The sequence below is a fragment of the Molossus molossus genome, unplaced genomic scaffold (assembly GCF_014108415.1).
Source record: "Molossus molossus isolate mMolMol1 unplaced genomic scaffold, mMolMol1.p scaffold_m16_p_4, whole genome shotgun sequence".
NCBI classification, from domain to species: Eukaryota; Metazoa; Chordata; class Mammalia; order Chiroptera; family Molossidae; genus Molossus; species Molossus molossus.
The window spans coordinates 30,906,232-31,050,410 of record NW_023425377.1 but is presented as its reverse complement, the minus strand read 5'-3'; the positions used below and the strand labels follow the sequence as shown (position 1 = coordinate 31,050,410).

Genomic DNA, 144,179 nt, shown 5'->3' with positions numbered 1-144,179 from the left:
TTTAGAGTCAGCTGGTCAATTTCCAGGAAAAATAAAAAACAACCATGCTGACGTTTTGTTTGCATTTGCACTGCATCTGTAGATCAGTGTGGAGAGACTTGACATCTTTGAACATTGAACTTTCCTATCTGCAAACATACTGTATCTCTTCATTTATTTAGATGTTATTTTTCTCAGCAATGTTTTGTAGTTTTCTGGGTAGAGGTCTTATACATCTTTAATTTATTCCCAGGTGCCCTGGCTGGTTTGGCTCAGCGGTTGGACTGTCGGCCTGCGAACCAGAGAGACCCAGTTCAGTTCCTGCTAAGGGCACGTGCCTTGATTGCAGTTTGTCCCTGGCCCCAGTTGGGGTTGTGTAGGTGACAGCCATTCGATGTGTCTCTTTCACATCAATGTTTCTCTCTCTCTCTTCCTCCCACTCTATCTGAAGATAAATGCAAAAAAAGGTCCTTGAGTGAGGATAAATAATAATAATAATAATAATTTATTCCCAGGTATTTCTTGCTTTTTGAGCCTATTGTAAATGGCATCATTTTAATTTTCCTATGTGTTTGTTGTTTGCATATAGGAAATATTTTAATATCAGTCTTAAACCAGTAGCCTTGCTAAATTTACTTATTAAACCTAATAAGTTCTTCAATATTATCCACATCTACAATCATGTCATCTCCAAATATTGACAGTGTTATTTTTTTTCCTTTCCAATCCTTAGCCCTTTTATTTATATTTTCTGCCTTGTTGTTCTGCGTAGGACCTCCAGTACAATGTCAAAAGCAGGTATCTTATTCATTTTCCACCTCTCAGGCAGAAAACTTGCAGTATTTTACTAGTATTTCGGTTAGCCTTTGCTGGGAGAAGCCACTCCAAAACACAGTGGCTTAAAATAATAATGGTTTATTATTTCTCAGCATTCCATGAACTGGCTGGGCAGTTCCTCTGCTGATTTCATGTAAGTTCATTCATGTGGCTGCTTAGCTGCTTGCTTCTAGGCTGGAAGATCCAAGAGGGCCTTACCACATGTCTCAGCTGGTGAGGGTTCTTGGCTTGGACATCTTCTTTGTCCTCCAGGAGGCATCTCCTTATCCAATAGATAAGATTGGCTTCCTTAATAGTGGCCTTAGGACAGCTTTCTAAGATGCAGCTTGTCTTATTGATAAACTATGGCTGACAACTGCAATTAGACATGGCAATCAGGAAGAGGGAGAGAGCAAAACTAAAGTCCTGGAAGTTCTATAGATAATTATTTTATGAAAATCTAGTGCAAGCCCTGGCCAGTTTGGCTCAGCGGTTAGAGCGTCGGCCTGCGGTCCGGAGAGACCCGGGTTCGGTTCCCGCTAAGGGCGTGTACTTCGGTTGCAGTTTGTCCCCGGCCCTGGTTGGTCGTGCGGGTGGCAGCCACTCGATGTGTCCCTTCACATCGATGTTTCTCTCTCTCTCTCTCTCCCTTCATCTCTCTCCCTCCCGCTCTATCTGTACAAAAAATGGAAAAATATCCTCGGGTGAGGATAAAAAAAAAAAAAAAAAAAAAGAAGAATTCTCTTAAAAACTTGTCTGGGAGCTTTGCAAATAATCATAGGTGCAGGGAGTGAGTGAAGGTCTAAAAAATATGGAAACATACCTTACTTTTGTATTGTGGAATTATCATCTGAAATTAGGGAAGAATAGGATCTTCCCAGCAACTCACCTTTTGAAAATGATATTTCTCCTAGTGCGGACTAAAAACAACCCTGGCCCAGGCAAGCCCCTGGCACGGTGACCAGTGGGACACTCTGGCACCCCATCCCTCATTCCTCAAAGTTAAATATAAAAGCAAAAACAACAAACCCTTTTAGACAACTGTATTATTTTTTTTAATGCGTAATTCATTAGATTTCTGTTTACAACTCAAATAGTTTTAAAGATAGCTTTTGCAATGGTATAATCTTCATTGATTTTCAAGAAGCTGTGCTTCAGCCCTACCTGTGTCTGGATATTATGCTACATAATGTCAAATATCTAAGCAAAACATTTTATTCAAAACTTTTAAGGGGAAAAATGGTATTTAATAAGTTGCTATCATATAGTGAAGAGTCAAGGGAGAATATTGTATAGATTACAAAGAAACCATTTTTTTTTTTTTTTTTTTTTTTAATCCTCACCCGAGGACACCTTTCCATTTTTTGTTCAGGTAGAGTGGGAGGGAGAGAGAGGAACAGAGAGAGAGAGAGAGAAACATCGACATGAAAGGAACACATTGAGTGGTTGCCACCCGCACAACCGACCAGGGTCGGGGACAAACTGCAACCGAGGTACGCGCCCCTAGCGGGAACCGAACCTGGGTCTCTCAGGACCGCAGGCCGACGCTCTAACCGCTGAACCAAACCGGCCAGGGCCGAAGAAACCATTTTGATTACGTCTGGAAAATCCCATCTTTAAAAATGAAAACTTAGTTTAACTTAGAGACTTTGTCGTATATTTTTAAGGTTGATGTACTGAAAGTCCTGTGTCTAGGTTTTAAGTAAAAAATTGTTTTGAAATCAAAGTGAATTCTATATGGAGCATAAAATGTTAAATATACTTTCCTTCAGGAATCAAAGAAAGTCCATTAGCAAAGTTTAATTTTATACTGTAATCAAGAAAATCTCAAATCTTTTGACTCAAACAGGAGATCTACTATAAAGATATTATCTCTTCCATATGAAATTTCAGTACCTGGAAATATTCAGGCAAAATTACATGGGAAATTGAGAGTTTAATGTCACTGACGTAGATCAAGAGATACAAATATTTTTAATTATTTTCATCTTGAAATGTGTATAAAAAGAAAGATAGAATAATAAGATTGATTTTCTCTTCTCTGTTCTTTTTTTAGTCTAATAAAATCTATAGAGTTCCTGTTACTATTGTTATAACATGCATTATGCTTTCTCTTGGTGCTATAACAAATTACCACAAACTTAGAGACTTAAAACAATACAAATTTATTACCTCTAGTTTTGTAGGTCAGAAATCTGGGTGGGCTTAGTCTTCTGTTCTTGGTCTCACAGACTGAAATCAAGGTGTGGCCAGGTCTGAGTTCCTTTCTGGATCCTCAGGCAAAGAATTTGCTTTCAAACTTTCAGGTTGTCAGAATTCAGTTCCTTGTGGTTGCTGGACTGAGGTCCCCATTTCCTTGCTGGCTGTCATCTGGGCACTTCCCTGAGCTCCTAGGGACCTCTCATGAGGAAGCCTTATCAACAATAAAAAGACTTTTAGAACTTGAAGGGGGAGCCCTAACCCTTGTAAGCCTTGAAGTCTGAGCTCTCAGGGACTGTCAAGGGACATTAAGCCCATGACTTTAAGACATAATGTCTCTTCTATTTAGTTATTGAATATTCAAGGGTTCTCAGGGTTTGGCTTGATTACTTTATGCTGTTCACACTGTCACCACCTTTCCCAAGACTACTTTGCCACCACTCCAGGGAACCCTTGGTGCTATGAGTGAGTTTTTACCCTGATAAATTATCATTCTTTTAGCAAATTCCACCAAATGTTGTGGCCTTTTAAAGAATAGGGCCTCCATAGACGGGAGGGGGACTAAAAGGGGTGGGTGAAAAAGGTGAAGGGATTAAGAAGTACAAATTGGTTGTTAGACTGACAACCTCAAAGGAAAGAGGGGGGCAGGGGCAGGAAGAGATAAACCAAAGAACTTATATGCATGTATGCTTAGGGGACTGGGAGCTGGAAGGAGGAGGTCAAAGAGGAAAAAGGTGGGGGGACATCTGTAATACATTCAATAATAAAGATAAGTTTAAAAAAATAAAGAGTAAAATAAGTATGTTTTGACAAAATCACTATTAAATATTATTTTACAGACTTGCATGTTGTTTTTCTTGGAAATAGAATTATGTTATGAGACCATAGTATTCTTATTCATGTAATTTGATGAGAGAAAAGACAAAATAAACTATAAATTAAAAAGAAGAAGAAGAATAAGGCCTCCATGAGACAAGTTTGCTATTGCAGATTTAAAAACATTTTTTTCTTTATTGACTTTAGAAAGAGAGAAGGGAGAGGGAGAGATAAAAACATCAATGAGAGAGAACATCGATTGGCTGCCTCCTGCATGCCCACCACTGGCGATTTGGCCCACAACCTGGGCATGTGCCCTGACCGGGAATCAAACCGGCAACCTCTTGGTACATGGGTCAGTGCTCAACCACTCAGCCACACCGGCTGGGCACTATTGCAGATATTTAAAAAATCAAATTTGTTGAGCTATAGTTTAAATATAATAAAAAGCACCTATGTTAAGTGTACAGTTTGATAAGTTTTGAGAAAGTTATACATCCATGTAACCACCGTCACAATTAAGATATACATTTCCATCATCCCAAAGTTTCCTTGGGCCTCATGCCAGTCAGTCCTTACACTTCATCTTCCCCAGGCAACCACGGATACATGTTTAGTTATACACACACACACTCTTTTGTCTGGTTTCATTAACTTTGTGTAATGTTTTCAAGTTTTATCTATGTTGTCATGTATATCAGTAGGTCTGTCCGTTTTATTGCTGAGTAGTTTTCTATTGTATGGATATACCAGGATTATCCTTTTCTCTGTATCACTAAATTTGCTAATATTTTCTTAAGCATTTTTATACTTATATTAATGAGCGATGTTGGTCTGTATTTTTCTTAAAGTTCTTTGGTTCTGTTCTCAGAGTAATAACTGGTCTCATAAATTGAGTTGGGAAGTATTTGGGACATTTATTGCTATTTCCAGGTGGCTTTTCTTGGCCATTTGCTGGGCATTACTTCTCCAGGAGGCCCAGAGATGTCCTTCAATGAGCTCTTGTACAGAGGTGGACTCTCGGGGTTTGTGGCTTAGCAACAACTCCTCATTCCTATTCAGTAGGGCACAGATGTTCAAATTCTGTGTGCCAAATCTCCCAAACCCTGACCTTCCAAAGAATTTCAGCCACCCTCTTGAGTTTGCTGCTCCGCTTCTCTGGTGTGAGGCAGAGGCCGCCATCCTCCCTCTGGGATGATCCAGTATAATCCTCCTAAATTAAAAAAGCAGTTTAGTTTTAAGAAGAGGAGTAAAGGAGAGGGAAGTGGGGTAGAGAGGGATGATGAGAGGGTAGGATGCTCACACCTATAAAAAACAAAGTCAGCCCTGGCTGGTGTGGCTCAGTGGTTAGAGCCTTGGCCCGTGGGCCAATGAGTCCCAGGTTCGGTACTGGTCAAGGGCTTGTATCTCAGTTGCGATTCGTCCCTAGTCTTTGTTGGGGTCATGCGGGAGGCAGTCACTCAATGTGTCCCTTTCACATTGATGTTTTTCTCTCTCTCTCTCTCTTCCTCTCCTTCCTCCCACTCTATCTGAAAAAAAAAAAAAAAAAAACTTTCTTAAAAAAAAAAAGAAGAAACAAAGTCAGGCCCTGGCCAGCTGGCTCAGTTGGTTGGAGCCTCCTCTGGAACACCAAAGGCTGTGGATTTGATTCCTGGTCAGGGCACATATCTAGGTTGCGGGTTTGATTCCCGGTCAGGATGCATATGGGAGGCAATCAATTGATGTTTCTATCTCACATCAATGTTTCCCCCTTACTCTCTCCTTTCCTCTCTCTCTAAAAACCAATAAAAACATATCCTTGGTTAAGGATTCAAAACAAAGTAAAAAACAAAAACAAAAAACAAATTCAGGCCTTGCCTGAGGGTATCATGGGGAAGGAAACACTTAATGTTCCATTGTAAGTACCCAGAAGCAAAAATTCAAGAAAAAAAGTAGTCTTCCCCTTAAACACTCTCTATCAAACCAAAGGAAATTTAGAGCCAAATATAAACTTCCAGAAAAGGAATTATACATATCACATAATGTCCGTCCTTAGCCATTTATCCTTTACAAATGTGGGGGCTGTCCCTCCTCTCCATCCCTTACACATAGCCAAAGATATTCGAAAGCTACTATTTCATGAGGTTTGGGGGGCTCCAGGCAGATAAAATTCCTGCTGACTTCGGCTGATTCCCCAGATACCCTGAGTTGGCATGCAGACCAGGGTCTGAGAATTTTGGCTAGTATGATCAAGACAAGAAACATATTACAATGACTTCCAGCCCAACATGGAGTTTACTGCATCATGCTGTATAAAATCCCATCATCTTCAAGTGTCTTTGTGGATATTTTTGGCCAAATATTACAGCAAGAATCCTCCTCCTCAATATATAGGTTGTAATTCTTTCTCTTTTAAATGATTTTTTATTGATTTTTTTTGATAGTGAGAGAGAAAGAGAGGAGGAAAGAGAGAGAGACAAGCATCAGCGTGAGAGTGAGACGTCAGTTGGCTGCCTCCTGCACACCCCATACCAAGGACTAAGCCTGCAACCCAGGCATGTGCCCTGACCAGGAATCAAATTGGCAACCTTTTGGTGCATGGAGCAATGCCCAAGCAACTGAGCTACACCGGCCAGGGCAGTTCCAATTCTTATTGTGTGAGTTTGTGCATATATAAACACATGTACATGTGCAATTATAATAGTTGTCATATGATTAAGGCATTAGCATCTTGAGAATGTTGAGTCTGTTTCCTTGTGTTGTAGACTCCCACAAAGGCTGGGACAAGTTACCTAAACCATGGCCATTCAAGACTCAAGGGTGTCAGTCCCCATTACCAGGTAACTCCACTGTATACCACATGTTGCTTAGATAGGAAACCAGCACTGAGTGGAACAAATTACTTGATATTTTAGAGGAGGTGGAGTTTGACTGTGACTATAACAAGATACTTGGGTAAACCAGTTCTCCAGAGCCAAGGAACCAAGATGGTGCTGGGAAGCCATGTAGCAGAGAGCCTGGGAGGAATGAACTTTAGGATGGAGGGAAAGAATCAAGGCCTTATTTTTTAAGAGTAGTAGTTTGAAAAGTACATGAGATGGGGACTTAAGACATCAAGTTCAGGTTCTGCCTTTGCCATACTACAGTTCTGTGGCCTTGGGCCTTCTTCACTTACTCTCTGGGCCTTAGTTCCCTCATGTATAAGAGGAAAATTAAAGAGGTTAGTGATTAGATCATGTCTAGATTTCAAATCCTAAATCTGTATGTGAGGACTTGTGTGCTTTATTATTGTCTGCTTGTTTGTTTTATAATGTTCTTTATAAAGTTGTTAGTTGGTTTGAGATGTCATAAGTGGAAACAAAGAAAGGCGATTTTTGTCTATGCTTCACTTTGAGGTGGGGGTCACGCACAGCAGAAGACCCTCAAAGAGGGGGCAAGAGTCAGAGACTGTTCAACATTCATTCCTTCTGGAAGATTTTTCTCACTTTTTTTTTTTCCTTATTGATTTTAGAGAGAGAGGAAGGGAGAAGAAGAGAGAGTTAGAAACATCGATGAAAGAGTACACTGATTGGTCGCCTCCTGCATGCCTCCCACTGGGGATCAGGCCCACAACTTGAGCATGTGCCCTGACAGGAAATCGAACTGTTGACCTCTTGGTGCATGGGTCGACGCTCAACCTCTGAGCCACACCGGCTAGGCTTTTCTCACTTTCTTTAGAAGATTTTGGTGACTTTACTGGAGGAAGTTAGATATCCCAAGACTTAAGTAAATTACACATAAATTTTGTAATTTTTCTTTCTTTTTTTTATTTTTAATTTTATTTTTGTTACAGATGTTTCTCCTTTTTTACCCCATTGACACCCTCCTCCCCATTCCCTCCCCCCCCCCCCCCCCGCACCATCCCCGGCATTGTTGTCCATGTCCATTGGTTATGCGTACATGCATATAAGTTCTGTGGTTTATCTTTTCACTCCCCCCACAACCCCCTCTTCTGAGGGTTGTCAGTCTATACCCTACTTCCATGTTTCTGGGTCTACCCTAATCCTCAGACTGTTATGTTCATTATATTCCACAAATAAGTGAGATCATGTGGTATTAGTCTTTTTCTGCTTGGCTTGTTTCACTTAGGATAATACTTTCCAGGTCCCTCCATGTCATCTCAAAGGATAAGAGATCTTTCTTACAGCTGCATAATACCCCATTGTGTATATGTACCACAGCTTTATTATCCATTCATCTACTGATGGACACTTGGGCTGTTTCCAGATCTTAGCTATTATAAATAGTGCTGCTATGAACATGGGGGTACATATATTCTTTCTGATTGGTGTTTCAGGCTTCTTAGGATATATCCCTAGAAGTGGGATCACTGGGTCAAATGGCAGTTCAATTTTTAATTTTTTGAGGTAACACCATATTGTTTTCCATAGTGGCTGCACCAGTCTGCGTACTCACCAGCATTGTACTAGAGTCCCCTTTTCTCCACACTTGTTGTTTGATGATTTGTTGATGGCAGCCATTCTGACAGGTATGAGGTGATACCTCATTGTTCTTTTAATTTGCATCTCTCTGATAATTAGTGATGTTGAGCATTTCTTCATATGTTTCTTGGTCATCTGTATGTCCTGTTTGGAGAGGTGTCCATTCAGCTCCTCTGCCCATTTTTTAATTGGGTTCTTTGTTTTTCTTTTGTTGAGTTGTATGAGTACTCTATATATTTTGGAAATTAACCTCTTATCTGATGTATCATTGGCAATGATGTTCTACCATACAGTGGGTTGCCTTTCCATTTTGATGGTTGTTTCTTTTGCTGTGCAGAAGCTTTTTAGTTTGATGTAGACCCATGTGTTCATTTTTTCCTTTATTTCTGTTGTCTTAGGTGATGTATCAGCGAAAACTCTGCTGCGTATAATGTCCAAAATTTTGTTGCCTACATTTTCTTCTAGAATTTTTATGGATTCATGAGTCACATTTAAGTCTTTTATCCATTTTGAGTTTATTTTTTGCGTATGGTGTAAGTTGATGGTCTAGTTTCATTTTTTTTTGCATGTAGCTGTCCAATTTTCCCAACACCATTTATTAAAGAGGCTGTTTTTACTCCATTGTATGCTCTTGCCTCCTTTGTCAAATATTAATAGAGCATAATGTCTTGGATCCATTTCTGGGTTCTCTGTTCTGTTCCACTGGTCTATATGCCTGTTCTTGTGCCAGTTCCAGGCTGTTTTGATTACAGTGGCTTTGTAGTATAACCTGATATCTGGTATTGTGATCCCACCTACTTTGTCCTTCTTTTTCAAGATTGCTATGACTATTTGGGGTCTTTTTTGGTTCCATATGAACTTTTGAAGTATTTGTTCTAGTTCTATGAAATACGTCATTGGTATTTTGATGGGGATTGCATTGAATCTATAGATTGCTTTGGATAATATGGACATTTTAATGATGTTAATTCTTCCAATCCATGAACAAGGTATGTGCTTCCACTTTTTTATATCTTCCTCTATTTATTTTTTCAGTGTCCTGTAGTTTTCTGCAAATAGGTTCTTTACTTCTTTGGTTAAGTTTATTCCTAGGTATATTATTATTATTATTATTATTATTATTATTTGCTGTGACAGTAAATGGGATTGTTTTTTCAGTTTCTCTTTCTGTGAGTTCATCATTGGTGTATAAGAATGCCGTTGATTTCTTGACGTTAATTTTGTACAATATCATGTCATCTGCAAATAATGACAGTTTCACTTCCTCCTTTCCAATTTGAATCCCTTTTATTTTTTCTTCATGTCTGATTGCTGTGGCTAAGACTTCCAGTATTATGTTAAATAAGAGTGGCGAAAGTGGGCATCCCTGTCTTGGTTTTGTTCTTAAGGGAAATGCTTTTCGTTTCTGCCCATTGAGTATGATGTTGGCTGTAGGTCTTTCATATATGGCCTTTATTATGTCTAGATATGTTCCCTCTATTCCCACATTGCTGAGCGTTTTTATCAGAAATGGATGCTGGATTTTGTCAAATGCTTTTTCAGCATCTATTGATATGATCATGTGGTTTTTATTCTTCATTTTGTTTATGTGGTGTATCACATTTATTGATTTGCAAATATTGTACCAGTCTTGCATCCCTGGGATGAATCCCACTTGGTAATGGTGAATACTTTTTTTGATGTATTGCTGGATCCGATTTGCTAGTATTTTGTTCAGAATTTTGGCATCTATGTTCATCAGGGATATTGGCCTGTAGTTTTCTTTCTTTTTCTTTTTTTTTATCCTCATCTGAGGAGTTTTTCCCATTTTTTGTTCACATAGAGAGGGAGGGAATGAGAGGGAGAGAGAGAGAGAGAGAGAGAGAGAGAGAGAGAGAGATCAACATGAAAGGGACACATCGAGTGGCTGCCATCCACACCACCAACCAGGGCCGGGGACAAACTGCAACCGAGGTATATGCCCTTAGCGGGAACCGAACCCGCGTCTCTTCGGACTGCAGGCCAATGCTTTAACCACTGAGGCAAACCGGCCAGGGCCTTTGTAATGTCTTTTTCTGGTTTTGGAATTAGAATTATGCTGGCTTCATAAAATGAGGTTGGAAGGCTTCCTTCTTCTTCAATTTTTTGAAATAGTTTGAGGAGAATGGGTGTTAGTTCTTTTTTGAATGTTCGGTAAAACTCCCCCGTGAAGCCATCTGGACCTGGGCTTTTGTTTGCTGGGAGAGTCTTGATTACCTCTTCAATTTTCTTAGTTGTTATTGGTCTGTTCAAATTTTCTATCTCTTCTCGGTCCAGTTTTGGGAGACTATGTGTTTCTAGAAATTGGTCCATTTCACTTAGATTGTTGAATTTGTTGCCATAATTGTTCATAGTAGTTGTTAACGATCTTTTGTATTTCTGTGGTGTCAGTTGTTACTTCTCCTCTTTCATTTCTGACTTTGTGTATTTGGGTTCTATTTGTTTCTTGGTAAGTCTAGTTAAGGGTCCATCAATCTTGTTTATCTTTTCAAAAAGCAGCTCTTTGTTTCATTGATCTTTTGAATTTTTTTTTGGTCTCTATGTCATTTATTTTTGCTCTGATCTTTACTATTTCCTTCCTTCTACTTGCTCTGGGGTTTTCATTCTGTTTGCTTTCTAATTCTTTAAGTTGTGAGGTTAGACAGTCAATTAGAAATTTTTCTTGTTTCTTGAGGTAGGCCTGTAGTGCTATGAACTTCCCTCTTCAGAACTGCTTTTGCTGCATCCCATAGATTTTGTGTTGTTGTGTGTTCATTTTCATTGGTTTCCAGGAAGTTTTTAATTTCTTCCTTGATCTCCTTGGTAACCCATTCATTGTTTAATAACATGCTATTTAGCCTCCATGTGTTCAAATGTCTTTGCATGTTCTTATTGCAATTGATTTCTAGTTTCATGCCATTGTGATCTGAGAAGATGCTTGATATGATTTCAATCTTCTTGAACTTGTAGAGATTTAGTTTGTGTCCTATCATGTGGTCTATCTTTGAGAATGTCCCATGTGCACTTGAGAAGAATGTGAATTCTGTAGTTTTGGGGTGTAATTCTCTGTAGATATCTATTAAATCCATTTGGTCTAGTGCTTCATTTAGAGTCTCTGTTTTCTTGCTAATTTTTTGTCTAGAGGATCTATCCAGTGGTGTCAGCGGGGTGTTGAAGTCTCCTGCTATGATTGTATTGCTGTCAATTTCTCCTTTGAAGTCCTCCAGAAGATTTTTAATATATTTTGGTGCTCCTATATTGGGTGCATATATGTTTATCAAGGTTATATCTTCCTGTTGGATAGATCTTTTCAATAGTATGTAGTGGCCTTCTTTGTCTCTAGTTATGGCCTTCATTTTGAAATCTATTTGATCAGATTTGAGTATTGCTACTGCAGCTTTTTTTTCCTTTCCGTTTGCTTGGAAGACTTTTTTTCATCCCTTCACTTTCAGCCTTGTGAGTCTTTTGTTGTGAGGTGGGTCTCTTGAAACAACATATAGATGAGTCATGCTTTCTTATCCAATCAGCTACTCTGTGTCTTTTTATCGAAGCATTCCTTCCATTTACATTCAAGGTGATTATTGATATGCACTTATTTATTGCCATTTTTGTTTAGTTTGGTTATATTTTTCTTCCTATTTCTTCTACTAATTACAGCAGTCCTTTTAGCATTTCTTGCAGTGCTGGTTTGGTGCTAATGTATTCCCTTAGCCTTTTTTTGTCTGGGAAGCTTTTTATTTGACCTTCTATTTTCAATGACAGCCTTGCTGGGTAGAATAGTCTTGGATTCAGATCATTGTTTTTCTTTTCTTTTCTCTTTTCTTTGCTTTGCTTTGCTTTTTCAGATCCTTGTTTTTCATGACCTTGATTACCTCATGCCATTCCCCTCTGGCCTGTAGTGTTTCTTTTAAGAAGTCAGCTGAGAGCCTTATGGGGTTTCTTTTGTAGGTAACCTGTTGCTTATCTCTTGCTGCTCTTAGGATTCTCTCTTTGTCTTTAATTTTTGGCATTTTAATTACTTTGTGTTTTGGTGTGGGCCTCTTTGGGTTCTTCTTGGGGCTCTCTGTGCTTCTTGAACGTGAATGCTTTCTTTCTTCACCAAATTAGGGAAGTTTTCTGTCACTGTTTCTTTGAATATACTCTCTATCCCTTGTTCATTTTCTTCTTCTTCGGGGACTCCTATAATGCGAATATTATTACGTTTCCAGTTGTCCCACACTTCTCTTAAGTTCCTGTTTTTTAAGTGTTTTTTCTTTTTGGTTTTCTGATTGGTTGATTTTTTTCTACCCTGTCTTCTAATTCACTGATCTGGTCCTCCGCTTCCTCTACTCTGTTGTTTAGACCTTACAATGTGTTCTTTATTTCTGATATGTCATTCTTCATTTCTTCTTGGTGGTTTTTAATTTCCAATTGGTTTATTTTCAATATCTCTATGTCCTTACTCATGCTGTTGCACTTCTTCAAGATCATGGCTCTGAATTCTAGCTCTGTTAACTTGCTTAACTGTTCCTCATTTATCTCATCTACGGTAGAGGTCTCTTGTTCTTTCATTTGGCTTTTGTTTCTGTGTTTAACCATTTTGGCTATCACAGTGGGCTTTGGAGCATGCCAAATTTTCCCTGTGGGTGTTGGTGTTCTGCTGTTTGTGGCTCCCTCTTCTGGGTTTGAATAAGCGAAGGAGGACCCACGTGAAACACCACTGTCAGGTCTTACTTTCCTGGTTAGAGTTGCTCACCCAGGAATGGTACTGTTATCCTCTAGCTCTTTGCCTGGAGGCTATCAGTATCAGTTATTTGAAGAGCCTTGGGTTCTCAGTTAAATGAAAAACTCCCTCAGGTGCTCAGTGCAAGGAGATTTCTCAAGGGTGGGGCAGATGCTGGTTGTTAGTGAGCCTCAATTTGCATTTTAATGGCCCACCTGGGTGGGCTTGAATCTCCAACGGAGGGGCTGCTGCCTCTCCCCAGAGCCCTGGGATGGAGTAAGATGGCCACCGTCCTGTGTGGCTGCAACTCAGCAAAAGGTCTGAGCCCCCTCCAAATCCTGAGTGTCCCCACACAGTTCCAGTCCAGTCCACCCTCGCTCTGCCGGAGCCCAAGGTGAGTGACTGTGGCTACTTTAGTACCTGTCCCAGCTCTGTGCTGTGGAGCTGCCTGGGAGTTTAACCCAAGGGCACAGCTCACAGCTAAGGCCACTGCTGTCTGTGGGCTCCCAGCCCCCCTCTCGCACCTTTGCAATCCTACCGGGATCGAGTCGGTGTCCCTGGTTATATGATCCTCGCAAGCTGCTTTTCTGTTCCTTTTTCTCATCGATTTGTCTTTATTTTAGTTGTAATTCCAGTTTGGTCCTGGGAGACAGTCTGTATAGCTTCCATTCACTCCACTGCCATTTTGGAATTCCTCTCACACACACTCTGTAATTTTTCTTATAACCAGTAAGGTGGGTCCTTAATCAATTATACCGATCATAAACATTGACAGCTTTTAGAGTTCTCAGTATATTGTTTCACCAACCTCTCCAACTTTCTAAGAATCACATCTGTCTCCTGGGAACTGCTTCCTAACCCCTCTTCCTCCTTATCTCCCCACACACCTCCACCTAGCCTCAGGGAGAGCAGGCGTGTCTATACAATGCAATGGGTCACCCTCTGACCACCTTCTCCTGGCTGGAAATCTGTTTGTTTTGGGACTGAGAAAGCATTACAGGAATCATTTCTGGAGTAATTTTTGCTTCAGAGCCAGAATTTTCATGAGTGAATTTAGGAAAAGGAATAGATTTGGGACTGAGGAAGGGACAGCTGATGACTTTCAGGGTGTTTGCTGACATCCACCTGGCAATATCCAGTGGGCACTTGAACTTAGTGTCCCACAGCCCCCAACAGAAGTACAGACACAGCTTGGGAGTCATCAGGGAGCAGGCTCTCTTTTAAAGCATGGGAACAGCTGTAGTAATCCAAGGAACATGGAAGAAGCCAAGAGCAGACCCTTATGCAAGAGAAGAGGAGAAAAAGCCAGCCAAAAGAGATTGCAAAAGATGGTCAGGGCTGTGGGCCAGGCCGGTGTCACTGTCCTTTACTCTCTGAGTATTCATGTGCTCTCTGTCTCTTCTGCATTTACCAGTTTTTTATAATTTTGTGTCTAGGATGTCAGTGTTTCCAGGATATGTTAATGTTCCGGTTTGTCTAGCGATCTGTCCATATGCCCCATTAATTGCTAACTAGGTGAGATAAATATCTGGCCTTGCTGTGTTGGGCACATTTAGCATCTCTTCCGTTCTGTGCAGATTGACAAAAACCCATTAGACCTTTTGGAAGGGATCCCAGTGACTGGACAGCAATGCCCCAGCTCTGGTAACTTGCTCTAGGCCAAAGAAAATAGGTAAACATTAGAATCTATCTTTTGGACTCTTAATTTCTTATTTTGATTGGGAAAAATGGGCTCTGTAACTTTCTTCTTGTAGGGAACCAACAAAGGAAGGGATTCGCGTTTTTGTGAGAAAGTGAGAACGTCAGAGGCTCAGCTGAGACCTAGAGTTTGGGATCCTGCCCTTGGCCTCTGTGAGACCACTTGGGGCCATGCCCCTAAGTGTCAGCAAATCCTACCAGAAATGAGATGGAGTTAATGCCTTGCTCTGATAGAGTCAAGTATCTTCCTCCCATTTTCAAGATACTGGCAAACTAAAAAACACATAGAAATATTGTTTTGGTTGGGTGAATATCTTTATATTTCAGTTCACTGGTCACAAAAAAAATGAATGGACATGGTTTTAGTTTGAACGGTATCCCTGCGGTTTATTTTTCATTTAAAACAAGTTTAGTTTGCCACTGAGTAAAAAATTAAAGGAATACTTGGACTCGGTTCAAAATTCACAAAATGTGCATTTTTTGGTACATACTATGGTTCAAATCCCCAGCTGTCTCTTTCAGAGAGAAATTGGGTAACATCTTCCCGTTTATTAGAGAGGCCTATGAAAAGTAGGTTACTTACTATTCCTCGTGTATTTCCCTCTGGGTAAAGGTGAATATTCCTAAATTTCTTGTCTAAGTAGATTTTCCTCTCCTTGTCATGTTCTTCCTGTTTTGTTCGTGATCTGGCACAACTCTTGCAGTCAGATGGGGGCTTATTTTTCAGGCCAACAGTTGCTATCTCTTTCTGCTTGAGGGTTCAGGACAGAACCTATGTAGTAATTCCCGAGACTCCTGCCCTCAGCAGAAGAATAGTGACGAGGTTAATGAGGTGTCAGAAGATGGCAAAACCAGCTCCAGTGCGACGAGTTCCAACTTTTAATTAGGAGTCCTGATGAATGGCTTGCTTAGAAAATACTCTTTCACTGGATGACGCCCCACCCAGCGAGGAGAGGTGAGGAAGTTCGTGATGAGATAAAGCAGGGCCGTCCATCTATGTCTGCTTTCTCCCAAGTTTGTCCAGCTCACATCCAGGGCCCTGTAGCTGCCATAAATAATGCCCTGGGGCTTCCAGAGGTTTTCAAAGACTACAGCTTTCAGTGTGACATGAATTACCATGGAAACATGAGATAGCCGGAAGCTTACCATCTCTCTCCTGCAGACCATTGGTTTGGATCTAGAGTGTCCCACTGTGTTTTTGTGTATTTATTAAGCCTTAGATTTGGACTTTTGTGGGACTGGCTATTTCCAGGCACTCTAGTTATGAAACCAGAGGGTTTTCTGGGGCCATTATTATTAAACAACCTAGGCGATTTTCACTGGGAGGTCACAGATTTTGCCAAGTTTATTCCTCAGAGGAAGTACTCTGAGTGTTCCCCTCATTGTATCGTGATGGGTGTGTGTTCTCATAACCTCCAGGACCCCGTGGACGTTATCACTGGGACATAGCCACATTTCTTTTTCCCAAGTGAAGCAAGTTTTGTCCAGGAAAGCCATCAAGACTGGAAAGACAAACAGTGTGATTATACGTGGATGGATGAAGGGCAGGGAAAATAATCCTTCCAAGGAATAGAAATATAGACCTTTATTTATCATTTAACAAAACATGTTTTCCAGACTGTGATCTTTGGACATTTTAAGAGACAGAGAAATCTACGGGGAACACAGTGGGGCTTGAGTGAGGAAGCAGTGACCGGTGGTCACAGAGCAGCAATAGTCCTTAGTGCCATTTGTCCACCACCCCACTTTTGACTTTCAAAAATTTTGGTTAGTTCTGAATTTTGACATATGTAGAGATTAATGAAACCACCACCACAATCAGGATACAGAAGAGTTCCAGAACCCCCTAAATTCCCTGTGCTGTCTCTGTACAAGCACACTATTCTCTGCACCCCCAACCCCTAGCAACTACTGATCTGTTCTCCATCCCTATAGCTTTGTCTTCTTGAGAAAGTCATATAAATACAATCATACAGTATGTCACCTTTGGAGTCTGGCATCTTTCACTCAGCAAAATGCCCTTGGGATGAGTCCAAGTTGTTACATGTATCAATAGTTTGTTCCATTTTATTACAACATACGGATGTACCATAATTTGTTGAAGGACATTTGGGTTGTTTCCAGTGATTTCCCTACCTCATTTTGAAGAATTGCTGTAAAATATGCATAACATAAAATCTGCCACATTAACCACTTTAAGTGAATAGTTCTATGGTATGAATGACATTCATCATGTTGTGCAACCATCACTACTATCTGTTTCCAAATTTTTTGTCACTACACAGAGAAACTGTAGCCACGAAGCAATGCCTCTCCATTCCCTCCAGCCCCTGGGAACTTTCTGTCTCTGTGAATTTGACTATTCCGGATATCTCATAAGAATGGAATTATTCAATACTTGTGTTTTTGTGTCTGGATTATTTCACTCAGTACCGTGTTTTCAAGGTTCATCTATTTCACAGCATGTGTCCGCACGTTGTTCCTTTTTATGGCTGAAGAGCAAGTGTCCATGGTAGACCTGTTCCACACTGTGTCTATCCACTCACTTGGCTTGCTTCCACCTTTTGGCTAATGCAAATAGTACTGCTATGAACATGGGTGTACAAGTACCTGAGCCCCTGCTTTCAATTTTTGGCCACCTCTACTTTTTAATTTAAATTGATGGGGTGGGGGGTGCCTATGTGTCTGGAAATTCTATTTTCTATGAATCTGGTATTTTGTCTGAATCTTGTCATTGTTCTTTGTATTTGATGTTGCTAAAGATTTGAGGAATTCCATCAAGTTTTTGTATATTAGCCTCCTCAGTGTCCTGGGAGAAGAATGGCAGTCACGGTTCAAAAATGGGGAAAGTGGACTCCTCATGGGCTGGAGCCCAGCGGTGGAGCCAGGCTCTGTGCTCAGGTTGTGGCGAGATGGCTTGCTTGGGCTGAAGTGGTCTTTGGTATTTCACGTGGTCTACTTCATCTGGCCTTTGCTACATGTCACCACAGAGTTTGCTGTGCCATCAGGAGAGGGCTTAAGGATACGGGCCAAAAGTACCAAGTGAGAAGTAACTTTCTCACTCTGCAGGGTCTGCTTTTATTTCCAGAGTACGCCTGAACCAGACTCAGACAACCCCGCTTATTCCTCACCCTGTTAGAATATAAAAAATTTGAGGAATAGGTCATGATTACCTGCAAAGCTATACTTTTGGAACCAAGAGCTTAATAGACTTTTCTTAATTAAGAGATATCTCTGATTTTTTTTTTAAGTAGCTACATTCGTATACAGGGCTAAAGTCATTTAAAAATTGCTGTGTTTTTAAGCAGTGAAAATTTTCTCCTTGGGTGTTGCTAGTTTGTTTATTAAATGTCTCTTGATAGTTCAGCCCAGCCTTTCTTACCATGAATTGCCATCCCATGAAAACTAAACTTATAAAGTTTTATTCTGTACAGACTGGTTTGCCCTCTTTGTAGACTGAGTATATAGTGGAATTTTAAAAAATGTTAGCCCAGCCAGTGTGGCTCCGTGGTTGAGCATCAACCCATGCGTCAAGAGGTCGCTGGTTCAATTTTCCTGGTCAGGGCACATGCCCAGGTTGTGGGCCAGGTTCCAGTGGGGGGCATGCAGGAGGTGGCCAATCAGTGTTCTCTCTCATTGATGTTTCTATCTCTCTCTTCTTCTCTCTCTCTCTCTCTCTCTCTCTCTAATATCAATAAAGAAAAAAAATTTTAATGTTATAAGCATCTTTTTGCTCCTAAAGATGATGAACACTACTCTTCACCAACCTCCTTCCACAGCCTGCTGTTCAGTCTAATTCTCACCTCTGGAGTAACTAACCCCTTTGGCTTAAAACCCTTCACATTTCCAGGAAGTTGTTAAATCTAACAACCCTGTGACTCAGTCTGGCCACACTCTTTTAGTTCCCAGGTCTGCATGGGAGTTTACGCTCACTCTGGGACCAAGGGAAGGCCACTGGCGTCCCACTGCAGAGTAGAAGGACTCTGCAACATGGTGTGAAAATTGAGTCAACAGGGGGCTCACACTGACAGAGGCATTCCACACTCAGAGCCTGGTGGGATTGGTACCTTTTGCATCACACGTGAAGAGGCAGTGGAGAGTTAGCTTGGTGGGTCCCAAGTTTATTAGGATTGTTTTCCTTAAATGGAATTTTTATGATATTATATTTGGGGGTACCTCACCAAATTGATTAGCCTTTCAAAATAATAGAATAGATGTTAAAATGGGTTTATTTATCAAAAGGGACAAATTACAACAACAACAATAATAATAACATATGAAGCCCCTTTTCTGTGCTGGAGCACCGGGCTAAGTGTTTTCCTTGCATTGCTGCACTTAGTTCTTCCAGCATCCTATGAGGACATCCTCGCTATCTTCATCTTACAGAGGAGGAATGGAGACTTAAAGAGGTTAAGTCACTTGTCCAAATCACACAGTGGGATTTCAACCCAGGAGGTCTGAATCCATCTCTCTGAGCCTCCCTCTGTGAGAAAGAAGACACACAACTACATCGTTCTGCTATTAAACACGACTTCAGTTATTTAATCTCAGAAAAATAGCATCATCTGTCACATTTATATCAATATTCTGTATTTTATTGGCAATGTAATTTTGTTTAAAAATTTTTATAAGTAAATTATATATATCGACATATATATGAATTTGTTTGGGTTTCATAGTTGTATAAGAACTATAAGCATAAGCAATTATACCTAGTTTTATATATTTGTGCATATTTATGTAATATTATAATAAAAATGGCTTAGGTCAACACTGGCAGTCCACAGTATTAAGTCATTAACACCCTCAACACATTAACACTGTTTACTTTAAATAAAATCCCTTAATAGTTTAAGAGACTGGACATATTTTGATAGACTGGGAATGACGAGGTAATGCGAAGTCTCAAAACAGAAAGTGCCGTTCAGTAATGGCTCTGCAGCTGGTTATGAGATACCAATAGGGAGGGGTTGACATTTATTTTACATCAACACTTTGAAGACCAGATTCTACTCTCTCTTGGCCACTACTGTTGGATTGAAAAGTCTGCTGCCAGTATAAATGCCACTTGAGCCCAGCTGGTGTGGCTCAGTGGTTGAGCGTCGACCCACGCACCAAGAGGTGGCTGGTTCAATTCCTAGTCAGGGCACATGCCCAGATTGTGGGCCCGATCCCCAGTGGGGAGCATGCAAGAGGTGACCAATCGAAGTTTTCTCTCATTGATGTTTCTATCTTTTTCTCCCTCTTTCTTCCTCTCTCTCTAAAATCAATAAAGAAAAAAAAATTTTTTAATAAAAAAATAAATAAATGCCACTTGATAGGTAATTGCTCTTTCATTTTTTATTTTATTTTTTTCCTTTTAATCCTCACCCGAGGACATTTTTCCATTTTTTGTTCAGACAGAGTGGGAGAGAGAGAGAGGAAGAGGAAGAGAGAGAAACATCGATGTGAAAGGGGCACATTGAGTGGCTGCCACCCGCAGACCCAACCAGGGCCGGGGACAAACTGCAACAGAGGTACGTACCTTTAGTGGGAACCAAACCCGGGTCTCTCTGGACCACAGATCAACGCTCTAACTGCTGAGCCAAACCGGCCAGGGCTTTTTCATTTAAAAAAAAAATTGCCCATCCCTCACTCTCCTCCCCTTTGGCAACCATCTTGTTTTCTATATCTATGGGTCTGTTTCTGTTTTGTTTTTTAGATTCTATATGTAAGTGAAATCATATAGTATTTGTCTTTCTCTGTCTGACTTGACTTAGCATGATGCTCTCTAGGTCCATCCATGTTGTTGCAAGTGGCAAGATTTTATTTTATTTTATTTTATTTTATTGCTGAATAATATTGTATATACCACATCTTCTTTATCCACTCATCTATTGTTGGACAACCAGGCTGCTTCCATATCTTGGCTATTACTTTTTTGGTACATGCCCCTAGCAGGAACCAAACCCGGGACTCTCTGGCCCACAGGCCGATGCTTCAACTGCTGAGCCAAACCAGCCAGGGTGCCTTCAGCTGTTTTTAAGATATTCTCAGATATTCTCTATGGCATTCTCCCCTCACAGCCATGTGTCTAGATGTGGATACAGTGTAATTTATACTACATAGGACTCTACATGCTTCCTGAACTTTAGGCTTCATATCTTTCCTCACCTGAAAAATTCTCAGTGAAAATTTCTCCCAACACCATTGGTCCACATTTCCACTCTTCTCTTATGTGACAACTCCTCCTCTCATTCTATTTTTTGTGTTTCTTCTTCTTTTTAAAAAAATCTTTATTGTTGAATGTATTACAGATGTTCCTAATTTTTCCCCCGTTGACCCTCTCCTCCCCACTCTCGCCCCCCTCCCGCCTTTTCCCACACTATTGTGTGTGTCCATTGGTTATGCATATAAGTTCTTTGGTTTATTTCTTCCCATCCCCCAACCCCTTTCCCTTTGAGGTTTGTCAGTCTAGCAATGACTTTGTACTTCTTAATTCCTTCACCTTTTTCACCCATTCCCCTAACCCCCCTCTCATCTGGCAACCAACAAAATGTTCTCTGTATCTATGAGAATGTTTCTGTTCTGCCTGTTCATTTTGTTTGTAGATTCCATTGTTGATAGATGTGTACTCATTGCCATTTTGTTTGTTCATATATTTTATCTTTTTCTTCAAAAAGACCCTTCAACATTTCATATAATAATGGTTTGGTGGTGATGAACTCCTTTAACTTTTTCTTGTCTGGGAAAGTCTTTATATGGCCATCGATTCTAAATGACAGCTTTGCAGGATAGAGTAATCTTGGTTGTAGGTTCTTGCTTTTCATCACTCTGAATATTTCTTGCCACTCCCTCTGGCCTGCAAAGTTTCTTTTGAGAAAAGAGCTGACAGCCTTATGGGAACTCCCTTGTAGGTAACTAACTGCCTTTCTCTTGCTGCTTTTAAGATTCTCTCTTTGTCTTGAACCTTTCGCATTTTGATGATGATGTGTCTTGGTGTAGAACTCTTGGGGTTCATCTTATTTGGGACTCTCTGTGCTTCCTGGACTTGTATGTCTGTTTCCTTTACCAAGTGAGGAAAGTTTTCTGCTATTATTGTTTCAAATAGGTTTTCAATTTCTTGTTCTCTCTCTTCTCCTTCTGGCACCCCCAAGATGCGAATGTTGGCATGCTTGAAGTTGTCCCAGAGGCTCCTTACACTATCCTCATTTTTTTGGATTCTTTTTTCTTTTTGCAGTTCTGATTGGGCATTTTTTTCTTCCTTATATTCCAAATCGATGGTGTGCTTCTTGGATTTACGTACTCTACTACTGAATCTGTGTAAATTATTCTTTATTTCAGTTAATGCCTCTTTCATTTCTGACTGTGCATCCATCATTTCTGACTAGTCCTTTTTTATGCTCTTGAGGCCCTCACTAAGTTCATTGAGCATCCTTATAAGCAGTATTTTGAACTCAGAATCTGTTAGGTTGCTTATCTCCATTTTGCTTAGTTCTTTTCTTGGGGTTTTGTTCTGTTCTTTCATTTGGGACCTGTTTCTTTGTCTCCTCATTTTGGCTGCCTCCCTGTGTTTGTTTCTATGTATTACTTAACGAGAGGTATGGGGCTAGCTGAGACCAGATACTGCTTGTTTGAAAGAATTTAGGAAAACGTGAAGCAGGATCTAAGACAGGCCAATCCTATGGTTAAGCAACTGGCAACAGCTTGGGTGGGCCTGAAAGTTGGGTGGGGCAGGGCCTCAGGGAATCACCAGGGTGGGGCTACCAGTGTGAGCCAGGTTGAAGGGGTCCCAGATATGGCGACTGTCTGCCGCCCCTGGGAAGGGCTCACCAAAGGAACAAAGGCCTCAGACAGCACGTTTGTCCCTGAGAAAGCCCCCTCTCCAGTGCCAAACAGCTCAGTTCTTCCCTGTATGTCTCTGGTGCCCCTCGAGCTGCCTCCCCTCCAAGCTTAGAGGGAGTGAGTCCGACAAGTTTGTGCGCAGGCCCTTTAAGGAGCTGCCTGGGGCTCCAGCCACCTCAGCTTCCCTGAGCCTCAGTTCCCGCTGTTTTTTCCAGCCAGAAGTTATGGGGACTTCTCTTTCTGGCACAGGAACCCTGAGCGGGGCATCTGGTGTGGGACGGGGACCCCTCAGTCCTCAGGAAGGACTTTCCCAGCCGAGGTGTCCTCCTGATTTTTATGTGCCACACATGGGTGTGGGACCAGCCCATCGCCCCTCCGCCCCTCCTACCAGTCTGGATGTGGCTGCTGCTTTAATTTCGTAGTTGTAAGACTTCCATTCAGCTCGATTTTAGGCGGTTTTGAATGATGGTTGTTCTGTAGTTTAGTTGTAACTTTGATGTGGGTGTGGGAGGACGCGATATCACGTTTACCTATATCTTGACCGGAAGTCTTTTTTGTGTTTCTTGACCTCTCATTGATCACAGCATGTTACATTCTGGTTAACTTCTTTTAATTTTTCTGTTTACCCATATTCTCTCTTCAGATATATCCAATACTTAATTCATTCATTAGGATTTTTTTAGCAGAAGGAAGGAGTGTATCCCATCATTTCCATTTTAATCAACTTTATTGAGCTGTAATTAAAGTATGATAAAGCATACCCATTTAAATTATACAATTAGAAGAGTTTTGATGAATGTATACATGTTTGAACCACAGTTAAAATACAGAAAATTTCCATTACCCCTAAGAGTTTTTCTGTGCTCCTTTGAGAAGTTTGTTTGTTTTGTTTTTTTTTTTTATCCTCACCCGAGGACATTTTTCCATTTTTTGTTCAGATAGAGCGGGAGGGAGAGAGAGGAAGAGAGAGAGAGAGAAACATCGACGTGAAAGGGACACATCGAGTGGCTGCCACCTGCACAACCAACCAGGGCCGGGGACAAACTGCAACCGAAGTACGTGCCCTTAGCGGGAACCAAATCCGGGCCTCTCCGGACCGCAGGCCGACGCTCTAACCGCTGAGCCAAACCGGCCAGGGCTCCTTTGAGAAGTTTTAAGTAACTATTTCTTCAACTATTTTTTTTATTTTTTTCCTCTTTCTCTTCTGCCTCTGGAATTCCAATTATGGATGTATTGAACATTTGGATATTGTTCCCTCAGGTTTCAAGGTTTTCCTCATTTTTCCCTCAATCTTTAATCTGTCTGTTGTTTGGGTCAGGCATTTCTATTGCTTTATCTTCAAGTTCACTGATTCCTTCTTCTGCCATTTCCAATAGGTAGTTGAGCCCATCCAGTGAACTTTTTAAATTTCAGTTTTTGTACTTTTCAGCTCTAGAATTTCCATTTTTATTTTATTTAGTTTTCATTATCTACTGAAAGTCCCTAGCTATTCATTCAATATGATGTCATATTTTTCTTTAATTCTCTGAACATATTTATAATAAATGCTTTAATGCTTTGATAAATCCAACATCTAGAACCACTCAGAGTCAGTTTCTGTTGGCTGCCTTTGTCACCTGAGTGTAGGACACACTTCAGTGTTTCTTTACAAGTTTACTAATTTCTGATTGAAAATTGGGCCATGTGGATAATACGTATGGCAACTCTAGATTCTGCTATATTCTTCTGAGTTTATTATTATTTTTTGTTCTAGTAAGTAATGAATGTGTCCAGACTTTAGTTCTAAACTTTGCTACTGTTGATAGGCAGTAGCTAATATCTCTGTCTTTATGGTTTTCTATTGCTACTTTTTTTTTTTGCCTGACCTCATGGGAGTTTTCCCTGTTTCTGTGTAATTTGGTGGTTATTCAAGGATTTCAACAAAGATGAAGATCACTCTTTTTATTTCCTTGTTTCTAGAGATTCCCCTCTCTTTAATTTTTAGCTATTGGGTTGATTTGGGGCTCTGTCTTTGACATTTTGAGCCTGTAAGATTCAACTTTCTGGCACCTGACTTGTGCATGGTTGGGAAGTTCACTCAGTTTAAAAAAAAAAAAAAGATGCCCTGGCCAGTGGCATCATTCCAGACACCAAAGGTTGTCAGTTTGATTCCGGGTCAGGGCACATACCTAGGCTGCAGGTTCAAGCCCTGGTCAGGGTGCATACAGGAGCCAACCAATCTCTCTCTCTCTCCCTCCATCCCTTTCTATCCCTAATAATCAATAAAAAACATATCCTTGGGTGAGGATTTAAAAAAAAAGGCAGTGAATTCACAAATAGGGCCACACATTAAATCAGCTCTGTTATTCAATAGCAGATTTCTATCTGATTTCTGCCCACTTTTTCACCAAGCCCCTTAGGGCCTCCTCCCACACATGCATAGTTTAGCTCTTGGCCAAGGATTTGGGTAGAGTTTATACTCAGAGTTTAACACTCTTTCTGTGGGTTTTCTGCTGCCAGTACTTTTCCTGTCGATTTCTAGATATGTTTTCAGCCTTGAACTCTGATATCTGGTACCTTGGCTGGTAAGGCTGTGGTTTTCCACTGCTATTATTTTTATAGTAATAGCTGTAAGGATTGGGCATCACTGTCAGGCCAAGAAGACATGAACTCGCTTCTTACCGCTCCTGTGGCAGATTTTTGAGATTAAAATTTCCTTCTGCTTCTGTATGATTTTGGATCTTCTCCAGAGTCTTTAAATAGTTATTCTTAAAAATAAAGAACTTTTAAAATCATGTATTTGTCATTGTTCTCTCTGGGAGGGTTTCATGACTGCTTCACTCCTTTGATATTATTGGAAGTAGTCCACCCATTAAAATTTACTTTTTTAATTTTTTTTCTTTATTGATTTGAGAGAGAGAGGAAGGGAGAGGGAGAGAGAGATAGAAACATCGATGAGAGGAAACATCGATGAGAGGAAACATCGATTGGCTGCCTCCTGCATGCCCCCCACTGGGGATCCGGCCTACAACCTGGGCATGTGCCCTGACCAGGAATCGAACTGGTGACCTCTTTTTTTTTTATTAATTAATTTTTGTTACAGATGTTTCTCCTTTCCCCTCCACTGATTCCCCTCTCCCCATCCCTCCCTGCCCTTTCCCTAGTTTGTTGTCCATGTCCACTGTTCATGCATACGTGCATATAAGTTCTGTGATTTATCTCTCCTCCACCATCCCCCTCTTCCGGGGATTGTCAGTCTGTACCCCACTTCCACGTCTCTGGGACTACCCCATTCCTCAGACTGTTATGTTCATTATATTCCACAAATAAGTGAGATCATATGAAACTTGTCTTTCTCTGTTTGGCTTGTTTCACTTAGGATGATACTTTCTAGGTCCTTCCATGTAGTCTCAAAGGATAAGAGATCTTTCTTTCTTACAGCTGCACAGTACTCCATTGTGTATATGTACCACTGCTTTTTTATCCATTCGTCTACTAATGGACACTTGGGCTGTTTCCAGATCTTAGCTATTGTAAATAGTGCTGCTACAAACAAGGGGGTACATATATTCTTTCTGATTGGTGTTTCAGGCTTCTTAGGGTATATTTCTAGAAGTGGAATCACTGGGTCAAATGGAAGTTCAATTTTTAATTTTTTGAGGTAACATCATATTGTTTTCCATAGTGGCTGCACCAGTCTGCATTCCCATCAGCATTGCACTAGAGTCCCCTTTTCTCCACACCCTCGCCAACACTTGTTGTTTGATGATTTGTTGATGGCGGCCATTCTGACAGGTGTGAGGTGATACCTCATTGTTGTTTTGAACTGGTGACCTCTTGATGCATAGGTCGATGCTCAACCACTGAGCTACACCGACTGGGCCACCCATTAAAATTTTAATTTAAATATCTCTGTTTTTCATTTGAAGTTCTATTTGATTCCTTTCTGAATTAAACGTGCTTTGTGTTCATGATAGTCTTTTTATTTTTCACATTATAAGTCGTTTTTGAAAAATATATTTGATTATTTTAAATATACTTATGTTATGATCTATATCCAATTACTATCCAATAATTCCACTATGTGAAAGTCTTAGGTGTTCAGTGGTGCCATTTGTTGTATCTGCTAACCCTTTCAACTTTTTATAAGTCACTTTTGGATTATGAACCAGTTATTGGGAGTTCATTAAATATGGAAAAAACATACTTCCTAATTTGGGGGTTTGAATCTGCAGAAAGATTTTTGTTTGCTTTTACCTGGTGTCCAAAGAATATCATGGATTATTGTCTTTTATTAATTTCTAAGGCAAGGGGTTCCTAGGCCAGGAAGGTTAATTTAAATTTATAGCCGAATTCTACTTGAGGACAGACTACTCATGATTATAAATTCTTAGCTGGAAACCTTTCCTTTTCATGATAAAGATCTGAGGACAGCCATATCTCTGGGCCAACAGTAGTCTTTTCTCCACTGATCTATCCCTTCACTGACAGTATAATGAATATCCTGGTTAGAAATAGTCTCAATTATAGTTCTTACCTCCAGCTGAAGACAGTTTCCTGTGCCCCCACTCCCTCTGGGAGCTTTTTTTTTTTTTTGGTACATGCCTCTAGCAGGAATCAAGCCTGGGACTCTGTGGTCCACAGGCCGACGCTTCAACCGCTGAGCCAAACCGGCCAGGGCTCTGGGAGCTTTTAAAACCCCATTTACAGGATTACCATGAGAAATGAAATGAACCCCAAATCTGCCAGTTCCCACTTACTGTTCTGATTATTTTGTTTTCTCTTTTAATTTAACTATTTATTCTTGGAAATTTTGAATATAAGAGTAAAAAATAAAAAAGTGCAATACACACCCATAGTCTACATTTATGAGTCGTTAACATTTTGCCGTATTTGCTTTATCTGTAGGTGTATGTGTGTTTGCTGAACCATTGTAAAGTAAATTATATACATCATGACATTTACCCCTAAATACTTTAACATGCAGCATCAAAAAAAAATAAAGCTTTTCTTTATAAAACTATTACTATTTTCATACATAACAAATTGTATGAGGGTTCTCCAGAGAAATAGAACAGAGAGAGAGAGAGAGAGAGAGACTAGGGAATAAGAGAGAAAATGAACTAAGTAAATGGAAAGGAGAGAATTATCCAAGAAATTTTACCAGAAAATTCTCTAGAACCAAAGGCCATGCACTTCTAGATTGAAAGAGCCCACCAGAAACCCAAAATAGTAAATAAAAAGATTCACACTATGTCACATTATTATAGTATTTCAAACACTGGAGCCAAAGAAGATATTGAAAACTGCCAAAGAGGAAAAGAGGTAATATTCAATTGATCAGGAATGAGAATGGTGTCATACTTCCTCATATCAGTACTGTAAGCTTAGGGCACAAAAGAGCAATGTTTCTAAGGAAGAATAATTTCCTGAGACTTCCATACCCAGCTGGACTGTCAACCAAGTGTAAGGTTAGAATGAAGATATTTTCAGGCATTTAGGCCATCTAAAAAAGTAAATTTCCATTTAGCATTAGTCAAAAAGCTCCTGGAAGAAATATTAAAAAGTGGAGGCGGGGGCTAAATAAAAAAAAATTTTTTTTAAAGAGGATTGCATAGGATCATGGAATAGCCCATCTAAAACAGGAGAGAGTGACAAGGAATCCCAAGGAACTAGTGGAGGAAGGCCACAGAATGATAGCTCTATACTAGGCCCTGACAACAGCCTCTCAGATTGGAGGGCTCCAGGAGGGACATCTCAATGAAAAATTGAACTGATAAACAATGTGGTTGATTGTATTTAGAGGCTTTTTAGAGTTTCTCAGAAAGTTTGGAGCTGAATTAGTGATGAATAAGTTGAAAATGGAGGAAATGAGAACCAGATACTTGTGTAAGAAAAGACGTGCAATCATCCACGTAGCTTATATGTAACTAATATTTATATAATTTTATTAATGTAAACACTGAGCTAACCAGTGATGTACTTTATAGGGAGGGTGGAAATGGGATGGAGGTCATATATATATATATATATATATATATATATATATATATATATATATCTTACTGGTGAATAGGGTAAAAAGCTAAACCCTTATCTTCCATAGAATGAAGCCAATAAATATTGTTTAATATTGAAGAAAATTTAAGAAAGAAAATATCAACATGTTGTTTAGAATACAAAGTTAAACCTCACAGTGTGGCTCAGTGGACTGAGCATCATTAAATGGACTGAGAGGTCCTGGTTCGATTCCTGGTTAGGGCACATGCCCGGCACGATCCCTGGTGGGGGTTGTGCAGGAGGCAGCCGATCAATGTTTCTCTCTCACATCGATGTTTCTCTCTCTCTCCCTTCCTCTCCTTAAAAAAATCAATAAAAACTTATTTAAAAAAACAACAAAATACACAGTTAATTATCAGGATAAGTGAAAGTGGTTGCCTCTGGTGAACAGGACAGGAGTGTGGTTGGAAGGGAGACTGCTGTTTTTTGTTATTAAACTTGTAGTGCTGTACGACTTTTAAAACTATCTACCTGCATTAGTTTGATAAAAACGTTTTATTATTATTATTTTTTAATCCTCATCCGAGGACATTTTTCCATTGTTTGTACAGACAGAGTGGGAAGGAGAGAGAGGAAGAAAGAGAGAGGGAAACATCGATGTGAAAGGGACACATCGAGTGGCTGCCACCCGCACAACCAACCAGGGCCGGGGACAAACTGCAACCGAGGTACATGCCCTTAGCGGGAACCAAACCCAGGCCTCTCCGGACCGCAGGCGGACGCTCTAACCGCTGAGCCAAACCGGCCAGGGCGATAAAAACGTTTTAAATATAAAAATTAAAAATTCATTAACTTCACAATTTTAAATACTCTTTGTGATTAGTTGACTGTGACAGGCATCGTAACATCACCATGTTGATAACGTTCTAAGTTATCCTCACCTTCTTCAAGGGCAGAGCATTCCACCTCCTAAATTGGCACTGTTCGATGCAGTAGCCACTAGCCACATATGGTTATTTAAATTAATTAAAATTAGATAAAACTCAAACTTCAATTCTTCAGTTTCACTAATTACATTTCCAAGTGTTCAACAGCCACATGTGGCTAGTGGCTACCATGTTGGACAACACAAGTATCATTTCTATCATTGCAGAAAATTCTATTGGACTGCACTGTCCTAAATCATTCTCAGATTCATTTCTTCTTCCCAGCTCACTGCCATTCTCTCAGAGGCAATATAGAGTAGTGACTGAAGGGGTGGGCTCTGGAGTCAGACTACAGGCGCTCACGTGGGGGCTTCATCCCTTATGAGCTGTGTTACTTTGGATACACACATCACATAACCTCTGGTTGCTTTAGTTTCTCCATCTATAAAATGGGGATACTACTATCACCACCACCTCCTTGTGGTTTAAGGAAAGACTATGATAATGTGTTTAAATGAAATGCTCAGCACCATACCTAGTGGATGGTAAGCACTCAGTAAAAGGTATCTCCTGCACCTCGCATTGTCATCATTGTTAACATCGTCGTCATCATGCTTTGCCATATATCCCTCCAGCCACTTCTGAGCTCGCATGCAGCCCTCAAGGACAGTACCCATACAAACCAATTGCTTCTACCTCAAGGGCCTGCCTCTCCCTTTCTCTGCCTAAGGACTTCCTTGGGTGTTAGAGGGGTTTGCTCAGCCTGGAGGCAGAGGAGCCCAAAAGTGCCTCCCATGGAACTGATCAACCAGAGAAGGAGGTGCCAATGGATATGAACCTACTTTCCTTGTTGGGACAATTCTGAGACATCTGCTCCACAATCCCTCCGAGGCTCACTTTTCCACGGCAGTGACCTGCTCAGGGATGTACCCTTTGTTGGCCCTTCTCCAGTCCTGTTTTCCTTTCTCATTTGTGGTTCTTAGGATCTCTTCCCAATTTGCATTCACATCATGGTCTCAGGGTTCGTTTGGGGGGAACCCACACTAAGAGAATCATCGTCACTATCACCACCACCACCACCACCATCTTCACAATCATCACCATCATCGTCATTATCATCACCAATTCCGGTTCTTATTATCTCAAAACCAAGCTCTTACAGTAACCTCCTGACTGGTTTTCCCATCTTCTTTTCCACTACAGCCAGAGCTATCTCAGTTTAATCTAGATGTGGAGTTATGATTTACCTGGCTAAACTCTCCAGTGGTTTCTTCTTGCCCAAAGGCAGCGTTTAAACTTAGTTCTGCAACAAATAATCTTCACAGATTCTCCAGAGCTTACCTTACCGTCCTCACCCTTGCTTAGATACGCTGCTCACTATCCTTTAAACACACCATCTTTCTTGAACCTCTGCGTCCTAATATATGCTGTTTCCTCTGATTGGAGTAATAATAAACATTTCTCCCACCTGTGCTCCTGTATGCGTTTTGTTTGTTTTGGTTTGTTTTTTTAGTGCTCTCCTGTGTTGCATTCTAATGATTTGTTTATATACCACATTCCCCAGCTATGCCGTGAACTCCTCAATAGAACCCTTTTCTTTCTTCATTCCTGGGATTCGGATTAACATCCCTCCTCCATAGTGGGGATCCAGGAACTATCTTCTTTGTTTGGTTGTCAGGAAGGCAGGTAGGTCCCTGTGTCTTCTAGAAAAGGGAATAAGATCAATTCAGAGTGGTTGTCAGATGGAATCAGTCACATCCCTTACCGAATTCAGAATACTGAAAACAATCCGTTCATCTCTATTCATTTTCTGTCTCTTTGGTTCCTTTGTTCTTTTCAAGAGGTCACTTTTTGACCATAGGACTTTTAGAAGCCAGTGTCTGTCAGGTAATGTGGCTACTGAGTTTTTCTTATTAGATCTGTGTAAACATGTTAATGGTATCTATTTGACAGCCAGATTAAGACATCGCCAGCCAGCCACATCCCTCCCAAAGCCCTGAGACTGGCACCAGCTCTGAGGAGTTTTCAAATTGCCTTTTTGTTTTCCTATCTTGTAAAGGATGTGGTTTTTGGTCGTGTGATTCTTTTTAAGCCGCTGCATTTGTTTATGGATTGATTAATAGTATAGCTACCCAAACTTGGACAGAAATGTCAAAATTCAGAATTTCTGGAAGCACAGAAATAAGAAGCTACTGAGTTCATGGTTTCCATATGAATGAGACTCAAATACACAATCACTGCTTCCTTGTTTCATCTCTCACCCTTGACTGTGCTGGCAAACCTTGCTTTTTTTTTTTTGGATGTAAGGGATTTGTTGGGAACAAAAAGCATTTCCCTGTACTCCACCTGCTGGATGGAATGAATGAAGCCTCAAGGAAACATAAATATTTAGCAAATATAATCTTAGCCCCCAAAGTTTCAAGTCTGGAATATATTTCACAGTCTCAGATTTGAACCCAAGCCAGAAACATGCATGTTGATACTGATTATTTGTGTCCTTTGGCAGAGAGTTTAGGAAAGTGTTATAGTTCAGTTGCATGGGGAGAGAGAGTGATTATGTATATATAGCTTCCACCTGGTTATCTACAGATGTCGGAGAATGGGGTCCACTTAACGTCGCTCGTCCATCACTGGCCTCTACCTTGCTGTCTGGCCTTAGTTCACATCCTGTCCCCCACCCCTTGCTCTCCACACTCGAGTCTCATTGGCATTGTGTTTCCTCCCGCTACAGGGCCTTAGCACATGCTGCTGCCTCTATCCAGAATATTCTTCACAACCCTCACTCCACGTCTTTGCCTAGCCAACTCTGACTCTTCCTTCAAATAGCAGCTCATTTCCTCCAGGAAGCCCGTGCGTGAGTTCAATCCCCCTATTATGTGTTCCGAGGACACTGGATACTACTCTTTTGTACGAACGTGTCGCACCTGCAGTTTTATATTTCTCTGTGGGCTCCTTTGTGTAAATTGCTTCCTAAAGTGTAGCATATGTATATGACACAAAAAAATATGCAGGTGTTCATTTTTTTAACGTTATATGTTTATTTTAGTGTGTATTAGAAATAATGTCTATATAGTTAGCAGCCTATCCTTTTGTGAACATTTTTGTTTACAATGGGCCTAAGGTAGATAAAATTGTGAATCCACCTTCCATAAGCCATGTGAGTTAGAAGTACCATGGTCAGGCAATGAGTATATAGGCAAGAATTTTATTTATTTATTTATTTTTATTTTTTTATCCTCACCCAAGGACATTTTTCCATTTTTTGTTCAGATAGAGTGGGAGGGGGGGGGGGAGAGAGAGAGAGAGAGAGAGAGAGAGAGAAACATTGATGTGAAAGGGACACATGGAGTGGTTGCCACCCGTATGACCCAACCAGATCCGGGGACAAACTGCAACCGAGGTACGTGCCCTTAGCGGGAGCCGAACCCGGGTCTCTGGACTGCAGGCCGACGCTCTAACCGCTGAGCCAAACTGGCCAGGGTTATAGGCAAGAATTTTAGAAGCAGTATGCAAACGACTGGAATTTGGGAAATAATATGTTCTTATATTCTCCCTCACCAGATTGTAAGCTCTAGGAAAGAGCTTTTTTTTTTAATTCCTTACCCGAGGACATTTTTTCATTTTTGTTCAGATAGAGTGGGAGGGAGAGAGAGGAAGAGAGAAACATCGACATGAAAGGGACACATTGAGTGGCCACCTCCTGCACAAACCCAGGGCCGGAGACAAACTGCAACCGAGGTACGTGCCCTTGACCGGAATCAAACCTGCTACTCACTGATCCGTGGGCCAATGCTCTAACCACTGAGCCAAACCGCAGGGCCAAGAGTTTTTCTTATTAGATCTGTGTAAACATGTTAATGTTATCTATTTGACCATTCTACCCACCAGGCCTGGTACACATTTGGGCCTTAATACATTTTTGTTGACAGACTGGGCAAGTGATTGAATAAACAGTCTAATGACTCAACAAGGTCCGCTCCCAAGTGACATCAGGCCAGCCATAAACCATATAATTAGAAAGAAGAGTGAGATTTCTTTTGAGGACCAGTCACACGGATTGCACATAACAGAGACAGGTTGGAACTTTGTAGACTTAGAACATTCAGTTCCAGATGCCCGAAGACTTTGCAGGGTCACATGGCTGTAGGGGACCTTCGCAATTATCCTGTTCAGAGAAGTGCCTCTAGCATCCTGGACCGGTTGTTACAGGATAGGTTCCCTGGGAAGCAGACTCTGAGATGAAGAGTAGCATGCAGGAAGTTTATTAGAAATCTTGAGATCACACTTGTGGAAGGGAAGAAATAAGATGGGGCAGGTCCTGGCCGGTTTGGCTCAGCGGTTAGAGCGTCGACCTGCGGTCCAGAGACCCGGGTTCGGTTCCCGCTAAGGGCATGTACCTCGGTTGCAGTTTGTCCCCGGCCCTGGTTGGTCATGCGGGTGGCAGCCACTCAATGTGTCCCTTTCACGTGGATGTTTTTTTTTTTCTCTCTCTCTCTCCCCCCCTTCCCACTCTATCTGAACAAAAAATGGAAAAATGTCCTCGGGTAAGGAAAAAAAAAAAAAAAGATGGAGCAGAAGGAGAAGTTGAGGCAGTTTCAATAGAGGCCTCAGCAGACTTTATGAGAAATTCTGAAGCTGGAAGGATCCTTAGAGCTGTCCAAAGTTGAGGCAAAGGGGCCAGGCTGTAATCACCTATGCAGACTACCCCAGAGGGGCGTGCCCTTGGGCCAGGCAGCTGTCCTCACCAGCCATCGCTGAAGCTGCTGGCTAAGGCCTGAGGCATGCAGTGCTCTCAGCAGCTGGGGGTCATTTCTGAAGGAGGAGCTGGGGCACTTATGGCAGAGTCTACCACAGGTGTCCGTCCAGCCTGTAGGAAGAACTCCAGGAGTGGTAGAGCGGTCACACTGCCTATGGACGTGCTTCAACCGCAGTTGGAATGCTGTAGTTGCTAGGAAAAACGCTGTCTTCATACTGAACCAAAGAATACTGCCTGTCAAGTTCCAAATACCTATAGTTGTTTTGACTACCAGAGCAAGAAAAACAAGATGACCCTTGAGCTATCTGAAGAGAGCTCCAATAACTCATGTTAAATCTTCTCTTAACTAAACACTCGGAGCTTCTTCAGCTGCTTTTTTTTTTTTTTTTTTTTTTTTGCATATGTGTTTATGGCCCCTTACTATTTATCTGTTACCCTCCACATAACTTTTTTTTTTTTTTTTTACTTCGTTTACTATGCAACATCTAGACTGAGATCTAATAGCCCATATGTGGCCTGACCAGCTCAAAGTACGACAGGGCAGTTACACCCCATAATCTGTTCCTTATTGAAGGAAGCTTGGAGTCAGCCAAGATTCTTATATCTCTTTCAAAGGAACTGCTGTGGAGCAAGATCTCTCCAACTATGGATTCATAAAACTGATCACTGGAAACCTAAATGGAAAATCTGAAAGATCATTTTTAGCCATATCTTATTATTATATAATATGCATACTTATTTTTATTATTAAAAATAACAAATGTTTCATTAATCTTTATCATATGCCAGATATTATGTTGAAAATACTTGCATGCCTCCATCTCATCTGATGCTCCCACCAACCCTGTGAGACTGGGACTCTGTATCCTTGTTTTATAGAGGAGGAAATGGAGGGCAGACAGATTAAGTCACTTGCCCCAAGTTACAAGGTCAGTAAATAGAGGAGCCAGGATTGCGATTCCGCCAAGCTATCTTCTTCAGTACATGTATATCACATCGATTTGGGTGGATTTCAATCAGGGAATGCTTTAACATGTACTTGAACATACATGATGGTTTTCAGAGAAGCTCAGAGGGCTTAGATAATTGCTTTTTAAAAAGGAAAGAAAGCCAAAAACAAAAAAAATTGGTCCTGAATTTCATGTAGAGACTTTCTTCACTGCGATGATAAACTTTTTAAGGGAAAGGCCCACAATGATTCATCTTTTAATACTGTTGAGAAGAGTATCAAAATCATGGATATGCCAGTTATCAGTGTGTTGCCTGTGCTCCAAACCCACTCTTCTTTGCCACATTTTGTGAGGCCGAAGCTGGACCCTGTAAACATTTCCCCTTTGCCAGCTGCTGCAACTTCAGGTTTGTCAGTAGAGGGCACTGGAGGGCCACTGCGAGAGGAAGGGGCTTTTCTCTGGGGTTCTTGTGCCTTTCCTCTTGCTCCTGCGACACAGTGGCCAGTGGACAGCTTCCTGTGGGAGACCTAGCGGTCCACAACCCCAGCCAGTTGCTTAGAGAGTCTCGCTGGTACTGCAGGAGAAGCTCCCGGAGGCAGTGAGATGCTCCTTTGGCCTGTGGGCCACAGCCGTACCTGCCCCCCCGAGTCTGTATCTCATCCTTGAGGAGACCGGCTCTCAGTTTGTTCCTTCCTTGAGTGCTTCCCTCAGCCTTGGGGACAGACAATACCTGACTTCCCTACAGCAGCTGTTCCAATATTCTTTAGAGATCTCTTCACCCCTCTTAGTAATTACTCATTCAGTCCATTAAAACCTCTCCATTCAAATTGTTGGTGAGGTTTCATTTTTTTTGTTTTTGTTTTTATCCTCACCTGAGGACTCTTTTTTTTTTTTTTTTTGCATTTATCTTTAGATAAAGCAGGAGGGAGAGAGGGAGGAAGAGAGAGAGAAACACTGATGTGAGAGAGACACATTGAGTGGTTGCCACCCACATGACCCCAACTGGGGCCGGGGACAAACTGCAACTGAGGTACATGCCCTTACTCGTTGGCAGTTTGTCCCCGGCCCTGGATGGGTCGCGCAGGTGGCAACCACTCGATGTGTCCCTTTCATGTCGATGTTTCTCTCTGTCTCTCTCTCTTCCTCCTTCTCTCCTTCCCACTCTACCTGAAGAAAAAAAAATGGAAAAGTGTCCTTGGGTGAGGATAAAAAAAAAAAAATCTCCATTCTCCAGTTCAATTAAACAGTATTTGACAAGACTGGTAGCACCAAGAATAGAGTAACACGTTTTTCCTCTCATTTGTTCTGTCTGCACAACTGCCCTGGGTTTGCCATTTTGTCCTGTATTATCAGAAATCATCTGGCCATTTCCCAGATCAAAATCTAGCTTTCTAATGCAGGTGTTCTATTTTGAGACTGCTATAGATTTGACTGTTCATTTCTACAGGAAATTGCCGAATTCTTAACAGAGTTGATATTCCCAAGCGATAAACGGTCCTGCTTTTACAATCCACACAAAATAAGTTAGCATATCACAACATTCCTATAACTTACTTTGGAGAAAAAGTTTGGGGCTAAGGTTTATGAGTAAAATAAGCCTTGCTCTTATGTATCTCTGTGTCAAATAAAAAATTTTTTTTCCTAAGGTAGGTAAACGTGAAATATGAAAATCACAATGAAGTACGTTTCTGGGATGATGTGCACAAATTGCCTGCCTACATCCACATCCCCAAACGCAGCTGCCACGTGAACCAATCCTGAGATTGGACACAGTTCCAAACAGGGACTGCCCAACCCTTCATTAAGGTTGATAGAAAAGCACATGAAAGACATGGTGAGGTTTTGCTGGTTTCTGTAATAAAATAGATGCCAATGTTTAGCTGCTGAATGTGCTGGCCTGTGGGACTGGGGAAGCTAAGGGAGAAGCAAGCACTTCGGGAAATACCTCCTCCCCACATCACAAACATTCTCAGACCCCTCAGAAGACCCCAAAACGAGGTCCTACAATATATGCATTTTATAAAACAAACCCAGCCCCTCGCTTCAGGCCATGTGTGACCTGGTTTCTCTTTTTAATTGTATAACTAGGGCAGGAAGCTAACAGAGTAGTATGGCAGGGTCAACATGTCAACCACAAAGTGGTTACAATATTACAGAAAGTTCCCAGCAGCCGTTTAGTAAATTTCTCCTGTAACTTGGGAGAATGTTAGATGAATCCCTGGGATCCAGAGTGCCTGGTGTCCCCACGTCTCAGGCTCTGAGTCCTCTAGATTTCAGAGTCAGTCTTACGTGCAGTAGCCAAAGGGGTTTCTTTCTGGGGGTGGAGGACAGGCTGAGAAAGCAGAGTAGGAAGGGGAAGTGCCACTTTTCATGAGCCACCGTTTCAATCTTAGTGGTTGTCCAATCCCTAGCCATTTTGAAACAAAGAACATACAGGTCCCACTGCTTGGTTTAAGTATTCCTGCATGGCACTACTGCTCCTGAAAATAACTTGCGTTAATTTGTGAAAGTGCAGTTGAAGGCACGTCTTTGTTTGACATGTCATTATTATCATACGCATTAACATAACATCCCCCAAGTGCTAAGGGTCCAGGATTCCCCTCCCCTGCTCGCCCCATGGCAGACAGGACATCTCTCAGATAGATATGAAAAGTGATGACTTCATTTATATTTTTCTCTTTGTGGTTCAATTCATCCATAAGAAGCTAATTCTCAGCTACCCTAAGCCCCTCAAACATTTAAGGCATGGAGTTACTTTTTTTTTTTTAAGTTGATTTAGCGTAGATAGGACTTTTTAAAACCCTGTGTAAGATGCATTCCAGTAGCAATAGCGTTTGTCTTATGACTGAGTCATGGATGGTAAAAACTCTTTTTTTTTTTTAATCCTCACCTGAGGATATTTTTCTGTTTATCTCCAGATAGGGGCGGGGGGGGGGGGGTAGAAAGAGAAGAAAAGAGAGAGAAACATCGATGTGAGGAGAGACATCCACTGGTTGCCTCCTGCACGACCCCGACCAGGGCTGGGGATGAACTGCAACTGAGGTACATGCCCTGGACTGGAATCGAACCTGCGATTCTTTGGTCTGCAGGCCAATGCTCTAACCACTGAGAAAAGCCTGCCAGGGCTCTTTTTTTTTTTTTTTTAATGCTCACTTGAGGATATTTTTTTCTATTTATCTTCAGATAGAGTGGGAGGGAGGGAGAGAGAGAGAAACATCAACATGAGAGGGGTGAGAGGGACACATCAGCTGGTTGCCTCCCGCACAACCCTGACCAGGACCAGGGCCGGGGACGAACTGCAACCAATGTACATGCCCTTGACCGGAATCAAACCCCCGAGTCACTGGTTGGCGGGCTGACACTCTAACCACTGAGCCAAACCAGCCAGGGCTAAAAACTCTTTTTGGGGTAGATAAGATGGTAATTTCCAGAAAGTGATGGGGACTGAGTATCTAACTCTTTCCTGGCTCAGTCTACTTTGCATGTCTTGTTTAGAAGTGGTTATGAATTTAGGGGGCAAATGAGAGGTATGAAGATTGTGAGAGTTAGGGAAGGAATGGCCCAACGTGATGAGAATTCCAAAGAAGGAGAATGCAAGTCCCCGGGGCTCTGGGCGTGGAAAGACGCCAGGGCCAGCTGTGGAGGCAGCCCTGGCTGCCTTTGTCAGCAACATTGCGTGCATTTTGCGTGGGTAGTAGCAATCCAGCTAAAAGAATTCACAAGCCCTTAGAACAGATGGTTTCTGGGTGACAGGACATCCCCTTGTCTTCTTTCTTCAAGAACCAACGTGTGTCTATGAAAACACACACGTCGTAATATAGGGTTCTAAGTCTTCTGAGTCTTGTTGTCTTTGGGAAGGAGAATGTTTACTTTGAGCCATTTTTCAAACTTTGGTTGTGGTCCATTAATGTTGTGTCACAATTTAATTAATCTTGACCACCAAATTTTAGTGGAATGTAATAGAAAAATCTGAATGCATTTCATATGTATACTTTTGTGACATTTTTTGTTTCAGTTGTATGTATGTACAAGAGTATGTATGTGCTGTGTTGTAATGGAAACTGTCATTCTTAGCACGGATCAAGCTCCCAAACATAGAAAAATACTGCTTTAGGCAACTTTGAAAGGAAACAGAGATTGATTCTGCTATGTAATTAGCAGAATAAGCAAATACTACTCAACTTTTTTTTTATTGATGCACATGCATGCGTGAGTATGGGTGTGTGTGACACGTGTGGGTGTGCATGTGTGTGATCTGATTCTGCCACGATGTCTCCTCAGAAAAGAAGTTATGAGATTCAGAAGTTTGAGGAGATGTTGTTTAGTATGATCATTTCAGAAAGTCGCTGGGGGAATGTGTCCCACATCAAGACTCTTGAAATGCAAGAGGTGTACCTCTGATCATTTACTTGAAATTGTAAATTAGTCCTTGAATTTTTTTCAGGTCACACAGTACCTTTGCCTAAGCACAAGTTACTATTATACAATAGCCGCATAATTTTGCATGGTTTATATTATGAAGATAAAGTGTCAAGTGAGTGAGTTGTGGTGCTTGGCTCTTCAGCGGGCAGATTTCCTGAATATATTTCCCCAGTGGATCGCTAGGAAAGCACTAATCTTGCCCTAGATTTCCAAACAAAATACAAAATTTTGCCACCTTACCTTTTCCTATCAGCCTTGAAGTTTCCTATCTGGTGACAAGGCAGGTGTAGCAAACACAGCAGCCACCCCTCAAGGCTTCCAATGGAAGACGAGACACCATGATACAGACCAATTCAGAGACATTAGTACCTATTGGAACATTTATTAATATTTGTAAGGTGAAAACAGAGACAGTGATGGAATATGACAGGCGTCATCTTCATCAGAGGTCCGCTTTGCAGCCCAGGAGCTCGGCTGGTTTAGGCATCGTGGTCTACGAGGCTGAGGACTTGGGCTCCATCGCCTCCAACGCAAAGCAAGGACCTGATCTTCAGTGACACACAATGTTCCCGTCAGTTTTTACAAATACCCACTGTTGGCCATAGGAGGCTTTATTATCATCCCTTACAAGAAAACAAGTCACCACCACCTCCACCAGCACATTGAAAACAATCAAAAGTATCCCCACTCCTGATGCTTTGTACAGAATATCAGACAACTCATGACAGTTGGCCTGAAAATGAACCCACATGAGAGGCACGTGACAGGCAGGTGGCTACCCGACTGACTCAAGGCAGAGAGAGAGCAACAGGGATGCTCCATGTTGAAGGAGCTGGAGCGTGTTCACGCTGAGTGGGGAGCTGCTGACCACTCCCTTCCTACCAGGTCTGACAGGCTCCTTTCCTGGTTGGAAAGTGAGCTGACGTGATTCCACGGTTGACAACGTTAAGTTTTCCTTGCCATGACCTGTGACACTTAGATAGGGGTTTAGCTTACACTGGGGGTTTCTAATTCTTTTCAAACCTGGGTTCCTGGGACTTGCTGAACCTACAAAAGTCTGTTTTTACTTGACCGAAAGCAATGAATCCACAGCATCTTACATCTAATGCCCTGGCAGAAAATACAGCAGCAAACCAGACAGACAAGGTTCTCAGGGGCCCTGTGCCCAGTACAGTGCCGGACACACAGTCGGCACTTAATAAATATTCACTGAACGAATACACAAGTGACGACTGCCCTGAGGGTTTGAGGTCACAGTAGTGTTTCTTCTACATTGCTTCAGGTCTCTGAAACCACAGACTTACGTCTCATTTGTTAGCAAGAGTATTTACATTTTCTTGGCCAATGTTATACTTAAATTTGATTCATACACTAAAAATTATGGACCGTTATAAATACCTTAGATTTCCTCTCTGGGTACATTTTTCTGGCCAAATCTTCATAGCTAAAGAGATGTTAAGCCACACTGTACTATCCCCAACTTGCCTGCAAAGATTTACTAATATAAAATAGAATCATCTTATCCAAGTTACAAAAACAAAAAAGTTATGAAACAAATGCAGGATGGTATTATTCACAATTTTGTTAACTTGGTTCAGTCCTCAATTCCACTTTTGCCTCGAACTTTCACAAATTGTCATTTTTCTTCCATTCTCAATACGACAGTTCAACCAGGAATTGTTTTTCCATTAGTAATCACCCCAATTCCTTATCAAACATGACCTAACACTCTCATCAGTTTTTATCCACAATTATCACATCATTGCTTAAGAATCCCTACTTCCAAGGAAAAATTTCTAACAGCACAGTGGAAAACAAAGGAAAATCTCATTTTATAGGTAAATGTAGTATAAGTAGTAGATAATCATATCCTATTATTATCATTCTCAGTGGCTGGATGCTAATCAGTTTAACTGCTTCTGAGCTATATATATTTTTAAATGTGATTAAAACATACAGTCTCACAGTAAATTTAAATGGCTTATTAAAGGTCTTTACAGGGCAACAGTATCATATGTCAAAGATGAATGGTGTTTCTAATTTGCTAGCCACTTGGGTCAGGTTTACTTTAAGCAGGAAGCATATTTATACAAGTAATCGTAACACAAATGGTCTCTTGGGAAAAGCTGTTTGTGAGGGTTTAACAGTTTTGAAGTATGCTTTTGTTTATCTTCTAAATGGGCATTTTATAGGCAATGGGCCAAAGCGCCTTCAATACATGCTCCTTAACACAGGCATGACTGCCGCCGATGCCGCCGCGCTGCTTGAATGCTACAGTGTTTTTAAGGATGAGGAGGGGGCCTGGGGTGGGAGGGTTGAATCACCTTCATGACTTACATCCTTTCAGAACTGCCACTTAGAGTATGGTGGGGACAACAGCAGCATCCACAGCACCTGGGAGCTTGTTTGAATGTCAAAAGTGCATCCCAGGCCCACTGAACCGGAATCTACATTTAAACAAGCTCCCCGTGTGGTTCGTGAGCACTGCCCTGGGGACCCACAGCCTCTGCTTTCTGGCCAAGCACACCTCATGATGCCCTTTCTCTTTCCTTCTCACTTCTAGAAGCATCCTCGTTAGAGGATAACGACCCCTCAGCCCATGTTTTCCTTTCTTTCTCATCACTCCCACACTCACTTCCTGGACCCAAATGAATTTACCAACATCTGATGCCCTTTTATCAAGAACCCACTTCTCATGCTGTCCACCTGACATCAGCCAGAGGCTTCCTGTTGCCAAACAACCTTCGGAAAGTCAAGGCACCGTAAGGGCCTCCAAGGCTCTGCGTTTATTCTGCTAACGTGCCTGAGCCTCCACCCTTCGCTGCTTCCGCACTGAGATCCTGTCCTTCTACGCTGTCCACCAGAAGGCAATCTCCCGGGGCCATTTCAATCCCTTTCGCTCTGGAAAAAGGATTTCTTTATCCCTGTTTCTACTCACAGGACGCTGTCTTCCTCTAACCTCGCCATAAGCTTCTCTGCTAATATTTGTGGGGTACGGAAAGGATGAAGGGAAGTCATGACAGATGTTTGGGGGAATTGCAGGCAGGGCTTACCCAGCAGAGGGAATCATGTGCAGCTACTAGTGACCCACTCGGCAGCCCCCTGAACACACTTCTTTGGCCCCACCTTTACACTGAGAGACTCAGCCCGCAGCAGGTGCCCAGAGGCAACTGGACCTCCAAACCAGACCCAGACTGGCCAGCCAATTGGCCCCTAGAAGCTGTTTGGTCCCCTCTGTTCCAAACTGTGCTGGGGTAAAGGGCTCTGCAAGAAAACGAACTGGGCATTTTAGAAGCTCATTGTTTACAAATTCAGACTCTGTGGGGCCAGGGGTTAGTGCAGCCAATGGTCAAGGGAACAATCTGGAGTCAACCAGTGAGGACCCCTCAGGCTCCTCTGGAGTGGTCAGCACCCAGAACAGATTTCTCTAATCAGAGGAGACTGGCAGAGGGAGAAACAAGATTGCTTTCTGGCCATAGTGAGTCTGAGGACCACGCTTGCAGCTTCCATTCTTCTTGAGCCCGACAAACCAATTCTTTTCTGCGTGCTTCTTGGACGTGTAGGTGTTGTAATGGTTTTCCTCCAGCCTCTCCAGGAATAAACATTCCTCATTTGGTGTTTGCTAAAAAGATGAAACCAAAGGAGAGTAGAACTGTTAGTGATGGTTTTAGGCAGGGTTCATCTGCTTAAAGTTGTGTGACCTTGGGCAAATTACTGAGCCTCTCGTGCTTCAGTTTCTTCTTCAGTAACATTGGGGTAATAATGGAGCCTCTCTCTGAGGATGGTAATGAGGACATAGAACAGGACCCAGCACATAATGAGCCTTCAATATACATTAGCTATTATTGTAAGCGACCCTTCCATTTGTTGTCCTCAGGACCCTGGGGTCTGCCACTGGGGAGATCCTGAGTGACTACAAGCACTTCGATGGGGGCTGGGCCTTCTGTTTCTGTAGCGGCCTAGCACATAGGCATGACCCTGACAAATGTCCCAAACAGGTAACAGCAGACTGTGATGCAGTGGGGGCTTTTAAGGTTGGACTTGAAGAATAAATAAAAACCTACTTTTCATCTTGGTGATTTTCACTAATAATGGCAGGATTGTACCTCATCGTCGTGAAGAACATTAATGCTGACACAAAAAGTGCCATAAGCCTACAACATATCCTGGAACTTAAAGTTTTTTAAAAAATGAAAATAGCTTTATTTTTAATATTTAAGAAAAGAATGGCACTTTTAAAAAATTACAATTTTACTTAGAAAGAAAGAGAGAAAGAAAGAAAGAAAGAGAGAAAGAAAGAAAGAAAGAAAGAAAGAAAGAAAGAAAGAAAGAAAGAAAGAAGAAAGAAGAAAGAAAGAAACCCAAAACCCACCCACCCAGACACAGGCAACAGGTTGACAGGTGATAAACATCCTTCCTTGAAGGGGGGGTGGGGGGGATAAACCATAGAAGTTATATGCATGTACGCATAACCAATGGACATGGACAACAAAGCTGGGGACTGGGAGGGGAGGGGAGGAGGGTGTCAATGGGGGGAAAAGGAGAAACATCTGTAACAAAAAACAAACAAACAAAAACATCCTTCCTTGCATATTTATGTATGTACACACAGAAGTAGATAAGACCAGATGGATATAGACTTAGGATGCTATCAAAATGGCATGCTGTCTGCTGTTTTAAAAATTGGTAATAGCCTATGAAAACATTCAATCTCACTAGTAAGAAAATGCAAATTAAAAATACAATTTAACATATGTTGGCAATAATATCTGCAAAGAGAAAAATGATTTACAAGTCTTAGTATTGGTGAGAGTGAAGGAAACAGGCTCTCTCGTGTGAGATAAATTGGTGGAAACTCTCTGAAAGTAGTTTGGCAATATGTATCAAAGTTTTAAATATGTACTACCTTTGACCCAGCAATTTCACTTCTAGAAATGGACCCTTAAGAGATAGTTGAGCAAGTATAAAACTGTATTTTCAAGGATGGTCTTTGGATATAATGTTATAACAAATTGGAAGCAACCTAAATATGCATGGCACCATGATTAGTTAAGTAGATAGTGGTGCATGCACACAGTGGAATCCAATTCAGTTGTAAATTTGTTAAGCTGGAAAGACAGCTACAACATATTACATAGGACAGTTACTGTTTTAAAAGTCTACCAACAATTATTATTTTACTTGGAATGCATCTGTTAAAAAGTGAGAGGGACCCCCGTTATTAGAACTTCCTATTTGTCAGGATTTTAGAATACATTTATTATATTTGGATATATACCAGTTAGGTATATTAAAATACTTATGCTATACATTGACTTCGCTCCAATTCCAAGTAATGATCTCTATTTTATCTCTTCACCCACAGTGGCTGATGAGTCCCTTTCTGGTGGTTTCCAATCCTGTCGTTCAGCGTTCTCTATATGTGGGCACGTTTGTCTGTTAGACTGTAAGCCCTCCTGAGGGAGGAGATGGGATTTTGTCAGCCTTCTCTGGCTACCCCCAGACATAGAACTTTGCAGATAACAGGTGCTCGCCAATGAGGTGGTGAATTTAAAGGGACTCTTGAGATGGTGTGAAGCCCTGGGTAAAGCTGTCTTTGATTAGTAAGGAACTCTGTAACAGGAAGCGTGCGGCTGCTTGCTCATCTGCAGTCTAGTGCAGTGACAACGGGGTGAGACACTGGGTCATTTTAGAACAAGGTGGGACATGGATGCAATATTTAACTGGGTGACTCTGATGCCTCTAAAGGAACTTATCCAGACATCAGTGTTTGATGCACATTGTCAGGGGTGGGAGGAGGTTGACAGTTTTGGACCTGAGTGGGCTGCCCACTCCCCTGTAGGGAGGGCTCACCCCATGACACCCCTCAGTGGGCACAGGCTCGTTTTCTGGGAGGAGGCATAGGACAGCCACACCCCCACCTGATGTCCCCATTCCACTACAGCAGTAGACACACAGAGAATGGCTGAGTCAGAGGCTGAGTCAGCAGGCCAGATCGCTGCGACTGACCCCCAACCAGGATTTGTCAGCGCTCCTTACACATTATGAGCAATGCCAAGGGCCTGGGGAGTAACAGTTGATTCATGACAATTGTTTTCTTTATTTTCTTTTTTATATTTAGCATGCTTTCCCCCCAATTACATAGGTGACATATACCCACCATAGAAAATTTGGGAAATAAGAAAGGTATTCACATATTATAAAATCAGCTGAAATAAATAAATTAATGTTTTGGTATATAGCCTTTCAGACTTTAAAAATATATATACATGTTCTTTCCACACACACACAAATTTGTATCAGGATGGATTGATACATAAAATTGGTTAAGAGTACGAGACAGAGCTCTGAGATAGGTTACAAGTGGAGAAATAGAAATACTATGAGGCATAGAATATTAAGATCACCCTCTGAGTATTTCAGGTGAATTACAGTGATGGCCAGGACAATAGTGGGAGAAGAGGGTGTTTGGAGCCTAGAGAGAATCAGATATATGTATATTTCCATTGATTTTTAGATAGTGTGAAAAGGAGGGAGAGAGAGAGAAACTTTGATGTGAGAGAGACAGACTGAATGGATGTCTCTCACACAACCCCAACAAGGGCTGGGGATCAAACCTACAACCCAGGTACGTGTCCTTGATCGGGAATCTAACCCACGACCCTTTGGTCTGTGGACTGATGCTCTAACCTCTGAGCCAAACTGGCCAAAACTCCCCAATATTTTTATACAAGTAAAAGAAAGTTATAAACATCAAAACTGATTTAAAGGAGAAAAAGCCATAAAACTGTAACATACAACCTAAGAAATAACAAGAGCAAGGGATGTACAAACTATTTGTTCCACAACTACTATTGATGGAGCACCTCCCACCTGCCAGCCACGCTGGGGGAGGGTTCTGTTCATGGTCTCCCTGTTGCCTCAGCCCTGTCTGCCGGTGGTTACTATCCACTCCTGTCCTCCTTTTAGACCAGGCTCAATAAGGGGACTAACTTGCCAAAGTGGCAGAGGCATGAGATTCCATTTTGAGCCTGAGATTGGGTGATTGATTGGTCAATTGATTGTATTACCAATTGGAAGAACCACTTTAAAAACAAAATGTCCCTGTGTAGCAGTCACTGCCTGGCTCCAAACCCTTGAAAGTTGTCCTACTTGATCATATCTCAGCAAACAGCCTGCTGGAGGTTACCTATACCTGATAGTCCCATCTCCTGACCCCTAGTGGGAGCATGAAAAAAAACTGAACTGTGTTCACATCCTAAATTTGGGCTGAGATTACAGCCTCAAGAGAGGATTTTCTGTGCCCACTGCCTCTTGACAATTTGCTGTAAGTTAAGGGGAGCCCCAAACTACACCCCCACTCCTGGCTGCCTTTCTGTAGACATCTTAATAAAAGGGAAGAAAGGGAGCTTGGGCTGTGAGTTACAGCTAAGCCTTAATGATCAATTGTTAGGATACAGAGAAAGGATCATTGAAATCCAGAAATAATTTCAAAACCTGAGGTCATTGGCTTCAGCTCTCTTTCTAGTCAAATCATTTATCAGAGGTACCAGTAAGGGAAAAATCAGATTGCCTCTATTTCTGTTCTTTTCTCACAAAGACCGCCATAAATGGGGTCAACCCTTATAAAGCATTAACTAGAAGAGGGAAGGAGAAGGCGATGGAGAAGATGTTAGCTACTAAATCAATTCTTTGTGCTTTTCAGGGGCAGGGATGAGGCTCATTCATCTTTACATCCCTGTCAGTACCTAGCTGTACTTAGACACAGGAGGCATTTGATAAATGTTTGTAGAATTGAGTTATTAAACTTTGTATTTAAGAGACCTTTCAAAGTTTTGTGTGTGACATGTAACTACTAGAATCTGGGCTCTGCAGTTTTTATAAAAAGCATAGGGAACACACCTATAACATGGGGTGGGTACTCAAGAAACATTTTTGGAATGAATGAGTGAAGTGGAACTAGGTATTCTGAAATGAGAGATGGATGAGTTACCAAAATTTCAATCAATGTCTCCTCTATGTGATACTGCGCTGGAGTATTTTGAGAGAATACCACAAGAAACGCTTTTATGTGTGTGCCTAAAATAAGGCAGGGTAGAGGGCGGGAATCCTACTGGAAAAAATAACAAACAGAGACTAATTGTTGCTTTATAGTGTGTATCACTCAACGTGACAAGATTTCTGGAAACCTCAAACCTTGGCCGAGTCTGGAAGCTTGTCAGCCTCATACTTACTGAGCCGTGCAAAAGCCCTTCGGAGTCCATGGCCAAGTACCGGCCGCTCTGGGTGCTCTTTATATACACCTCCCCCACGCTTTCCGCACTGAGCTGCAGCTGAACTGAAATGAAAATGACACGAGCAAAAGTAAATAAACACTAGGCCTTTGCCAACAGGGCCCGGCGGCCAGGACAGTTAGCCACGGAAAATTCTGCTCATTCACTGCAGAGCCCTCCACGATGAGCCTCAGGTTAATCAAAACATGGACATACAGTTCCTTTTTCTTTGCCCTCCAAAGAAAGCTGTCCGCCGGGAATTACGTTCTTGAGAGGAGAGATGAAGCAGGCGTGCCCACCCGTCCCATTTGTGACAAAATGACCCCAGGTGCACTTTCACGAAACCTCACTCCTGTCTCTTTCTTTGTCACCTGGAGGACAAAACTACAGAAGGGGCCGCATTCACTTCCTGGGCTCCTGTTCCCCGCGGTCCTGGGGTGCTGGCCACTGAGCGTGTTCTGCCTCAGTTATCAACCTGCCTTGGGGGGTGTCTTTTTACAGCCTGGGACTTCTAGGAATGAGAGCTTCTCATGGACAAGTTGAGTCAACGCCCCATCCTCTGTGGCAACCCAGCTGGGTAGAGGCAGAGGGAATCCCCAGCTTCTCGTTGGAAGTAGGGCACACTTACCTGGAACTGCAAGGGTACGAACCAGTGATTCTCACCAGGGGGCAGTTTTGTTATTCAGGGACATTTGGCCATGTCTAGAGACCTTTTTGGTTGCCCCCCCTCCCCCCAGAGTAGGATGGAGCAGGTAGAGGTCAGGGATGCTGCTAAGCATCCTACAGTGCACAGGACAGCCCTTCACACGAAGGAATTATTCAACCCAAAAAGTCACTGGTGCTGAGCTGAGGAACCTCGAGGATGCGAGTTACCCTGAGTTGCTCTCTGCCCATTGTTGCTGACTGATACAGCCCACTGCTGGATGCCTAATGGAGTCCAGTACCCATCTGGTACTTACTCATTTGTTTACTCTCCCCAGCATGGCTCTGGAGGGAGGTGCTTCGATGTTTCACGTTTGGGAATCAAAATTAATTTTTGGACTTTTCTGGTCAATTTCTTCAGTCACTAGACTGTCCAAACATCATTATGACTAGGAGTGACATCGAGACCAGGGACCTGTGAGCACTCAGTGGCCCCACTGGAAGGGAGCTCACCTCTCTGAGGGTCGGCTTTGTCAGAGGCCCAGGTACAGGGGCAGCCGGAAAGAACACGGGGCTTTGGTTGGTACATCCAGACCCTTCATTGCTTTTCCTTTCCTTATTTAATTTCTTTGAATAAGAATTATATTCTCATGTTTCAAACTTAGAAACAATAAAAGAAGAGATAGTTAAAAGTCTCCTTCACCCCTCCTAGCCTCCCATCTGCAACCAGTGGAGACACGGCAGTAAACAGGACAGATGAGACCCCTGTCCTTTGTCCCAGAGTACCTTCTCCTGGGGAGACAAAGACAAACAAGGAAACCCCTTCTAGATATATTTTAGAGGTATCCTTCTAGACAAATTTTATGCATATACGAGCAAATACCTGGTTTCCCTCCTGCCTTTTTTTTACACAAATGGTACTATACACACAGTTCTGCATGTTGGGTTTGTTTGTTTTTTGGCTTAACAACTAATTGGAGAGCTTTCCATTTCATTACTGAAGGATTTAACCTCTCTTTTTACCAGTTGGTTTGTGTTTCATTATGTAGCTATACCACAATCATTTAACCACTTCCCTATTAATATGCCTGTATTTTCTTACTTCCCTTTGTTCCCCTTATCTTCTGATTCATTCCAAGGGGACACATTACCCTATTGAAGATGCGATTTTCTTGTCCTTGAAAGTCTTTGCTACAGAGACCCAGGGCTTCTGCTGGCTTCCTCTGATAAATAGAGTTTATCTCATTCATAGGAAGGACAATGGAAGCCACCAATCTCCTTTCCCACAGGTCCTCCTAACTTCAATTAGCTCTGAGAGTGGGCCAAAGGGTCTCCATTGTGATCTGAGCCCTCCCCGATCTAGCCTCAGATCACACCACTTGCTCTCAGTCACCACTTCACCTATTCAACTCCTTCAACACGCCAAGCTCTTTGCCACCTCAGGATCTTTGCACATGTTCTACTCTATGTCTAGCACCTTCTTTGCACTGATACTCACAAAGTTGCTCTTTCTCCTCTAGGCCTCAGCCTAACACCCTCTCCTCAGAGAGGCCTTTCCCACCCAAATACCCTATGACACTTTCCACAGTAGGTCCCTTCACCCTTCCCACCCCCACCTCACTATCCCTGCCACTTGGTCCCCACATCATCATCTTTATCGGTTCCTTGTTTGTTCCTTTCATGGCACTTTACACAAAGTACAGTTGTTGATTTTTATCACTTAGGGGGCTACCCATTTATTTCTGCCTCTCCAGGAGAATGTGCACTTGTGAGAAAATGCAGGCATCTTGTCTGTCCTGTTCCTGATAAGTCTCCAGCACCTCATACAGTGCCTTGCCCTCTGGGGGTAGCCAATATGTATTTACTGAATGCATGTTTTGCTAACATTGGCAGAAATGACTCTGATGGTCCATCATCAGTAAGTTATGAGCTTTGAATTGTGTTTCCAACATCATCTTGTAGAGTGATGTAAGATGGGACCACGTTGAGAGTTGTCAGACAAGGCTGGGCTCTGCCACCAACCCTTCACGTGACCTTGGCCAAGCTATTTAACCTCTCGGCCACAGTCTCCTTATCAGTAAAATGAGAGGCATCTGGATTCAGTCTATAAAGTTTTTTCTAGCTCTAACAGTCTAGGAAGCAAGTAAACACAGTTGATAATGATACTGTATACAATAGAATACTATTCAGCAATAAAAAGGAACAAAGTGCTGATGCATGCCCCAACATGGATGAACCTTGCAAACATGCTAAGGGGAAGAAGCCAGTCACAAAGGACCACATATTTTATGATTCTATTTCAATGAAATATCCAGAATAGGCAAACCCATTGAGACAGGACATAGATTAGTGGTAGCCAGAGGCTGAGGAGGGGAGTAGGGGAGAGAGAAGGGAGAATTTTGATTAGGAGATAGAGGGCTTCTTTCTGGAGTGATGAAAATATTCTAAAATTGATTGTGGAGATGGTTGTATAACTCTGAAGATAGGAAAAGCCATGAATTGTTCCCTTTAAATGGGTTAATTATATGATGTATGAATTTATCTCAATAAAGCATTTAAAAAAATTTTCTGTTTTTATTTATGGTTTTCAGAGAATTTTCACATACATTTTTTCTAGCACTTTCTCAGCATAATCCTGTGTGTTTAAGAGAGACCAAAGAGCGGGGATAACCATTTATTGCATCTACAATGTGCCAGGCAGCGAGCATGTTAGTTTCTATATTGGTATAAATAGTGTAAAATTAGAGTGTAGGTTCCATAAGCAAACTGCATGAATTTAAATTCTGGTTTGACTGTGTGTTGGCTGTGTGATCATTGGGCAAGTCATTTACCTCTATTTCCTTATCTACGATGATAGAACATGCTTCACGGAGTTGTGAGGATTAAATGACCCAACATAAGGAAAGTGCCGGGTACTAACTATCACTTAGGTGACGTCATCACTCCTCCCAACATTCCCTGGAGGAAGGTGGCACTGGCTGTGTCCTACAGGTGAGAAGACTGAAGCTTGGTGACGGTGTGATTTACCCAACGTTATGCTTCTAATCAGGGGTTAAACCATAACCCAGGTTTAAGCGTTCCAAGATTCCTGCGCTGGCCTTTCTTTCATAAAACACACTGAGCTTCGCCCTGGCCGGTTTGGCTCAGCGGTTGGAGCGTCGGCCTGCGGTACAGAGAGACCCGGGTTCGGTTCCCGCTAAGGGCACGTACCTCAGTTGCAGTTTGTCCCCGGCCCTGGTTGGTCGTGCGGTGGCAGCCACTCGATGTGTCCCTTTCACTTCGATGTTTCTCTCTCTCTCTTCCTCTCTCTCCCTCCCGCTCTATCTGAACAAAAAATGGAAAAATGTCCTCGGGTGAGGATAAAAAAAAAAACAAAAACAAACACACTGAGCTTCAGTTACGAGAACGATTGGTCCAAATCAAGCCTACACGCTCTTCCCTGCTGGACACCCTTGCGTTCAAGATCAGGCATGCGCAAGGTGGCGGAGGGTCATCCAGGATCCTTTTGTAACTATAGCGTAGGGAGTGGTTAGTCCCTGGGAATTTTTTCCATCCACCACCCCTACATGTAGGTATTTATCTAAACACATTATAGGTACAACAGAAATCCCAAAGGGCAAATTCTTTTAGGTAACCAAAGAAGAGGTTTCCTTAAAATAGACTTCATCTTTTAGAGCAGTTTTAGATTCACAGCAAAAGTGAGAGGAAGGTGCAGAGATTTCCCATATGCCCCTGCCCCCCCAGTGCACAGCCTCTCCCATGGTCCCCCACCAGAGTGAAATGTTTATTATAACTGCTGAACCTGCTTTGGCACATCATTATCACCCAGGAAGAATTTACAAAGCTTCTTATTTCCTAGTTCATTCCTGTGCTGTGCGTTGAAAAGTTCCCATGCCTCTTGCTGCGGGGGTAAGCGAGCTGCCTCTGCCCTCTGCGGAGTCCCCTTTTGGCTGTGCGAAGGCCTCGCGGAGAATGAGCCAGCACTGGTTGGCCCATGAGTCAGTTCTCGGCCTTGAGCCCCAGCACCAGGGTTGTTACACTGGTGAGAGTTCGTCTCAAGAGTTTCCTCTGTAAATATTATTTCTCCAGGATGTCCAAGTTTCATAGCTCATTTTCACTGGATTTCTTTCTGGCTAAGTTTCCTAAACATATATCCTTCTGCAAGCAGGGCTGGCAGGAAGGAGTAACACCCAGCCCGAGCTGCTCGTGTAACCGCCTAGGTGTCCAACTCCCTAGTGTGACTTCATTCCAGTGTTCCAAGCATACATCCCGCTGCAGCTGCTGCCGAGGAAGGGTGGAAAGGAGAGGGCATGAGAAAGGGGCTCAGAGAGAGGGAGGGGCCGGCCACACAGCCTGGCTGCAGCCGAGCTCCTCCCTCTTGGAGCCAAGGGGACAGCCCTTCAGTCCACACATATTCATTAACCAGCTATCGTGTGCTGGAGACTGAGCTCAGTGCCAGACAAGGGCCCTGCCTTCAGGGCTCAGGCCCAATTAGGGGTACAGATGACCCTGTAAATGATAAAGCAACACAATAGCAAAAAACCCACTACTTTTTGAGTTAAAAGCAAACAAAAGTACAGCAACTATAACGAAAACTCTCCCCTTTTCTTTCATATATACACTGTTTCAAGGAGAAGCAGAAAATAATGTACAGTGAAAAGAGCAAACTACAAAATAATATTTAGCCCTAGCTAGTGTGGATCAGTTGGCTGGGGCGTCTGGATTCCCAGTCAGGGCACATGGCCAGGTTGTGGCTTATTGCCCAGTAGGGGGCGTGCAGGAGGCAGCCGATTGATGTCTGCTCTTATATAGATGTTTTTCTCTCTGTCCCCCTCTCCCTTCCTCTTTCTCTAAAAGTCAGTAAAAACACTTAAAAAAATATTTATAGTAAATGCTTGATGAAAATTTTGTTAAAAAAACAAAAATCATATATAGGGAGTAAAATAGAAAATTTTGCCCCAAACACAGACCAAATTTATATAGTAGCTATTCTGGAGAGGACAAGAAGGACTGAGACTGGGGAGGGGAGTAGAGGGAACTTTTACTTCATCCTAGTTCTTTATTTCTTTAAAAACACAATTCTAAGGCAAGAACAGCCAGCTGGTAACACTCGTTAACTCTGGGTGATGGGGTTGCTGGTGTTGGTAGAATTCTCCTTTGTACTTTTTGGGGGATGGTTGGCATATAAAGCTCTGTTCTCAGGTAATGGGTAAAAACTCAGAGCTGACCAAGACTTCCTTGTCTTGTTCCTAATGACCCCTGTGATGCTCTGTGACCCAGCTCAGACTTGACCTCAGGGACCATCTAGTTCTGAACATAGGTATCCATAAAGGTGAGTCTTCTTTGAGGCAGGCAAGGGACCAGAATAGCTGGTGAGGTAGAACAGGGGCGAGGGACCACTGAAGCCACACCTTTTCTGTTCCGTTTCCTTTTTCAGCACCTTCCACCAGGTTAGCACCAGAGCAGGGAGGACCACCTCCTCTTTACCCCATCGGAGAAGTTAGGACTTGCTATCTGTGAGCAGGACCGTCGGCACTCTAAAGCACCCCAAGTCTGAAGGGGCGAGTACTTTTTGAAAAAATGAGCTAAGTCACCGAGACCATAGGGTCCTTCCTGTTCCCCAGTTCTGAACTAGGGATAGTAACTTTTGACTTAGCGAAAGAAATGAAAAGCAATGTTTTAAAAGGTATACTAGTGGCAGGCATAAATTTCTTAAAGGAATCAAATTTACAAAGCATTGTAAAAATGTGCTGTAAGAAGGTAGAAAGTGTTTGCTTGGTCGATTTGTGACCATATTGTCCCCAGCAGAATACAGAGTCCTGCTCCCCTACTAGGAATGCCTTAGTTTCTGCTGGTTTGGGAATGGTCTATTTGTTAAAAATAAATATCAAATTACTGAAATGTACACAATTGCCTGTGGATCACACTCTTCCCTGTCCCCTGCTCATCCTTTGGACCCCTTTATGGGTCTTACGTACCGGAACCTATGTAAAGGGGAACCCAGAGCTTTTGAGTGGCCATGCCGGCCCCCTAACTAGGTGTTCTACCTTTTTTTCTGCACAATTGTAAGTCTGTATTTCTGGTCTTCTCTTCTGCTCCCCAGAGCCTTCCATAAGCTCTTAGCAGTAGTTTATACGCAGTAAGACATGTGATACCTACTTTCCAAGGACAGAAAGGAAAAGCGTTCCGAGCCTGTCCCTGCTAAGAGGAATGAGCTCTGGGGACTGCACCTTGTATCTGAGTCCCAGGCCATCCTCACTCCCGTCTTCCTGTCCTGCTCCAGGAATTAAAAAAATAAGATCACAGCTGGTACATTTAGTGAGACCAGCGTGCAGAGGGCTTTGCTCCTGTGACACCCGTGGCCTTCAAGCCTGCTTTCCACCTCTGCTCTCCAGAGAGAGGCCAAGAGAGATTACGTGCCTGGTTTATTCTGGGTCGAGACTTCCCGTCCTTTGCCGTGTTTACCCAAAGTGAGGTCAGCCTCATTCAGAGCTCTGTGAGGTTGTTTTATGTCAGTGGCATTTATAATTAAAACGTAGCCACAAGCCAGGCTCCGTAAAACATTAGAGAAAGACGGTGGAGAAAAAAAAAAAAAATAGAGTTTATGGAAAAAAATTCCAGCGGTTTGGAATACAGATATATCTGAAAAAGACTTTTCTTAGAATGTGTAAAGGCGTCTGCTTCCCCTGTAGGGTCTGAAAAGGGTGCCTGGAAAATTTTGTTACAGTTTATGGAGTATAATATTTAAGGGGGAAAAAAAGTTTATCTAGAAAAGTCCCCTCTGCAGAACCAGATAAGAGGTGCGTGGGAGGAGGGGCATCTCCGACCAAGGTGAGAACACCCGCTGGGGAGAGCTTTCCTGCCTGAGACCTGCTCTGCTCGCCGGTCTGGCAGGAGGGTCCCACTTTGTCCCTGCTGGTCCTGTGAAAAGCTGTCTTGACTTTCGGCCCAGGCCGGTGGGGAGCGACGTGCCTTGACCACGAGGTGCCTCCCAGCAAACCTGAGAAAGGACTGGCTGCCTGGAAGCCAAGGGGCGGGTGGGATTTCACGGAGAAGGAGTCTGCCCTTTAGAAAGGGCTGCAAAGTAGCATTCTTTTGACCAGCCAACTCCCCTAGTGCCTTTAGGATGTGGTTTGATTTATAAATATTTGATTGGCACACACTTTGCTCAGAACGTTTCCATCTGTGTGGCGAGCGGTGCCGGTAAGCCTGCTCCCCACGCAGCCCCTGCGGTGCTCGGAGAGGAGAGGGCGCAGGCCGCGGCAAGAGGCTGCAGGGTCGGGGCTCTGAGCGTATTCTTGTCCTCCAGTTATTCTTCCCGTTAGGAATGCCATCGGAGTGTAAGTCACGGTCACCGTCGCCGGAGAGAAACGCCAGCAGAAGGAGTGGAATCAAATGTGGAGCCTCCCCTGGCTTCACCGGAGACAGCCTGCTGGGCCCGAGAGGTCGGACAGGGCAGGGCGCGCTGGGCCAGTGCCTGGGCACATTGGCGCTGCATGCCAGGCCCTGACAGTGCAAACCCAGACGGTCCAAGACACGGAGGAAGAGTCGCCCTCAGTGTAGTGAGCAAGTGTAGCAGTTATTTTACTTCACAGGCTCTAAAGATGGGTGGTTAGAGGAGGAAGGCCAAGGAAGCTTAGAGGTGATGAGGGTGATGCATCCAATTTTCCAGCACTTGTTATGTACCCGGTAGTGTATTCAACACTTTTGCCAACATTGTCACACTTAAAATTCCTACTTTCCTACGAGACGGGTGCCCTTGTCATCCTTGTTTATTCTTTTAATTTAAATTTGCTAATTTAAGTACGTTGGTATACAATAGTCTGTTAGTTATAGTATTTTCAGGTGTACAATATAGTGATTCAACATTTTTATACTTTGCAATGTGATCACCCCACTAATTCTACTAATCATCTGCCACTGTGCAAACTTATCACAATATAGTTGATTACCTTTTTCACCCATCCCGCCATCCCCTTCTCTTCTGGTAATGATCCCTTTCGTCTCTGTTTCAATGAGTCTGGGTTTTTTGTTTTTATTTTGTGTGTTCATTTGTTTTATTTTGTTTTTATTGTTTTTTTGGTTTTTTTTTTAGAGTCTACATATAAGTGAAACCATGTAGTAAGTGCCTGTCCTTGTCTGACTTATTTCACTTAGCATGATACTTTCTAGATCCATTTATGTTGTAACAAATGGAGGTTTCATTCTTTTTTATTGCTGCATAATATTCCATTGTATTTATGTACCACATCTTTATCCATTCATCTGGGCACCTAGGTTGCCTCCATATCTTGGCTATTGTAAATAATGCTGCAGTGAACATAAGGCTGCATATATATTTTTGAATTAGCGCCTTTGTTTTCCTTTGGATAAATATTTGGAAGTGGAAGTGCTGGCTCATATGATATATCTAGTTTTTTGAGGAATATCTATACTGTTTCCATAGTGGCTGCACCAGTTTGCACCACCAACAGGGCACAAGAGTTCTCTTCACATCCTCGCTAACACATGTTATTTGTTGACTGTTTGATAATAGCCATTCTGATTGGTGTTGAGATGGTATCTCACTGTGGTTTTAATTTGCATTTCCCTGCTGATTAGTGATGTTGAGCATCTTTTCATATGTCTGTTGGACATCTATATGTCTTCTTTGGAGAAATGTCTATTCATATCTTCTGCCCATTTTTAAAATCAGACTGTGTGTTTTTTTGTTATTGAGTTGTATGAGTTTCTTACATATTTTGGATATCTACCCCTTATCAGATCTATTATTGGTGAATATATTCTCCCGTTCAGTTGATTGTCTTTTTTTTGCTTTATTGATGCTTTTGTCATTCTTATTTTTAAAATAAGGAAACTGAGGCACATGGAGGGGAGGTGACTTCCCCAAGGTGACATAGGATTAGTAAGTGGTTATGGGACCCGTGCTTACATCCATTGGACCCACAAGACAGGTCGAGTGAATTCAGTTTGTTTATTCAATAAATTTGTGGGGCAAAAGCAGCATCATGATGTTCATGTCGGGGTGGTAGCAGAAGCTAGGGGTTCTATGCTGAGCTTTCCCAGTTACTTGCTGGCCACAGGCCTCATGACATCAGTGTTCACAGAGTGATGATAATTTGGAACCTCACGGGCTCGTAGCTAGGCAGATATGAAAGAGTCTCGTGCAGAGCCTGACACATCCAGGTGCTCAGTTGGCATTTTAAAAATATATTGTTGAATTTGGATGTATCTGCCACCAATACAATTCACTCATTCATCAAATTAATGTTTATTGTACATTATGCCAGGCAATGTACTAGCCACAAAAACGGCATTGTTGGATTCTAAGTCCCCATCTGCAGGAATCCCGTGGAGGGAGGAAAACATTCAACAGTCACACAAATACACGTGGAATTACAACTGTAAGGAGAGCTGCCTGACGTACGAGGCACTCCTCAAACGGCTTTCCCTGCACCTGTTCCTCTCCAGGACCCTCCCTCTCACGGTGACGTCTCCATTCACCCATCTCCCGGAGGAAAGCTCTGGGAGTCGACACGAATCTTCTCACAGCTGGCACCCGTGCCCCTTCTCCCAGGCGGCAGCTCTTGCTCTCGGCCTCTGCCTGGCATTAGTGATATGGTAACGGAGCGTATGCTCTCAGAGGTGAGCCCACCAGGAAACGGGAGGGGTTGTAAAAGGGTAAACCAGAACTCTCCGCAGGCCAGAGATCCCCACCAGTGCAGACGTTTTACTCAGGGCTGCATTACAGAGGTCTGTGCACAGGCATCCACATAGGTTTATGTCGCCCCAGGAGAGGCCTTGTGGAGGTACTTGGGAACTTATTCTCTGGAGGTAGAGGACGAATTCTGAAAACTTCCCAGTTTTGCCCAGGGCAGATCCACTGGGGACAAAGAGAAGCTGTATAAGGAGTTACTTTTTTTGCATTGTGGAGCTGGGAGGCGTACAGTTCTATCTTGTATGATTTATTTAAATTTTTGACTGACTTTTAGAAATTATTCTTCCTGAAGGAAATCTTAAAGTGTGGCTTTCTACCTGTGACTACAACTTCTAATCATGCTCAAGCTAATGATCAAGGAATATAAACCATCCCTTCGCTAAACTGTGCTCATCAGTTCATCAGGGATCATCCACTCCATGTCTGTCCAGGTTGATTATGCTTCTGAATAATCCTTGAAATTCCGAAGGGTTGTGGCAATACCAGTGCTGGGCAGAAGAGGGCGACATAACCACATTAAGTGTGTGCATTCAAGCCAGGGACTCCTCTGGGCTGCTGGATCTCCTGAGTTTTCAGCCTTGTCAAGTACACACGGTAGTGTTATGATTCCCATTCCACAGATGGGGAAACTGAGTCTCAAGATGTTCCACAAGATAAGACAGCTGGGAACACCGAAGATATCTAAAGTTCCAGATAGGAAAGGATGATTGGAAGGGTCATGGGGCTGGGGGCTTGAAGCTGTCTTTGCAGAGCACATTATGCAGATGGAGAGATTAGCCATGTCCAGTGCTGCTCCCAAAGTGGCAATGCAGGGATATGAACCCACACTTTCTAACTCTTAATCTCAGGCCCCTGACTCTGCAAGGGTGTGTGGACTGTCTAGTCCTCCCGGCATTGACCGGTACAGGGGTAGATTTCTGCTCACTCACCCCATTACTCTGATTTCTGTCCTCCTCAACCCTTGTTCTTAGCCCTAGAATGAGTAAGTACAACACACCAACTCTGATTGTTGCCAGAAAGTTGTGGAATCAAAACCTGAAGTTACACCACCCTGGCCTTCCTGGAAGGCAGTATTATTGAACAGAAAAAACTAGGGAGGGTACTAAGCATTATACTGTATTTCCACATGCCGGGTTGGATATATGTAAATCTTGATGATGACGATAATGATGAAAATAGCAATATTAACCAACATGTGCTTACTCGGGGCCAAGGGATTGTGCCAAGAATTTTCACCACATTATTTTATTTAATCCTCTTAAGAAACCTGTGAGGCAAGTAGTAGTATTATTTTACAAGTGAGAAGAGGGAGGCCAGAAAGGTTAAGTACCTTGCCCAAGTTCACTTGGCAAATAATTAACCCAGCATTACTTGTACGCAGACCTCCTAACACACACCGCTAAGGCTACCTGTGCTGCATTTCAAGGGTGCCTGGCATCTTAGGTGAGGCTGCTGAATCCTCAGCACCATTCGAAAGTCCCAGTACTACCTACCCAGAGCTCGTCTATATGTTGATGATGGAATGACAACAATGAAGATATACACTATTTGCATTTGTAACCTCTTGCCACGCTAGAATGCAAGGTTTCCTGAATAGCCAGCTTAACCCTGAGGAATGCTTCCCCAAGTTTGTCTTTACCCTGAGAGTCTGAGGACCAGAGAGCACGCCCACTGTTTTAGAAAACTGGTAAAACATATTAGAAATATTTGAAACCTTAGAGAAACTAAAGCTCATTCCTCCTGTGTTGAGTGGGGCAGACCACACCAACTCTGTGGCTTGCCTGACTCAATGGACTACGATCTAAGACTGCTTGCAGTGAACGTTGCTTCTGTGAAGTTGACATACTAAATGCAGTATTTTTTGCCTCCCTCTGGTGCCTGTTTTTATCGAGTGTCCAGCATCAGAAGGCCCATTTGAAGACCAGCCATCCAACAAGGCCCACTACGTCTAACTCTGCAGGTACAAGCCCAGCCTCAGCCTTTCTGCGCCTCGCCTCAAGGGTCTGCACGGAGACCGGGAAGGAAGGGACAGTGTCCACGGGCTGGTAAACGCCAGCTCCTCTCCCCACTGCCTGTGCCTCTGAGGGTAGAGTGAGCATAGTGCAGTGTCATTTGTACTTAGATCCTGCTATGTGGTGCATATTCCACGAATAATTAAGACTACCTGATCTATAAACTACCACGTCAAAGTCAGCAATGTGCATTCCATTTCTTAAAACTTATTTTTTTCTTTTAGAGATTTTTTAATGGATTTTTAGAGAGGTGGGGGGAGAAACATCAATTTGAGAGTAAAATATCCATCAGCTGCTTCTTGCACACAACCCAGGCATGTGCCCTGACTGGGAATCGAACTGGCAACCTTTTGGTGCATAGGATGATGTCCAGCCAACTGAACCACACTGGCCAGGGCTATGAATGCTGTTTGAAAGCCATCCGATGGAACATTACTCTCTACCTGTGCTTTGTTCTGTGTCTCCTAATTCCATCTATATTTTCCTTCTCCTGATTCGTGACACATTTGGCCCTTTAGATCCGCTTAGCAGGGACTAGATCTGACTCCAGCTTCTCCACAGCATCTAATGCTTCAGTGGTAACTCAGGGAATCCCAGTAACACCACAGCAGGACCCAGACACCTCATGTGGGCACACACTAACACCAGAAGTGCTAAAGCAGAAGGAAGACATTTGTGTTCTTAGATCGTCAAGAAGACTCTTTTCTCCACAGTTGTAACTCCACATATCAACACCGTCTGAGAGCGGGGCTGGCAGGAGCGCCCGGAAGAGATACTCAGCGTTTGGCTCGAATTGCTCCTGCTCTGCAGTTTCTTTAGTCTGGAGAATGACTTACCCGTTACCACAGCCACGTCTGTGTGATATGCAGAGCGGAAGGTGCCTAATTTATAATGTGTAAGACTACGACTTGAACTGGCATTTCACAAATCAAGCCCAGTGGAAAGGTAACCCAGAGAGTCAATACACTTGAACCCGAGCCCATGTCTTTGTGCGAGTCTTGCCAACCCTGCCCCGTGCGGCTCTTCCCCTCATGGAGCAAACAGGACCCTGACCAGCCGGGGCGTGGGGGCTGATCTTTCACTAGGTACAGAAATCTGAACAACTGAACGCTGGCCAGCACATCTGATCTCACAGCAGCAGGGTACGTCAACAGAGTCCCCTTTAGGTGGGCTGTGGACTCACAACTCTACTTTCTGCACTCAGACCCTGTCCACAGTTATACTACCCCGCCTCTGAGAGTGGCGTGCCTACATAGAACCCTGGAGAAGAGGGTGCCAGTATTTAGATATCCTCCCTTCCCTAACCTCCACGAAAGAAGATGCCAGAAAGGTGAAGGACTCCAAGAGAGATGGGTGCTTACTGTGCTGGTCGCTCTTGTCCCTTGTCCCATCCACTGTGCCATCTGGGAGGATCCTCAGGAAGTAGCCCCCGTTGCTGCAGTAGAGAAGTTTGGGCTTCTTGTAATTATCCAGAGGCAGATTGAACCTCTCGGTCAGGGCCGTGAACGTGGTGACTTCCCCTTCGGTCATGGCTCAGCAGCTGCTGGTTGCGGTGCTTTCAGGGCTGTAAAAAATTAAACAAACTCGTGGAAGCTTCTTCCAGCAAAGGTGCACTTTCAGGAAGGGAGAGCGCCTCCGGTGCAGGACTCTGGTCGGTGGGAACCACAGACTGGCCAGGTGATGCCCACAGTAATGGGCCTGTGCCATGGCCGGTGGTTAAGGAAGGATGGTCCTGGCAGGGGAGGGATGGTCGGGGCATTTCTCATGTCCCAATTGGACACAGCTTTGGATCAAGCTGTGCATTTTTTAGAACTTTAAATTTAATCATTTGGCCAAGGGGAAAAAAAAATAATGTGTTGGTCTCTCCTTCTGATCCACACACATCCTCAAATTAAATACCGAAGTTGCACTAAAATAACACCTGGGGTCTGGCCGAAACCCACAAAAGCTGAGAGGCCGGCACTGAGGTTTTGCCCTCCACCCTCCCACGGTTTTGACGAGGTACCGCCAGGCCCAGGTGCAGAGATAGCACAGAGAGCCGGGCATTCGAGACCTGGAGCACCTCCCACAACAGAGACAGCCAGGGGTTCACGTGTAAAGGAAAATGATTCTGGGTTTGCTGGTGGGAACATAACTGGAACTGGGGAATGACACGTGAGGGTGTTGTGTGGGGTTTTTAAAGGGCAAACCGTGTACCAAGGGAACTTTTTGAGACAGATCATTATGAAGGATATGCTAGTCACTGCCTGCTTCACAGCTCTCCGCACATGCGCGTACGCGAGAAGGTGTCCCCGTACGAGGGCCATCTCATCCCCATTGCTGTCTAACGAGACATGCTTACTGTGACACAGAAACCACCCTATTGCATACTGTAATCCTCTAATGTAGGTAGCCACTATAATAAATTTATAACATGTTCGTGTAAAAATGTATCAATTATTACCTCTAGGGATTAAAACGCAAAGCCAATAAACACTGGAATTTTAAAGCATCTACTTGTCCCCACCATTTAGGAGAATGTCGTGCGGGTGACTAATGAAGACCGAACAAGACAGAGGCGAAGAGACCGGGACACTGACATGGGGCCTTCACAAGTGTGAGTGGATGCTGACGGCGCGCATGGGTTATCAAGTGGCCTTGTAACAATCGTCATCATCCCTGTTCACATATTCTGGGCTACAAGTTGACTCATATAATCCTCACCAGAACCCTTTGAAACAGACACTAATATCACCCCCATTTTAAAAATAAAATGAAGACAAAACTTAGAGAGGTTCAGTGGTCTGTCCAAGGTCAGCAGCTAGTACGTGGTAGAGCTGAGCCTCAAGATGGGGCTCTTGAAACAAAGCCCCCACTTGCGCTCACTCACCAGGAAGAGGTTAAGTGAGCTCACGGGTACTGCAGTGTCACAGTAGTCCTCCCCCGCCCCCATCCACGGTTTCACTTTCTGTGGTTCCAGTTACTCTCGATGGACCGTGGTCTGAAAATAGTAAATGAAAAATTCCAGAAGTAAACAATTCCTATGTTTCCAACTGTGCAGCGTTCTGAGTAGCCTGATGAAATCTCACACCGTCCTGCTCCGTCCCACCCAGGACGTGAATCTCCCTTTGTCCTGCGCATTCACACTGTGTACACTTAAACCGGCTTGTCACTCCGTAGTCATCTCGGCTATCAGACTGACTGTTGCAGTAGCGCACTGCTTGTGTTCAAGTGACCCTTATTTTACGTCATGATGAGCCCAAAGCCATTCACCTAACTTTTATTACAGTGTATTGTTAGGGTTGTTCTCTTTTCTTATTAGTTATTGCTGTTAATCTCTTACTGGGTCCAATTTAGATATTAAACTTTTTCATAGGTGTGTATGTATAGGAAAATGTACTGAGTAGTGTTTGGAAAGGTTTGGCACTCTCTGTGGTTTCAGCCAAAAATTAAGTTATTTATTTGTGACCCAGATGTTGGTTATTACCTCCACCATCAGCCTCGGCTTTGGCCCCATGCAGCGGGACTGTGGGCCTCTCCTCACTCTCTGGGAGACCCCACGTCACTGCGTGTTAAGGAGCCCTGTGATCATCATGGAAGGCCAGCCAGCCTCCTGTATTCTCCACCCCCACACCCATCCATGCATCCATCCATCCCTGGAACAGCTTCAGGGAGCTACTCCACAGAAGTTAATGCCGCTATAAATTAATCCAACAATTTGCATAATTTGTCCTGGTGGCCTTGGAATTAGGACTCAGGTCGGAAGCCTCCATTCATTCCCTCTGCGCCAGGCATCTTGATGTTTCCGGTACATCTCTCTCAATCTGCAGCCACACAGGCCTGTCATACTATCCAAAGTTTCGGTTATAGTTTGAAGTCTCTCCATGGAGACTAAAAGAGAATTTTGCATATGCCACATAAACTAAATTTAAAGTCAGACCATCCTAGAAATCGTCTTTACCTATGGCAAAACTCTGTCCAGCTCTTTTCATGTAGTCCAGTAACAGATGGAAATTATTTCTACTGACATTGATTTCACAGGGAAGGCCGCAGTTCACCTTGCACATCGCCTTTCCTTCCCAAGCCCTCCCTCTTTCCTCCAAACCTTCTCTTTCATCCACACACCTCTACGTCTCTGTGTCCACCTCTGTTTTCTCTCACTCTCATCTGTCTCTCTACTCAGCACTTTTCCCACCCAGCCTCTCAATCTCTGTCTCACGCCACTTGCTTCTGATATAAAGCAGTTTAGTTCTTTCAGACACGGACCTCTTTACCCATCGCCTCTCATCAGCAGACGACAATGATGAGATCCCCCTTTCTTAAAATGCTGCTAAGAGATCACCAGTATCTTTTGTTTTATCAAGTTTTTTCCAAGCACTTACTAAGTATGTCCTTAATTTGTTGCAGGAGATAATAATTGCATCCTCGTGATTGCCAGTTAACTGGACAAAGAGCCATTTGTTTTGTCTGTCTTCAGTGAGCAGAATTTTGTTTCCTGTTGTCCCTGAGTTTTCTCAAATGGAAGTCTGTGCACCCCTGGTTGTGCATGTGAAGGCTAGCCTCCCTTCGAGATCCAGCATCCGTGCAGAGACTCCATTAAGACATTTTCTAAGTGTTGGGTATGGATTTGGCTCTACCTATTTGCATTCTTGCTTCCATCCCATTGGGATGAAGCAGAACAGATGCAGAAGGCCAACTGAGGTTGGAGGCACCAGCTCTGGCCAAGGATTGCACTAATGCTCCCATCCCTGGACTTGGTCACTGTGGGGCCCTTCCCAGCTGAGCAACCTCTGCCAGAGGCGCAGCCTCCTCTCCTTCCTCATCACAGTGCAGCCTGCGGTTGTAGGAGACCACGACTCTGCTCTCTGCCTGCTCCCGCAGTAGGGGTCAGTAATGGGGTGCTTGTACTGACTTCAGATTGCTCCCATCACCCTTCAGGGCAGATCCATACCTGGAGACCTTAATGGGACATGTTGACTCCTGTAAATAAGCCTTGAGTCAGCATGAAATTAATAGACTGTGGAAGCAGCATTTATGAATCAGCTGAAACTTAAAAAAAGGAAAACCCTTTTATTGCTGAAGGAAACCCCAGAGACAAGAAAAAACCTTATTTTTATTATTTTGCTTTATTACAATTTACTGATGTTTTAAGCAGTGGTTAGTCCACAGTTCCTTGCCAATCTAGTATTTGTTAGAGGACAAGAATAAAGGAAGTCTATGACGTGATGAAACTATTAGGCAGCAGTCTTAGCAGGACCCTGGGGATTGACACAAATTGCTCTAATAAATGAATCCATTAACTACATGAAATCAGGCATGAAGCATAATGGAAATTTATAAGCTCTGCTTCTTGTTATTATTATCATTTTGTTGGCTGTCAGAGAAGGGGGTTATCTGTGTGTGTGTGTGTGTGTGTGTGTGTGTGTGTTGGGAGATGGAACAGATCAAGTGGACTTCATGTCATCATTGTGTGCTAAGTCCAGCCCTTTGAAATTTGGGGTGCTAATGAGATTTTGGGGACAACCTGAAGATTTTCTTGACTTATTAGTGACACCAAAGTGAAGAGAACCCCAGCCTTTGGGAACACTGTGTTAAGGCTGACAAATTTTGTCATCTGTAGCTTCTGGAAGAGGACGTGAATTCTGACACATGAACAGGAGGTTAAGTGTACACCCTTGCCCAGGAATATAACAGTCACTTTTTAATGTGGTACAGTGAGCAACACTGTACAGCCCCTTCTAGGCACCTATTGGTTCTGGGAACCTGGGCCAGTCATTCACTCCTTTCGAGATGTGCCCTCTCATAATCCCCACTTTGCCTGCCTCAGAGTTGTCTGAAGGGTTACGTGGGCTCAATATTCATGACAGCACTTGCAAGGAATAGAAATATGACCTTACCTGTAGGAGATATAAATAACTGGTTATGTTGAATGCTTAATTTAAAATAATTTTACAATTGGTATAAAAATATAAAATTTGTATTCCCTTTCATACTTGGCAGAAGTTATCTAAGCCCCTCCCCCCTTATCATTCAAGCCACCAAGATAGCAGAGAAATGAAGGCGGCAAAGGTAAAGCATGGTTAGGTATGGAAGAATCCAGGTCACCATTTCAGGCTCAGTTCTCAGCTTCTCCGCAGTTATTGAAGTGGCATTTGTGAAGCCTGTTATGTGCAGGAGACATTTGGTACTAAGCTAGAAGGGAAGACTTACAGTTCTAGGAAGCAAAGGAAGGCAAACACTGATGTTTATTATTTTTATTTTGCCTTTAACCCGTCACTGCTCATGTAATGCAGAATACCCTTGAAGGGAGATATTTTGCAAAGTGTATAAAGCTAGTGAATGCAGATGTATAGGCATCTGTTCAGTTGGTAATTTGATATGTGTCCTCAAACTGAGCATATGTAAAATAGGCCTCACCTTTGGGTCCAGATATGCTTTAAGTCTGCTCCCTGTCTCTTTCAATGGCATCACCTCAAAGCTTAACTATTCCTTAGAGATATTAATTAACCTAGATCTTATTAAGTCATAATGTTTGTTAAATATTAAGGGTAACTAGTAAAAGAAAAGAAATAGAAAGCGTTCATTCCAATTAGCACCTGGCAGGGATAAGGGAAATAAAACAAATAAATAAAATTGTACTTATCCAAAAGAATTCAGAAAAAATAGAAAATAATATAATTGTTCAAAATTAGGTGGTAGAAATACATGCAAATATATATCATCATAATAAATGTAAATGGGCTAAATTCACTAGTTATTGGATTTTTAAAAAATTCATCCACATTCTGATTACAAGAGACACATTTAAAATACAAAGACACAGAAAGTTTAAAAGCAAAAGAATGAAAAATAGATACCCAATGTCAACACAAAATTAGAAGTTGATATGGCTATATTAATATCATGTAAAGTAAGTCAAAGGCAAAAAGAATGATCAAGGATAAAAGGGATCACTACATAGTGATAAGTGGAACGAGCAACAGGAAGATGTAAAAAGTCTAAGCTTGTGTACCAATGACAGCCTCAAAATATATAAAACAAAAATTGACAAATACATAAGAAGTTGACAAATCCACAATGATAGTGGAAGATTTCAATACATTTCTGTCATGAATGATAGAGCAAACAAACAAAAAATATTAAGGATATAAAAGATTAAAATGCACAATGAAGAAGCTTAATTAAATGACCATAGAACTCTGCACCCAACAATTAACGGTCACCATGCTTCTTAAGAACACCTGGAGCACTTATGAAAAATTGATCATAGATCAGGTCATCAGGCAAAACTCAACAGAAAAAGAAGAACCCATTTTGTTCAGACTATTCTCTAGGTAGAGTAGAAACCACTCCCACCCAGCCCATTGGCGACAAGACTCTTTTAAGTGTACCTTTTTAATGTCTCCTAAAATCGTCTCTTCGTTCCTGCGTTAGTGCGGAGGCAACACCTTCTCTCACCTGGGCTCTGAGACAGGTAGCAGTGGTCTCCCTTGTCCAGAACGGCTCCCTTTTAATCCCCTGCTGCTAGTGACCTTTTATAACACACGAATCTGACCCTCACTCCCCTGCTGAAGACCTCTGACTACGTCAGTGGGTTCCCTGCTGCCATCAGGATAAATTAACCCAGGCTCTATCATGACTATGAAGCTTTCATCATCTGCTCCTTGCCTAACTCTGTTGCCTTTTCTCTTACTTACCTGTTTTTCTTGTAGTCCCACCACAGCCTCGCACCCTGCAGCATTCTCTCTCTCTCTCTTTCTCCACCCTTCTTCCACGGCCTGGCTAAGTCATACTCCCCCTTCAGAAATGTATCTCAGATATTTTCTCCTCCAGAAAGCCTATTTGGACGCATCCCCCAGCTCTAACCTCCCTGCTCTTCCCCACACCACACATACTGGTTTAGATTAGCTGATTCCTTCATGCTCCCGTAGCTGCACTGTATTTACGCTAGTGACGCACTGGGTGTAATTGCTGTGCAGGATCTCTGTTTAAACACCTCGGTGGTTCCCCATTGTTCTGGGAGAATGGCTGAGGTCACAACAACGCCTGCAGGGCTCTGTGAGAGCCAGCCCTGCCTTCCTCCCCTGCCTCATTCCCACCACACTCTCTCCAAACTGGCCTTCATTTCCTTGAAACTACTGTGTCCCCTGCCCCCTGACCTTGACCCATGCTGTTCCCGCTCTAGAACACTGTTCCTCTTCACCCCACTCACCCTGTTAACGCCTACGTTTTCAAGTCTGAGTTCAATTGCCTTATTCTCAAGGAAGGCTTCCCTGACTTGCCTTAACTGGGTCAGGTTCCTCCAGTTCTCATAGGACCATTTAACATTTCCGAGCTCTTACTTCAGTTTTTAATTACACATTCATTCTTTTGATGAGTTAATTAACGCCTCTCTTCATGGCTGGGCTGTCAGCTCTGGGATGGTATAAATCAATGTCTTGCTCACCATGGTATCCCAGTGTCTGGCAAAATGCCTGGCACCTAATAGGCACTTGATAAATATTTTTTGAATGAGCAAATGAATATAATTTAACTATGTTTACTTGACTGTCTCCTTCATTAGTCTCTAAGACCCTGACTATGCATTTTTCCCCTCGACCCAGCACTTAGCAAATGCCTACATATAATCAGTGTCCTGTGGATATTCCTCGACTGGATCCTGGGCCAGCTCCCTCTCAGGGACCTCTGGTGGAAAATGTTATCAGGAGAGTTAATCCTCAGGTATTCATAGAGAACCTAAGCCAAGAGCCTAAATATAGTTTAATTGTGTTAAAATTAGGCTAGAGTATCCTACCCTTGGTTACAAGCAGACCCAAACCTGGTTCTGATCTTGTAGAAGATACTTCCTTACTTCTTCAAAAGAAGTATTATGGACATTAAGAATCTAAAGGAAGGTATCAGACCCTTTGCTCTCAAGTCTAACCTTCTTATCTGACCAAGAGAAAGTCTATGTGGTCTGGTTTTGTTACTTCTGCCAGGAAGTGTCTGCTTGGCGGGGACTCACTTGACTCCCTCTAGTGAAGGGAAGGTTGCCTGAAGAAAGGCAAAACCTGACCCGAACTGTTTTGCGACTAGAATCTTTATTTTTTCCACTTTGTGTCGGTATTTATACAAGCCAGTGCAGAATTAGTAACGTGTTTGATTACAGGGTACTGTCTCAGACCCCAGCAGAGTTGTTCCATAGAATACAATATATGTGCCCTACTGCCTCTCTCAAATCCCCGATTCTGGCTCTAAAATATGTCGAGCCCCGAGGCTTCTCAGGTCAGGGATTCTAGACCTGTGGCGGAAAGTATAGTGTCTGACTTGAAGGAGTTTGCACTCTGGCCATACGAGACTCATCAGGCCATGCTTCAGAAAAGAGGGGCATAGAAGGCTGGACCATGTAGCTGGCAGGATATGGGGCGTTATAATCCAGTTATCTCGCCCAGCAGCTCAATCCCAGCCTTAGCTCTCACACTCCTAAATGAAGACCAGAAAATCTGAGCACATACACCCCCACCACCACCACCAAGGATCTCCTCCAATACCCTTTATTTCATCCCTTGATTTTGGATATTTCATTCTCTTTTTTAAAATGCATAATATAAATTTGGCAAAGTAGCAGGATACAAAATTAACGTCAAGAAATCGACGGCATTCTTGTACACCAATGATGAACTCACAGAAAGAGAAACTGAAAAAACAATCCCATTTACCATCGCGCCAAAAAAATAATGATACCTAGGAATAAACTTAACCAAAGAAGTAACAGACCTATTTGCAGAAAACTACAGGTCATTGAAAAAAGAAATAGAGGAAGATATAAAAAAGTGGAAGCACATACCCTGTTCATGGATTGGAAGAATTAACATCATTAAAATGTCCATACTACCCAAAGCAATCTATAGATTCAATGCAATCCCCATCAAAATACCAACGACATATTTCAGAGAACTAGAACAAATACTTCAAAAGTTCATATGGAACCAAAAAAGACCACAAATAGCCACAGCAATATTGAAAAAGAAGGACAAAGTAGGTGGGATCACAATACCAGATATCAGGTTATACTACAAAGCGACTGTAACCAAAACAGCCTGGTACTGGCACCAGAACAGGCATATAGACCAGTGGAACAGAACTGAAAACCCAGAAATGGACCCAAGGCAATACGCTCAATTAATATTTGACAAAGGTGGCAAGAGCATACAGTGGAGTAAAGACAGCCTCTTTAATAAATGGTGTTGGGAAAATTGGACAGCTACATGCAAAAAAATGAAACTAGACCATCAACTTACACCATACACAAAAATAAACTCAAAATGGATAAAAGACTTAAATGTGACCTGTGAATCCATAAAAATTCTAGAAGAAAATGTAGGCAACAAAATTTCAGACATCATACGGAGCAGAATTTTTACTGATACATCACCTAAGGCAACAGAAATAAAAGAGAAAATGAACACATGGGACTACATCAAACTAAAAAGCTTCTGCACAGCAAAAGAAACAGTCATCAAAATGGAAAGGCAACCCACTGTATGGGAGAACATCATTGCCAATGATACATCAGATAAGGGGTTAATTTCCAATATATATAGAGTGCTCATACAACTCCACAAAAGGAAGACAAAGAACCCAATTAAAAAATGGGCAGAGGAGCTGAATAGACACCTCTCCAAAAGACATATGAAGAAATGCTCAACATCACTAATCATCAGAGAGATGCAAATTAAAACAACAATGAGGTATCACCTCACACCTGTCAGAATGGCCACCATCAACAAATCATCAAACAACAAGTATTGGCGAGGGTGTGGAGAAAAGGGGACTCTAATACACTGCTGGTAGGAATGCAGACTGGTGCAGCCGCTATGGAAAACAATATGGTGCTACCTCAAAAAATTAAAAATTGAACTTCCATTTGACCCAGTGATCTCACTGCTGGGAATATACCCTAAGAAGCCTGAAACACCAATCAGGAAGAATATATGTACCCCCATGTTCATAGCAGCACTATTTACAATAGCTAAGATCTGGAAACAGCCCAAGTGTCCACCAGTAGACGAATGGATAAAAAAGCAGTGGTACATATACACAATGGAGTACTATGCAGCGGTAAGAAAGAAAGATCTCTTATCCTTTGAGATGACATGGAGGGACCTGGAAAGTATTATCCTAAGTGAAAGAAGCCAAGCAGAAAAAGACAAATACCACATGATCTCACTTATATACAGAATATAATGAACATAACAGTCTGAGGAATACAGTAGACCCAGACACATGGAAGTAGGGCACAGACTGACATCCCTCAGAAGAGGGGATGGGGGGTGGGAAGAGATAAACCACAGAACTTATATGCATGTATGCATGACCAATGGACATGGACAACTAAGCCAGGGATGGGGGGGAGGTGGGGTGGGGTGGGGGGTGCCAATGGGGTAAAAAGGTAAAATATCTGTAACAAAAAAATAAATAAAAATTCATTAAAAAATAAATAAATAAAATGCATAATATATGTTATTGTAATGATGTTTATTGAGTGCTCAAGGCAGTGTCCTAAGTGTTTAATTATTTCATTTTTAAGATTCCTTTTAAGAATCGAAGGTAGAGTTTGGCTGTGGGTTCCATCAGTATGTGGTTTCTGCGAATGTGCTCTCCTGGGTTAAAGAATAGGATGTCCATCCGCCCCAAACTCTCTGAGCCTTTCGATATTTAATGCTTTTGCCTCAATTCCTGGTGGCGGGCCAGTGACCCTGTGCCCAGGAGTGAAGCGGAGGGCACAGCATGGCCATCTGAAACCTTGTTCTGTTGCTGTCTCCTCCTCACCTATCTCAGGTTCCAGTTCCCTCTGTGTAATGTTCTTTTTGAAGACCATCTCCCAGCCGGAGAAGACAGCAGCAACATGAAGTCATGAAGTAGCTCTACCCCCCCCCCCTTGTCTGTTAACACTCAGGGCCCCCTTGTCCCTGTGTGTCTTGCTCCAGATGTGCACATCAGTTGTTGAGCAGAGCCTGGCATGGGTGGGACAGAGCAAGGGCAGATCAAGGATTCGGTGTCTGGTCTGGCTAGTTGACATTGCCTACACCTCGACGCTGGCTGTCAGAGTGAACAGCCACATGGCACCTTTAGGCTGAAAGACAGGTGCTGCCTCCATGTCACCTCCAATTCCACTCCTAACACTCCACCAGTATTGCTCATGTCACAACTACCATGACCCATGTGGCTGAATCTACTGGTTAGTTCTCAGACCTCATGACCTTTCAGCATGGATCTTTAATTCTCTGCAGTCTGGCTTATCTACCCCAAACCATTGAGCATTATTCAATTGGAGGTCAGGGATTCTTTTCAGTGCTTAGCGAAAACAGCGTCCACTCCGAGAGGAAAAATGCTGTGCTCCCTGGCGCCGTGGCGTGTTCTGTTCTGTCTAAACTTGAACGCTACACCCTGCAGGCTGCTCAGCCATCCCGAAGACCTGCACACATCTTAAATGGAAATATCCTTCCTGCAGGCTGATGCTTTAAAGCCCTGGGGCTTGGAGCCAAAGGCAAAGTGATTCTGCAGAGGCGCTAGCAGCACATACACCTTCTTCCAACTTTCTCTTACTGATGTGGCTCCAGAAAGCTTTTGAATCTGTTGTACAAGTTACAATCTCTAGAACCAGCTCAGCAAGGACATTTCTTTCTCGGAATCTGCAGACTTTGTCGTTCATAGAAAGATGGTCAGTTTCCTGAGTCCCCCCACCCCCTTTATCTCCTGACCCAGAAAACTTGGCTTTTCCAAACTCGGCTTTTCCAAACTCAGTCTTTTGAAGTATGTGTTTGTTATCTCTTTGGAAATGCCAAGAACTTTCCTATTTTATGCTTTCCAATAGCCTGTTTTGGACATACCATAAATAATAAAGTATATCCATAAATAATGAAATAGTAACCTTTTCTCAAACATATTACTATGTACCAGGTCTAGTCCTAAGTGTTTCATACATTATTTTAATCAGTCCTCAAAAGAATTCTGTTAGCTAGGAATTGTTTTTTTCCCCCCTTTCTCAGTTTTTTAGGCTGGGACGTAAATGAATAGAGTAAAATGTTCTATTCAGTCATTTCCCCTAACTGGTTCAATGACCCAAAGTTTAATAAACAGAACAGAGATGCCGCCCCAAACTGAACTTGAGGCATTTGCTTTTTGAGCTCAGGATCAGAGGCTCAAAGAACTTAAATAATTTTTCTAAGGTCGCACAGCTAAATGAATGTTAAAGCTGAGATCTGAAGGGAGGGTTTTCTGACTCTGAAGTCCCTGATTTTAATTGCCAAGAAATGTGGGAAAGAGAAGAAAAAGTCCCTTGGATTGAGTAATCCTTAGCTTCTCTACTCTCTGCGCCACCAGCTCCCATAACTCACGTAGCCCTGTCAACAGTGTTCTGAAGGAGACATCTATTGTCATTGGACATTCTTCACACATTCCTACCTTGACACACCTCTGTCCTCTTTCACAGCGGTACAGTGACCTCCTGACTGTCACTCTGCTGCTCCCCCCCAAATGACCCAGCGTCACTTGTGTCCGTCTTGACCTTTGTCACAGTAGAGTCACTTGCCATTGCTTATAAAAGGGCTGGGGCCAGGCCAAGGACCACGGGTGGGTACTGGTGGTCCTACTAGATTGGAAGCACCATGAAAAAGGCAAGTGCGCATAGCCTGAGAGTTGTAGACCTGGGTTTGGGCTTCTGCTGTTCATTAACTACTTGTGTGACCAGGCAAGTCATTTAATGTTTCTGGTCCTCAGCTGCCTCATCTGTAAATGAAGCTGTTAAAAGTACTGATATGGACATGGTGCCACGTGGAAACAATAGAGTAAAGCCTAGGAAGGGCCACAAAACAGTGAGTGTCTAGGAAATAGAAGGTATTGTTGTTAATAGGAGCGTATGTTTTAGTGTGTTGATTATTTACATTTTGATAGCAATTGGACTTTTACAAAGCATTTTATGTGAGTAAACAAGCGTCTCCGGGTACCTATTGTGTAGACACTACTTTAAGTGCTTTATAATCATTTTGTATTTGCTCTTCCTCTGTTATATGGATAGATGCATACTTTCCCCTTTGCTATAGCCGAGAGATCTGTCACGCAGAGAGGCTGAGCAAGTCTGTGGTGTAGCCGACAATGAAATCCTCAGTCCCGAGACATTCGTTTGTGTCGTCCTCTGGAGGGCAGCCTTATTTCCAAGGGCCCCAGGCTCACTTCAAACATTAAAAAATAAAAAGGACAAAACTCACATTTCTGCCAGACAGATGATATCCAGGCGTCTCTAGAAGAATGGTTAGCCGTCCCGGCGTGCGGTTTTGTGTTTTAAGGTGCTTGGATACAGAAGAGGAATGTAAACTCCACAGAGCTCATTTCACATGTCAGAGTCTATTCTGGTCCTTAAAAGTGGGCCCCAGAGGCCCCAGCTGTGAGCCAGGGGCCACATTCCTGCAGAGGCATTTAGCAACCTGCAGGAATCCTGTGGGGAGCAGGGCCCACGACTTGCAAAGGAACCTGAGAGTCACAGCCAAAGGGCAGGAAGAAAAATAGTCATCAGCTCCAGAGCCAGCCCTCCAGTGTCTAGTTTTTACAGAGTCTACATTAGGATAGTATAAACCTTGTTTCCTTTTACATATTTTCTTTTTAAGGACTTTGACTAATTTTAGAGCTTCCTGTTACTTGCCAACTCTCTTTGATCTCACATGAAAAGTCCAAAAGGGGCCATTCTCTAGTTGCCACTATTCGCCCTGTTTCAGCACATCTGATGGCGCACGTGGCCTTGGGACCACGTCACTGGTGTTTTACGCACAGATCTGCACACAGCCCAGCTGTTGGCAGGGACCAGGTGGCCTTTATGGGAAGGAGATGGAGCAAGAGAATATGACTAGCATTTGATAAGGAATGAAAGAGCTTGGAAGTGAGTTGAAATCTTGTATCCAAGAAGCTAAATTATGAAATAAATCTGCCTTGGGTAGCTGGCCTCTCCAGGAAGGCGCACATTGCAGACAAGATGACATTTATCAGAAGAATCTCAAGGATGGGTAGGTCCCGATAACCACGAGGGCACACTCATCTGTCAAGCGTGGCCTCGCACAGTTTTCTTTCATTTTGGCAGGTAGCTCAAAGCATGGTTTCAACTCCTCATGATTTTCCTCCTTGTTTACTTCTTTTTTGTAACTGACCTTTCAAAGCCATTTCTCTTCCCCACTGTCCGCTACTCCTCTCTCATGTTTGAGAAATCAAAGCACCACTATATTGCGTGGGGTTGTTTGAAAAATGGGGAATTTCTACGTTATTGGCCTTTGAAAGCAGATTAGGCAACGAAAGTAAGGAGAAATGTCAGAGTGACTTCTACTCCTCGGCTGCCATGCCTTTGCCATCATTCCTCTCGGCTGTTAAAGAGCCTGCATTCCGGGGCTCCTCCTGGTGCTGTCAGGTCGGGGGCTCCTCTGGAATTTGATCAATCTCGACATTTAGATGGGCCCGGGGGCAGGGCAGGCAGAAGGCAGAACATTTCCCAGTGTTTTCATGATGATTCTTGAACCCCCGGTGGTGTAAATAGCTTTTCATATAATAAATAAATAAATAAATAAGTGTTGCTTTTCAAGATGGTCCTCCATAGGAGTTGTCAAATCTCACGTTCTGTGGGGAGTTTAATTGGTTTGATTTTCAAAAATGTTTAGCACAGCATTTTCAGAAACATGTCGCGTTTCACTGAGTCTAATTATGATGGGTGTTGGGCCCACCGTATCTAGGGCACTTCTCGTTGCTTCCCTGTCCTCTATCTCAGACCTAAATGTGTTTCTTTTTCTTTTTTTTCCCAAATGTGTTTCTTGTATAACATTTACAATAATTTATGATTTCATTTATGGGGTTTTTCTTACTTGTTACTGTCTGTCTCCAATACACCACACATACACACACACAGGTACACACACAAACACACACAAACAGATACACACAGAAACACGGATATACACACAAACACACAGATATACACACACAGACACACACATGTGCGCACACACACACACACGCACACACATAGGACTGTCAGCCTCATGAGAACCCAGATCAGGTTTATTTTGCTCACATTACATGTCACCACCTAGATCTGTGCCTGACACATAGTAATTGCTCAATAAATATTTGGGAATGAATGAATTCAAGAAGTCTTTTCTCAAAAAAGCTGTTGGGTTAAAAAAAAACCTAATTGCCCTGGCCGGTTTGGCTCAGCGGTTAGAGCGTCGGCCTGCGGTCTGGAGAGACCCGGGTTCGGTTCCCGCTAAGGGCACGTACTTCGGTTGCAGTTTGTCCCCGGCCCTGGTTGGTCGTGCGGGTGGCAGCCACTCGATGTGTCCCTTTCACGTCGATGTTTCGCTCTCTCTCCCTTCCTCTCTCTCCCTCCCTCTCTATCTGTACAAAAAATGGAAAAATATCCTCAGGTGAGGATAAAAAATAAAAAAAAAAAAACCTAATTTACCAAAAATAATCCCTATAGGAAAAGGTGATATGGAAGGTTAGTTCCCTTTTCTGCAGGTGCTTTTAAGTTTAGTGACTAGTGCTTGTCTGAGAACTGTGTTTACCAGGGAAGGGGTTCAGGATCACTGGTTATCCACATAGCGTAGAGAAGGAACAGTGTGAGACCTGCCATCTTTTCTTCTCTATTTTCCCTTCTCTTGATCCATCCTTTCTTTCTTCCTGTATCTACTAACTGCTGATCAAGAATATGCCAGGCGTAGTAAAACAGGGGCAATAGTTTACCTACTTCACAGGATTGTCATGAGGGTCAAATGAGATCATTGTATTTAACAGTTCTTGGCAAAGTACCTGACATGTTAAGAGCCTGATAAATGTTAGCCAGTAACATTATCACCAGAAATATTTATGGAGCAACTGTTATGCACCTTCTGGTTCAGAGTCTCCAGAATAAGGAGAAAAGATACCGTCTAAACCCCTGGGGGCGTGTGATGAGTTACGCCATCAGCTTTCTTTCCATAATATCTGTTTTCAGGGCTACACAGTGGCCTCTTCAATTTACAGGTGGGGAGGGTCAGCTAGCCAAGGACAAGAGTGAGGAAAGAAGCAAAATATCAGAATTTTGAATAAAGACACAATCAGTGTTATTGACTTTTCCTTTTGCCTCAGGCTCCTTATATGGCTTGGCCCAGCACTGGGACAGATCCTGTCTTTTTTTTTTTATATATATTTTATCATGGGATTTCTTTTTCATGAAAATATATATTTTTTAAAATATTGCATTGAAATTTATCTTGATTTCTGAGTAAATTTTGCACTGGAAACAAAGGTCTTTCTGTCTTACCTTAGTCCCAGCTCTTTTAACTAGTCTAAGTTTCTCTAAGCCCTCAAAATGGAGCCCTTTGACTCTAGTGGAGGGTTATCACGTTTGTGTACTTTTTATCCGCTGTCAACACCCAGGGTAGTTCCCCATCAGGTCCTGTCTTACCTTCTGAAATAGCCCCTTCGATCATTTTTATACACAGAGCCAGAGGGATTTTTTAAAATTTACGTCAGATTGGTCACTCCCCTTTTTAAAACCTTCTGTGGCTTCCCACTTCCATGAGCCCTTACCATGGCCTACAAGACTCCGTATGGTCTGGCCTTGCCTCCCGCGCACCCTCCCTTTGCCCACTGCATTCCAGACTCCTGTCTTCTCTGAATCCATGGTCCAATGGGATCCGGGCTGCCTTCATGTGAATTGTTTACTTTCCAGCAATGGCTTTCCCCAACACTTTCCACTGGTGGCTCCTTCTCCCCCTTCAGATGGTAGCTGAAGCACCAGCTTCCAGGCGTCTATCCTGACCTCCTGCTCTAAGTGCTGTCTCCCCTCTGCCTTCATTGTTCTGTTTTGTTGCCTCCTGTTCTTATCCTTCCCAACACATTCCATCATTTGCAATTAAGTAAATACCCACCTATGTGTTTACTTGTTTGATGTCTATCTTTCTCACTGGACTGTAAGGTCCTAGGAGGTCGTGTTTAGTCACCATCTTCTCCTCAGTCCCTAAGCAATGCCTAGCACAGAAGAGTTGCTCAAATATCTGCTGAATGAATGAGGGAGGGAAGGGAATGAATGAATACATCAATCTTAAGCTTATAAAATCATGACCTAATGATGCTGCCACACACTAAAGAGACTTACTTTCAGGTCTCATTCTGCTCTCTGATGTAATGAACTTTGCTCTTCTAAAGCAAATGTTTTTCCCTTAGATTATTTTTATAGAAAAAAGTGAAGCAAATATAGACATAATTATTGATTTTCACTCATAGAGTCCCTGTTCCCTATCACCAACATCCTCCTGAGAGCCTGCTCCAGGTCTCCTGGGAACCACAGGAAATAAGTCCACTAACCACTTGAAATGCAGTTACAAAAATAGACCAGACTTGACCTTCCTCCCATGGAAGGGCCTCTTTCCTCAGGGCAAATGTTGCAAAGAAATTGTATCTGCTCTTAGGTGCCTCCCTCTTCAGTCACTCTCCCAGCAGCATTTACTGGGACATGCTCAGAATCCTGTTCTGAGCCCCACCCCCCCTAAGTCATTGCCTGAGCAAATTGCTTATTTTATTATATATATATATAGTTTGAAAATCCGATCATTTGTAACCTGTCTTTACTGAATACATTAAGATTTTCTTCCCTCATTAATGAACATAAATCTACACTTCCATCTGCAGTGGCTGCATAGGATTATACTATGAGGACACGCAAAACTGTGACTTAGGTCGTGTGCTGCTTGTCTGTATTATAAACACAGGTCTGGGTTGGGGCTGGCACCTGCAACGTCAACAAGCCTAGCCTCCGAGGGGATCCTGATGCACACTGGAGTGTGAGAGCCCCTGCCCCGGGGGAACTTTGTTTTCTCCCTCAAGATAGAGAAAGGAATGCAGCCTAGAAGGGAAGGGCCAGCTTGATTATTTTTGTCCTTTCAGTAAAGTCACTGAAATATCTCCAAATCTACTCTCTTTGTTTTCTTTCAAAGCAGTGGCCCAGGGGACACTGCCCATTTTGATATGTTTATTTTTTTTCCCTCTTTCTTTCCATTACTCATTTTGTCCCTACTGGGGGGAAGAAAACAAAACAGGTGAGCCAGCACGAGCGGAGGCTCCAGGTCCTCCCCGCCCGGCCCTGCTGTGTGAGGCGGGCAGGGGGGCTTCCTCTCCCTGCAGTGAGAGGCACAGGCCTCCGGCAGGCGCACCAGCGCATCTGGACGTCACTTGGATGGCTCCAAGGCTCTGGTTTGCTGTTTATGGTGGTGCCTGATGGAAAGGGCCACATTCTTCTAAACTGAGCTAGAAACTAGTTCTGAAAAATTAACTGGCGCCTAATCACAATATACAAGCCTGTGATAAGGTGAAATCAGGCCTCCGGGGTGAGGAAGGTCGTGTGGCTCAGAATTTCAATGAGGTTGTTTCTCTCTGCCTCTTATTTTATTGGTAAAGTTGTTCCCAGCTTCTCAAAAATCTGAGTACTCATGTATTCACTTGACACATACTTAATGAGCACCTACTATGTGCCAGACTTGAGGAATGTAGTGGACAATGGGACAGACTGAATGAGGCCCTCTTGAGGTTCACATTCTAGTGGGGAAGAGCCACCATAAAAGGGATCCCCAGTGAACTGAATGGTACAGTGGCAAAGTCTAGGGTACTGTGGGAGCTGATAATAGGTGACCTACAGAGCCTGGGAGGTGGGAAGACCTCCTGAAGGAAGGGACATTTGTATTCCTAGTGAAGAGGGAGAAGTTACCAGGAAGAACGCGTGCAAACGTCTTGAGCCTAGAAAGAGCATGTTTCATTTGCGGAACTGAAAATAACCCATCGGGGTGAGGACAGAGGGCTGTGGTTGGAGATGTTGGCAGGGCCCTATCGTACAGAGGCCTGTGGGCCTTTATCTACAGGACCGCAGGAAACCACTGAACAATGCAAGCTGCAGGAGACATGGTCACATTTGCATTTTTTAAATGTTACTCTGGCCGCTGAGTAGAGAAGTATTGGAGGAGAGGCAGAAGCAGGAAAATTAGATGCAATGGTCCAAGTAAGAGGTAGTGGGACCTTAGATAGGATGGTGGATGTGGGTATAGGCCAAATGTGGTGTCCACTTTCACAGCCCCTGGCCAGGATATCTGAGAGAGACAGGAGCACTTAGCCAGTGCACACACAGTACCAGGAGAAGAGCTAAACTTGGATTTAAAAATCCCACCACCAAATATGCCAGGAAATGTAATTTCCAGGTGAGATGCTACTGCTTTGGGAATGTGGGCTTATGCACCTTCCAGAGCAGATTGGAAGTGGGGCACCGTGCATCCTCATGGATGACAAGAAATGCACGGAGCCTGAGCTCCTCTCTGCCCGGCTGGCAGGGCGGGGTAGTAGGGACTCTTGTCCCTGCTCTTCTCCATCCTGTCCTGACTCACCAGATGACTAGACAAGTCGTCTGTCCCTCAGCTGCATGTGTCGACCTTAAGGACTGAATTTCCGAGTCATGCTACTGTCCTTGATAATATCTACATGATGGAGTCATCTTGGGAGGTTTGAGGGCAGGTCACACTCTGGTGGGGAGGAAGGGGCTCTCAACATGCCTCCTGGTCCTATGACTCAGTGGGGTTTAGAGACACTAGAGGAGATGGCTGAGGTCATCTTCAAGGCACTTCATTCATTCACGCAACAAATGTTCTGAGGAATCTATGTTCCTGTCCCCGTTGTCTGATGGTGAATAAACCTGCATTTTTACCGCCAAGGAGCTGATATTCCAGCCACTTCCTGAGGCACAACCAGCGGCCCACCCTGCCTCCAAGCTCTCCTGGTCTTAGTACTGAGTAAGACGGCCCAACGCCCTGGCATTGAATCATCAGGCCTCCATCAAAACTGAACTTCCAGTTTGCAAATGTGCCAGGTTCACATTCATCTGCAGGCCTTTGAACTTGCTTTCCCTTGGCCTGGACCTCTCTTGGCTAATATCGCCACCTACCCCCTACCAGACCCCAGGATATTCCTACTTCTCCTTCAGACTTCACCTCAGATTTGCTCAGACAGAACTTCCTTGTCCACTGGCCTCAGCCCAGGCCCCGTGTCCCAGCCAGCTGCCCCCTACCCCTCTGCATTTTGCTGGAGTTATTACTAGACTCTTTCTCCCCCTTGACTTTGCTCCATTAGGGCAGGGCTCTTGTCCATTTTCCCCACTCCAATGTCCTGCACAGGCCTGGTACATAATATGTGCTTAATAAATATCTGTTGAAAGACAGGAGGGTGGGCTGATCTGTGCCACGCTGTGTGGTTTTCTAGTTTTGCGGGAAAAAAAAAAAAAAAGCTTTATGCTTAGACATCCCCTCAGGAACTAAAGCCTCAGAAATGATACTCATTTGCCAACTGCCATTCTGAACCCAAGTATGAGTATTTTTGATTGACTAAATCAATCTGAAATTAATCCTACATATTTTCAAAAACCATGTATCTCTCCCCCCAAAACTGACAAACAGACCAGAGAGATGAAGAGACTGAGGGAGAGAAGAGGTTGAGTCTGTCTGTTATTATTCATTAATTCATTCAACAAATAGTTATTAAATACTATGATTTATCAGGCACGGAGGACACAGAGGCAAACAAATATAGCAAAGCCTCTGCTTTCATGGTCTAGTTTCAAGTTTAAAAAAAGTCAACAGCTGAATAGTAAGATCTGAAACCATGCCAATTCCTGTGCCTCTCTGTTGAAATCAGATAGTGGGTGGCTGGAGGAGGAGAGAGCACCAGCAGATGGGGAGTGGCCAGGGGATGCCCCTCAGAAAGTGACACCGAGCCAAGACCTTTGAGGGTGGGTTCCGGGCCTGTGCAGTGTCACATGCTTCCCAGTCCGCCTCGCCAGCCGGAGGAGACGGCGTGGTGTTCATGAGCGAGGAGCCAGCACATTTCAGGGAAGAAAGGTCAGGCTGCTACACCTTCTAGTTGTTAGCCCGGAATAGGCGAGGGATTCACCGTAACCCACCAGCTGGGGCCACAAAACTTAAGACCATTTATTTAAAGGACAAATACTTCTCACAGGGGCAGTGTTGCTTCCGTCCCCAACCTGTCCTGATCTTTCCAAGCCAAAATGTGTTGTTTCCTGCTGTAATTACAATGGTTTGCATCCTTTGGTTGGCCTCCCCCATGAAGGGGATTGAGTCTTACGCACCCCATTCCCCATGGACACACACGTTTACCTTGCACTTAGTAGGTGCTGAGTGAATATTTGTCGACATTAGTTAAATTAAATAAGATTTCTGGCTAATACTTTGGAAACATACCTACTTTTTAAAAGAATTTAAACATGGTAGATTTATTTTTACAAAATGAGAACATAGCCCTGGTTGGTTTGGCTCAGTGGTTGGAGCGTCGGGCTGCAGACCAGAGAGTCCTGGGTTCAGTTCCCACTAGGCCCTAGAGGCTAGGGGCACATACCAAAAAAAAAAAAAATCATATACTTATGTTAGAAAGGTGAGAATATTATAAATGTACTTATTGGAGAAGTTCCTAAAGAGACCTACGTCCCTGTCTTCTCCTGTGTAAGTCAGGAGATAACGTCCACACGAAAGGCCAGGGAGTAACAGTATAACTATATTATTGGACCAAGGAAACAGTCAATCAAGTTGAAAGAATTGGGGGAAGGGGCTGATAAACATACCTACTTTTTTTTTTTTATCCTCACCCAAAGACATTTTTTCTTCTTTTTTTTTTTTTTTTTGTTCAGGTAGAGTGGGAGGGAGAGGAAGAGAGAAAAACATTGACGTGAAAGGGACACATCAAGTGGCTGCCACCTGCGCTGGGGACAAACTGCAACCAAGGTACATGCCCTTAGCGGAACCGATCCCCGGTGTCTTTGGGCCGCAGGCCAAGACTCTAACCACTGAGCAAAAACGGCCAGAGCGAAACACATCTACTTTTAAAAGAGTTTTGATTTGGGGGATGGAGCGATAACTTTGGTGCGTATAACTCTTACAGGAGACCCATGCCTGGGTGGTTCCAGTGGAAAATGCTGAATGCCACAAGGTTTCCAATGCAAGGGTGGGCGAGGGTGGCAGGCTAAGGGAAGAGAGTTGGGGGGTTGCAGAAAGGAAACAGAGCAGTGAGGACTGCTGCACATCTGGCTATTTTGGTCAGTGGTGGTAAAAAGTCACTGCGAATCATCTTGCATGCACCCCCAGAACTCTGCCACGGATGTCCACGTTTGCGCTGAGATTTCTGCTCTCTGCTTGGTTTCTTGACTTGGGATTGGTTGGGGGTTCCTGTTTCCTCTGTCATTTCCCTTCTTTGAGAGAGTTTACTTTCTATACATACAAAATGTTTTGTCATGAATAATCTATATGTAGAGCTACAATGCTTTTTTGTTATTATTTAATTAGTATTTATTATTATTACTTTTTTAAGTCCTCAACCGAGGATATTTTTCCATTTTATTTTCAGATAGAACGTGAGGGAGATATACATATGGAGAGAGAAACATCGATGTGAGAGAGACACATTGATTGGATGCCTTCCGGGGACCAAACCACAACCAAGGCACGTGCCCTTGACTGGAATTGAACCTGGGACTCTGGTCCGCAGGCCGATGCTATAACCGCTGAACCAAACAGGCCAGGGCTTAATTAATATTATCAAAGTTGAATCAGTGTTCAGTCTGGAATTCATATCAAATGGAAACTGAGCATCAATACTGAAAACAAAACCAGTATCACTTGCCACAGAAGGCCATTGTGAAGGAAATAGGATCAAAATAAACCATGTTATGAACATTTAAAAACAAGAACTATATAACTAATTAAGTCCAATGTATTTGTACGTCTTATGAAGTACTTCTGGGATGCCATCTCTTGGTTTCCTGCAGCAGCACTTCAGCATAAATACTGCTATTCTCTTTTTCACAGATGAAAAAAGTGTGAGGAGGTGTCTTAATCTAGGTGATCATTTACTTTTTTGCTTGCAATGGAATATTGGGGCTAAAAAGTAGAATTGAAAGTAAGACTGGAGATTATTAACTTTTTTTTTTAAGAGAGAGAGGAAGGTAGAGGGAAGGAGAGAAACGTTGATCCGCTGCCTCCTGCACACCCCTTTTCCGTGGATGGAGACCACAACTGGGCATGTGCCTTGACCAGGAATCAACCTGGCGACCTTTTGGTGCACGGGATGATACCCTACCAACTGAACCACACCAGCCAGGGTGAGATGATTGACTTTTAAAATAGACACTTATTTATTGTTTAACTGTTACTCTTGTAAGTAAAGATAAAGCCTAAAAAGCATGAGAAAACAAATCCAAGAAGCAAGGATAGAAAGCTCTGAACTAGGGCGTTAGGCAGAGCATCTACTGTCACCTCAGGGTTCCTGGGTCACCACACGGATGCTCTTGGCAGTGACGGCACTTCAGTTCGGGACGAGGAATGGCCCAGTAAGAAAAGGGTTACATGGAGACATGAAAGGAAAGAGGGGAACCAGGTGCTTTGCCTCCCTCTAGGCTCTAACTTATTAACTAAATTTAAATTCATTTTTCTCGTCCCCTTGGACGGAGGGTAACGTCCTGCTGGAGGCCCAAGTATGGTTCTTTGGGGCCTTTGCAGGGTCAGAAAACTCACATGCGAGCAACTTTGTTTACATCAGCAAACCCAGCTGCATTGTGCAAGCACTTGACCGGCCCCTGACTCCCAACGCAAAACAGATGTCTGGGCAACACAGAGAAAGTACACAGGGCTCCTGAACGGGTAGGACTTAGTTCTGATGAGTTGGGGAAACGACAGGAGATGGACGGCACTGGATGTGCCAAGAGTTGACAACAGCAGTGACCAAATAGACCTAGCTTTGTCCTGGCTTGAGCCACATGGGCTCCCAGAAGTGATGCTCAGAGGGACTGTCAGGGCCAGACTGCATTCCTTCTGGAGAAAGCCAAATCGCTGTGTGTGTTGGACATGGGGTTTGGAGCTGCCATTTGACCGGGATGTGGAAAGAGACGGGGTCCCCTAGGCCAAAGAAGGGGAAGTGGGATCAGGACCAAGATTCCACTTGGCGCACAGTCCTAGAAACTGCTCTCCTACTTTCTGTCTGTGTAACGTTGTTGAATGTCATCCATGTGGTAGATTGTGGAATAAATCTCTCCTAATAAATAATGGTTGCTCAATTGGGTTAATCATTATGTTAAACATTTTCCAGGTAATGTTCACCAGCTAGAAATATTAATAAATAATGCAAAACCAAGTCCTCCTTAAGGAAGCAGGCGCATACGCTGTCTCTAGTACACCCCGGAGCGTCATGCCGTCTGCCCACTCATTGGAACACACTAACCCACATTACCTATCATGCTCTGCTGATGTTCATTTAGCAGATTTGCAAAATCGAATACCGTGATGAAATTCTCCCGTGAGGAAAGGGATGAAATTAAGATAACAACAATTATTTAAGATATTAAAAACTGTGATTTTAAAATATTGTAGTACCTTTACATCTGCATTGGGAAAAGACTACAGATTATATACATGCACCCCAAAATGTGACAACAGCCATGATTGGGTGGTAAGGTTACAATAATTTTTGTTTTTCATCTTTATATTTTTCCATATTTCTCTATTTTTAAAATTAGTAGCATGTATTGTTTGTTTAGTCAGAGACATTTTTATTCTAAAAATCTATTAAAAATTATCTCTATCTATCTATCTATCTATCTATCTATCTATCTATCTATCTATCTACACACACATACATATATACATATATCTTGCTGCCATTTAGGGGTCAATAGGCTGAGTTAATGCTAAAGGTTTCTCACTTAAGTCTCTCTCAAGGAAAACAAGGCTTTTTCTTCTTGGATACAATTTGAAAATTTCTCACTAGGGAACAATAGCTAACCTTAAGATGCAAAATGGTACCCATGAGAGAAGTAATAGCTAAGGGATTAGGCTTCCAATCCCTCATTATGTATTTAGCATAGAGAAAACAAGTTTTCTCCTTTTCTGATGACCAGTTTTCTTCATCTGATCCTCACTTCTTCTTGTCTCTGTCATCAGACTCTTAGTTACCAGAAGGTCTACACTTACATTCCCGCTCTGCAATTTGCCAGCCGCGGGATCTTGGCCAAGTTATTTCTAATCACGGTGCCTGTTTGTCTGTAAACTAACAGGCTGATTGTGAGGATTATATGAAATAAGGCAAAGCAGTAAAGGTTGGCTGTTATCATCATCCCGTTGACTTATCCCAAACATCCTTTCCAACCCTTATGTGGAGAACATCTCTTCTGCCTTAGCTGGGCTCTGTAGCCTCAAGGCATACACTGAGAGCCATGGCCTTCCAGAAGGGCCCCAGAACACCAGCACGAGAGGACAGGCTTAGAACATAGCTCCACTTACCTGTTGTCACATAGCTGCTTTCCCCACAGAGGCCTCGAAGTCTTCGGTGAAGCAGCAAACCTCCCTCACCAAGGGAACCCCGAGAGCCTGGCTGCCAGCCCCAGTGCTGCCTGCCTCAGTCAGTAGCGCTCTCTTTAAGCTGTTCCTTTCGGTTTCTCTGACTCAGAATATCTTAAGTCATTCTGAGACAGCCTTCTCCTCCCCACTTTCCCTACTTCTACCTGCTGTCCTGGACACTTGTCATCCTTTTGACTGCCCCGCATCTGAAGCCCCCTCCCACATTTGAGGGATACCCACCCCCAACACACACACACACACACACACACACACACACACGCCCTTAGTCTGGCTGGATCATTCCTGCAGTGCATTCCCTATGCCTTCCCAGTGATTCTGTGGGCAACCCCGGGTTCTCTAACTTCTCTTTCTGCTTATATCAGTCAAAGTCAATTTTGGTTGTTGATAATTAAGAAACTAGCCAGTTCCTACTTGTCCTTCATGCCTACTTTGGCATACATCCTTCAGCTGTTGATTTCCCAAACTTGCTGAGCTCCCCGTGTCATATCATTTATTACACTGGGTGTACTATTTTATTATAGCTGTCTGCTTCTCCTCCCCTAGACTGTCATCCCCTAAAGCCACCTGGATCACTGCAATATATCCTTCAGGGAGCAGAGTGCTTGGCACATGGTAGGCCCTCTGCAAATGATAAATGAGTAAATGAGCATAAAATCTTATACACAGAGGGGACCAGAACAACCACAGTAGTTCCACTCGGAGAACCAGTTAACCCGCCAGCTTTTTGATAACCTGGCACCACGCCTAGTCTGATTCCAGGGGAAACCAGATTTCCTTTAGGCTTTGGCAGGGAATAAGATATTCCAGCAGCGTCTTGAGTGGGAGAGTGTGATGTTGGCCACATCTTAAAGTGGGTGAGTAATCCCCAGGCAGCACTTAGCTTTAAACCCTGGCTTTTAACACGGTCATCTCCTGAAGCTCCCAGCTTAAAATGGAAAGTGGCATTACTCATGGTGAAGGGCAGACAATAAAAAAAACATTTAGGTGGGGCCCGGCACAATGGAGTGAGTATTCCCTGACGGTGATGAGAGCATCTCCGCTCCTGGTGCCCACTGCCCTGGCGGACAGCTCAGTCATCGCAGGGCTTTCGAACTACACCTCCGACTTAGTTCATCACCCGGCACCTTGCTTTTTGGGGGTGTTGTAAAACACTGAGTTTCTCACCCTGCAGCAGGCATGGTGGTAGGAAATGACCCTGAACCAACATCAGAAAGTGCCATAAAACAGTGGTTATGAACATGGACTTTGGCATCTAACAGACCTGGGTCTGAATCCTAGCTCTTCTACTTATGAGCTCCATCACGCTGAGTAAGTTACTTAACCTCTCTGATCCTCAAGTTTCTCATATGTAAAATGGGTTAAGTAATAGTGCCTATTACAAGGTCATGGGAAAAGTAAATCAGACAATCTGTATAAAGCCTTCATCAAAATGCCAGGCTACAGCCGGTGTGGCTCAGTGGTTGAGCGTTGACTCATGCACCAAGAGGTCGCCAGTTCGATTCCTGGTCAGGGCACATGCCCAGGTTGTGGGCCAAATCCCCAGTGGGGGACATGCAGGAGGCAGCTGATCCATGTTCTCTCTCATTGATGTTTCTATCTCTCTCTCTCCCTCTCCCTTCCTCTCTCTGTAAAATCAATAAAGAAAAAAAATGCCTGGCAAGTAACCAACATTCAATCAGTGATAAGTGCTAGTATTAATGGTTTTCTCTTGCCATCTTCCTCCAACAGCCTCCATTCTTCTCTGTCCTTTATGCTTATATGAATGATCCTCAACTTATGATGGCATTACATCCCAATAAACCCACTGTAAGATGAAAATATCATAAGTTGAAAATGCACCTAACCTACCGAACATCATAGCTTAGCCTGGCCTACCTTAAACATGCTCAGAGCACGTACATGAGACTACAGGTGGGCAGAATCATCTCACACCATGAATACACTGGAGAGTAGTGTCAGAGTTTGCCCTCGTGATCACACAGCTGACGGGCTGTGCTCACTGCTGCAGCCCAGCATCACGAGAGAGGACCGCACCGCATATCTCTGGAACAGATAGAAATTCCAAGTTCGAAGTATGGCTTCTACTGAATACGTATCACTTTCGCACCATCGCAAGTCAAAAAAGAATAAGTCAAACCATTGTAAGCCAGGGACCAACTGTATTTCTCTGTAAATCTCATCCAGCCTTCATATCTTTCCTTCTTCAGGTGTCAGCCTTTACCTCTCATACCCTTCTGAGCTGAGGTCACACCCTGGCCTCCTTCCAAAGTCACTGCTTTTCATTTCTATCTCGTCTTTCTCTCACTGTCTAGGTGCCTGTCAGCTTGTGTACAAAGACTTCACTACCCCATATCCGACTTGTTATGGTCCCTTCCCCACTTCAGACTCCATGACTTGGCACACGGTGAAGCAAAATGCACTGAAATAAATCAGTCTGATTTTAATGATGCCTCACGCACAGAGGGGGCCTAGGGACATAAAACGATCAGGGTGCAACACCAGTGTCCATGCCCCAGCATAAGGTGCAGTAACAGAAAGCAAAGTGGACCAACGTCCAGTCTTATCCAAGCTGGGCATGAGCAGCTGTGGTGCTGATTACACATGTAAGCATTTTTCTTAGGAAAGAACATACTACCAGCTTTTCCAATAATAGACTTCTTTAGTGAGTTCATAAATAAAATTCAGATTTTTTGTTTTTTAATCTTCACCTAAGGATATTTTTCCATTGACTTTTCAGACGGAGTGGGAGGAAGGAGGGGGGCGGGGAGAGAGAGAGAAACATCCATGTGAGAGAGACATATCAATTGGTTGCCTCCCACACAACCTCAATAGGAGCTGAAGATCAAACCCGCAACCAAAGTAATTGCCCTTGACCAGGAGTCAAACCCATGACTCTGGTTTACAGGCCAACGCTCTGACCACTGAGCAAGACTGGCCAGGGCAAGATTCAGGTTTTTTTTAAAAAAATATACTCGTCCAGCCAGTGTGGCTCAGTGGTTGAGCGTTGACCCATGCACCAAGAGGTCGCTGGTTTGATTCCCAATCAGGACACATGCCCAGGTTGTGGGTCCGATCCCCAGTGGGGGGCATGAAGGAGGCAGTCAATTGATGTTTTCTCTCATCGATGTTTCTATCTCTTTCTCCCTCTCCCTTCCTCTCTCTCCAAAATCAATAAAGGAAAAAAAATATATATATACACACACACACACACACACACACACACACACACACTCTTGGCCTCAAGCAGATTACATACATTACTATTTAGAGATAAACAATGATGTACATGTGCCAAGGCTCTTAGCATTGCAGTAGGTGGTTGTGTACCAATGACCCAGAGACTCAGCTAGCATCAGGTCCTCCAGGGTTAAGGAAACCTTCCACCTTTGATCACCAAATTCTAGGTTAACCTCAGGCTACCATCTCAGGACACGTCCTAGTTACTCATTTGTTCAAGACAGTTAATAGACAGCCTTTGATGTGCTGAACACATTTGCGGATGTCATGGAAGATGTGCTGAAAGGATAGGATGCCAGTCCTGCTCTCCAGGAACTCGCAGCCCAGCAGAGGAGGTAAATACACATAAATAACTCCGAGGGTTGGGGGATCTAATGAATGTTACAAATAAGGCATCACATTTTAATGGGAGTTCCCAAGAGGCACACATCACTGATGATGGAGATATTGGGTAGGAGGGGCTATTTGAAATGGTTTATATACATGATTGGGGTCTCAAAAGACCAAGATGGCAGGTACACTGAACAGAGGATACTACATGGGCAAGGAACAGAGTTGGGAAAATACAAGGTGAGAATAAAAAACAGCACACTTTGCCCTGGCTGGTTTGGCTCAGCAGTTGGAACTTCAGCCTGCAGACCAGAGAGTCCGGGGTTCGGTTCCTGCTAGGGGCATGTACCAAAAAAAAAAAAAGAAAGAAACAGTACACTTTGAATTAAGGATGGCTTATATATAATGAGTCATGGGAGAGGGCAGTAAGGCTGGAAAGATAATTTATAGACAGATCTTATAACATGCTTCCTTCTCAACATCTGCATGTGGATGTCCAATAATTATCTTAAACTTAAGAGGGCCCAGGCAGAACTGTTGATTCCTTCTACCCAATTCCCCAGCTTCTCTTTCTCAAATATTTCAAAACCTAGTAAACACCCCCAGTGCCTCAGCCCCCAAACAGAGAAGTCATTCTTTCTCCTTCCTTCACTTAGCCCCATTCAATCCATCAGCAAGTTCCATTAGTTCTATCTCCAAAATAGATCCTCAACTGGCCTCTTCTATCTTCTCCATCACTGCCACTGTGTTCCAAACCACCATCATTTCTTCCCTGCCTCCTTGTTTCAAGTTTTGCCCTCCTATAGCAGATCGCTTAAATCAGATCACACCCCATGTAAGCCTTCTAGTGGCTTCCTGATGCTCTATCCACAGGAAGACGGTGTCCTGCAGGCTCATGGTCAGGCTCCAGCCTCTCCACGGCCTCATCCCGCACCTCTCCTCCCTCGCTGATTGTGCGCCATCTACCTCATTGGATTTCCTTCTCTTGCTTGAACTCACCAAGCATGGACCTGCCACAGAATTTTTGCATTTGCTGTTTCCTCTGCTTGAAACACTGTTCCCTCAGCCTGAAATGCTTCTCTTTCCATAAATCTTTGCATGTCCACCTCCTCGTGGCTCCTATCTCAGCTCAGATGTCGCCTCTGCAGAAGTGTCTTTTCTGAGCATCCTAACTAAAGTTGCCCCTTCTCAGCTTTTTTCTGTCTCAGAACTCAAATTTTTCTTTTATAGCATTTGCTCGAAATGCTCTCCAATATTTGTTTATTTTTCAGTTTTATCACCACCACTTCCATTAACGGTAAGCTGCACAAGGCTTTGTCTTATTTACTATCATCTCTTCAGTCTTTAGAACAATCCTAGCCTAACAGAAACTCAATACTTATTTATGAAATGCAGATGCCTGGGCCACACACCCAGAAATTCTGATTCATTTGTCTGGGTTGGGACCAGGCAAGAAAAAGAGGTAATTTATTTGAAAACTTTTAATATGTTTTCTTTTGTTTGTTTTTAAATGTGTTTTTATTGATTTTTTTAGAAAGAGGAAGGGAGAGAGATAGAAACATCTATGTGAGAAACATCGACTGGCTGCCCCCTGCATACCCCCTACTTGAGCCCACAACCCAGGCACATGCCCCAACTGGGAATGGAGCCTCTCAATCCACAGAATGACACTCAATCTACTGAGCCACACCAGCCGGGCAATGTATTTGAAAATTTTTTTGCCGTATGCAAATTTTTTGTTGCTGCCCCTCCCTCCCGCATTCTATGTTTATTTATGCCAAATAACACCATACAGGAAGTCAGTCCGTTTTAAAATATGAAGATAAGCTTTGATGCATCTACTGTGAGGATAAAGACCATTCTCAGCAGCCAGACTGAGGACATTGTAGAAAATGTCTACATCGCCCTGAAGGGATGCACAGCTGTTGTGAAGGGCCCCAGAGGGACACTGAGAAGGGATGACAATCATATCAATGTAGAACTCAGTCTCTTTGGAAAGAAACAGAAAAGACTCCAGGTTGACAAATTGTGGGAAGATAGGAAGGAACTAGCTACTGATTGCACTACCTGCCATCCTGCACAAAACACAATTGAGGGTGTTACGTAATGGGCTTCCATTACGAGGGGAGGACTGTGTACGCTCACTTCCTCATCATGGTCGTAACTCAGGAGAATGAACCATTCTTGTTGAAACCAGAAATTTCTTGGGCGAAAAATACATCCGCAGAGTTCGGATGAGGTCAGGTATTGCTTGTTCAGTATCTCAAGCACAGAAAGATGAGTTAATTCTTGAAGGAAATTACATTGAATTTGTATCAAATTCAGCTGCTTTGATTCAGCAAACCACAATAGTTAAAAATCAAGGATATCAGAAAAGTTTGGGATGGTATCTATGTTTCTGAGAAAGGAACAGTTCAGCAGGCTGAGGAATAAGATCTAAGTTGTCCAGCCATAGAAACAGCAAGATGCCGAATGATTCCTTAGACTTATTTGTGATATTTTATTGTATTTTTTATTAGCTTTATTGGGGTGACATTGGTTAATAGGATCATATAGATTTCAAGTGTACATTTCTATGACACATCATCTGTACATCATATTGTGTGCCCACCACTCAAAGTCAAATCGTTTTCCGTCACCATATATTTGGCCCCCTTTACCCTTTACTATCCCCCAACCCCTTTCCTCTGTCTGTGTCTATATGAATTTTAGTTTTATATCCCACATATGGGTGAAATCATATGGTTCTTGCCTTTTATTGACTGACTTATTTCACTCAGCATGATATTCTCAGGGTTTATCCATGTTGTCGCAAATGGCAGTATTCCATCTTTTCTCATGACTGAGTAGTATTCCATAGTATACATGTACCACATCTTCTTTATCCAATCATCTATCAAAGGACACTTTGGTCGTCTCCATGTCTTACTGTGAATAATGCTGCAATGAATACACGGGTGCATATATCTTTGTGAATAAATGTTCTTGAGAGTCTCGGGTAGATACCCAGAAGAGGGGTTTCTGGGTCCTGTGGTAACTCTATTCTTAATATTTTGAGGCACCTCCATACTAGTTTCCATAGCCATTTTATAAACCATGTTATAATTAGTACAATCCCCAGGTGGTTCTGATTTGTAGACAGAGTTAAGAACCCCCGACCTAGGGAATGGAAATCTCTCTAGCACGTTGCTACCCAAAGTGGGGTCCTTGGGTCAGGTACTTCTTAGAAATGCAGACTCTCAGGCCCCACTTCAGACTCACAGAACCAGAAGCTGCAGTTTAACAAATTGCCCAGGTGATTTGTATGCATATTAAACTTGAGAAGCGCTGCCAGAAGAATTGCCGAAGGATAAATGCTTTACATTTGGCAGGTTGAGTTTACTGTATCTGCAGGACATTTGAGGTGGGCGTGTCCCTCAGACAGTTGGGAATGTGGTTCTGAAGCCACAAAAAAGAACTCAAAAGGAAATGAGCATCTTCACCAAATTGCTCACTGAGGTTGGAGCAGGGGCTTGGTGAGGTCATCCATGGAGAGAAGAAGACAGAATTGGTGGGTGTGGGGGAGCTCCAGTATGGGTGTGAAAGAAGAAAAAAGACAGATGAAGAATGCTTATGAAAGTCAGAGCAGGAGACCGCATCAAGAAAGGGGTGACCAAAGTATCAGATTCTGCAGAAGAGTCAAGAAACATAAAGAAATGATCATTGAGTTCTGCTCCCATAGACGGGTAGATGGGGAAGCCAGCAGAGGGGAGGAAATGCTTTAGTCAGTGATGAGGAATCGGAGGCAGCAAGTCCACACCACCCTCCCAGGGAGGACTGTGGTCACACCAAGAGAAAAATCCTGTCTTGAGGAAGTAAGAATGGAGAGAATTAGAGAATGGAGAATTTTCTCAAATGAGAGACCTGAGGATGTTTGTCAATAAGAAGAAACCTACAGGGATAGGGACTGGATAGATTGAAAATAAAATGACAGTTTAATTGCTAAGGCCAGGTGCTGGAGAGGGCAGGGGAGAATCAGATTAGATTTCCGTGCTTGTTAACATACAGACTGACCTAGACGGGTACACATAAAATAATATCAGGCTGCTTTCAGGGAACGAAACTGGATGACCAGGGAAGGCAGGGTCAGCTTTCTTTTTATTTGAGAAAAACAAAGAAGTGGTAAGAAACACCTGTGTGCACTCTACCTAGATTTGACAAATGTTAACATTTTCTCAAATTTAGTTGATATATTTTTATAGAAAAGAAATAAAACATTAGATAGAAAGTTGAAGTTCCCCTTGTTTTCTTTTGTCATAACATTTCTATCTTCTCCAAGGCAACTACTGTTATGAACTGTGTGTGTGTGCACCTGTGCATGTATGTGCATGTGTGTGCACATGTGTCTAAGACATAAACAGTGTGCTCTGCATGTATAGTTCTGCAATTTTCTCTTATTCACTCAACATTATATCTGAGACTATCCATTTTGATATAGTATCTGTAATACTTGTTGTATAAATAAATTCTATAAGTAAGTTCTGACCTTTCCAATTGTGTACATTGTATTTGCCTATATTCTCTAGGGATGGACATTTATGTTATCTCTAGCTTTTCACTGGTATCCAAACAGCTGCCATGAACATCCTTGTACATGGAGAGATACACGTTTTACTGTCTACTGTTTTGAACTTTCTGATTTTTTACCACATGCATTTTTAACAGGTGTTTCAAGTAAGAAAAATTTATTTTCTTAAAAAAAACCTCACAGATTAGTGTTTCTCAAAGTATGATCCAAGACATACCTAAATCAGAATGATGTGGGACATTTATTATAACATGCATATTCCTGGGCCCTGCCTCAGACCTAGTGAATGTATTGTAACAACCCCCCCCCCCAGGTGATTCTTTGGCATTCCCCAGTTTGGGGAGCACCAGCTAGACAGGTGGTTCCTCTGAGAGGCGATAGGAGATGAGGGGGGAACAAACAGATGGTGGGAGGAGGGGTATGCAGGGGGAGGGATGGACAGTACCACAGGTTGACAGCTCCCCTCTGCCAGGCACTGTGCTAGGCATGACAGTTAAAGTAGAAGAGAGAGGGGATCCATGAGGACTTATCAAGATAACATGTGCAAAATGTTCAAAAGGCCAGTAAAGGAGAACATGGCAATTTAAAAGTCTATGGCGGCCCTGGCTGGTTTGCTCAGTGGTCAGTGCATCAGCCCATGGATGAGGGGTCTTGGGTTCTATTCCCGGTCAAGGGCACGTGCCTGGGTTACAGGTTCGATCCTCAGCCCTAGTCGGGGTCGTGTGGAAGCCAACCAATCAACGTGTCTTACATCGATGTCTCTCTCTCTCTCTCTCTCTCCCTCTCTTTCCCTCCCTCCTCCCTCACTGCCATTCTATCTAGAAATCAATGGAAAAATATTCTTGGGTGAGGACTAATAAAAAAGTCTATGGAGTCCACTACTTAGTAACTGTGTGCCCTTGGGAAATCATGTGACCTCTCTGAGCTTCAGTTTCTTCATCTACAACATGATGATATAAGACTACCCACCTCAAAAAACTTCTGTGAGGATCTAATTACTTAAGGCACATAACCTACAGACCGCGAAACTTCTTATGTGGCCAATAAATGAAGACAGTGGTAGTGAGAACAATGCTTCTGATTGTTATTGTTCAACTCCTTTTAAATCAATGCATATCTATTTTATAGTTCGGCTTCTAGCCTCATTATTTGAAACTATGACAGAGGTTTATAGTAACTGGATTTTCCTTTAATATCACAGATATTACATTATTGCTAGAGATCTTAAATATGTAGCCCTCAATCACTCAATTCTCATGGGGAAAATATAATCAGCACATACAATCAGCTACAAGACACACGTTCTGAAATGCAGTAAAGTGGAAAATGGCAATTTTCAATGTTGTTGGGGGTGCGAGGAGTGAGTCAGAAGGATCTACATTTTTTTTATCCTCACCAGAGGATATTTAAACATTTTTTGTTCAGATAGAGTGGGAGGGAGAGAGAGGAAGAGAGAGAGAGAGAGAAACATCAACATGAAAGGAACACATCAAGTGGCTGCCTCCCGCACAACCCCAACCAGGGCCGAGGACAAACTGTAACCAAGGTACGTGCCTTTAACAGGAACTGAACCCAGGTCTCTCTGGACCACAGGCTGATGCTCTAATCACTGAGCCAAACCGGCCAGGGCAGGATCAACATTTTAAAGTGTAAAAATATAGCTGAACACACACACACGCTCGTTCCTGGTGGACACACAGCACAGTTATCCCCACTGAGGGGCTGAGTGTGTGTTAACGGAGGGGCTGTGGTATAGCGGTGTCCACACCCTCTTCCCACAAACACCTTTCCTTCCAGCAGGGCCAACGGCTCAGAGGGGCGAGGGGGCCAGAGGCAGAAGGCTGCCAGCGCTGGGGATTGCCTGTAGACCAATGAACACATCAAGATAACCCGGAGGTGTCCGGTGACTTTCCTTCCTGGGTCTCCACCCGCTTCCCTTCCGTGATGCTTCAGCCAGCAGGAGCTGAGTGTATGTCCAGCTGAGAGGAGTGGGCAAGACCCCGGCTGAGTTCTACACAGCAAGCTCGGTGTCCCAGCTCTGCCTCTCAGAAGCTGTGTCTCTTAACCTTTTCTTTAAAAAAATTAGTAGACTTTACTGTTTTTAGAGCATTTTTAGGTAGTGAGATTTCCCATATGCCCCCTGTCCCACATGTGAACAGCCTCCCCTGTTATCAACATCCCCACCAGTTGACAAACCTACACTGACACCTCACAATCCCCCAACCCCCCAATCCATACCTTACGTCAGGGTTCACTCGTGGTGTTGTACATTCTCAGGGTTTGGGAAAATGTGGAATGCCATGTATCTACCATTGTAGTATCATACAGAAAGTTTTCACTCCTAAAGTCCTCTGTGCTCTGCCTATTCATCCCCCCAAACACACACACAACCCCTGAAGACCTCTGATCTTTCTACTGTCTTCATAGTTTTGCCTTTTCCAGAATGTCATACAGGTGGAATCATACAGTATGTAGCCTTTTCAGATTGTCTTCTTTCACTTAGTAATATGCATTTAAGTTTCCTCCATGTCTTTTCATGACTTGAGAGCTCATTTATTTTTATCACTGAATAATATTCCATCGTGTGGACATGTAACCCTTTTTTACCTCAGTCTCCTGGGCTGTCACACAGGGTAATGGGTAGTACGGACTGGGAGAATTCATAATGATGCCCAGAAGGAAGGGTCAAGAAGTGCTCAGTACCAGGCACCGTCTTAAAAGCCTATTCCTGAGCTACTTCATCCAGTCCTTCCAGAACCCTGTAGGCACTATGACCACCCCCATTTACAGATGAAGAAACTGAAGCCCAGAGAGGTTAAGTAATTGCTCAAGGCCACAGATCCAGGAAGAGATGGGTTTGGGATTCAAACCCAGACATTCTTTTTCTTTATCCTCACTCAAAGACATTTTTCCTTTTTTGTTCAGATAGAGTGGGAGGGGGAGAGAGAGAGAGAAACATCTACATGAAAGGAACATGAGTGGCTGCTACCCACTGGACCAACCAGGGCCGGGGACAAAATGCAACCAAGGTACGCACCCTTAGCGGGAACCGAACCCAGTCTCTCTGGACCGCAGGCCGATGCTCTAACCGCTGAGCCAAACTGGCCAGGGCCGAACCCAGACATTCTGACTCCAGGTCTGAGTATTGGGGTTGTAACCTTCAAGAAAGGTTCTTAGCAGTGTTTGGCACATAGTAAAAACATGTCACCAAATGTTACCCCTTAATATGGTCCATGTTTTTCAAGTAGAGCCATTTAAATAGTAAGATCACAATTCTCTTCGACTGAGAAATGTTAGGCAAGGCACCGAGATCTTCAGAAATTAACCAGTGCCACACAGCTGTGGGTCATAGAACCAGAACTAAAAGCCGGGGGTAGTGGAGCCTCTGAGTAGCTCAGAAGAGAGTACTAATTTTTTTTTTTTTTTTTGCATTTATCTTCAGATAGAGTGGGAGGGAGAAAGGGAGGAAGAGAGAGAGAGAAACATTAATATGAGAGAGACACATGAACTGGCTGCCACCCACACGACCCCAACCGGGGCCGGGGACAAACTGCAACCGAGGTACGTGCCCTTAACGGGAACCGAACCCGGGTCTCTCTGGTCCGCGGGCCAAGGCTCTAACTACTGAGCCAAACCAGCCAGGGCAAGAGTACTGATTTTTTTTAAGCTAACATTTATTGAGCACTACCTAGATAGGTTATCTCGTTCAATGCTACAACTCATTTTAGGAAACAGACGTGCCCGAGGAACGCCAGCCCTGCTTGCCATACTCCCCTGCAGCTTCTCCCATGTTGGCTTTTCCCACCCAGCTCCTGATCCCCATCTCAGCCGTGGGCCACCATTGGAATCCTGGGCACATGTCACAGCGCTGAAGCAGCCCGGGAGCGCCTGGTCTCTGTCAGTGTCTGGCCCGAAGTGTGGGCGCCTTGGCAGCTGGCTGTAGCCCTTCCTCGTCATCCTGGTGGCAGTACTCACTCGTCCCCAGGCAGGCAGCCTCGGCCTGGGCACACCTGTCCCCTCCACTTCCTTCTGCCCTGGATTTCCAGACAGTCAAAAATGGGTTCACATCAAATAAGATTTGTTTTCTCCCAGGGTAATTTTCCACTTATAGACAGCCTTCTCTTGGGAGGCACTGTCCTCCTTCCTCTGTCTCGGTTTTTTCTGGGTATTTGGGGATAAACTCTTGGTGGTTGTTTTTTAGCCTTGTGGTCAGCAGCCCAGCTGGTCATTCATTCAGAATGTCTCCAGAAAGCCAGTGGTTACTCTTACAGGACATTATGCTAATTTCTGTGGCCTCTGAGACCTCTATGGAACTGTGCCCACATAGCCAGTGTGACGTGTGAGAGAGAAATATCAGACCTGGGCCAGCGTGGTCCTCAGTCACACACTCATCCTGGTGAGATGAGGAGGGTGATAATTACAGCAGTAATAGCAGCTGATACTGACAGCACAGTCCTCTAAGTGCTGAAGGGATTCCTTTATTCCCACAAGGCAGACGATGCTCTGACCCCCTTCACACAGACAGGAAATGAGCACACAGAAGTGAAGGCCATGGCTGACAAGGCTTTACGTGGGATTTGGCCCTGCTGACCTCTCTGGCCCAGCCACCCAACTCTCCCCCTCCAGTCCTATGCTCTGGCCCTAGCTTCGTTTTGGTCCCTTGAATACACTCTGTGTTCTCCTGCCATAGTTCCTTTGCATATGCTCTTCCCCCTGCCTGGACCACTGTTCCCTCTACTCTACAGCTAATTTGCTCTGACCCTTCTTTCAGATCAAAACAGCAACTTCTTCAAGGATGCCTTAATGGACCCCCTGGTCAGATACCCCATTAAAACTCAGATGGTGCTGCCTGTCTCTCCTCTATGGCACTGGTCAGAGCTTAAATTCTTTTATTTGTGCAATTTTCCAATTAATGGCTGGCTCTTTTTCCAGACCATAATTCCATGAGAGCAGAGGCTGGAAAGTACTTCCTTGCACATGATTCTATCATCGCACTTACCACACTGGACTGAAATGATTTATTTATTCATCCGTCTCATCCCTTGGTCTGTGAATTTCCTGAGGGCAGTGTCCAGGTCTTTTTCTAACACAGCGCTCAACTCAGTAAATATTTGCTGAGTTGAGTTGAATGAACTGGATTTAATTGAACAGTGTAACTGGGGAAAGAGCACCTGAAAATTCAGAACTTTTGAAGCAACAGGTCCATAAGATACAATTGTTCGGGACCATTGCTCTGGAAACAAGGAGTGACTTTAGAGAGAAGGTTCGCTTTTTTAAAAAGCCGAGTTCATTTATATTTTGGATAGCAGACAGAAGGATCCATGACTATCCCAAAGAAGCATCGTATTACCGTGATAAATCCAAGAAAAGTGAGGAAGAACGGATGTCTGCCTCTCCGAGGTTCATCTGAAGTTTAGTAAAAGTCAGAGAGAGTATAAATAACTAGTGGATCTCAGTGGAAGCTGTACTGGGACTTGATTTTTCACAGCCCTTTTCTGCGTCATCCCCTTATCTGTCTGGATGACCTCGCCGGGCTCACTCCCCAGTTGTCATTGCTGTCTTCAACTCTGTAACTGTGGTCTGGTTGTAGGAAGCACCCTCTCTTTAGGGCTGGCCCCTTCCAGGACCTGCTGTTCCTCTGTCTGGGAAATGGCTCCTACACCTGAATGAGAGAGAGGGGGGGGACTTCTCTTCTGTCTGGAGGATGAGCAGGGTGAAGAATGGGCTGCGGGCCTGGTTTTCCCCCAGCAGGGTGTAGGAAGCCAGCCAGGTAACCTCAGGCTGCCACATCCAAACAGGGCCCAGCCTCAGCTCTGCCCACCCTGGCTCCAAGCAAAACAGGCAGTTATTTGAAAAAGCTGTTTTCTTTCATCCTGCCTTCTCCTTCCTATCCCAACAGATTATGAGCGTGTTTCTTGGAGGACTAAATTGCCCCTTTTAAGAAGTTAGAAAGAAGCCATTTCTGAGTTGAGAGGATTAACCTACTTAAATTTAATAGTAGTAGGACATGATAGATTAACAGGTAATTTGAAAGCACATTATTGCGGCTCCTGTAACCCATTATGACACTCTTAGATTTCCAAGAATTTTGCCGTAAAAATACCACCTAGTTATTGCACATGATGGATTAAAGTGACACTGTCCTCATCTTGTCCCTTACTGTGAAACTGCTCATAGCACACTCCCTGGCACATAATAGGTGCTCAGCAATTATTTGTTAAATGAATAGAGGAAATATGAGGCTGACTTAAGTTTCTGACAACTTTCTACAGTGAAACAGGAAACCTCAATCTTAAATATTTTGCTCAAACACATTGAGTAATGACACCTAGAACTGTTTTTCCTTCTCCTTTGGCTTCAAGACCTAGTTCCCACTTATCCAAAATTATGAATGCATTCCCGACAATTAACAAATTTAACTGGAATCCAATGACTTAACTCAGATCTAAGGAGGGTATTTTTTTAAAATAGTAACCAAGGAATCATTTTTAAAGAGGAGACAGAGTTCTGTGTAACCTGAAAATATAGCACCAGTATTGAAAAGACCATCTTGGAGTTTCAGTAGTTAAGGCAGAAGAAAATCAAAGATGTGTTGAAGTTAGAATTGGAGCTGTTTTCTGAACACTGAAAATCTGACTCGTCCTGCCTTTGGTGGGCTGAGCCCAGGCTGGTGCAGTGGAGTCCGGGTCCAGAAGAGGGCGCTATGAGCTAAGTGTGCCGCCAGCAGTGAGGAAACCCAGGGCCCCTGCAGAGAGGCTGTTTCTGCCTCTGTTTCTCCTGCATGTTTCTGTGTTCTGTGTAGGAATGAGAAAGGGTTCTCCCTCCTCCTCTCTGTGGCAAAGAATGATCTTCTGAAAATACAATTAAACTGATGATTTTAAAGATTAAATATCAAATCCAAAAAACATTTTTTTTAAATAAAGAATTCTTCAGTTTACTTTATTTATTTTTATTTATTTATTTTTATCCTCACTCGAGGACATTCTTCTATTTTTTGTTCAGATAGAGTGGAAAGGAGACAGAGGAAGAGAGAGAAAGAGAGAAACATCGACGTGAAAGGGACACATCGAGTGGCTGCCTCCCGCAGGGCCCAACCAGGGCCGGGGACAAACTGCAACTGAGGTACGTGCCCTTAGCGGGAACCGAACCCAGGTCTCTCTAGACCGCAGGTTGACACTCTAACCACTGAGCAAAACCGGCCAGGTCTAAAAAAAAACAATCATTTTTTAATGGACTTCACCTTTAGTCTCCCTGAAATCTGTGAACAAATTTCACACCATGCCTCTTTACATGTTTCATTAGGCTCTCGGAATCAGTATCTTCTTCACACATTGACTCTAGGCCTAGAAGATGATGACCAAAGAGTAGAGGTAAAACTTTTCTCTCTCTAGTAATTTGTATTCATTCCATATTTATCAGGTTAATGAATAAGAGTTACCTATTTCTGCCCTGGCTGGTTTGGCTCAGCAGTTAGAGCATTGGCCTGTGGTACAGAGAGACCTGGGTTCGGTTCCCGCTAAGGGCACGTGCCTCGGTTGTAGTTTGTCCCCGGCCCTGGTTGGTTGTGCGGGTGGCAGCCACTCGATGTGTCCTTTTCACGTCGATGTTTCTCTCCCTTCCTCTCTCTCTCCCACTCAATCTGAACAAAAAATGGAAAAATGTCCTCTGGTGAGGATAAAAAAAAAAAAATGTTACCGATTTCTAAATATGGTCCTCCCCACAGCATCCTGATTAAAAAGAAAACTGGACCTTTTTGCCAGGTGGAGATACTTTAAAGCCTTGTTTTCAATTTGCAAGCTTCCTTGCACATACATCTTCCCTGAATTTTAATTCCCAGGCTCGAGGGAAGAGCAGACAGATTCCACAGTCCTTTGAGAAAACAGCACTTTGTGCAGATCTGTGACTGGCAGTGCCCATATTCAGAACTTGCCCTACGGAAGGACTCACACCAGTGCCCAGAGGTCAGTGTATGAGGTTCACAGCAGCACTGTCTGCAATAACAATAATCTGGAAGCCATGGGCATCAATAATGGAATGATGAAATAAATTATGCAGCCAAACGAATGCCAGGCAGCTATAAAAAAAGAGCTAAATGTATGTGTACAAAGATGAGTAGGAAAAAAGAGGCTCTAGAACAATATGTACTGAATTATCCAATTAATTTTTAAAATTTTCCATGGATATGAAGATAGAAACCTGAAAAAATGATTACCTCTGGAGAGGGGGATGAAGTGGGTGAAAATACATTGCAGTTATTTTTCTAATTTAAAGGAAAAACCAGTAACACCTCGAAAGCCCTCTGAATGTCCTCAGTCTTTCCCTTCAGCCCCCAAACTTGCTTAATCCCTTCACCTGCAGAATCAGCAGCCCCTTGTTCCTGTCCACTCTCAGTTTGGCTTGGCCCAGTGTCCCAAAGGAAGTCGGCGTCTCCAGCACCTCTCAGTCACCCCCAGCCTGTTGTCATCCTCCCTGCACCAAAGCTGTCCTTGGCAAAGCTAGCCCATGGTCTCCGACAAAGCTGGGGTTGTAAACTGGTGACCTAGGAGCCGGATGTGGCGGAGGCTATATGGTTTGCTGGAGCCACTGCTGCTTGTAGTTCTTAACTGATTTGACATTCACCCTTTGGGAGATTTCACTTAGAACTTCCCCTGTCTGGCTTCTCTTTAACCACCAGAATATCCGGCCCATTGCACCCACCTTCCCTCATGGCTGGAGATGAGAGGCAGCCCGACCCAGGGTCTCCACAGCTCTCTCTTGTGGACTTTCCTGCTTTTAATCTCATTCTAGATGGTTTTCCTCTATCTGGTTTCGACAGTAGCACAAGGTCTTCTTCTGTCTCCCTCACTGCCTTTGCTGGGCATCCTTCCTGCCTTCTTTCCCTTTAGCTGCCCTTTGAAATCCAGCATCCCTCAGGGGCCTGACCTAGGTGTTCTCTCAACAATGTATTGCTTTCCTTGTCTCCCTGGGTGCCCTTGTCTGCCTCAGGTTCTACCCGTGACTCTAAAATCCAAAATTGCCTTTGCCTTAATTAATGACAGGGCAGTGGTTACAGAGTATCCCAACCTACAGATCTTAGTCATATTCCCTTTCCCTCACTGCCCATAGGCATCGCCTAGTTATTCAACCTAAATATTCCTTACATTTTTATTCCTTTCCTTCTCTATCATCAGTGTCTTAGATCAGGCCAACAAAATCTTTACCCCGATCCAAGGCAATTGCTTCTGATCTTTCTTCTTACCTTATCTAAAACATCTCCAGCCTTGTCCTCCCAAACCACAAATCTGATCGAGTCTCTTCCTTGCTCAAACATCCTCCATTTTTTGTCACTGCCTGCAGGCCAAAGTATAAACCTTCATCCATTCAGTCAACAAACAGAGCACCCTCCCTATGTCAGGCCTTGGAGAAACTTTTGTGAAAAATGTTGTGGTCCCTGGCCCAGTGGGCCCACATTGTACCCTGGGACTTTACAGACCACACACATGAATTAAAAGAGAAAGAAAGAAAAATTCAGTATCAAGGAACCAAGACCGAGAATAAAGAGTAAAGCCAACTTTAGAATAAATTGTCAAGATGCCTTGAAGAGGAGACATTTAAGTTGATACCCAAAGGAAAAGAAGGCTCAGAGATCTGGGGTAGTTCATTCCAGGCAAAATCTCTCCTTCTCACACTGACCTCTCTTCACTCCCTTTCCCTATCCACTCCCATTCCACATGTGCTGAACCACGGTCTAGTACATGTATGCACTGCACTCTGGGGTGCTTCTGCCCCAACTGTGAACTTCTCAAAGGGAGGAACTGCCTTGTTATTTGAGTCCCTGGTGCCTGACATATAGTAGGCTCAATAATTGTGAGATAAAAAACTAAATGGATGGATGGATGGATGGATGAGCAGAGGGATGGATGGATGAATGGGTGGGTGGATGGGTGAATGGGTGGGTTGATGGGTGAATGGGTGGATGGGTGGATGGATGGATGGGTGGATGGATGGGTAGATAGATGGGTTGGCAAATGGATGAGTGGGTGGAAGCATACATACTTTGGGCTGAGCTGGGTGTAATTGCATAATCAATAAAGCTGAGGTCTTAAGTTTGCTGGAGTTGGCATGTGCTGGGGGAAAACTGGCTGAAAAGTGTTTTCTCTCAGGTTTCCTACCACTTTGGTTACGTGTCATTTTTTTAAATATATATATATAACCATTTTTATTGTTGTGAAATGGGAGTTGTTGGTTGTTTGTGTTGTTTTTTTTTACAAATACAGAACAATAACATTTAAATTTTTTCTTCAATAAACAGCTCTTAGCCAGATCTTGCTTCAGTTGTAAAGGGAAGTTTTAGGCAGGAAAAATGAGAGGCAAGGTACACAGTGCTTACGTGTCCAGGCTCTGCAGCTAGATCACCTGTTCATATACTGCTAACCACTTAGCCACGGAAGATCCTGGGAAACCTCACCAAGCCCTTGGTTTCTTTATCTACAAAATATAACTAACAACAGAGGGTTGTTGGGAGGATTCGAGGACATGTGTCAGAGTTAGTACAGCACCTAAAACAAAGTAGGGGCTCAGAAACCTGGTGGTGCCACTGTTACAGGAGTGATGTTCCTGTAGCCTGGCCCCTCCAGATGCCTCTGAAAGCTTCTTTCAAAAAATCATAGCCAAAGATGACAAAGGACATGTACTTTGAGCTGGTTTTTTGGTTGAAGGAGAGACACTCTCTTGCCCAGATGCTCCCTGACTCCAGAGAAGGCTCTGGAAGCAGCCACAGACCCAGCAACACCACCAGGCTCAGGTCAGATTCCAACCATGTCCCTGCTCCCACTTCCCTGTGTTGGGCTAGTTCTCTCCTGCGCTAACCAGACATAAACAGGCCCGAGCAGCAGGGGCACCCATTTCTCACACAACATGACCGTGATTTCTCTTCTCTTGTCTGTAATCTGGGCTTCCTCGTAAGACCTCACCTGTGAGGTAGCTGAGAAACAGCTTCAGTTTCATCCAGTGCTAGAATTCAAAAACTGTTCAGTCCTGCTCTGATCACTCCATCTTCGGCCACCCTCCCTTCTCCCCTTATGAGCATCATCTCACTGTTAGAGGCGTGGGGTAACTCGGCCTCTCCCTAGAGGAGTCGAGACCCTCACTCAGGGGCCTCTGGTGCCCGGGGTCTTGGTATGGAGCCCTTTGCCTGCTCTGTGACTGCCCACCCACGGCCTTTATGGCTCAGCTTGAAGTCCTGGTCTCTTGTGGCTTTGTCAGGGCCAAGGGCGGCTCCTTGGCTGACCAGTACTTGCTGGCTGTGGGCCCCTCTGGGTCTCTGCCTTCCCACCCAGGTCTGCCCCTGGCCTCTGGCTCTCATCTCAGCATCTACATCACACAGGATCAGCAGGAAGTCCAGAGTGCAAACTACACCCACTTGCTACCAGATCACACCCATCCACCCTCTCAGCTCTCTTGACACCCCGTGTTGCAGGGCCAGCCGCCCTGCCCTCAAATGCCCCCACACAGTGGTGGAAGCGGCATAGTCTGTCTGCCAGACTAGCCCTCACTATGCTAAAGGGGAGCTCAAGCAATTTCGCAAACCTCTCCACAAATCTGGGCGGTTGAGCTAACTGTCCTCTCTCTTTAGTCTATGTTCCCTTTCCTTCTCAGGCTCCAGGCAACAGGCCTCCTCACCTAACCTCTAGGAAGGGAGGCTCCAAATGGAACATGGTTTAAAGGCAGCAGGATGGGGTGGGAGAGATCAAAAGACATTGCTTCATATTTGCAAAAGATTCTCCCTCATACAACCATTGCCTCTCCAGGCCTGTCATAGCTAATAAGCCAGCGTCCTTCAATGCACTTTTCTTTGCTTCATTCTCGGTTATGCTCATTCAACAATTGTTATTGAGCACCTATGACATGTGGGCACTGTGCTGGGAATCAAGTCAATAACTGCCTCACAAACATAATGCAGATGTTGTCATCTGCACATGAAAAGATGTTCAGCATTATTAGCCATCAGGAAAATGCAGATCAAATGTAAGTTATCATTTCACATCCACTAGAATGGCTATAATCAAAAGATGGATAATAACAAGTGTTGGCAAGGATGTGGGGAAATCAAATTGCTGGTGGTAATGTGAAATTGGTGCAGCCACTTCAGAAAATAGTTTCGGAATTCCTCAAATGGTTATTGATAGAGTTACCATACCACCTAACAATCCTACTCCTAAGGATATATCCCAGAGAAATTAAAGCATATCATACAAAAATGTTGCACTAATGTTCATAGCAATAGTATTCATAATAGCCAAAAGGTAGAAACAACTCAAATGTCCATCAATAGATAAATAAAATGTGGTATATCCACACAATGGAATACTACTCAGCTATAAAAAGAAATGAAGTGCTGATAATATGCTACAGCATGGATGAACCTTGAAAACATGCTAAGTAAAAGAAGTTGATCACAAAATACTATATAGTGCATGCTTCATGTATATGAGATGTCCAAAATAGGCAAATCCATAGAGACAGGGGCTGGGGGAGGAGGGGATGAGGTGTGACTGCTTAATGGGTGTGGGTTTTTTTCCTAAGGCATGATGAAATGTTCTGAAAATAGACAGTGGCAATAGTTGTACAACTCTGTGAATATAGTAAAGGCCATTGAATTGTACACTTTAAGTGGATGGATTGTATGACATATAAATTGTATCTCAATAAAGCTGTTAAGAATGTTCTCATCTCATTCTCTGACTCTTCTCCCCAGTTTCTTAGCGCTTCTAGGACAAATATGAATTCAACTTTTAGTCATGTCAGTATTTTCTCCAACACACATATTAGAATCCAAGGCTAGGTGGCTAGACACCATTTTCATGATTTTTTAAAAAGTCATTTTCTATTAGAAGGTAAATTCCAAGAGAGCTGGGATTTTTGTTTTGTGTATTGTTTTATCCACCATGCTTAACACAGGCTGACACACAGTAGGGTCTCAATAAATCTTTGTTGAATAGGTGCTTCATAGAATTCCCATCCCAAATGGACACAAAAGCCCAGCAATGCCTGCTAGTCATCCCTTCACCTTGCCTCGTGGTGTGTGAAGTAAATGAATGAAGCAGACATGTCTGCCCTGGGGGAACTTAGAGCAAGGAAACCTGTCCTGAGCTGGTCTAGCACTTTGATCAAACACTGGAAAAGAAACATTCAATAACATTTACATATACCGAAAGTGGAAATTCTGTTTAAGTTCCCCTTAGTGGGGCTTTGTGGGAAGTTAGGCTGAGTCGAGACAGTCACGCAAAGAAAAAGAAGACAGATTGTGAAGGACAGAAGAAGAGTAAGAAGAAGGGTCATCAGGAAAAAAAGAAAATGGGCATGTTCCAATAGAATGATTTTGCCGATTCGGAGGCGTTTCCAAGTTGTGATTGTGATTCCTTATTGAAGTGGGAGAAATATCGGGAAAGGGGGATGTGCCAAGTACCATCCTTCATCTCCGGTGCTGGGAAGTCTTTGAGAAGAGATGTGAAGGGAAAGAGTGACTCAGTGGCTGGGAGGGGAGGGAACAAGGGTGTTTCCAAGAGACGAGGAAGGTTTTGTTAAAGTACAACTGCCCTCTTCACGGTGGAAAACTATGGGAAGGGTAGCCAAGAGGTCAAGACAGAGGACTATGACGACATAAGTTGGAAGCCAAGAGGCCAGTTTGTGCATACAGAGCCCACGGTGAGTGACAGTGATCTTGAGGGTAAAATTAAAGCAAGAAAGCTTTTTCGGTTGACTTTTTCCACACATACAACCTCCTTGTTCCACCTCATTGGCCCCATATTTTTATGGTAACGTGCAAGGATGCTAGAAAAACTTTAACCAGGAAGAGGTGTGAAACAGGGCTAGGAAGTGGTTAATACTCTTGAACAAGGCGGGGTGAAGCCAAACAGTTAAGGCATGGGAGGAGGCAGGGAGGATGTGGGAAGAATAAAGTTCAGGGTCAAGGATGATGTTACAAAATCTGGCACAGATCACCAACTAGAGTTTGGAAAGGGGGAGAAATGGGTCAGAGAAAGACCCTGGAGTAAGGAGGCTTAAAAGTAGACAATGAAAGGGCAGAGCTGAAAGGATCATCCTGAACTTGTAACCAGAGGATGCCTTCCCAGAGTCCAGGGGGAGCTTGAGACTCAGTGAGCCCAGCCACAGAGGAGCTATGAGGAGGAACAAGGCAAGGCTTTATTTCTTCTGGAAGTCAGGTGCCTCCATTGTGTTTCTGCCTTGCCCAGCTGGCTACCCACCAAAAGAAACAAGGGACAAAGGCGTCCCATCTCCATCAATGGCAATGTGGTTAAGGGCAGGGATTTGGGTGCAGGATGCTGCCAAGGACAGATCCAGGCTCTGCAGCTCTCTGGCTCTGTGTCACTGACCATGGGCACAGGCTCTGCTGCTCGGAGCCCTGGGTCCTCTGTGTACAGCAGAGATGATAAGAAAGGGCTGTTGCTGAGAGGAAATGGGATAGCAGAGACAGAGCTCCTGGCACGTACAACACTTAAAATATTTCACCAAGCTCCAGAGACAGTTTTCTTTTGGTATGTTAACATCTCAACAACCAGGATGTGCCACAATTTTTTTCTTAGTGATACATAAAATGATGATGCATTTTATATATCTTACAATTTATGGTGCCTTAGACTTGATAAAATATGGAAGTAGACATCCCGTAAGTGGTGGTTGGAGTGTTGTATGGTTGTGTTTCCTGTGCTAGATTCATGGCTCGGTCTACCTCTGGGGTTTCCCTCTCCTCTTTAGGCTGGTTGGCCTTTTCCTTGGGGGACAGGAGCCTGGGCCCTGAAGTCAACCCCACTGAGGGCAAGTCTTGACTCAGCTACTACTCGCCATGAGACCTGGGCTAGGCAAGGTCACCTCTCTGAACCTCATTTTCCTCTCCTCGGCAAGGGGGATGACAACATTACCTACACTCCTAATGTTACTGTGAGGATAAAGAGCTAAGTCATGTAAATTGCTTACTTAGCATGGTGCTGCATTGTATAAACATTAAATGATGATGGTACAAATAATTAAATAATAAGATTACTTTATATAACAAGATTATTTTTCTAAAGAGTGTTATTATTTCCGAGATACCTCAGGAACCCCACTATAAAACATCCATCTTGGACTCTCAGTGGGAAGGGGCTTCAGAACCCAAATCAGCCCTCCTGCTTTCACTGATGTCCAAAACTGCAGCCTTCTACGGCCTCACCTTGAACCCCCTCCCGCTCCTGACCTTCCCAACTCAGCCCTGCTGTCCTCTTTTCAGAGGTGGCTCTCCATCTGCCCAGCTCTTCTGTCCTCAGGACTCTGGACACATTCCTTCAGGAACTATTGACCTTGGAAAGAGGGCTGGCTCACTTCCCCTGGAAAAGGCCACCGCAAACCATGGCTGGGGTTTTCTCAAGCAATTAACGACCCAAGACCTCCTCCAACAAGGCTTTGCTCTGTCCCTTCATCTTCCTGTCTCCTTCTCGCTCCCTTGACCGCTTCCCCCAGCCTCCTGCCTCTGTCCTTGCTGGAGTCTTCTGTACACATAAACGACCTAAATGCAAATGGCATGTTTTTCTCAAAGCCTCTTACCTCTACCTAATAAGTCAAGATCAACCAAGTTTTCTGTTTATAACATTAACGACTCACACACCCACAGCCTTGCCATATCATCAGATACTCCTTGGTCTTTCTGTCCAAAGCTCCCTGGTCCTGAGGGCTCTGCCCAGCCTTCCTCCTCAAGCACAGCGGTCAGGGTTTTTGTCAGGGGAGGCTGCAGAGACTCATGGGTAAACAGGCTTTGCCAAGTCCGTTGTTGAGCGCTAATCACTCTCATCATTTGTGTGCACTGAAGATGGAGCTCATGGCCTTTTCCCCGGTCGGCTCTCTGGCAAATCTTTCTTTTTTGAGGTGAGACCTGCTTCTGCAATCTCTCTCAATCTGCCCTTTATAACTGTCCTGCTTTGCCACGTCAAACCGAGGGTCAGCAAAACCCAGACTTTCATCTGCAGCTCTGCAGGCTCACCCTCAAGGTCTGGCATCACCGGGATGGATCACTGGCAGCATCTGGGCCCTGCCCCTTGGGGCAACTGTGGAATTAGGGCTTGTCGCTGGCTTTGTAACACAACAGAGTGACTCTCATGGTCGAAGGAGCATGTCAAAAAGTCTTAGGTTCTCCAAATTCGTTTCTGCTGGGTTAAAAATCTTAAGGACGTGAGGCAGTGTGCTGGATGAAGTGGGTGTAAGATTTCATAGAAAGCAGCCACAGTGCGGTACTGTTGAATCAGAGGGTAGAAAGCATGGTGCGTTAGACAAGATCCCCCGCATTTACTTAAGTATCAGTCTGTCCATCTGTCTGTCTGTATATCCTCTGACATATTCGGAAAACAGCATGGCATTTAAGCCAGGATATGGAGGACAAAGTCGCATATAAAGATATCTACATGATAGCAAGACGAGCCACACTCCAGCCAAGTAAAGAAATTAGGAGAGAAAAGGCCACCCCTCATAGTCCCTCCTGGGCCACTGGGAAGAAGCATTCATCCTCTACCAGATGTCCCACCCTACAGATGTTTCCCTTTGGGGGCTCTGGAAGGTCAAAGTGCCTGATGCTGTCAGGCTTTGGGACCTGGGACATCACTCCTCCAGGCTCTGTAGGCATAGCTCCTGCCTCGTTCATGCCCAGAAAGGAATGGAGGAAGCATCCTGGCCGGCCTGGTGGTACAGCCCTCTGGGCAACCAGCCCTTTCCCTTTGCCAACCTTCCCATCTCCGCTCTCCCCTCTGGCCCCTCTCCCACCTCCTTGGGATGCCACAGAGGTCCTGCCCACCCCAGCTCACAAAGGCAGGTCTGTCTGGAGCAGAGCAGGGCAGGCCCACGTGGAGGGCCTGGGCTCCACACTACTCTCCTTCCTCAAGGAAACGAACAGGTCCGGTCCAGTGAAGCAGAGAGAGGGTGTTCCCCTCATTAAATAGCTCCTCACAGGCTCCGGCAGGGAGGCAGTGGCTATGTGTGAAAGGAAAGTTTTCTGCTTTGGATGCCGGTCCAACAGGGCTGTGTGAATGAGGCATGTCACCACCCGGCTCAAATCAGCTTAAATCAATCTGGATTCAACAAGTCTCCATCTAACCCTTTGCCACTGACTCCATCTCAAATGTCTAGCTTTCTTCTGAAAACAGCCTCTGTGTCCTAGTCAATACGTGTTGTAACAGAACAAGTGGCCACCAAGCACCTGCATATGCCACCTCTCAGCGACTGTGATTTGCAGTGTGACCTTGAGGAGACTGTTCTGGGCTTCACTGTCCCCATTTCCTCCACTGAGCCACCCCAATTAAGAAGTTTAAGTACAAGGGACCTGACAAGACACAAGTAAGGGAATAAGGGAGAGTTGCGGTCAGAGGCGTGGACTCCGAAGTCAGGCTCCCTGGACTTAGGTGCAAAAAGTCAGTTCACCTCTCTGAGCGTCAGTGACTCCAACTGTAAAATGAGGCCACTGGTAGTGCCCACCCGACGTGTTCGTCACAAGGATGCCATGAAGCAACGCGAGTGAACCACTCCGCGTGGTGCCTGGCATACAGAAAGCCTCTGATAGTTGTAGCTATTATTTTCATTGTGAGCTTATTCAGGATGAATAAGACAAACTCCCTGTCCTTGATGAAGGGTGAGAAGCAAAATCATAAATGAGACAGACTGGGAAAGTGCTGTGATGGCGATGACAAAGGCTGGGGACGAAGGGCTCTAGGAGGACATGGTGGAAGCTGCGGCAGCTCAGCCACAGGACACACCAGCTTTACCCATGTGGATACGGAACAAGGGATCGCTTGAAGCAAGGCCCGGGCCTCGGCAGGCGTGGTCTTCTCCCAGCACATGCGGCCAGTGCAGCTGGGCAGTCCATGTGGACGCACAGTCGGGCCCTGCACCGTGCAGGTTCATTCAGTCTCAGACCCCGAAGGACCTGGAGAGGTACCGTTCCAATGAGTTTAGACTTTTATCTGCAAGCAGTGGGGATTCTGTAGAGATTTTTGAGAACAAAATTTGGAAGATGCTTGTGGTAACATGTTATAGAAAAATCTTGGTTTGAGTGGGAATGGTGGGGGGAGGACCCAGAAGCAGAGCAGAGGCGAGGGGCATAGTGCTCTGTGTTTCTATCTCTGGGAAAGTCATCAGTCTTCAAGTCCGTGCCTAATGTTGTCTTCTGTACTGGACAGCAAGCTAGCCTGGGGCAGGGGCTGTCTGATTCCTCCACGCTGCTGTATCCCCAGCACAGTCCCTGCTGCTCAGTAAATAGTTGTTTAATTGGAATAGACAAAAGATCCCAAACTAGAGCCAGGAGAGTAGAAGGAAGAGGATGGGTCTAAATCCCGTAGGGAGGAGATGGAAGAAGATTTGGCAAATGGCATGTACTTGGCAAAGGAATAATCAGAGATAAGTCGGGCGTGTGGGAAGACAGAGGGAGGGATGACAGAATCAGAGGAGCCCGTTCAGCAGGGCGAGTGCTGAGCTCACAGTGGAGTGTGCTGCCCCGGGGTGCGGGTCACCCCTCCATACGGTGTCTAGTGTCAGGCAGGCAGCAGACACAGAGAGAGATTTGGAGGCAGATGTGGGAGAGTCAGAGCAGAGAGAAGAGGGGAGATCTTCCTGGGAGAACAACTGGGAGCCTGAAGAGCCAGCAGATAGAGGCAGCCACCCTGGAGGACACCCCCATTCCCAGAGATCCCCAATGCAGCCCGGCATCTCTGAGGAGAAGCCGCAAGGAAAGAGAGTCCCAAGGGTGCAGGATGACAGCATTCACGAGGAAGATCTGTGCCAACCCTTCATTATCAGAAACCATCCAGTGCTTCCCACTTCCCAGACGTTCAGGCCCAAGACCTCCACAGAGCATGTCAGTGACCCCAAATCTGGTCTGAAAAGGCTGGCCTCCCCTATGTCCTTCCCATCCCAGCCTCCTTCTCCCTGTTATACACCAAGTTCTTCCAGGCCTTCATGAGTTGTTTGTGCTGTTCCCTCAACCTAGAAGGTCCTTCCCTTCCAATTTCTAGTAATTAAATTCTTCTTATCCTTTAAGGCCTACACCAAATGCTACCTCCACTGCAAAGCCTCCCCTGATCTCTCAGTAGAAAGGGTCCTTCCTTCCTGCAAACACTCACAATGCAGTACTTTACCCAGCAACTACTTCATTCTCCCCGAGATTCCCCTAAGCTGTTGGCTCGTCTCTTCCTTCCACTAGCTTATGACAACATGAGAGCAGAGAACACGCTTCACCTTTGAATTTCCCGCAGCATACACCCCTTACACACAGAAGGCATTCCACCAGCACCAGCGAGGCCGATGAAGAAAAAAATGCTGGGAGCAGAAGATGCCAGTGGTTCTGCCACTTCCGGTGATTTATTTGGAAGTTATGGGGAGCCTTTGGCTCTTTCACATTAGGGGTTTCCCCTCTAATTAACATCTTGGCCCAATGTTGAGTTGCCTTACAATCAGATATGGTATCTGTGATTTCTAGAGCCATTTTAATACACTATTACACGTATACTCACAACATTTCTGAACATTTTCCATCGTTAAACAAACATGGAAAACCTGGGCTGGCCGTCAGAAGTACTTTACCACACGGCCTCCCCATGATGGCGGTTTAGAGAAATCCCTACACAGTTCCACTAAGATCGTAAACATATTTCATGAGCCATGAATTAGGAGGAAAAAGTTTTCCAACATTCAACTTACAAACTCAAAAAGCATCTGTTCCTTGAATCATCTATCATCATTTTCTGACCCTCTGAACGGTCTCTGACAGTCTTTAAATTAAATGAATATACTGATTTATTTCTCAACAGATTGCTGTTTGTAAGGAAAACATATATTCAAGAAATGTAGTCAACATGGTTCAGTGAGCAGCTACTATGTGCCAGCGGGGAGTGTTAACAAACGGTGTACGATCCGTGAGTCGGGTTAGTTCCTCTGTGGTCTCTGTTTTTGGGGTGATATATATTTTATGTTGTTATGTAAAACTGAGGGCAAGTTAAGATTGATGTAGACAGTCCTTTTTTTTTTTTTTTTTTTTTGCCTGCTTTGTTTTTATTTTAGGATAGACAGTTAGAAAACACAGCTGGCTAAATGGAAAGGCTACATTTCTCATGCAGCTGTGAACAACAGAATTTAAATATAGTATCTCTACTCCCACAAACCTGGTTCTTAGCAAGAAAGGAAAAAAAGACTTAATTGTTTTTTTACACTTCAGGCTTCATCACCCACATACACGAAGGTAATATAGCCAGAGGATATATTGAGTGATTTTTTAAATTCATTTTTCTTGGATCCTGCAGTGCAGGTTGGGAGGGACTTTTCCAAAGCACTAAATTTATGGGAAAGACTTCCTTCACCTTCATAATAATAGTGATCATCATTTCTGCGCATTTGTTCCGTGCTGGGCAGATGCTCAGGAGACTTTTACCTCACTCCATCTTCTGAGGTATGTGCCATTTATCCCCGTGGGGAAACTGAGGCTCAGAAAAATGAACGTGCCTGGGTCACACAGATGCTTAGAGGTAGGATTGGAATTTAAACCCAGCTGTATAACTTCCAGACCCATATTTTAGCCACAACCAGGATTTCTCTTAACTTACTTCCATTGTGGCAGAATTACACCAAAAGTATACTTGAAAGATGAGTAATGACAAGGACATGGGAAAATGGGAAGTATTCTAAATGACATCTCTTCAGATTTAAGTGATTCTGAAGGATAGACGTAAGAAATATGCTAGCTGACCTACCCGAAAGAGCCCTAACAAGTGTCTTTCTCCTTTTTGTATTTCAGTAACCTGTATAAATGTTCCTTCCTCTTTGACGGTGATATAGTCATGCATAAATGATTTTAAGAGGGACATTCAATACAGCATTATTAGTAATAGTGACCACAAACTGAAGATCCAATAATAGAGGACTCATTAAATACATTATAGAGGAATGTGCTGCCATCATTAAAATTTCTAGTTTAGAAGAATTGTTAGCAGAATAGAGACTGCCCATCATATATTGCTAAGTGAGAAAGTAAGTTAAAGTCTATAAATACAGTATGATCCCATTTTTTTGTATACACATATATGCATAGATAGGTAGGTAGACAGACAGACAGACATAAACCCAAGAGAAAAGACCAGAAAGGCACCAATATTACCAACATTTTAACAATGATTATATCTCTGGATGCTGGATGAATTTTCATCTTTCTTAAAATTTCTTAAATTTTATTTTCTGTTATAACTTACATTTCCTGTGACGAAATATTACTTAATTAGGTAAAAATAATATTTAATTAACATATGCTCCTTAACTCAACAATGTCATTAAATAAATCGCTTTTGAATATCTACCATATACCAAGCACCATGTAGTCAAAACATTAAAAAACTAAAACATATCCCTGCTCTGCTAACATTTTGGATGATCTCCTCCAGGTCTTTCCTGTGTGGTTTTAAAAACACAGCAGTGATGAAAGCAGACAGCAGCCAGCCCGGTGCATCGCTCGGCTCCCTCCAGGGGAGGCCGATCAGCCTCCGCGCCCTGACTCTGCCGCTCTCACGCTGGACCTCACTTCACCTCCCTCCCAGCCTCAGCTCCACCATCAGTAAAAAGGATTAAGAGTCCCACCTACCTCATCAGCTTTTTGGAGGATTAAAGGAGTTACTTTAACTAAAGTGCCCCAAAGTACACAACAAATAACAGCTACTACTATTATTATTCTGTGTAGTATTGTTGTACTCTTTCATTTTCCATCTCCTTTCTTCTGAAGAGTGGCAACACAGTTGTTATTTCTCTTGGAGAGCAGGGACCACTATGCAGGTCATTCAGGCATGTAAAGTCACCTTTGAGTTTTGCACCTAGGTGAGGTCACTCAGTTATAGCCATTTGGCCCTCATATCCCAGCCAAAGCTGTGAAGGACAAAGAGCTGCCTCGGTTCAGAGAGAGACTGGGGTGTTTATCCACCTTTCAGAAAATCTTGGGAGCCAATGTTGGACAAAGATCTTAACTGAGTTTGGAAGCCTAATAAACATGGCTAGTTATAGGCAGTAGGATTCGTCAACTCTATTATTTATACTGACCAGCTCTAGGACTTCAGCCCTTGGTGTTCTGTTCTGTCTTTGAGCATGGAATGCTGTTCTGTGAGCTTTTTGGAAGGAAAATGTCTAGTAGCAGCCTAATCCCTGAAAGAGCCAGCCCGTGTCTGGTTGTGGCACTGCTTCCTCCAGCGCTCAGCCACCAGCACCTCCCTTCTGCGGGACTCCAAGGCCTCCTGACTCCAAGGCCTGCCTTCCTCTTAGAGTCAGTTCTCCACTCGAGACCAAATGAGGATTGACATGTCAATCATTGCATGTCACCTCCGAGTGTAGCTTTTCACTGCACTCAGAATAAAGCCCAAACTCTTTGCAAGGCTCCCGAATGTGCGTGACCTTGGTCTTTGCACAGCTCTCTACCCCTACTGTCCACTCTGCTTGAGGTATCCTGACTTCTGGTGGATTTCAGAACATACAAGCTCATGTCCACTTCAGGTCCTTATCCCATGTTCTTCCCTCCACGAAGACAATCTTCACCCCTCCTCTTGGTATGCAGGGTGCCCCTCATTCTCTGGTCTCCACATCTGTCCCCTTAGAGAGGCTCTCTCTCTCCCCCTGTTTCTAACGGCTTCTCTTGTTCCAGTGCCTTGCTTGTTTCCTTTATAGAGTCGTTCTTTTCACAATTTCTGCGTATTTTATTTCTTTCTTTGTTGGCTTACCTTGTGTGTGTATACGTGTGTATCTGTGTGCGCGCTGTCTGTCCCTACTCCCCTGCCCCATTAGAATGTAAGCTCACGGGCAGGGACCATATCTGTCCCTTTGTTTTAGTATTCTTGGGGCAGGGCCCCTCATGGAGAAGGTGCCCAGTAAATATGGAAGGAAGAGCCCTGGCCGGTTTGGCTCAGCGGTTAGAGCATCAGCCTGCGGTCCCGAGAGACCCGGGTTCGGTTCCCGCTAAGGGCATGTACCTTGGTTGCAGTTTGTCCCCGGCCCTGGTTGGTCGTTCGGGTGGCAGCCACTCGATGTGTCCCTTTCACATCGATATTTCTCTCTCTCTCTCTCTCCCTCCTACTCTATCTGAACAAAAAATGTCCTAGGGTGAGGATAAAAAAAAAAAAATATATGGAAGTAAGAGAGGGAGGAAGGAAGAACCTCTCCGAAGAGGGGCTAGTTTTCCAGGCAGCCCAGTTTCCCGTGGATGTGGGCAGTGTGCCCTGCGCAGCCCTAGCATTACTGTGCAAGTTTAAAAATAGCCCCCCTGGCTGGAGTGAGAAGCCTTTAAAGAGGATGGGGAAGAGATAATGAGAAACATGAGTGGCCAAACCGGCCCAGGAGGATGTGGGACTGGCCCAGAAGGAAAAGACTGACTTTGAGGTTGCAATAGTCTGACAAATGTCAGATGTGTTTAGAGTGTTTTTTTAAGAGGTGGTCTTTACAACTCCTAGAACAGGGCCTCCACACCCACATCTGATTGCCAGGCCGTCAGAAGAGGGAAAGGCCAGGGGGTAATAGGCAACGAGGCCTGCGTTAGCTCAGCCTGCCCCTGACCTTCCCCAGGGTCCATTCCAGCGTGGGATCCGAACCTCCCACCACAGTAGGGCCCAGCCAGACATCCCAAGGTGTAGCCGCCCTCCAAAGGCTTGGCTCGAAGCTGGGGCAGTGCAAGGCGGGGAGGGTCAGGTCAATCAATAGGTCACTAGAAACAACTCGGCCGTCGCCTTGGAAACACTTTCCCCTAACTTGCACTCCCTGTAGTTGGATCCACCCAGAACCAGCTGTGTATGAAACCCTCAGGCCTCAGTGGGAGCTGGGGAGGCATCAGTGAGGGTCAGAGAGGGTCAGGAAGGGGTCCACCTCCTTGATGGGAGACCGTCAACCTTCGGACCTTAGTAAGAGGTCCGACAATCCAGGAGAGCAGCAGGCAGTCCATGTTCTGAGCCTGATCCTCGGAGTGTAAGGAGGGGGCGGAGCTGAGTATGGGGGCCTCCAGTGTCCTCTCTCCAGACTGTGACTGGACCCCTTCCCACACAGCCCTCTGTGCTGCTCCAGAAGCCAAGGGATGTGCTCACGGCCACCTGGTGCAAGGGAATATTCACACACTTCTAACACAGTGGCCACCACCGGGTTTCCCCATGTCCGCAGCCATGTGATGGCCAGAGGGCCACAAAGGCAGGGAAGGACAAAGCAAGTATCTTGAGAGAAACAGCTGGGGCCTTCACAGCATCCTTCATGAACCTTCACCACCCCCCACCACCCCCACGACCCCCGCCCCCCACCTCCAGGGAGGAGCTCTGCTAGAGAAGAAAACCAGTTCCTCACCCAAGGTCACTCAGGGGGAGGGGGCCGAGCACAGCTCCTCCTAAATGGCCGAACACTCTACAACCTACAGCAGGCCATCCCTTGGATCCCTGCAGTCAGTTTTCACATGATTTAACTCAAAGCCCAGGGCCAGGGGCCATGGGGCAGAATTGTCAGGAAGTCCTTGCCCTGAAGAGCTGTACCCACCCCCCTGGATGGGTGGGAATCCCCAAGCCTTTCTGTGAATTGAACAAAAGGAGCCTGCTGAAGTCCCCTCATCTTTACTGGGTGGTTGGAAAAGCCTGCACCTTTATTTTATTTATTTATTTTTAATGTTTTCTTTATTGATTTTAAAGAGAGAAGAAAGGAAAGGGAGAGAGAGATAAAAACATCGATGAGAGAGAACACCGATTGGCTGCTTCCTGCATGCCCCCCATATGCCCCCCAATGGGAATCAGGCCCACAACTGGGCATGTGCCCTGACCAGGAATCGAACCGGCAACCTCCTGGTGCACAGGTGGACACTCAACCCTGAGCCACACTGGTTGGGTGAAAAGACCTACAGTTGTTTTGGGTTTTTTTTTTTATCCTTACCCAAGGACATTTTTGCATTTATCCTCAGATAGAGCCGGAGGGAGAGAGGGAGGAAGAAGAAGGAAGAGAAAGAGAGAGAAACATCGATGTGAGAGAGACACATTGACTGGTCACCACCCACATGGCCCCAGTTGGGGCTGGGGACAAACTGCAACCGAAGTACATGCCCTTAGCAGGAACTGAACACAGGACTCTCTGGTCCACGGGCTGACACTCTAACCGCTAAGCCAAACTGGCCAGGACAAGGCCTTTAGTTTTAAACTGCTACATAGGAGCCTGTGTCTGCTCTTGCTTAGACTCTTCAAGGGGGCTTTTGCTTTCTTGCTAGTTCTAGGTCCCTGACATGAGGGTTTTAAGTGCTGAAAAAGCCCAGGCTGATAACTGTCCCTTGGAACAAAAAAGGCTAACAGGAACATCAGGGCAGCAGGCGACCTTCATGTCGCAAGATCATTTTTTCTTTCTTAGTTCAGATACAGTCTCACCCTTAGCCTGTCTGCAAAGCTTGTCAGTGGAAATAATAATTAATACTTATTGAGCAAATGCTCTGCGCCATGTATTGTGTACTAAAACATGTTGGATGTTTTACATGTCTTATCTCACTGAATTCTTAAACCAACCCTGTTGGGGTAGCAACATCTCAGGCTGATAACGTAACACTTACATGCATTCTAGACTTCACCTGTATGAACTCACACACTCCTGCCAACAACCCTAGGATACAGGTGCCATGTCATCTCTGATTTGCAGAGACAGAGAGGCGATGTAACTTGGCCAGGGCTGTGGAGCTCTGAGTGTCCAAGCCAGAATTCAAACCCAGGCCTACCCCGGAGTCCCTGCTCTCAGTCACTATGCTGCCTGGCCATTACAGCCACAAACTCTCACACTGCAGTCAGGACAGGGTGATGAGAGATGGGTCAGAATTGGAACTGTCGGAACTCCTGGTCTCCCATGTCAGCTCTCTCCCAGAAACTGGCTTCTGCTTCCTGAGCCCTCAGCAGGACTGACCTGGGAGAGGTTATCCTTGGGAAGAAACTCTTCTGAAGCCGACCTGCATCTCCATGACCACCTCAAACACACACAAAAAAGCCACGATGGAGGCTTTAAGGAGAAGCATTTCCTTCTGTACACACCACCTGTCACTCTGTCACCAAAGGCCAGGAGACCTGGCCGACGCCCTGTCTGTGACTCGGAACCAGGGAAGCGTTCTCCTGCTGCGTAGACTCCAGGGAGGGATTCTGGAACATTCCCTCTCAGCTTTCCCCCCTGCTGCCATTTCTAAATGCTGAAGAAGATTCTGAGGAAGGAACACAAAGGGCCTCATTTTCTAGAAGCTCTTTATGTCCCCAGAGGTATTGGTTCGGCACTTTGCACACATTGACTCATCGATGCCAACTGCTTCTGCTATTCCCACCAGACTGGTGGTGGAGGCAGAGGGGAGCTCTGTCTGCCTCCACGGGTGCGAGGGCCGGAACTCGCCGGATCAGCGTGTCCCTTCTGGGTGCCTGACATCAGTTGTTTGCCTTTGATGCCCATCAGCCACACTTTGGAGAAGAGAGGTGACTTTCAGAAAGGTGGGAACGTGGCCAGGAGGACTCTGGGGAAGCAAGTTATTCATATCGCAGCATGAATAAATACAGCGAGGCTGGATTTTTCCAGACTTCCAAAGTGAGTTCTCTGAAGAGCTGAGAGTAAGCCAGAGAAGCCGACACGTAGCATGGGGTCCTGGGGACAGTGAGGGGCCTGCCCACCTGAGTCATGGTCAGAGGCCCTTGAGGGAAACCTGTCAGCTTGGCTTCCAGATGCCACATGCCTCTTCCCAGAGCTCTGTGGAGCAGCAGAGGGTGGGAGGTCCCACTGCTGTCCTTGGTCTTGGCTTTCCCACTTCCAAGATTGAATGATTCCCTCATTCATTCACCGCACCAATACTTATGGAGCACCTACTACGTGACTCAGCTCTGTCCCAGCTACTGGGGAAACATTAGGAAACAACACAGACAAGGTCTTGCCCTCATGAGGCTCATATTCTAATGGAGATAATGAGCAAGCTTTTTAAAAACTGACAAGATAACTACAGATCGGGATGAGTGTCATGAAGGAAAAAGAGGTGAGATAGGAAGTAACAAGAAAGAAAACCTCACTGAGGAGTTGAGTGGAGAGACGAGGCCTGAAGAATTGGGGGGGGGTGGGGAGCAATGCAGGCAGATGGAACAGGAACTGCAAAGCCTGAGAGACAGGAAAGAACATGGAACAGCAGAGGAACAGAAAAGAGGCCAGCGGAGCGAGAGCGGGTGGGGAGGTGTGAGAGGAGGGGACGTCTGGGGATCTGGCTCCCCAGAGGCCTCAGGCTGCTTTCCCACCTTCTGGGAAGTCTCTTCTCCAGACTATGCTCCACTCACCCCGAGAACTCATCCTTGCTTCGCCAAATCTAGTCCCTCTGCTCAAAGGGAAAAGAAGAGAGTTCTGTTTGTGGAAGGCAAGGCACATGGCGAAGGTGTTCACTTTTACACCAGGACTCTCTCGTGGACTGTGCCAACAACGGCTGGCACCGAAGGGCAGTTTCCCAGGGGTGGGCATGGTGTGTGTGTGGTAGCAGAGGCGCCGGGGAGAGCTGCAAACACCCAGCTGGGAGCCCGGCCACCGCCACAACCCGGCCACAGGCCTCCTTACTGCATCTTGTATATAATTAGGAATAAATCAAAACTTGGCTCCGAGTCCTTTCCTCTCCCCTTTTCAGCACTCTGCCCCTTTCAGACCATCTCTGCCCACTTTCACCCAGGTGCCCTCAAAGGTCTGCCTGGGCCTCCTGCCCTCGCTTCTTCCTCCTTCACAACTTGACTCTGTTATTCCCACAGTCCCGCTGAGTAATGAGCCTCCTGAGCACATGCCCGCTCCCGCAGCTTCAGGCAAAGTACCACTGGCAAAGGGGGGTTCTATTCACGAGGCCTCTCTGTGTCCTTCAATGATGCCAAAGAAGGGGCTGCCTGGTTGACCCCAGTGTGAGCCTGGCCTGGTGCCAAGCTTGCTGATTAACCTGCTGACAGGAGAGAACTGGCCTTATTTTTATTTTTATTTTATTTATTTATTTTTGTTCAGATAGAGTGGGAGGAAGAGAGAGGGGGGGAAAGAGAGAGAGAGAAACATCGATGTGAAAGGGACACATCGAGTGGCTGCCACCCACATGACCAATCGGGGACAAACTGCAACCTAGGTATGTGCCCATAGCGGGAACCGAACCCGGGCCTTTATGGACCGCAGGCCGATGCTCTAACAGCTGAGCCATACCAGCCAGGGCTGGCCTTATTTTTATACCCCTCCCAGTGGGACCATGACAAACACTTAGAACATGCTTGACTGAGGGGAGACCATGGCTAGAACACTATTTGGGAAGTGGTCTAGAACTTCACTCTCTAAAGCAGTGGTTCTCAACCTTCCTAATTTCGCGACCCTTTAATACAGTTCCTCATGTTGTTTGTGGCGTATCTGCATGTGGGCGGACCCACCTGGAGATGGATAGAGGAGCAGTGTCTCAGTTCCTAAGACCATCGGAAATATGTTTTCCAGTAGTCTTAGGCAACCCCTGTGAAAGGGTCATTTGAACCCCAAAGGGGTTGGGGACCACTGCTCTGAAGCCAACCCCATGTTGCGAGCTCAAGAATCCTGATGCCTTGCTTCAGGGCTGCCCCGTTGCTGGTTGGGGCCGTCAGCATCTCTCTGCCAGCACAGCCTGTGTTGAAATGAGTTTGCCCTATATCAGATGGACTCCTCCTCTGACTGTCTATGGCTGTCAGCTTAGGAACCTAAATAATCAATGTAGCTGCCATGGTCTGGCCCTCACCTGCCCCTAGGGCTCTGACACCCTACCCCCACCCCCAAACATCTGTCTTTCTTGGCAATGCCACACTTCCTCACACCATGTGACCTTTGCACCTGCTCTTCCCTCCACCTGAAACACTCTGCCCTCACCCAGCTGATGCCTGCTGATCCTCCAGATCTCAACCCAAGTGTCCCCTCCTCACCAGACCCCTGACAGGGTCCCAGCACTCTGCATATACTTTCATGGGACCACTCAGGACAGTTACTGCCTGATTGACATCAGCATCCCCATCTAGCCTCTAACTTTCTTTTTTTTTTTTTAATGTTTTTTCCTTTATTGAGTTTTAGAGAGAGAGGAAGTGAAAGGGAGAGAGAGATAGAAACGTGGATGAGAGAGAACATCGATTGGCCGCCTCCCACATGCCCCCCACTGGAGGTCAGGCCCACAATCTGGGCATGTGTCCTGGCCGGGAATCGATCCAGCGACCTCTTGATGCATGGGTCGATGCTCAACCACTGAGCCACACCGGCCGGACTAGCCTCTAACTTTCATGAAGTTCAGGACTAACAGTTCCAGCCTCTGTTGCAGCCAAGGTTGGCTCCCTGGCACACAGGAGGTGCCCCACTAAAGAGCTGAATGAGGCTAAAGTGGTCATTAATGTCCTCAAGTATCCCAGACTCCACTTTCTTTCCTCTCTCTCCTCCTGCCTCTTTTTTTCTTTACTTGTCCTTCCCTCCTCCCTCTTCATCTTTTCTATTCCTTCCTTCCTAATCCTTGGGCCTGCCTATGGCTCCCAAGAACGCCGTTTAAGCCAACAGAAAAACACTCAAGTTAAAGAAAAGGAAAAGTTGCCACAACTTGGCATAATGCACTGACCTTCAAGTTGATCACCCAAAGTCAGGGCCTAGAGAGGGGATCTAGGAATCTGGTTCCTACTGTGGTTGTTGGCTGGGGCTGCCACACAGACTGGTGGCTCAGACAGAGAGCTGTCTCTCAGTCGTGGGGGCCAGCAGTCCAATCAGAGGGTTGGTTCCTCTGTTAGAGGAGGATCTGTGCCGGGCCTCTCTCCTCGACTGTGGGTCCATCTTCTCCCTGCGACTCTTCACGTCGTCTTCCCTCTCTGTCTCTGTGTCCCCATTTCCCTTTTTCCTAAGAGCACCAGTCACCCTGGCTTAGGAGCCACCCTAGTGACTCATTTAAACTTGATTACCTCTGTAAAGATCTCCAACTAAGGTCATGTTCTAAAATTATGGGGGTTAGGACTTCAACATATGAGTTTGGGGGGATGCCATTCAACCCATAACACCTACCTTCCACCTGCCCGTTGCCCCAACCTTTTGACTTCCTGAATGAGGTAAAAGCAGGGAAGCACTGGACACATCATCTTCTGGAGAAACTGTATGGCAGTATGGGAATGGGGTGGACAAGCTAGGGTCATGAACCAGAGACACACTCAAGACTGAGCAAGAAGAGTTGACTGGACAAGGAACTACAACTGTTCTCATAGACTAGTCTAGAGCTGGATGTCTGCACTGTGGTCATCTGCCAGCCCTGAATCCATATCCCAGATCCGCCACTCACTAGCAGTGGGGCCTTTTCTCTCGCGTGTAAAATGGGATAACAGCACCCAATTCATGGGATGGTTGTGAAGATGGAATGAGCGGATCACACACGTGAAGGACAGTGCTGTGCCAGGTACATGACAACTCAGTATGCAGGAGGTGTGCTGTTACTATTATTATTACAGTGGCGATCTAGTCTGAGGAAAATGGTCATTCAGGACGGAGGTGATGATAAAGAAGAGGCTAATTGCTATTGATTCAGGCCACACAACTCGGTGTTCTCGTGAACAGTAACGAAGACAGGAAACCAGAACAAATGTCAGACCTGGGCGTCTACAGTGGTGGACTGTGGACCAAAGCATCAGAATCACTTGGGCCCTACCTAGGAAATGCAAGATCCTGGGTCCCTTAGAAACCCGACTAAATCAGGACTTCTGTGGGTAGGACCCAGAAACCTAATTTTTTAAACAAAGTCCTCTGTGATGCTTATGCACATTAAGGTTTGAAAATCCCCGGACCAGACCACAGGTCCTGGAGGGACAGAGATGAGACTTGCCCATTAGTAACCTCACATCTACACAGCCCTGGCGCAAGGCAGGCACACTCCTCACAACTTCCTCGGATGAAGTCAGAGAAGTGGTCTTGAGCAACATGCATAAAATAAATTTCTGCAAGTCACATTTTAAATGTTCTATTTTGAGGGATCTCATTGGCAAATCAAGCCTCTTACATCTGTTAACGTCACTGCACCCAGACACTAAGTTCTGGATTGTCCATTTCTCCTCTTTCCACACCGGAGTCAGCCAGTCTTGACCTCAGGCTTAGCTCAAGATGACCTCAGGCTTAGCTCAAGATGACCTCTGACCTTAGGCCTGAGAGATCTAAGGAGCCCTGGCCCACCACCCTTTGTGCCTCTGTCTCTTGTTAGGCTCCATTTCCTTTCTTCTTGGGCACCATTACTGCCTGAGGCCACCTTGTCCCCCCGTGTCTGCAGTCAGGTCTTGTTCCTGAAGACCTGGTCCCAAAGGCCATATGTCCTCAAGGTAGAGATTCTGCCCAAGGGCCAAGCTGGGGTCCTGCATCTCTTAGCAGAGCCTCCAAATCCTGGCCTACTTTCTAGATCTTCAAATATCACCCGTTGTTGATTTCCTGACATCAAACTCTAGCTGCCTTTCAAGATGCCTCCAGTGATCCCCGCAAAACACAGATGGCATACCGGGTAGGAACACAGCCTGACAGGAGGCTTGGCTCTGACATTTGGTAACTGTGTGACCTTAGGCAAATGGTCTACCCACCAGCCTCAATTCCTGCAGCTCTAACACCCCTACTTCATAGGGTTGCTGTGAGAATTCGGTGAGCTCATACACGTACAGCCAAGCACAGTGCCTGGCACGCAGTAAGGGCTTAAGAAACGCTGGTGACCAGCGCAGACGCTCTTCTGTTTCTGGATGTTTAGAGACACAAAGAGAACTCCACACAAAGCCAAAGCCCCCCCAGGCTGCCCAAAATACGGCACTAGTGGTCACTCACAGAGTGTCACTTTGGACTTTGGAACACATCGACCTATGGACAGCCTTTTCAGAACTTACCTTTCAATAATAATAACAATAATAAATAATAATAGCGAATACTCTCACAGTAATCACTATAAACCAGGCACTGTGCCAAAAGCATTACTCATTTGATCCTTTCAACCACAAGGTTGGTGGTTTATTACCCCACTTTACAGATGAGAAAACTGAGGCACAAGGTCATAGAACTAAGTGACAGTCTGAATTTGAACCTCAGGGATTCTGGCTTCAGAATCTACGTATTCAGCCACTATGTAATGCTGCCTTTCTTAAATAATGAAATTTAGGAATCAAAATAATTACTGTTTGCACTCTCCCTCTCCTCTCCCTGTAGTCCACTGTCCCAGGTGCTTGTCCTTGGTCCTATATCTTGGACACCTTTACTTGCCTCCTGAGTTGGACATTCTGCCAGCCCAAGCTCATTCTCTGTTACCTGCCCTTCTAGGTAGGTCCCCTCCCTTCTCTATGGTTGAGTGGGCTGGATCCTGTCACACCTTGAATTGGGACACCTTGTCAGTACTCAATAAATATTTGTTGGTTAGCAGATCCTTTCTTAAGGGAAAATACTCATTCACGTACAATTTGTGTGTCATGTATAGGTGTTAGATTTACCTAAGCCAGGGTATGTCTGTGGCAAAAACGACTGCATATTATTTTTCCCATATCTAAACCAAGGAGTATGGCGTTAGCCTGGCACGCCTAGTAGATGAGGTGGAAGGGGTGTATCTCCCACTCTGCAGGATCCCTCATCCTGGAAGGTAGCATAGTAGGCTGGCTGTTCTGGGATCCTCCATAGTTTATTCAGGGTCCATAGAATGCATGTCAGCAAAGCGAACAAGCACACACTCTGTCCTGGGATCAGACATCTGTCCCTTCACGAGGTGTGGAAGGAGCAACCACCATCATCACTGAAAACTTGATCATCAGGGTTGGTGCTATGGTAAAGTCTCACCACTTGATCAACTGAGTCCTTCTTCCTTAAATCCTTTGATTGAACCAGGCAAACCACATACATGGAAGTACACACCAGATTTGGAAGGGAGTACACACCAGAGTTGGAAGTACACACCAGATTTGGAAGGGAGTTTACAAAAAGCTCAGAGTTGTCTCCCTTCATTTTTTGTGCATTAACTTTGCCTTTGATTAAGTATTTCATTTGCAAGTCCATCTACTCCTAAGAAAGGCCAACAGAAGAAAGCCTCCCTGCATCTCCCAGCTACCCTCAGCAGCAGATATACAATCTCAGAAAGGGACTTTCCTCGGAAGTCCTCAAGGACCAACACAAAGAAAACAAAGGAAAAGGGAATTTGTGACTGTGAATCACAGTCTGAACCAAAATCTGCACTCATTCGCATGAATGGCCCCAGTAAACAGCCAGCCAGCCCTTTGCTAGACACCCCTCAGCAAAGCCCATTTCTTTTCAACCCTCTGCCACCCTTGGGCTGGCTCATCCCCATGCAGAACCTGGCTGTTCTCTGCCCAGATGCTGGAGTCCTCCCACTGATGTTTGCGGAACTAAATCACAAACAATCAAATCCCTGTAGCAAATGAAAGGGAAAGTGCCGGTCACCAAAGCAGAAAGGAAGGCAGAGGAGGGGGGGTGGATATAAACAGCTGGCGAAAGCACCGTGTTTGCATTCTGCTGAGGCACAGGGCGAGCTCTTGGATCTGAGAGGTGGGACAAGGTGGGTGCCTGCCCTCTTGGGTCTGTGAAAAATGTGTATTTGATTAAATGTCTGAAATTCCCAGCACCCAGAGGTCTGAAGTTTTCAAGCACTCCTGTCTGAAAGTCTTGCATACTTGTGTCATGTAATAGTGATGTGGGTGTGGCTTGGCCTCAGTGCCAGAGAATGTGCCCAGTGGCTTAGCCATCCCTGCTCCTTCTCTGCCGGTGCCTCTCTGGAAAGGCACCCAAACAAGGATGTGAGTTTCAAAGATCAGAAGGTCAGGTAAGAAGAAATCCAGGTGACCAGTGGGGCCATTAAAATACCACACCGTCAAAACACAATCAGATAATCCTACGTTTCAGCCCAATTTCTCTAAGAAAAGGTGGATAAGCTTTCAGAGGCAGCTGAATTTCCAGGCACCCCAAAAGGGTGAGTGGGACACAGCAGGAGAATGCCAGCCATTCACTAAGGCCACAGCTTTTGGCTTTTGCCAACCACAAGGGCCGCATCCGGCACTTTAAGTAAATGAGAACATTCTGCCTGCTCCAGTCCCCACGGGCCCGGCCGTGGGGGAATGAAGATCATGGGGCAGCCTGGTGCAGAATCATTTTTACAGTCTTGAACTCCAAGGGCTATTTGCACATGCCTGTGCCATCCGTGGGCCCTTCCCTCGGAGCAGTCGCACCACAGATTAAACCCAGCCAGAGGTGAGCTACTGGGTGCTCACTTGCAGGAATGCTCCTTGCAGTGTCGTATCTGCTTAAAACATCTTGCTGCCTGAACTTTTCCCTTTTTTCTTCCCTGTCTATATACCGTGTACTTACTCTCGGACACACACACACACACAAACACACACACACTCAGATCTGGACCTTAAGGCTCTTGTTCCCCAGAACAGAAACTGATTCTTACCTGAGGGCTTGCAGGCTGAGGGCTGCGCCTGTCTGCCTCCGAGGGGAAAGGGAATCCACTTGGCGTCTCCTGCTGGCTTTGTCACTGTCACTGCGCTGCGGTGCTTCCCTGGCAGCCTCAAGCCGGCTCTCTCTCTCTCTCTCTCTCTCTCTCTCTCTCTCTCTCAGTGACTGCAGCTCTGTGTGGGGAGAGGGAACGGGCCGTGGCATGCACACCAGGTTGCTGGGCCGCCTCCAGACACCATGCCACAGAGCCGGCTACCAGTCCACGGGACTGTGTGGGAGGCAGGGAGGCAGTCTCGGGGGCTGAGAATGTCAGCCTCTAGGTCTCTCCCTGGCCTTGTTTATCAGCAGAGGGGACCTGCCTTTAGACAACCACCCACAGAGTGCTCCCCACTCTGGACAGCTAGCAGCAGGCCCAGGAACGCAGAGCTATTGGCCAGCAGGGAAGGGAGGCTGAGACAGCTGACAGGGGCAGCAACTAGCCTGGGTGTTATTTTAGCGTGGTTTGTCTTGGGGCAAATGGCTGAACCAAATGGACTACTGGCCCGTCTGAGCAGAATCCTGTTTATTTTGAGGCCTCCGTTGCCAGGGAAACAGCAGGTCGTGGCTCAGACGCTTCTCTGGAATCAGAAAACTACCGGATGAACAGGAGTCCTCTTCTGTCATCTGGCATCCCGGCACAGGGTGTTGGTGTCTGCGTGGGGCAGTGTGTGTGTGTGAATGTGTGTGTATGTGTCTGTCTATCTGTCTGTGCCGTTCCCAGAGCCAAGCTGTGTAGAGGGTGTTTCGCAAAGCCACTCACAGCAATAGCCATCCAGGGTAGGGCTGGGGAGGAGCTGCACAGAGAATATTCCTCACCAGTGGTCAAACCTGTCCCTGCTGCACTAGGCAGACCCTCGGGTGAGCCCAGCTTCAGGGAGGGGATTTCTTCACAGGACCATGCACATCATCTCTATGCCTCTGGCTAGGATTGGGGTAAGGAAGGCAGGAAGGTGCCTGTGCAAAGAATTCTGTGGCTAGTAGATGGGGACTGAAGATGGACTGAAAGGATATAGATCAGGAGATGTCTTTGAAGAGACCAAATGGAAACATGATGAAGAGTCCCCTCCTCGCTTGTTATGCAAGCATCTGAGCCTGGGAGGTGTGAGGATGAGAGTGTGTGTGTGTGTGCACACGTGCACAAGCCTGCCTGCCCACCTGATGAACAGATAGACAGGTGCAGATTGACCTGTTGGAACTAGAAATATGCTCTCTGATCTCTCCCTCCTCAGGGAGCTGGAGGTGGAAGCCTGTCCTGCACACTCATCAGGGAGCACCCAGGGCGCCTCTCCTGGGCCCTCTGCAGGGCTGGGCCTCGAAGAAGCTCGTCTCTCTCCTGTAACAGAGTAACAGAGCCAGAGGCACGACCATCTCATGGTCCTGATAATGAGCAGTAGCTCTCCTAAACGGGACTTGAAGGTGCAGAAAGTTTGTTTCTCCAAATGTATTAACTGGAACCTCCATGACCTGCCACTTCCACATAAGCAGGTACTGACAACTTGCTTTAGAAAATGATCATCTTGCCCTGGCTGGTGTGGTTGGAGCGTCGTCCTGTGCACTGAAAGGTTAAAGGTTCAATTCCCAGTCAGGGCACATACCCAGGTTTTGGGTTTGATTCTCAAGCAGGGCGCACTTACTGGAGGCAACCGATCGATGTTTCTCTCCCCCCCCCCCCCTAGAATCAATCAAAAACATATCCTCAGGTGAGGATGAAAATCATCATCATCATCATCATCTTACTCTGGCCGGGTAGCTCAGTTGGTTGGAGTGTTGCCCCGTGCACTGAAAGGTTGCAGGTTTGATTCCTGGTCAGGGCACATACTTACATCGAGGGTTTGGTCCCTGGTTGGGGCACATAACAGAGGTAACCAATCAACGTTTCTCTCTCATATCGATATTTCTCTCTCTCTCTCTCTCTCTCTCCCTTCCTCTCTCTCTAAAATCAATAAAATCTTATCCTCGGGTGAAGATTTTAAAAATCTGCACAATACCTAAGGGCCTTCTGAATGATAGAAAGATAAAAGTATTTTGAACAATTGTCTTCTCAATATTGGAGAATTATTATGCTACATCTGGCATACATGTTAACTCTTTTTAACCACATGGAAGATCGATTTTAAGGTTAGCAAACATCCTAATGTTCCGACGCCAGAGATGCGGTTCAGAGTCTCCCCCAGGTGCACCCCGTGACTGAAACCAGGTCTCCCTGCCTCAGGTCAACACCCTTGAACCTGCTCACTCTGTGTCGCTGACCATTCCTGGGCAGCCAGCTCTTTGGGACTTTGAATTTCCTCCCTCCTCACAGAGATGAATGAGGTTCTCGTAACCACATCTTCCCTGCAAACTGGCAGGATTCTTGTGATAATCCAATGTGCTAAAGTGGCCCTGGCCAGTTTGGCTCAGCAGTTAGAGCATCGGCCCAAGGACCTGGTCCGGGATGTGCGGGAGGCAACCAATTGATGCGTCTCTCTCACATTGGTGTTTCTCTCTCTCTCTTTCCCGTCCTCCCTTCTACTCTATCTAAAAATCAGTGGAAATATATCCTCAGGTGAGGATTAACAAAAGCAAAAGAACAAAAACAAAACAAATGTGCTAAAGTGTGTGGGAACACCTTGAAACTGGCAATGCTGGTACAAGTCATTACTGTAGCTTCATTTCTCCATTACATCCAGTTGTGAAGTGCTGTTACAAATAAACTCTACAGCTTTTAGGCAAATGATAAGCCCTAGCTACTGATATAAGTGAATTTCCTTACAGCATATTGGGTGGTCGGAAATGTTACTGTCCAAATGCTGGGAAATAATGACTCCTCAGTTCCTTAAAGTATTTACTGTAATACAATTCCCCTCAGTGTTGAAATTTCTTAAAATTGCACTTTATCATCTCGCAGGTTCCCTATTTATTTCAACTTCCATGTCAAGTATCTAGACTTATCTTTTAAATAATATACATGCAGATGTTTTTGAGTCATGCAATACGTTAATACTTTTTGGCTTCACTGGTAGTGTGGGAAGGGACTTGGAAGTTGCCTAGTTTAAAAGTCTGGCCTCAGAATAGCTCCAGCTCGGGGCCAGGAAACAGTCCGTTGAAATAAGAGCTGTGTGAGCCATATACACAGCATCCCCAGTGCGCTAGACCCCGTACAGAGTGTGTCACAGAAACCCCGTCTTCCCTCTAAGTCCTTAGACCACTTTTATTTTTTTTTTATTTTTTATTTTTATTTTTTATCCTCACCCGAGGATTTTTTCCATTTTTTGTACAGATAGAGTGGGAGGGAGAGAGAGGAAGGGAGAGAGAGAGAGAAACATCGACGTGAAGGGACACATCGAGTGGCTGCCACCCGCACGACCAACCAGGGCCGGGGACAAACTGCAACCGAAGTACGTGCCCTTAGCGGGAACCGAACCCGGGTCTCTCGGGACCGCAGGCCGACGCTCTAACCGCTGAGCCAAACTGGCCAGGGCGTTAGACCACTTTTAATGACATTTCTGCCGTGATCAAAACCTTATATGCAAGGCTACTAGCACTACAAGGGGTGGGTCTGAGAAAGGAAGAAAATGACAGTTTTGGGGGACCAACAAAAATCCTAATAGAAGCCCAGTAGGTTTCCCCACAGAGGCGTGGCCTTGGCTGGAGTCATCCACGCTTGAACTGTGGCTGCTGCTGAAGGTGAGATTTTTTTTTTCCTTTCGTGTCCTAAGAGATCAACTCACTCCCGAGCATTCCCACAGTTGCTATTGTAGAAAGTGGCCCTAAACCTCTTATAAGTGGGCTAGAAGGGCAATAAAAGTAGAATGCAGCATTTCCATGATTTTGCTTATTCTGTGCCCAGTGCCTCTGAAAATCAAGACCTAAAACTATCATTTTTTAACTGCACCAAGAAAAAAGAATCAGAGCACAGTAAAATCAGCAGGGTTCAGAATGTCCCCAATAAATAAATGTTCTTTCTCTTCAGGTATAACATACAAGCCCTGGCTTCTTGTCCTCAAATCTTAAGCCTGACATTCACTGTTTGCTTTAAAATTCCTCCTTTGTTTGTCCTGTTTACATAAATAATGCAGTTAGGTGGCATGCATACCAGACTTTCTAATCTCATTTGACCTTGATCGGACACAACAAATCCTAATCAGCTGACAGGAGAAATCAGATGCTGCATGCCACTCTCTGCCTCCAGCAAAGGATTTCCTTCTGTTTGTGCCCAATCATGCAATTAGATGAAGGGCTTGCTGGTCTCATGGTGACCAGCTGCCAAGACGACGGAGGCGAGTGATTTGACAAACAGGCCAAAGGAAACACAGCAGACATTCACGGGAAATTGTATTAGTTGCCCACGGAGAACTCATAGCCACAAATATCACCAGAACTGCAGGACAGAAACAGGGTCCAGTGGTTTTTGAGTGGGATGGCGCCTCATCCTGTCCCCCTTAAAATCCAAGAACAGGAGCTCACCCACTTTGTCAGCTTTACTCTCTATCGACTTCCAGGAGGATCCTTGGAAAGGGTCGTACCCATGGAAGGTGGCTTCCTCTTTCTGATATTGATCACCCAGCACTTATTTTTTTTTATGTTTCCCTCTATCTCAATTTTTCAATCTTTATTTTAAAATATTCGATCTTTAAATTAAAGTAATGCTTTGTGCAGATCATAAAAATGTACGATGCACAGAAAGCTATAAAATGACCCCCCTTTTCCCCAAAGGTAACCACTATTAACTCTTTTATTTTTTCTGGATCCTTTCCGGGGGGGAAATATCTTTATGCTCTACATTCTGGTCTCATTTTAAACCATCTCCTCCTGTTCTAAATCAGCCCTCATTGCTGTCCTTCACATCTCTGCCCTTCACAGAGATCTTTTTCTTCATAAATCCTACTACTATCTGAAGATTATTGTATTCAGTTACTTGTTTTCTTACATGTTTCTGTCTCCCCCTACTACACGCACTGGAATGTAAACTCTAAGAGCAGATGGGAATTTTATCTGTCTTTTCACCATTATATTCCCAGCACCTACACCAGTGCTTCGCAAACACAGATGTGCATCGGAGCCAGCTGGATGGTTTATGAAAACATAGACTGTGGGGCCCCAACCCCAGGGTATCTAATTTAGTAGGTCTTAGAATTTGCATGTCTAGCGAGTTCCCAGATGATACTGATGTTGCTGGTCCAGGGACCACACTTTGAGAACTGGCAGTCTGGACAATCCCTGGCCCACAGTGGGTGTTGCACATGTGTTTATCACATGAAGGCATAAGTCTGCACGTAGGATCCACCACCTCCTTTGTAGCGGCAGTTTTGTTTCCACTTCTGTACTTATTTAAACTGATTGCAGTGTGAGCCTCCTCGCATTTTTTTGTGATAGGAGGGCCCCCAGATTTTCAGCTCCATTGGTTTCTCAGTGGATAATTAAACACCTGCAGTTTTACAGGTCCATGGGGAGCCCGTGAGAGTCACATTTTGTTCTCTGCCTCAGTAAAATGCCAAACTAAAAAGTGGTGTGACTCTCACTCGACATGTGACAGAGAGCTTGACCCAGGAGTCGTCACTCAGGGCCTATTGGCTCGGATTGTGTGTCAGTGTGCTGGTCTGCATGGACCCCGGGTAGGAAACGTGGACCCCGGTAGGAAACGTGGACCCAGGTAGGAAACGTGGACCCCGGTAGGAAACATGGACCCAGGTAGGAAAAGTGGAGAGCACGGTGCCTTTGTGTGAGTCACAACAAAGTCCTTGAGAATCGGACAAGGTCTATAATCCTTTTCCCTGTGTATAAACTCGCTCTCTCTCTCACACACACACACTTTTTTTTTTACATTTAATTTCAGGAAGTTATAAAATACCCCAAGTCCATTTTAATCCCAAATTAAAAACTCCCGATCTAATCATTGACTAGCTATTTGACCAAAAAATAAACAAACAACAACAACAACAAAAAAACAACAACCTGAATTCCCAGTTTGTTGCTTAAATTCCTGAGGAATCACAGCTTTAAATGTAATAAGACAAACCTTAGAGGAAAACATTATAGAAAAGCATTAGAGGAAATCATTCGTTACAATCTTAGAATGGGGAACACTTTTGGAAGCATGATTGGAAACCCAGAAATGAAAATAGAATAGTGAGATTGATCCCATAAAATTTTAAATGATCTGTACAAAGGAGGCGGAAAAAACTCCTCCTAGTTCAGACTCTGTGGAGAACTCTATGGATCCTATCTTTTCCATCTATATTCTTTCCACTTGAAGTGTCTGGGTGGCCCAAAGCCAGCACAGTGCGTCAAGACATAAGCTCATCAGAGCAGACAGGGTGAGACCACATCTTTCAGCAAAGCCCTGTCCCTGGGTTAATTATCTTACATGGTTTGGGTTTCTAACAGTTTTATTGAGATATAAGTCATATACCATGCAGTTCACCCATTTAAAGTATACAATTAAGTGGTTTTAGTATATTCACCAAGTTGTACAACCCTCACCACTGTCTAATTTTAGAAGATTTGTGTCATCCCAAAAAGAAGCCCCATGGACATTAGCAATCATTCCCTGTTCCCCTCTCCGACCACACCCAGGCAACCACTAATCTACTTTCTGTCTTTATAGATTTGTCTGTTCTGGCTATTTCCTATAAATGGAGGCATACAGTATAGGTTTCTTTCCCTTAAAAAGCACAGTGTCTTTGAGGTTCAACTGTGTTGTATCATGTATCAGAACCTCATTCCTTTTTACTGCTGAGTAATATTTCATTGCGTGGATATGCCACATTGTATTACCCACTCATCAGTTAATGGACATTGGCACGCTTCCTCTGGCTATCATGAATAACACTGCGACAACCATTTGTGTACACGTTTATGTGTGGGCGTGTTTTCATTTCTCTTGGTGCTAGCAGTGGTTTTTTTCTTAAAGACATATCCAAAGGATTTTATTTACTTTTGGTTGTAATATTTTCCTATTATAACCTCATGGACAAGCAAGCAGGCTTGGGTCCTAATGACCTCCGAGCTTCTCTATCCCCGATCTGGGCCTTTCTCTGCTCCTGTGTGACCTGGGGTGTGACTCAATCTCACGGTGACTCAGTTGTGAGACACCAGCGCTTGGACCTTCTCACAGGATGTTGTGAGGATTCATGATGTAAGTCAGATAGAATCTGCTCTTGAGAAGATGCTTACCCATATGAATAGGTTAGTGTGCATCACAGAAACCAATACCCTTGGGCCGAGGGCTCCCCCAGTCCTGGTGACTGCATCAGCCAAGAGGCCAGTGGCTGGGTGTAGAGGCACAGGTAGTATAAAAACAGTGACCAGTTTCTCAAGAGTTTGGCTTCCTTTGAGATCAGAATTTGGTGATTTTCCAAATCCTGCAAGCCACCACTGAAGGAGTCCTCCTACCCGGTCACCCTGGTCTGGGGGCAGGAGAAAGGTCAGGGTAGCCTCATGATGGGTAGTCAGAGGGGCAAGCTTACGTTCTAAAGCCCACACTCCAGCTACTGTTTCCCCAAAGGCCACTCTACCCTCCTTTAACCAGAAGCACCTTGCTTTCTACAGAGCCCCCAAGGTACCTCCTTTTGGACAATCGCTGTGCCCCGGTCTTCTTGTTGGCTCTGGGGTAGGGGTATGACCCCTCACCATTGGGTACAATCTAATAAGAACCCCCCTTGTAGAGTCATTGGCTCAGAGCACAGGTGGAAGAAGAGAGATCTAAAATATCTGAGCTTCTACTTCCGGTCAAGATGGCGGCGTAGGTAAACACGGTTTCGCGTCCTCCCACCCAACTTTCAAGCCCACCCAAGCTGTTGCCACTTGCTTAACCATAGGATTGGCCGGTCTTGGATCCTGCTGCAGGTTTTTCCTAAATTCTTTCAAACGAGCAGCATCTGGTCTCAGCGAGCCCCATACCTCTCATTAAGTAATACACTGAAACAAACACAGGGAGGCAGCCAAAATGAGGAGACAAAGAAACAGGTCCCAAATGAAAGAACAGAACAAAACCCTAAGAAAATAACTAAGCGAAATGGAGATAAGCAACCTAACAGATACTGAGTTCAAAATACTGCTTATAAGGATGCTCAATGAACTTAGTGAGAACCTCAGTGAACTTAGGGAGGGCCTCAAGAGCATAAAAAAGACCAGTTAGAAATCATGGATACACAGTTAGAATTGAAGGAGGCATTACTGAAATAAAGAATAATTTACACAGCTTCAATAATAGAGTACGTAAATCCAAGGAGCAAACCATCGATTTGGAATATAAGGAAGCAAAAAATGCCCAATCAGAACAGCAAAAAAGAAAAAAGAATCCAAAAAAAATGAGGATAGTGCAAGGAGCCTCTGGGACAACTCCAAGCGTGCCAACATTCGCATCTTGGGGGTGCCAGAAGGAGAAGAGAGAGAACAAGAAATCGAAAACCTGTTTAAACAATAATGGCAGAAAACTTTCCTAACTTGGTGAAGGAAACAGACATACAAGTCCAGAAAGCACAGAGAGTCCCAAACAAGATGAACCCCAAGAGGCCCACACCAAGACACATCATCTTCAAAATGCAAAAGGTTCAAGACAAAGAGAGAATCTTAAAAGCAGCAAGAGAAAGGCAGTTAGTTACCTACAAGGGAGTTCCCATTAGGCTGTCAGCTGATTTCTCAAAAGAAACTTTGCAGGCCAGAAGGGAGTGGCAAGAAATATTCAGAGTGATGAAAAGCAAGAACCTACATCCAAGATTACTCTATCCTGCAAAGCTGTCATTTAGAATCGATGGACATATAAAAACTTTCCCAGACAGGAAAAGGTTAAAGGAGTTCATCCTACCAAACCGTTATTATATGAAATGATGAAGGGTCTTTTTGAAGAAAAAGATAAAATGTATGAACAAACAAAATGGCAATGAATACATATCTATCAACAATGGAATCTACAAACAAAATGAACAGGTAGAACAGAAACATTCTCATAGATACAGAGAACATTTTGTTGGTTGCCAGATGGGAGAGGGGTTGGGGGAATGGGTGAAAAAGGTAAAGGGATTAAGAAGCACAAATTCATTGCTAGACTGACAAACCTCAAAGGGAAAGGGGTTGGGGATGTGGGAAGAAATAAACCAAAGAACTTATATGCATCACCAATGGACACAGACAATAGTGTGGGAAAAGGTGGGAGGGGGGCAGGAGTGGGGAGGAGGGGGTCAATGGGGGAAAAATGTGGAACATCTGTAATACATTTTACATCCAACAATAAAGATTTGAAAAAATAAAAATAAAATAAATAAATAAAATATCTGAGCTTCCTCAGGAGTCCTGACCAATCACCTGTGCTTCTTGCTCTTTAAAATCAGCAGAAAGCACCCTGGCCAGTTTGGCTCAGCCGTTAGAATGTCGGCCTGCAGACCAGAGAGACCCAGGTTCGGTTCCCACTAAGGGCATGTACCTCGGTTGCAGTTTGTCCCTGGCCCTGGTTGGTCATGCGGGTGGCAGCCACTCGATGTGTCTCTTTCACGTCGCGGTTTCTCTTTCTCTCTCTCTCCCTCTCTCTCTCTCCCACTCTATCTGAACAAAAAATGGAAAAAAATGTCCTCAGGTGAGGATAAAAAAAAAAAAAAATCAGCAGAAAGCTCCACTGATAAGCATATAAACGATGAATTTAATAGGAAACGGGATGGCAGGCATGCCTGGGCTCTAGCTCCCATGTCATCACTTACTAGCTGCATGATCCAGGACCAGTCAGTTCTCTCACACTCAGTTTTCCCATCCACTAAATAGGAATAATAGCAGTAATTGCCCCATTGGGTCATTGAGAGAATTACCTGACCCAATACCTGCAGGGGCTCCAGCGTACATTCAGAGTTCAATCAATGTTTGCTCTAGTTATTATATACTTTTTAAAAAAATATATTTTCTTTATTGATTTTAGAGATAAAAGAAGGGAGAGAGATGGAAACATCGATGAGACGGAACATCGACTTGCTGCCTCCTGCATGCCCCCCACTGGGGATCAGGCCCACAATCTGGGCATGTCCTGACTGGGAATCGAACCAATGACTTCTTGATGCATGAGTTGATGCTCAACCACTGAGCCACACCAGCTGGGCATATACTTTTAAAGTCAGAATTAAGGAACTCAAGTAATCTACCATCCTCTCTAAGCTGGTTTTCTATTGCTTAATTAACTGGGAGCACTTAATCAGGCACCTACTATGTGTTAGACATCACAGAGGGGGCTGGGGATGAAATTTAATTTTCCCCCAGAAAGGTAAAATTCCAGGTGGGAGAGAAACGTAGATACATCATGTTCTTAAAGAGCATGTACACAGATAATACTAAGAGTCAATACCATCCATGTTCAGAGAAGGAGACAGCAGAAAAGGCCAGACAGGCCAGAAAGGCCTCAGAGGGGAGGCAGCACCCAGTCTGGCCCTTACAAGGCAAGAGGGGTTCACATCAGCAGAGCGGGGGGAGACAGAAGTGGGGAAGGGGAGACCTGGGTGAGCACTATCTGGACATGGTGGTTGGTCTGGGGACTGAGCCAGAGTTTGTCCTTCTGGTGTTTTTCACACTGTCAGGGTCTCCAGAAATGACACGCGATGGGGCCTCTTAGTCACCTGTTCTCCTAATTATCCTTCCTCTGCAAACTGTCACTGACAAACGTGTATGGGCTACAAGAGAGAAAAAGAGGAGTCATGTTGGAGGATCTTCGACTCTTAATCAAGACCATCCCACAGAGCAGCACGGAGGGACAACCTTGCCATCCCACATCTGCCCCTTCCTCCTAGGCCCAGCGCCTTCAGCCTCTTTGGGAACCCGGCCCTTCACAGCCTTCAGTCCATGTGGCTTTTGGGTGGGGGTGACTACAGCCCCAGGGAGGAATGGGCACAACACCCACATTGGTTCAGTGAAATGCGACCCTGAGCCTGTAGCTAGGCCTATTGTAGGCGGCTTTGCCAGAAGGCTGTCGGCCTGGCCGTGACTGCCAGCCGTCTTGCCACCAAGATAAATCTTCCCGAGAATAGGACACAGGGAAGCGACGCCTGGGGAAAGACAGGTTCAAGATGCCACTGTCTGTGCAGCTGGATCTTACCATACCGAAGCCCTGGCGGTTCCAGTTATGTGACGGAAGTGTCCCTACAAACTGGGTTTCAGCCCCTGGCTACTAACAGAATCCTGACTTATTCAAGTAGGTGTCTTGTTCCCACCAGCATTTTGTTGGCTTATCCTTAGCATAGATATTTATAGTCTGTATCCGAGGGGTGGTGTGTGTCAAGGAATAATGGCACGTGTGTGCGAGCGATGGCGACCCCTCCACATGTCCCTCAGCGGGCACAGGTAAAGGTCCCGTGTCTGGGAGTGCAGCGACGCTGGAAGGAAAAACCAAGACTCTGCAAAATATGTTTCTCTTCTGTGTGAATTGATTCTGCTTCCAGAGCAATTCTCCCCAAGCCCCGATTTTGTTCCTCTTGTTCTCAACCGAAACAGGAGTTCGTGGATCTGTTGAGGACATTGTGCGGGGCTCGGGGAAGTCAGGAAGAGATAGGGAAGGCGCCGAGAGGAAAGGAAGCTCTGCACAGCCCATCTCTGTTTTTTCCCCTTTGCCCAATTACCAAGAATCAGCTGGCATCCTTTTATTTCCTACTTCATGCAGGGCTTTTAAAAACTAAGCATTAACTCTACCATAATGGGATTTGTCTAACGATTTCCTGTGAAACCTCTTCTTGGGTCTCAGCAAAGATAATTCACTCGGTAGGAATCACTTCCTGCTCCCTCCCCCCCAGGCCCCCTCCCGGTTAAAAACTATACCTACTCCATTCTCTCTGGGAACAAATGGGCCTCGGAATGAGAGGAGGGAGTACAGGGACATTCACTCTAGCATCCATCACACAGACTGAAGCCTGCCGCAGAGACTCAGACTGGGGAGGAGAGGAGGAAAGGGGTGGGGCAGAGGCTTCATGCTGAGCGCAAGCCTGAAGCCAGGCAGAGTCCAGAGCAGTCTGAGCCCCTTGGAGAAACAAACGTACTCACCTCTGCTTTGGCTCTGGGGCACTTTCTTTCTGGGGCTTCGGCAGCTGTAACAGCCTATGGCGTCCACGCTGTCCTATGGGGCCACCTGGAGCCCAGGCTGTTGGATCCGCTTGTCCTCTCCCTCCTGCTCCTTTTATGGTGTGCATGAGAAGGGCTGGGTGCCAACCAGTGCCACACCCACCCTGATACAGGTTGTTTTCCCAGCTTAGGAGCCCGGGGAGGAGGAAGCTGAGCGGTCCTGAGGCCACCCTCCTGGGAGGCCCACAGGGAGCCCCGGGACAAGCATTTGAGTGTTTATTTCTTCCCCTCCCATGTGATCTTATTTTTGAACTGGACACGAAAGCTATTTGGGGGCTGGACAGCTGCCAGGTGAAAGGACAGTTATCGCATCCAAGTTGTCTCCATGTCCCTCTGAACTACTCCCTGTCACCTTTTCTCCCCATGTAAGGCAGAAGGGGAGGGGCCTTGCTCCAAGCCTTACTTTTACTCTATCCAAGCAATTAGTCCAGATTACTAACTTTATTTCAACTAGTTTATCCCCTCTCTTTGAGTTTTCACAGAGGATAAATGTAATGAACAACATCATTGCTTTGATGTCCGAGGCTGGTGGACATATCATCTAGTCAACATACATGTGGCCATCACACACGCACTGTGTAGACACGCAGACCCTCTGTCAACACTGGGGCGAGACCCCAGCCATGGAGGCACAATTTCAAGGAGCTGGGCTCTGACATTGAATCACACTGATGCCGCCTTCTCTCCTGGCTGTTTCTGCTTCTAACCCAGGCTTGTAAAATGTAAACGTTCATGGAATAGCTTGATTCCGATTCCTTCCTCTTCAGACTTGAACGGAAAGTTTTGAGACACTCCTGCCTGACAAAATGCCAGCTGAATATCATCATCTTCACCATCATCGCCGTTATTTATTGAGCTCTTGCTAAATGTCCTTTATATGCTGAACACTTTCCTGCATCATCTCACTTATCCTCCTCACAACAGCCAAGTGAGGAAGGTGATCTTGTTCTGATTGACATCCAGGAAGGCAGAGGTGGCTTCAAAGGCTAGCTTGCTGAGGACGGATTTCCCAACCACCACCTTGACCCCAGAGCAGGAGCTTTTGGCTGCTTTGCTCACTGTCTCCTGAAGCAATAAATTATTGAGATTTCAGTGATTTTTCTTTTTTCTTTTCTTTCTTTTTTTATTTTTAATCCTCACCCGAGGATATTTTTCCATTGATTTTTAGATACAGTGGAGGGAGGAAGGGAGAGAGAGAAAGATCCATGTGAGAGAGACACATCAATTGGTTGCCTTCAGCATGACCTCGACCGGAGTGGGGGGGATCGAACCTGCAACCAAGGTACGTGCCTTTGACCAGGAATGGAACCCGAGACTCTTCGGTCTGCAGGTCACACTCTAACTGCTGAGCCAAATCTGCCAGGGCTTCACTGTTATTTTCATTTTATAAGAGGAAAAACAAAAACCTCACGGTTGATTCAGTCCCAGGACTTCAACCTCAATTTTTTTCACCCAAACTCAATTCTCAGAGGGGAGAAAGTGAATGAAGTTTTCATCTGTTTAAAGTCCCAGGCAGTGATTCTAGGTACAGGATGGGGAGTTCTCCTTCGAGCCTATTTCCTATGAATAATTCACTGTGCAAACAACACACACCGGAGAGGACTGGGCTGGGCCGCCCAGAATGGGCTCCCTACTGCATCCCAGTGAATCGACCTTTCTCTCTGCAAACCTGAGGGAGAGCCAGTGATGGAACCCAACGGCTTGTCCAACACTGCCCTCTTCAGGCCACTAGGCTGCATTACCCCCACGTTGATGGTCTTGAAGACTTTCTAAGGGGCACACCCAGGGTTAGTTTTAGAGAATCTGTTTCCAGGTCCTCAATTTCTATAGGTACTCTTTCCTCAGAGTGGTTTGTCTGGGTTCATAATAATCTTTCCCTTACTGGAAAGCATACCCCTCATTCTTCACAAATCTTACTAAGGTGCCATTGCATCAGATGCAAAAATCTGCAGGTCCAGGTCCTCAAACTGGAAGCTCCCTTTAATCATTTAATTTAGCTCCAGCCGGCCAGTGTGGCTCAGTGGTGAAGGCTCGTGGGTCCGATTCCAGGTCAAGAGTATGTACCTGGGTTGCAGGTTCGATCACTGGCCCCAACAACTAATCGATGTCTCTCTCTCTCTCCCCACCTCTCCCTCCCTTCCACTCTATCTAAAAATCAATGGAAAAATATCCTCGGGTGAGGATTAACAAAAAATAACAAATCAGTTTTCCTTAGTAATTAAGGGATATTTTATTTAACAACTTTGTTTCTTTCACCCCTTGAATTTGACAGACAGTACTGTGAAAGCAAACCGACGAGAATATTGGAAATAGTAATAACAAACTAATAGGTACATTTCAAAATTATGTTACAATCTGGCTGGTGTGGCCCAGTGGTTGAGCATTGACCCATGCACCAAGAGGTTGCCAGTTCAATTCCCAGTCCAGCCAATCACTGTTTCTCTCTCTCCCTCTCCGTACCTCTCTTGAAAAATCAATAAAAAAGATAAAAATGATGTCACAGCTTAATTTTTAAATTTCAATATTACAATATGCTGGAAGTGATCTCAAACCCATATGGACTTAATGATGAACATTTAGCATACCAACTTTTAAATGTGGGTGTAGGTAACATTGTTTTTCAAAATTCTTTTAAAAGACACAGGGGGAAAAATGGGTAAAGATTGCTGTACCCTAGGACTGGCTATTGCTGACTAATAACAGGCTGCCATCCATCCATTCATCCATCAATCCATCCATCCAACATCCATTGAGCATCTAATATGTGTCAGGCATTATGTTGGGCACTAGATATAAAAATAGTGAACAAAAACTGATATGTTATATGCCAAATTCTTACTTGTGGTTACCTCTAGGAAGTTGAGAGAGGGACCCA

At 44.4% G+C, this 144,179-nt stretch overlaps 1 protein-coding gene and 1 non-coding gene across 7 annotated transcripts; both read right to left on the bottom strand.

Annotated features, from left to right (window-relative positions):
• Positions 1–42,550: 42,550 nt before the first annotated feature.
• Positions 42,551–141,428, bottom strand: FGF1 (fibroblast growth factor 1). Of its 6 annotated transcripts, none has more exons than XM_036241448.1 (4): positions 141,227–141,428; positions 61,531–61,733; positions 47,759–47,862; positions 42,551–43,146 (listed from the first exon to the last, which is right to left on the bottom strand). In XM_036241448.1, the coding sequence occupies exons 2-4, from the start codon at positions 61,697–61,699 to the stop codon at positions 42,952–42,954; spliced, it is 468 nt and encodes a 155-aa protein (XP_036097341.1). In that variant the 5' UTR covers positions 61,700–61,733; positions 141,227–141,428; the 3' UTR covers positions 42,551–42,951. The 6 variants fall into 6 exon arrangements, with proteins under 6 accessions (XP_036097341.1, XP_036097338.1, XP_036097340.1 ...); XM_036241445.1 differs by lacking the exon at positions 141,227–141,428 and adding an exon at positions 129,195–129,349; XM_036241447.1 differs by lacking the exon at positions 141,227–141,428 and adding an exon at positions 86,524–86,619.
• LOC118616670 lies at positions 73,180–73,310 on the bottom strand. Its single transcript, XR_004956653.1, has one exon. It is a non-coding gene; the product is annotated as a small nucleolar RNA SNORA36 family (small nucleolar RNA).
• Positions 141,429–144,179: the final 2,751 nt, after the last annotated feature.

Excerpts from the sequence above, each read along its gene's own strand:
- FGF1 (XM_036241448.1), bottom strand. The coding sequence starts at position 61,699 with ATGACCGAAGGGGAAGTCACCACGTTCACGGCCCTGACCGAGAGGTTC. Across the intron at positions 47,863-61,530 it reads GGACAAGAGCGACCAGCACA|TTCAGCTGCAGCTCAGTGCG; the intron begins GTAAGCACCCAT and ends TTTTCATTTCAG. Across the intron at positions 43,147-47,758 it reads AAGGGCTTTTGCACGGCTCA|CAAACACCAAATGAGGAATG; the intron begins GTAAGTATGAGG and ends TCATCTTTTTAG.